This window comes from Vitis vinifera, chromosome 17, assembly GCF_030704535.1.
Source record: "Vitis vinifera cultivar Pinot Noir 40024 chromosome 17, ASM3070453v1".
Taxonomy (NCBI): Eukaryota; Viridiplantae; Streptophyta; class Magnoliopsida; order Vitales; family Vitaceae; genus Vitis; species Vitis vinifera.
Window position 1 is genome coordinate 7,373,665 of NC_081821.1, and position 116,089 is coordinate 7,489,753.

The 116,089-nt window shown below is 36.3% G+C and overlaps 12 protein-coding genes across 28 annotated transcripts; 8 read left to right on the top strand and 4 right to left on the bottom strand.

Moving 5' to 3' along the window:
- Positions 1 to 4,987: 4,987 nt before the first annotated feature.
- LOC104882307 (transcription factor MYB106) lies at positions 4,988 to 6,537 on the top strand. The gene is made up of 3 exons (XM_010665048.3): positions 4,988 to 5,261; positions 5,389 to 5,518; positions 5,691 to 6,537. Exons 1-3 carry the CDS (start codon positions 5,129 to 5,131, stop codon positions 6,418 to 6,420), a joined length of 993 nt encoding a protein of 330 aa, XP_010663350.1. The 5' UTR covers positions 4,988 to 5,128; the 3' UTR covers positions 6,421 to 6,537.
- Positions 6,538 to 7,742: 1,205 nt separating this feature from the next.
- On the top strand, positions 7,743 to 33,388 carry LOC100244920 (uncharacterized). The gene is made up of 20 exons (XM_002281794.5): positions 7,743 to 8,194; positions 8,268 to 8,337; positions 10,931 to 10,973; positions 11,273 to 11,350; positions 11,472 to 11,556; positions 11,687 to 11,769; positions 17,034 to 17,091; positions 17,801 to 17,911; positions 20,573 to 20,630; positions 20,834 to 20,930; positions 22,717 to 22,752; positions 25,261 to 25,397; positions 26,620 to 26,690; positions 26,797 to 26,850; positions 28,160 to 28,302; positions 28,715 to 28,855; positions 30,623 to 30,856; positions 31,070 to 31,129; positions 32,492 to 32,752; positions 32,993 to 33,388. Exons 1-20 carry the CDS (start codon positions 8,047 to 8,049, stop codon positions 33,119 to 33,121), a joined length of 2,097 nt encoding a protein of 698 aa, XP_002281830.3. The 5' UTR covers positions 7,743 to 8,046; the 3' UTR covers positions 33,122 to 33,388.
- A 1,403-nt stretch (positions 33,389 to 34,791) lies between these two features.
- On the top strand, positions 34,792 to 38,083 carry LOC100256935 (uncharacterized). 2 transcript variants are annotated; one of them, XM_019226580.2, is made up of 5 exons: positions 34,792 to 35,064; positions 36,736 to 36,886; positions 36,974 to 37,083; positions 37,618 to 37,760; positions 37,879 to 38,083. In XM_019226580.2, exons 1-5 carry the CDS (start codon positions 34,807 to 34,809, stop codon positions 37,919 to 37,921), a joined length of 705 nt encoding a protein of 234 aa, XP_019082125.2. In that variant the 5' UTR covers positions 34,792 to 34,806; the 3' UTR covers positions 37,922 to 38,083. The 2 variants fall into 2 exon arrangements, with proteins under 2 accessions (XP_019082125.2, XP_002284794.1); XM_002284758.4 differs by having other exon boundaries at positions 34,814 to 34,912.
- A 576-nt stretch (positions 38,084 to 38,659) lies between these two features.
- On the bottom strand, positions 38,660 to 42,839 carry LOC100262032 (galactoside 2-alpha-L-fucosyltransferase). The gene is made up of 2 exons (XM_002284752.4): positions 42,373 to 42,839; positions 38,660 to 40,298 (listed from the first exon to the last, which is right to left on the bottom strand). The coding sequence occupies exons 1-2, from the start codon at positions 42,614 to 42,616 to the stop codon at positions 38,821 to 38,823; spliced, it is 1,722 nt and encodes a 573-aa protein (XP_002284788.1). The 5' UTR covers positions 42,617 to 42,839; the 3' UTR covers positions 38,660 to 38,820.
- Positions 42,840 to 48,847: 6,008 nt separating this feature from the next.
- On the top strand, positions 48,848 to 56,230 carry LOC100267206 (ribulose-5-phosphate-3-epimerase, chloroplastic). Its single transcript, XM_002284736.5, has 10 exons — positions 48,848 to 49,306; positions 50,488 to 50,602; positions 50,893 to 51,033; positions 51,115 to 51,228; positions 52,421 to 52,499; positions 54,423 to 54,532; positions 54,611 to 54,667; positions 55,143 to 55,212; positions 55,314 to 55,394; positions 55,897 to 56,230. The coding sequence occupies exons 1-9, from the start codon at positions 49,194 to 49,196 to the stop codon at positions 55,361 to 55,363; spliced, it is 849 nt and encodes a 282-aa protein (XP_002284772.1). The 5' UTR covers positions 48,848 to 49,193; the 3' UTR covers positions 55,364 to 55,394; positions 55,897 to 56,230.
- An 843-nt stretch (positions 56,231 to 57,073) lies between these two features.
- Positions 57,074 to 61,694, bottom strand: LOC100245106 (NEP1-interacting protein-like 2). Its single transcript, XM_002284726.4, has 5 exons — positions 61,277 to 61,694; positions 60,333 to 60,511; positions 59,862 to 59,945; positions 57,571 to 57,729; positions 57,074 to 57,469 (listed from the first exon to the last, which is right to left on the bottom strand). The coding sequence occupies exons 1-5, from the start codon at positions 61,383 to 61,385 to the stop codon at positions 57,347 to 57,349; spliced, it is 654 nt and encodes a 217-aa protein (XP_002284762.1). The 5' UTR covers positions 61,386 to 61,694; the 3' UTR covers positions 57,074 to 57,346.
- Positions 61,695 to 61,747: 53 nt separating this feature from the next.
- LOC100250059 (putative pentatricopeptide repeat-containing protein At1g74400) lies at positions 61,748 to 63,380 on the bottom strand. Its single transcript, XM_002281785.5, has one exon. It carries the CDS (start codon positions 63,378 to 63,380, stop codon positions 61,932 to 61,934), a length of 1,449 nt encoding a protein of 482 aa, XP_002281821.2. The 3' UTR covers positions 61,748 to 61,931.
- LOC100853899 (pentatricopeptide repeat-containing protein At5g61400) lies at positions 61,748 to 66,543 on the bottom strand. Its single transcript, XM_003634215.4, has 2 exons — positions 63,594 to 66,543; positions 61,748 to 63,484 (listed from the first exon to the last, which is right to left on the bottom strand). The coding sequence occupies exon 1, from the start codon at positions 66,469 to 66,471 to the stop codon at positions 64,474 to 64,476; it is 1,998 nt and encodes a 665-aa protein (XP_003634263.1). The 5' UTR covers positions 66,472 to 66,543; the 3' UTR covers positions 61,748 to 63,484; positions 63,594 to 64,473.
- A 2,558-nt stretch (positions 66,544 to 69,101) lies between these two features.
- Positions 69,102 to 70,763, top strand: LOC100260292 (pentatricopeptide repeat-containing protein At5g66520). The gene has a single exon (XM_002281767.3). The coding sequence runs from the start codon at positions 69,102 to 69,104 to the stop codon at positions 70,761 to 70,763; it is 1,662 nt and encodes a 553-aa protein (XP_002281803.1).
- Positions 70,764 to 71,938: 1,175 nt separating this feature from the next.
- On the top strand, positions 71,939 to 78,181 carry LOC100265514 (protein NEN1). The gene is made up of 6 exons (XM_002281757.4): positions 71,939 to 72,455; positions 72,935 to 73,092; positions 74,162 to 74,208; positions 75,182 to 75,245; positions 76,475 to 77,184; positions 77,726 to 78,181. The coding sequence occupies exons 1-6, from the start codon at positions 72,176 to 72,178 to the stop codon at positions 77,958 to 77,960; spliced, it is 1,494 nt and encodes a 497-aa protein (XP_002281793.1). The 5' UTR covers positions 71,939 to 72,175; the 3' UTR covers positions 77,961 to 78,181.
- A 263-nt stretch (positions 78,182 to 78,444) lies between these two features.
- On the top strand, positions 78,445 to 79,931 carry LOC100255408 (two-component response regulator-like APRR1). Of its 2 annotated transcripts, XM_002284667.5 has the most exons (4): positions 78,527 to 78,906; positions 79,081 to 79,242; positions 79,355 to 79,486; positions 79,613 to 79,931. In XM_002284667.5, exons 1-4 carry the CDS (start codon positions 78,732 to 78,734, stop codon positions 79,633 to 79,635), a joined length of 492 nt encoding a protein of 163 aa, XP_002284703.1. In that variant the 5' UTR covers positions 78,527 to 78,731; the 3' UTR covers positions 79,636 to 79,931. The 2 variants fall into 2 exon arrangements, with proteins under 2 accessions (XP_010663349.1, XP_002284703.1); XM_010665047.3 differs by having other exon boundaries at positions 78,445 to 78,906; positions 79,355 to 79,931.
- Positions 79,932 to 82,312: 2,381 nt separating this feature from the next.
- On the top strand, positions 82,313 to 114,757 carry LOC104882305 (uncharacterized). Of its 15 annotated transcripts, XR_009464611.1 has the most exons (11): positions 82,314 to 82,634; positions 82,730 to 82,894; positions 82,984 to 83,122; positions 91,115 to 91,195; positions 103,568 to 103,614; positions 104,008 to 104,133; positions 104,258 to 104,321; positions 105,214 to 108,324; positions 113,861 to 114,022; positions 114,137 to 114,266; positions 114,372 to 114,757. XR_009464611.1 is itself a non-coding variant. In XM_019226327.2 (3 exons), the coding sequence occupies exons 1-3, from the start codon at positions 114,006 to 114,008 to the stop codon at positions 114,498 to 114,500; spliced, it is 276 nt and encodes a 91-aa protein (XP_019081872.1). In that variant the 5' UTR covers positions 113,766 to 114,005; the 3' UTR covers positions 114,501 to 114,757. The 15 variants fall into 15 exon arrangements, 1 of the variants encoding a protein (XP_019081872.1); XR_009464608.1 differs by having other exon boundaries at positions 82,313 to 82,634; positions 103,568 to 104,133; XR_009464616.1 differs by having other exon boundaries at positions 103,568 to 104,321; positions 105,214 to 105,924; positions 106,480 to 108,324.
- The last annotated feature ends 1,332 nt before the right edge of the window (positions 114,758 to 116,089 follow it).

A 116,089-nucleotide genomic window follows, 5' to 3' on the forward strand; every position in this document is an offset into this window, starting at 1 on the left:
TATTTATCAAGGGAAAATTAAAAATTATCAAATCTATCCACCCATCTCCGGTGATTTTTTTCCTAGCCTACCCTTATTGGTAAATCTCCCATTTATTTATGGGAAAATTACCTTTTAGGGTAGGGTGGGGAAAAATATGATCGAGAATGGTGGATAGATTTGATAATTCTTTTGAATAGTAGGGTGAAATTATAATAATTCTTCCAAAGACCTTATTTTGTTTAAATGTCAAGACTACCCTTAATAAGTGAAAAGTAACAGCAAAAAAAAAAAAAAAAAGTCTTCTTTAATCCAACTGCAGCTTGTCGGTATTGAAGAAGAAAAAAGGGAAAATGGAAAAAGTTTCAGCACTTTAAGTCATGATCTGAAACTGTCTCTACAAAACTTGTTTTTTTGTGTGAATCTAGCAAGAAATTCGTTAAAGGTAAGATTTTTTCTTAAATGCCAAAAAATATAAAAATACGTCAGTTTATGCAAATAAATAAATAAATAATTTAAAAATAGGATTGAAGGAATGAAATGTTAATAATTTTAACTAATGTAAATCTAAAATATTAGATCTGAAATATTGAATGAGGTTTTGAGAAAGAAATTACATTTTTTGTGTAAAATGTTTTTTTTTTTTTTGAATTTTTTTATATTATTTTGGTCATATTGAAGATGTATTTTTATTTTTAATTTATTTTTTGGGTGAGTTGTTTGATATGATTATTATTGATTTCCATTGAAAAAGTTTGCACTTTAGTTTTATTGTTGAGACTTGTTTGACATGACAAAAGAAAAAATTTTCTCTGTTGTTTCATGGTTGTTTGGGACCACTTTGTTTGTGTATTTATGAACATATTTAGAGTTTCATTGAAAACATAAACTTCTTTTGTATGAGACCACTTTATCTTTTATTATGAATTTTGTACAAGTATTATTTTGTTATGATGTGTTGAATGTTTAGTAGTACGAAAGTTGTGTAAAAGAACCATTATTTCAATTATAAAGTACAAGTATAATATAAATGCAATATAATTACAATGAAAAATCATTAACATTACGATGCATTGCAATATACCAAAATGATAAAATATTGAATTCGTTTTTTACTAAACTAGTATTTTTAGGCTATTGTAATTTCAATACATGAAATTGTTGATGGTAATTCAATGATATATAAAAAAAAATCTATAAAATTAATTTTTTTTATACAAAAATATAGAAGTACAATAAAAATATACTACAATTATAATATAAATATAATAACATTACAATATGTTAACATAAGGTAAAATTTTAAAAATTTTAAATTTCTTATGAAATTGGGTAGTCGTGGGTTTTTGGCATATCCCATGTCTAATATACAACAAATTTTCGACTGTGAATCTGTATGCGCTCTTCCCACCTCCATTTACAGTCGAAATAACGAAATTCAGTCCCCCCATTCCCACCATTATGGCCTTCAATTTATTACCGACATTGCAGCCCCTTCGTCTCCATCATCACAACTTTACGAGTCTCATAAATCCTCCTGTAAAATCTCCTCTGGTTAAAACACCGAAGCCCCAAATCTGTGTTAAGTGAATACAATTTTTGTATACTTGTTGAGCGTATGAAGTGTGGAAATAGGGCGTATATGGACCAGTTTGTCGTGGACCCTGGACCAGAGCTTTCATTGTAGCCCTGACTCTGGTGGAACATTTGGAGACTCTTGAAATATGAATAACTATCCCTAAAGCCATTTCATTTTCTGGGTTTAATGTTCATCTATATTTTTCAGAGCAATTAAACCAAAAATTAAAAGAAAATAGAATCTGCAGTTGTACACTTGTACTGTAGTAAATATGATATTGAATGGTGAAAACCGAAAAGAAAATGTAGATGTGGTGGAGATGCAAGGTGACGTGCAGCCAGCTAAGTAGCATTTAAGGGTAAAGTAAAGTGGGAGCCTTGGAGAGGCCGAGGGCCTGTGTGTTGGGGTGGTGGGGGCATCTCTGAAGGGACGATGACTGGGCTATAAATGCTTGACCCCATTAATTTACCACATGATTGGAGTAACCTTAGCCCTTTTCACTGAATCACTGGTACCTGTGGACCTCCCTTGCTGATCTACCCATGTTGTGTCCCATCATACCTGTGCCCCCAGCCACTCTCTCTCTCTCTCAGTAGACAGTACCCTCTTCTTATGCCTATTTGTTTGCCATAGGGCATTGCCTTTTTTTGAGCACCTCTATGGCTACCTTATATCTGCTCAATAAAGAAAAGTCTACGCCTCTCCTGGCTCCTGGCTCCCGGCTTCCCTGGTAATTTGAGATAAGTCATTTATGTATCTACTTTGTTATCCTTCAAAATCATGCATAAGTCCCCTGTTGCCCGCAACGTTTAAAATATAAAAAATATGACAATATCAATAATTGAATCTCATGGAAATATCCGATAAAAATTTGAATAAACAATATCCATAAAGTAATCGATTAAAACTCATAAAATTATTTAAAAAAAAACCTAAAAAAAATAAAATAAATGATAAAAAACAAATAAATTGTTTTATTGAAGAAAATTATATATAACATTCGATATAATAATTGTAATATATGTATAATTATCATTTTTTATTTGATTTTTTTAATCTTATTTATAAATTTATATTTCTTTTGTATTATGTATTATATAAGATTCATGATTTTTGTATTTTTAATAAATGAAATTTGAAGGGCCAAGTTCGGGCCTTTGATTGTATTTAAAATACATTTTATCGCATTAAATATTATAATAGTTAGTTTGAACATTATCTTGGAAGGGGATAATAATTTAATTATTATTTCATTTTTTATATAGATATAAAATTAATACTTCAGGTTTAGAAGGCAAATAGAAAAAAGTACATATGGATGGTTTTATGTTATCAAATCCTAAATTGACAAGGCATGCAGTGCTTGGCAGATAATAGTGTTCAAACCCCAAGTTCTTGATGTGAAGTTATAAAATGGCCAACGTATAGACCATTAATCTAAAAAATTGTGATAAATTCATGAAAATTTGGAGATATATTGTGGGCAATTCAAAGGTATTACGATAAATTAAATAAAAAAAATATGATTTTGTTTTTTAAGATTACTAAAATATGACATATTGATTAAAAATTCATAAAAAATAAATGATTTTTTTAATCATCGGTTTTGTTTGAATCATTTATAAGTTGTAGAATCTCCTTGATTCTTTTCCCTTTTGCATTGCTCATTTTATTGCATGTGGATGGTGGTGAAATAACTCCTTGACTAATCTTGTCTAATCAGCCTCTAAGTCTTGTAATTTTTGGGCTAGTGCCTTACTTCTTTTGATCAATTCCTTCGTTCTCACAAGATCTCCTCCTATTCTTCACTTATCCTCTTCTCCATCGTGGTTATTTGCTCTTGTGGTTGTACCAAATGTGGAAGATCCTCTTACATTTGCCTACCATTTGTGTAAGTTTGCAGCATGACTATGTTTCAAGCTTTTCAATCATTCCCATAGGTTGCTCTAATAGGTTATGCTCTCTTCAAAAGACAACGAGTTTATTCCATAATACAAACTTCTTTTGCAATATGGAAGATGACAATTAGAGTGAGAAAGTTAGTTAGGTTGACAATCTTTCTTAGAGGATAAGTCAATCATATGGAAGACATGAAAGATAATAGTTATAATGAAAACTTAAGCTACCAAAAATTGGACTATCACGAGAATGGTCTAACTTAAAAACTCAAGGGTACACAAAATTCACCTCACCTCAAAATAAGGATCATAGAAAGAGATAACCTCCTTGCAGGTTGACCTGACCAATTAACCCGCACCTAAAAAGATGAGTTTAACTGCTCTTATCCTCATATGCCCAAAAGTCAACAAAGTTTATAATAACCCGTAAAAAAGGTATGTCTCTTTACGAGATTTACCTATATCTACAAAGGAAGAATGCCTAAAAAGGAAGTCATAGACAATAAGAGAAGGTTTGGAAAGGGAAAATTAATAATTTTTAGTTATTCATGAAGATCTTTGAGCATCTTCAAAAACCATGGTTTTTAGATGTAAATTCAAACCTTTTTTTTATAAAAATAAAAGATAAATGGCGAGACAAAAATAACCATTTTGAACCATTGTTTCAAAAGGTTACCACAATACCTTACCGTAGTGGTCAAGTTGGAACCAAAACTCCATATTTTTCTCCAGCTTGTCAGAGTTAGTAGCCAGAAATGAATAAAATGCCACCTAAATTGACTGGCAACATTTATCAGTATTGTAAGATATGACATGACCGTGGAATTTATAATATTCGTCCTTGGTGGGTACCTTTCGGGTCATGGGCTTAGGCTAAAATTTAAGAACAAGTTCAGAAAACTTATGAATTGGAGACTCTAGACCAAAATATTGGTACGGTAAGTAAGGGTCTATGACCTAAACTTACTTCTTTGGGTCACCACCGATATTTTGCCCCTTTGGGTCATCACTGATAAAGTTAATTGCCAATCAATTACCATGCATACACGTAACGTTATTGTTCATGCATCAATGGGAGTCAGGGAGGTTCCTTGCAGAATCGGTCCCCTTGGTTACAGGAGGCATATTAATGGTGTACAATTAAGGGATGGTGATGTGTCGTAGAGTAACTTAACACTCTAAAACAATTAAAAGCTGGGGTACGAGTTTTTCATAACCTTCATCCAGGACGGCACAGTGATTGGAACAAGCTATGGGAGACGAATTAACCACAGTAAAATGAAAGGGAATGGTTGGACAGTGTAGCTGTGTAACAATGATTTATTTGCTATGTTATAATCGCTTAATTTTAAAAATTAATGGGTGGATAAGTTCAGAAGGATGTGTGTTTTTTTGGTTTAGATGAGGTAAAAATCTGTCTTCCATAAAGAGCAGGGCAGGGGTAGGGGCAGTATGCCACTAATTACAGAGGTTGACACAATTTAATGGAATTCAATACTTTATCCCATAAATAGTGCTGATCGTTGCCCATTTCTCTATCCTCTGGTGTCTCCCATTTTTCTAACAAACTCCCTTTCCATCTCCTGATCATCATCATTCACCTCAAAGAAGCTTCTTATATCCAGCTGCCTCATTCTGCTTTGCTCGCTGTGTCACTGGGCACTCCCTCAAAATGGGAGGATCTCCCTGCTGCGACACCACCTCCTTGAAACGTGGCCCTTGGACGCCTGAAGAAGACCGGAAGCTCCTAGCCTACATCCAAGAACACGGCCATGGGAGCTGGCGGTGCGTGCCCGAGAATGCTGGTCGACTTTTACACCTTAATTTACTCTACTCTGCTTTCCAGTACTAGTGTTCTTTCAACAAGTTTTTAGGGATTTCGGGAATTGTGATATTGGTGGTGGAATTTGGGATGTTTTCTGATTGTAACAGGTCTTCAAAGGTGTGGGAAGAGCTGCAGACTGAGATGGACGAACTACCTCAGACCTGATATCAAGAGAGGCAAATTCAGCTTACGGGAAGAGCAGACCATTATTCAACTTCATGCTCTTCTAGGCAACAGGTTAACTAAACTAGATCTTATGAATCTTCAAATGCCCTGCACATGATACAAAAGTTGGGCATTTTTTAAGTCTTTTTGAAATGATTAAATTTTGGAATATGGTTTTGTAGGACATGCTTCACAGGGTTGTAAATTGTGGGTGGAATTGTAATTTGGGTATTGTTTTATGCAGGTGGTCAGCTATAGCAACCCACTTACCAAATAGAACAGACAATGAGATCAAGAATTATTGGAACACACATCTCAAGAAAAGGTTGGCCAAGATGGGAATAGACCCTGTAACTCATAAGCCCAGCCATGCCGTTCTAACCTCCCCTAATGGTGACTCAAAGAACGCAGCTAACCTCAGCCACATGGCTCAGTGGGAGAGCGCCCGGCTCGAAGCCGAAGCCAGGCTGGTCAAAGATTCAAAACTCCGCCAAACTCAGCATGCCTCTGCTTCTGCTCCTGCTCCGGCTCAGCTGCTTAACAAAATGGCTACTAGGCTTACACCTCCGCGTCGTCTTGACGTACTAAATGCATGGGAAAATGTGGGATCAAAATTGAAGATTGGCAGCAGCGGTAGTAACCGTGATATCCCATCACCAACCTCAACGTTGAGCTTCCTGGAAAACGTTTCAACAATTTCAAGAGTGGAATCCTCTGAAATCACTGGAATTTTGGGCACGTTAGGGACTGAAATCGACGCGTTTGGGACACAACAATGTGACATCAATATGACATGGACCATGGAATCTACTGATGAAAATGCGAATTTCGTTCATCTTCTTCTTAGTAGGTCTGGTGACGGCATCCTCACCAACGGTGGAAGAGATGGTGAAGAACTTGAAGACAACAAGAATTATTGGAATGACATTATGAATTTGATGACCTGCCAACCATCCCGTTCGCCCAACCTCTAAATCGCACCCTTTCATGCCAAACTATTTTTTGTGTGTGTGTGTGTGTTTTTTTTTTTTTTTTTACAATAAAAGATATGTGATAATAAATTAGTCAACCTGTTTCAATCGTGTGCTTAATTTAAATTATTAAAGTTTTAATATTTTAATTTATTAGTATAATGATCCGAATTCAACCGCGTAGATGTTATTCGTCATTAATATTTCATAAGACCAATAATTAAAAATATAATAAAGATTATAAAATAAAAAAATAATAAAAATATTAATGTATAAATTTATAAAAAAAATAAACTTAAAAATTTACTTTCGTGTTATAAATTATAAGAATCAAGAATGTGGATTAGAATTAAAAAAAAAAAAAAGACATGAAAAGAAATTAAGGAGGAGTGATGTAAAAGAATATAATTTTAAAATATTGCTGGTTTGTTTGATTATGTTTTTTTTTTTATATTTATTTGTAAAAATTATTTTTAAATTAAAAAAACACAATATTTTTAGTATTTTATAAAAATAAGGTTATTTAACAAATTGTATAAAAACAAAAATTATTTAGACAAATTATTTTTAACATATTTTTTTTTGTTTTGATCTTGTAAAAACATTGTACATTCACTTTATATTATATTAATTGAATTTAATTCAAAATTTATTAAAATTGAAAATAGTTTTGTAATTAAGAATAAATAGTTTTTAGTAAAATATGGATATTAATGTCATAATAAAATCATAAATTATAATTTTTATAAGAAAAACTACTAGTACAAGGATATTAACATCTTTATAATTATTTTTTTTGTTAAAAATAAATAATAATAATAATTGTTAATAACATTTTATTTAAAATGAATAAAAAAAAATTAGCTTTCTTTTAATACGTGGATGGTGCACATATTTGATACTCCAAAAATTATTATTTATTTAATTTTATTTTTAAAAATAAAAAATAAAAAATAATGAATGAACGATGTTATGAAATTTTAAAAATTATTTTCTTTTTAAAAATAAAAAATTATTTTTTAATCATACATTAAAATATGCTTTTAATTTTTTTAAAATTATAATTACATTTTAAATTTAATATTTTTTATTTATCAATTATAATTTATAACTAATAAATTATTTATTAAATTTTAAATACTTAAAACATAAAAAGGTATATCATTTAATTATAGTAAACTTTTATTTTTTTGTTTTTCTTTTTTCAAATCTAATATATGCCAACTCATACCACTTCAATGCTAACCTTTTTATTGGAGAAATATTTAAAAAAAATTTCCATTTTGGTAAAAGATTATGAAATTCAAGCAATTCCCTTCCGACAATTTAAAGGGTAGAAGGCTATTGTTGGAAAACATCTTCCTCTCCATATTTGACGCGACTCCATTACCTTCATTCGCACCAGCAACAGGAATAAATACAAACCCAGTCGATTCTATATAATCCAATTTGGAAACCGGCGAACGTGTCACATCCTTACTGGCCACAATAAAATTTGGAAAGAAGAATCTTTCCCGTCCTCGGCAGTGGTGTGGCCGCATCTGATCATAGTTGGTATCATAAGTTCATAACACTTGAGAAAGGTAAATTCTGAAAAAGGCCTCTTCTCGCCGGCCATATCGATCATCGATGGTTAGGGTTTCTTCGGGAGGAGCGGCGAGTTCGTCAATGGCGTCGACTCTCAAAGCGTACTCAATTCCCTTGGTTCTGTTAGCGGCTGCCATATTCCTTCAGCTCTTCGTAATCCCTAACTCGTTCCCGCTCAATCATTACGACGGTGAGTCGAGTCTCTCACTCTCCTCGTGTGGGATGATTTTGATTTTTTAACTTTTGTTTTGGTTGAATTACAGTTCTTGGAATCAAGAGGTATAGCACCGTGGAGGAAGTTGCAGAGGCCTACGAGAAGTTTTCTTCTAAGTGGTACTGATTAATTAATATTTGATTTAGTTTTTATGAAAATATAACAATGCATATGACAGTGGACAATGAAAATACAACTCATAATTTGCCATTCTTCCAATGATCTTGTGAGTGTAAATAGGGTGTTTAGAAAAATATACAGTGGACCTAGAATTCCTTTGATTGGGCGCTTTGCTGATTAGCATTTGTCACAGGAATGCATTAGGAGAAATCAAACGGAAGGTTGGACGCTGACCCCTGCCCGTAGGATTTATGCAGCCTATTAACAACCTGAATTTTAAGAATGACTATTCCATAACTTTCCAGAATACTCTTGAACATGTCTATTCCATAATCTTCAATACATATGACTATAAATTTTAATATATAAAAGATTTATAAATTTTACATTTAATATTTTCAAATGTTCAACATGGTATCAAGAAGACACTGTCAAAGAAGTTAAAATACACCATCAATAAGTTAAAAATAATTTGAAGAAGTTTAGATTAAGAAAATAACAATTTCATTTCAACTTATGGAGATTGAAGAGTACTCTTCCTTTTTGCTTGCCTATTGGGCGCTATTTGTATACATCATGTGTACTTTGTTGCACCCTATTTCAGACACTCTTAATATATATTCTTAGTTTGCCTATCAAAGAAAGAAGTTGAAAACTTTCTTAAAAGTGAAAGTCATAGGTGACAAACTATAGGATTTGTATGATTTTACATGACTTTTGCATTAGGAGAGCAGAAGAGAGGCTAAGTGGTGGGAGTGGTTTCTCACCGTGTTCACTAAACTGTGGGTGTCTATATATATACCGTAAACAAGTTGTCCCTTTTTACTGAGCAAATCCTTTGCTGAGGTAAGAAGAGAGTTGAGAGAAGTTAGTTGTAGTTTGTGGCAGCCATCTTGGCTATGGATAGGCTGTTTGGGGAGAGGAATATTTGGATTTTGCAGGGTAAAGAATTGAGATAATACTTCAGGATTTAATGAGTTCAAGGATGTTGTATCAAACTGTAACATGACCAAGGGGGCCATGCTCATTATTAGGCGGAATAGTGTTAAGGGTATCTGATCAGGTTCCTCCTCCAGAAGGAAAATTGAATTAACTTTGAGGGATAATCTCTATGGAATCTGGTCGATTGGATATAGGCAGTATTGGAAGAGATCATATTTCATTTTTGTCTATTATAGGCTGGCTGGGAGTGTTTACAAATGTGGGAGTTAGTGTGGTTCTAGAAGGTTCATAGGAAACTGTGGCTAGGGGCATTGTTGGTTGTTTGGTTTAGGTCATTCAATTACTGTCATTCCTTAGCCATGGCTGGGCATGGCTGGTTCATCTAAATTTTGGTTACTGATGAGGAAGGTCATAAATAGTAACCAAGAACCTTCCTTCCTAGCAAAGAGGGATGCTCAGACCTCTAGGAACTTAAAGGAAACTATGTGCCTTATTGATTCAGATTGGTTGTATAGTGGCAGGGTTGTGGCTGTTGCCCAATTCCCTTGCATACCTTTCTCATTTCTCTGGTTCCTCGTTTGCCTGGGAGTGATCCTGCCATATGGTGTGCTTGTTTTATTTTTCTCTGGATATATGATGTATTTTCTCATAAAACAGGAGAACTAGGAAAAGGTTTTCTTTACTCTAAAATGCATAAACAAATTGGAATCATGGTTTTTTTTTTGGTCCAGACTCCATAAAGCATGGGAACTTGAGATATTAGATGGTTCTATAATTGTGAAAAGGGACTATCTTTTGGAGTACTATTGTTAATAAGGAGAATGAACTTGTAAAAGTCTTTCAAAGTTTATGGAAGTCTAACACCCAAACATCACTTTCTGTTCTACAAGGTTCTGAACTTCATATTTAGTTAGACTTAGGTCACTCCAGATGTTGAAACTATTGAGTCAATTTATGGATGTTTAAACTCCATCATTACATTGGTCTTAACAGTGCAAGTCAGGTATTTGATATTTTTGTTTACTCCTTTTCAATTGCAATTTTTCTTTTCCTTTTTAAAACTCTGGTGCTTTTAGACTTTCTTGAACCTCTAAAATAATGAGGAAAAGGAAAAAAGGGTTAGAAGACGATCAATTTTTGTAGTTTGGATGTGATAAAAAAAAAAAAGGAAAGAGAAAAAATGATGGAAAATCTAGAAATCTTGTACATTTAAAAACTCCTCATGTGCTGTTTTAAAAAGTGAGGAAAGCTGGGAGAGAGTGAAGGAAGAATTCATTGGGTTCAAGGTTACATTTTGTTTTCCTCTTATTTTTATTTTTCTATTTCTTTTTCCTTTTTTCCTTCCTTCTTTCCTTTCCTTCATGATTTATGAGAACCATTATGGTTTTATCATTTCTTTTTGCAGTCTCTTCCTTCATATGTTAGACATTTCTTGAATTAAGCACAATACTTTTTCCTTCTAGATCATAGAGATCTTTGTTTGAAAAGGTCTTTATGCGGTCTTTTCTTGAATTAAGCATAGTTCTTTTAATTTGTACGGATCATAGAGATCTTTGCTTGAAATAAGGCAACTAATGGTACTTAGTATAACTTTTTGACTGTTTATTTACTCAGGATGTCTTCTTAAACTATTAATTGTGGTAATTTCAGGAATTCAGGCACGGAAGTTCCTGAGACTATTGATTTTCTTAAGGTCAGTAAGTTATTTGTTTTTTTGTTCAAGGTGCTTTGTTTATTACAATCAGTAGTCAGATTATATACTATCAGGCTCAGCACAGCAAATTTTGATCGTTGAAACATAATTGGTTAGATGTGAGAGTCTTCCCAGGAAGAATTGTTTTAGATCATCCTTGAATGAAATGAAATTTTAAGAAACACAAATGATGTTTTCTTTCAGAAAGAACTTTTAGAACTTGAACAGGGAAAAGAATCTCCATTCTTCCCTTTCTTTCAGTGCTACTACTATGTTGAAGATATGCTTTTGTTTTGCAGATTAGATATGCTTTTGAGCTCCTGACTGATCCATTGTGGAAAAGGGACTATGACATATTTGGCATTGATGAGCAAATAGTGAGTAAATGGATCTTAGCCTTTTATTTTAAATATCACTTTACTTTGTATTTCCTCCATTTTTGTTTTAGGATTTAGGCATTATTGTTTTCCAACAATGTCGTTGTTTTCTTTTCTGTAGGATGTTTTTGAAAATGTCAAAAAGCAATTTTCTGGGGTTAGCTTCTCAGGAATCAACCTTCCATTGCTAAGTGCTGCTTCTTCTGGTTGGTTAAGTCGTTATATTCTGAAGTATTTGGTTTCCTGAAAATGATGTTATTTACATGACCTTCTAGCAGTGGAAATACAGTTCTGATAGGTTAATGCATGGGATCACCGTGCAATTTTTTTTATCAGATCCTGGAGATCATGTTTTTAATGTGATTACCTCAAATGATTTCCATTCTGTGTTGGAAAAGACTGAGCCGTTGCTGATTCAGGTATGAAAACTGACCAAATTTTGTTGACATGTATTTGATATCTTAACATGAACCCATATATTCTAGCATGCTGTTGCTTTTTTATTTTATCCTCTATATGGAAACAATATGGCTGTCAAAGACCAATTACTCATGCAGCATGAGTAGAGAACTGTTGTAAAAGCAGAAGCAGCAAAGAGAAATGATAATTGAAAAAAGTGGGATATAAATGAGAGTTTAACTTTTTAGATTTTTTTTGGATAGGCAAATAAGAATATACATACATGCATATATATATATATATAAAATTAAAAGTGCCTATGAAAAAAATTAAAAGCCCCAATCAAAAAGAGGCATACACAATACATGTGAAGTACACATGTGAGAAGACAAAAATAAACAACCAACAATCACAACCCTAATCTAATACTTTGAACATAACTACGTAATAAAATCTATATACATGTGAGAACACAAAAATAAACAACCAACAACCACAACCCTAATCTAATACTTTGAACATAACTACGTAATGAAATCTATAAAGGATGGTGGACCAGCTTTGAACCTTATCTTGAAGATACCAGTGTCATCACATGTATAGATTAGATATAAAGGAGTCCTTTAGAGATTTGTTTATGTATTGCACTCTTAAAGGTTCTTTGGTTGTGTTCCTTCCAAATTGTCTAGAAAAGGCAAACAAGACATGTTTTTCAAGCCCTTCTTCTCTTTTGCTCACAAAGCTCCCATTCTAACCAATTAACAAGTTTTTCACTGAATGAGGAAGAAGCCATGAAATGCTAAATAAAGAAAGTAAAAAGTGCCACAACCCTCTAGTTTTCCCCATAATAGACAAAGAAATGGTCTATTGATTATTTTGCATTTTTACACATACAACTTGTGGTACATGGATGCATTAATTTCAGCTAAAATACCCATGTCGATATGATATGACACGACGGCAAGTGTGAGATCCATATTGGATATGCTTGTATTGCATTGGATATGACTACTTAGCCTATTACTGTTTTTTGTGTTTTTTAATTCTTTCTTATTTTTTTTAATTATATATGATAATGGTATAAAATAAATTTAAAAAAAAAATGAAGAAATTTTGAATTAATTTCTAACTCTTGTTACTGAAGAAGTTCTTTATCTATTTCTTTAATTTTTTTTTTAAATTATAGTAGATAAAATTTAAAGATAAAATAATAATTAATAGCATAAAAAATCTAAAGATAAATATCAAATTTAATATCTTAAAAAATGTAGAGATAAGTTATAATAGTTAATATGAAAAGTTAAAATTTTTGCATGAGTTATAATTTCTCAACATCTAGTAATTTGATGATTTTTATCACAAAATTAAGATAAATTTTCAAAGTTTTAAACTAATCTAGGTTTACTAATAATGTGGTATCATATTTTCTTAAAGATTTTTCTGAACATCCTATTAAAATTAAAAACTTATACTAAATAGGTTCATGTATGATTTGTTGTAATATCAAAGTAAATAATGCTTAGCATCTTATTAAAATATCAAAGATGTAATAAACATATTTTCCAAGTTTCTAACCATAATTAAAAATATAGTATTATAGGTAAATTATACTTATCTTACTGTGCTTGTAGTTCGTGTTAATTTATTTTCATTGATGTTGTATCTAAGTAATTGCACCTATAGTTGAGATCCATTTTCGTTTGAATCCCCATGTCTTAAGATTTAATGATGCAAGGATCCAACATCTAGACACATATTCACACTCGACACCCATACTCAAACCCATGTAGTATAGCATACAACAATAACCTGCCAAATACCATCCTCTTTTTTTAAGTTGGTCCATGGTTAGGATCCCTCCCCAAATACCATGCCACGTGAAAAAAACTACTTTGGTAGGAGCCTAAGAGCCCCATACTATCTTTGAGGGGATAGACACTTTAGGCAGGGTAGAAAGACTTCATCGAGAATTCTCTACTTTTGTTAGACTTCCATGCTATTCTATCCTCATGCTTCTTCTTAACATGAATAACTTTTGAAGAAGTTTCTCAACATTATCCATCTCCTAATCTTGGAAATGTCTTATGAAGCACGGGTTCCACATGACCAGCCTGCCTTCTAACTCCCATGCATCATCCACCCATTCTTCTTGGAAGCCACAAAGAAGAATAAAGATAGAAAAGAACCCTTTAAAGGAACATCACCACCCCACACATCTTGCCAAAATTTGATTCTTCTTTTATTGCCTACCTCTAATCTTGTTTTGGTCTAATAAACCCCTATTTGTTTCTTATCAAGTTCCATAAACCAACACCATTACTTTCCCTTCTTACCTGAGGGTTGGGAGCACCATCCTTTTGGCTTTTCTCCAAACTTTCCTACTATGACCTTTCTCCATAACCTATCCCTCTCCACAATGAATCTCTAACACCATTTTCCTTGTAATGTTTTATTGAGGATGGACAATGCCTTGATGCCTAGAACCCCCTTTCTTTTTATCTTTGTAGATTGATGACCATTTCACTAGATGGGGTTTTACTCAAGAGCCCCTCCTCCTCATCGGAAATCCCTTTGAATTTTCTCAAGTCTCAGAGTCACCAATTTGAGAATAGCAAAAAATGACATGAAATAAATTTGTAGGGTGCTAAGATTACATTTTAATAAGGCAAGTCTCCCTCTGCTTGAGAGATACTTTCTTTTCCATAGGGCTAGTCTTTTAGAGAATCCCTCCTCTACTGTGTTCCGAGCAACTTAATCCTTGAAGGGACACCTAGGGGTAACTTGAAGTAAGTGACAGGTGGTTTTCCCACTCCATAACCCTACACTGACGCTAGCTCATCCACATTAGGGACCTTCCCTATCATAATTAGTTCACTTCTGTTCAAGTTAACTTTTAGTTTTGAAGAAGCCTTAAACCATAGTAAAATCTAAGCCATATAGATTAATGAATTGAACAAGGTTCACAAAAAAGAAGTCAATTGTCAGCTAACAGAAGGTGAGGAATCTCAACTCGTCCAGTTCCTCTTCCTACCCTGAAACCCTAAATAAAGTCACCCTCCCCTGCCCTAGTCAAGGGAATGCTAAGAGCCTTTATCACCCCTAACAAAAAGATGAGGGGATAAGGGTTCCCCTTATCTCAAAGCCCTTATACTTTAATAGAAGCTTGTAGGAACACCATTTAACAAAACTGAAAATCTTGTTGTTGAAATGCAAAATTGAATCCAATCAATCTATTTCTGCCTAAAGCTCATATTTCACATCGCTTCCAAGAGGAAGTTCCAATTTACATGGTCATAGGCTTTTTTAGTGTCTAACTTACATACAAGTCCCCTTATGTGACTCCTTAATCTTGAATTAATCGCTTCATTAGCAATTAGGAATGGGATTTGTCTTTTTTCCAAAAACACATTCTAAGGCTTTGATACTACTTCCCCAATCACTTTCTTCAATCTATTAACCAAAACTTTAGTTAAAATTTTGTATAGACTTACCACAAAGCTAATGGGTCTAAACACTTTTAAATCTTTAGCCCCACCTTTTTTTGGAATCAAAACCACAAAAATAGTATTTAGACTTTTCTCAAAGGTACATCTTGCAAAAAAAATCTCTGAATACATCCAAAATCTCCTCCTATACAAAATCCCCACAATGTTGCCAAAATGTCAATGAAAAGCCATTTGGTCTAAGGGCTTTGTCCCTGTTAAGATCTATAAGAGCATCATGAATCTTTTTCTCAGTGAACACCTCTTCCAACCTACAAGAGTTCTCATTACTCAACTTTTTGAAAGGCATGCCATATATGTTCAGTCTCCACTTCCCCATTGAATTTGACAATTGAAGGTGAAATTAATTCACAACCTTTTCTTGAATCTCAACGTCCTCCATCACCCACTCTCCATTTACCCAAAATCTCCCTGTTAAATTTCTTCTATGTTGAACATTAGTCATTTTGTGAAAAACTTTGTATTTTTGTCCCTTTCCTTTAGTCACACCTCCCTTGATTTTTGCCTCCAAGAGTTCCCTCTAAGATGACCTAATAATTAAACTCTTCTAATAGCAACCTTCTAGTTTCCCTATCTTCCAAGGAAAGAGGTCCTTCCTTCGCCTTGCTTTCCCAAAAGTTGATCTGATCCAACGCCCAAGCCTTGTGGGGTGCTGTGTTCCCCAAGACTCCTTTATTCCAAGCTTTAAAATCCTCCTTTCATGCTTTCAACTTTGACCCTAAGACGAAGCCACAAGATCCACTGAACTGGTCACTTTCCCACCAAGGCATCATATCTTTGAATCCCTCCACCTTGAGCCACAAGTTTTCAAATATACCCCATCTCCACCCATTAAAGTAGGGAAATGATCAAACGCTGGCCTTGGCAACAGGATTTGCATTGTATTTGTAAAGTGATCCTCCAAATCACTCTTGATTAGGAAAAAGGGGATTCTTTTCATTGATTGCCTATTCAGTCCTCTATGCAATGTGAAAGAGCCCCTCTATCAAGGGGAGATCAACCAGAGAAAGCTCTTCTATAAACTTGGAGAATTTTCTCATGGTTGGAGAAATTCTGACGTGAATTTTTTTTCCTCCAAGAATTAGACCATATTGAAATCCCCTCTATTACACCATGGATCTTCCCATAGCTCTCTGATGGCCCCCAACTCCTAAAAAGCTTCGAGTTCTCTCCAATCCACAGAGCTGTAAATCCCTGAAAACACCCAAGTAAAGTTTTCCACACAAGTCACAAGATCTGAAATGACAAGAGACTGGGTAAGAACCAACCTCCATCCCAAAAGACCACCACCCCTCCAACAATTCTTGACTAAGACCATTGACATAGCTTCCACCTTTGTTTCTTGCAGGCACACCCAAGTAACATCTTAGTATTTTAACTAAAAGATGTCAAAAATATCCTTTATACTACACTAATGAGACAATCTTAATCTTACCAATATATCATTATAAACCAGTTTCTTTTTATTCTGACATAACCCCTATCCATATGCAGCTTAACAAAACCTTTTGTTTATGCAAGAAAGTTGTCCAATCATTTATCTGAATGATGAAAATGTCTAATGTCCTGTACTTGTTTCTTATCCAAATAAGCATATCATGCACCCTCTTTTCTAGAGCTGAGATTTTTGTTATTTCTGGTGAACATCTAACCATTTTTTGTTGTTATATTTTTATTGTTGTTTATTATTATTATCATTTCAAGTCAGTATTATTGAAAAGATTTCTTTTGTTTCTTTTGTATCCACTATTGTTTTGACTGTTGCTGAAATTTCACTTCAGATATATTCATTGGGAAGCAACAGCTGCAGACAATTTTCTAATGACTGGAAAAGAATTGGTATGTTCTTCATTTGGTAATATATCAAAATTGTGAAAATTAATTTTTTAATATTTTTTTCCATCACCTTTTCTTTTATAGTTCTTTAGTACTGCTTGCCCATCTGTTACTAAATACTTAAATTGCCCATCGAAAAGATGTGTCTTCTTGAAGTCATATGCTCCTGACCTACTGAATTTCAGTTTATTGAAAAGGGAAAAAGAAAAACAAACCGTGAAACTGCATTTATTTTGCTTTGGAAGTCGATACAGTTTGTCAGCCACTGGTGCAACTGAGCTGAATTCTCTACTGGAAGGACCAATTTTGGATAAAATTCTTAGAGAACTTACACCTTGCATGATATTCTATTGCGATGACTGCTTAATTAACTTCACCCATTAGGAAAAAGATTTTGTTGTAATGATTAACTAATGGAAGTTTGTATTAGTTGGATGTTCTATTGGGTGATCACTGTGATACTGATGCTGTTTTGAGTGACCACTATGATTCTGGTGCTGGAAAGGATCTTGTTGAAATGGTTAACTGATGGAAGTATTGTTTGTATTAGTTGGATGCTCTTTTGAGTGATCACTATGATTCTGGTTTATTTATCTGCACCAAGGTTGTATTCATTTATGTTAACCCTTCAAACATTTAAGGTGGTTTTTTTTTTAATTATTATTTTATTATATTTTATATTTTTAAATTTTTTTAATTGTTTTACCTTCAGCTACTTTTTTGGAGGGGGTTGCAAATACTGGCATGGTGGAACTTGGTGATGCAAGGCTTGCAGCATACCTTGCTGAGAAGAAACCTACAGGACAACCTTTCTTTCGGAATGGTAGGTCTTATATATATTTACATTATCAACTTAATTATACATACACTTATCCACACATGCATGTGCATGCATATTTTAGAAGGTTTTATATGGGTTATGCTACCAATCTGACCCAAAAGCTTAGACTGTTAGTTAATGGTCAATAATGTATGTGAACATCAAGTTGACTTGGTTAAAGCCCTAACAACCTGCCTCATGGTCAGCCTTCTTTTTGGGCTTGCACATGGACTCGATCAATGGGGGAAATAATATCGGAGAAGTTCAAACTCATAATCTCCCATAAGTCAAAGTTCTAATATCATATTAGTTTTCAAGTTTAACCTAAAAGCTTAAATTAAGTAATGGACAAATAATGTATATCAAGTTTACTTGGGTTAAAGCCCTAACCCTATGTGGATTAAATTGGGAGCCACATGACTGTCAAATGAAAGCGTTTTTTTTTTATTTAATTTTTATTTTAGTTTTGTTAATTTTATTTCTTTATTTATTTTATGAAGGTCAGTTGTTTAAGTAGAGGCTAATGGACAAAATAAGTAAAGGAGATAGTACTGTGACTCAGAAATTCCTTGTCTTTTTTGTTTTTTATTTTCATTTTCAGTAAGAGGATCCCCTTAGTCTAGCCTATGGTGGAACTACATGGTTAAAACTGAGGTGAAAAGCTAGCTTCCTTTCTATAACTTAGATCAGACCAGCTGCTCTAGTCAGTTCCCTCTTTCATAGGCAGAGATATTCAATCTCTGGAGCAAAAATATATGACAGAAGATAACAGCTACGTGAATTAAGTTATAGGGATCTTCTTGGAGCTGTTGGAAAGGGCATATCAGCTCATAGGAATATTGAAAACTGTTTTTTCTTATGAATATCTGAATCTATTTGGTGACACTGTTTTTTTATATTTTATACATATTCTTGTTTTATTCCTACACTTTATAGCTATCTTGTTGCCTAATCCTATGTATTTTCGGAAGAATTTCTCATCCTTCACTTGTATTTAAATATTAATACTAATGACTTATTTGTTTTCAATCAAAAAGAAAAATAAAGTAATTAGTGAAATTGTACAAAGGAATTGGATACTACATTAACAGGACTTGGAGGAACTTGTATTCACAAAGCCTTTCCATCTCTGAAGTGTCTTGGGGTGCGCCTTTGTGATACACTTTATATAGATTACTAGGTGATTTTCTTATGATTGATTTTTCTTGTTATTTCCCTTCTCTTCTTCTTTTTTGTTTTTATTTTTCTAATTGTTTTATTGTTTTATTGTTTTTTGTTTTTGTTTCTTTTTGCTTCCTAGTTCAGGTTCTGAATTCTCTGAGTCTAACATGCAATTCAAATGATTTGAGGCCATTACAAAATTTTGTGAAGGTTCCTCATTTATATATGGATGGGGCAACAATTCATCTTCTAATCAATGTTAATGTCAGGCATCACTTGCTGTTCTCTGTCTTCCCTTGGATTAAACCGTCCTACCAATTCTAGTAGAGTAGTTAAATTATAAGATGGAAGGTGAAAAGTAATGGATAAATTATCTGAATCATTTGGTAGATTGGATCAACTTGGAACACTGATCTCTTGTTCTCTTCATCTCCTCTTCCTCTTCTCCTTCTGTCAAATATGGGAAATCCAGCATCCTTACTGGGTTTGCAATTCCCATGTTTTGCATATTGGCAACATGTCAGTAACATCCACTTTGTCAAATCATATCAAAAACATTGGAGATGGATGAAAGAGAAATGAATACCCATTCTGGGTCAGTCATTCTTGTGAGCCAAACACCCTTAGTGTTTTTCTCCATGATTGTCCACCTTGGGGTTCTTTTTTGTATTTTTTTTGTTTCACTAGGTAGTATTGAATCCCTGGTATGTGCTCCATAATGGTCGCATGCTAGCTCTAAGCTAAGACACCTGTGGTTGATTTAACTGAAGTTTCACTTAAAATTTCAATGCTTGCAAGTTTTTCCAATTAAACTGAGAGACAATTATTCCATCCGTAGCTGCCTGTTATATTACTTATTTTCAAATATGCAATATCTTCTGTGGAAATGTCAGTTGGACACTTTGATTTTTGACGCTTTCTTATCGCTTTCTGTATTATTTCTTATCTACTATCATTCTTTTGATGCTTCCAGTACTGTCATGCTATTTCTTATTTCCGTTAGTTGCATCTTCTTGTTCTAGATATCAATTCTAAGCAAATTCTAAATTCTTAGGACAGCCTGTTTACTAACATTTGTTCAATGTTGATCATGGATACTTGTAAATTTTTTCTTGACAATAGGCCTGGAGACACCCTTGCAAACTCTTCTGATTGCTATTCTTGCATATTTGTGTTGATTATGAGGATTCTTAGCATAAATTCAAATACCTGAATGCAGAATCTTTAGGAGTTGTGCCTTTCTGTTGATGTGCTCTCACAAAGATCTGTGAGCATTATAACAGTTACACCTATATTATAACGGTCATCCCACGTGTTCGATCTGTTAGCTTCCAGGCTGGAATTTATTGTGCCACTTCACCTTTTTATTTTTATTTTTCACATTGCATTTATTTTGTGCATGTTCCAGTTATTTTATCATGTAAGTTTATGAGCTAGATACTAATTTTAACTATGACTGAGAACTCTTACCTGTTATTTCTTTGTTTTTAACTGTGCATGCAGGCCTCCCTTCACTTGTTGCATTTCCCTCAGGTTGTAGAACTTCAGATTGTCTAGTTAGGTGAGCTCCAGATGGATTTTGAATTTTAGCTGAAGAATATAGAATTGTGGAAGCTTTCTTGAGCTCTGAACCTTTTCTGAAGGCTATTACAAATATCCACATTCTTTACTGATGCTGTTTTTTCTGGAACAAATCATATCTCCTGCTTATTAGATGTTATAGAGTGAAAATGTAAAATTGATTTCCCTTTTTTTTTAAATTAGGTATGAAGGAGAGCTCTCTGTTGATGCAGTTACTGATTGGTTTGCAACAGCTATACTCACTTTACCTCGCATTTCTTACTACTCAAAGGAGTCACTGGTAATATTTAGGATCTTTGTGTGCCCGATTGTTATGATCTTTTCTCATAACAAACTTGTTTCATTCTTTCCTTTTATCGGAGAAATATAATCTTCAGTCCTAAATTACCTTGAAATTAACAGGATCACTCCATGAACTATAGTTTACAGTTTCAATAAGAGCTACTGAAATGTCTAAAAACAACTCATGTATAGAATTCGGCATGAGTACACACTCAAAATTTAACCATTGCTCATGGGTCATGTAGCCCAAAGTTGAATACAACAGAAAATATCTAACTCTTGGAAGACCAGAGGTTCAAGAATTCACAGTGGAGCATTGGTGGCAGAATATGATTTGAGTAAAAAGTCCTATGCATATAATTCATGAGGCATTGTACAAAGGAAAAAGCTACCAATAGAAATCCTTCTTCTAAAATCTCGGTAGCAATCTTTATGAACTTATTGGCTCCTATTTTGATGTAAGCTCCAAACCATCAGATGTGGGTCCCCTCGTCAAAATTTTCATGACCAGACTCTTGTGCCCCCATGCCTTTTGAAATCTCACTTGCTATATATGGGTTTGATTGACCAACACCATGTCAACTTTGACCAGCATGTGTGATCAATGTATGTGGCCTTTAAAGTGCAAATGTTAATATGGGATCATCTTGTGGTTCCAGTTCCAGATGTGATGATATGGCATGTTGCTTGAAATTTTGGCCAAAAGATGTTAAGAAGGCAGTGAGGGTGTCATTTTTATAGCTTTGCTCATTTACAATTATAGTAGAGGAACTTCTGGAAGTAGTTGGCGACAGAAGGTGTGTACTTGGTTTTCTGTCTAGACCACCAATAATTATAGATTCTTTATATTTGGAAGAGGCTTAGTCTTATTTTTATCGTAAAAATTTAAGTCCTATTTTGTTACCAGGTCTATTCTCATTTCTAATTGCTTATAAAACGTCTAGAGTCTTATAGTAAGGTCCATTATACCAAATGAATGTAGAGAGTTTCAGGTTAACATAGATGAGCAAGGAAAAAAAAAATTATATTTGACATTGTATCTTTTTCTATTCTAGTTTCTTCTTCCTCGGTTTCGTCTTCCTCCCACATTCTCCTACTATCAGGGCTATAATATTGCTTAAGATTGCTTGGTTGCCTTTTGTAGATTATAGATTCTTTATATTTGGAAGAGGCTTAGTCTTATTTTTATTGTAAAAATTTAAGTCCTATTTTGTTACCAGGTCTATTCTCATTTCTAATTGCTTATAAAATGTCTAGAGTCTTATAGTAAGGTCCATTATACCAAATGAATGTAGAGAGTTTTAGGTTAACATAGATGAGCAAGGAAAAAAAAATTATATTTGACATTGTATCTTTTTCTATTCTAGTTTCTTCTTCCTCCTTGGTTTCGTCTTCCTCCCACATTCTCCTACTATTAGGGCTATAATATTGCTTAAGATTGCTTGGTTGCCTTTTGTAACTGGGGCCCATCACCCACATGATTAGGTTTTGCCATATATGACATTATTGAAATAGGCCAGGGTTTTTTTTTTTTCCTTACATCTGTTTTCAACTTGCTGTACCATGATATTTCACTTTGATCTGATATGTGATTGCAACAATAACGTGTGATGCACACGACTCTGTTCTGTGTTTGATATTGGCAATAATTACCTTCTACTTTGTTGTTTTTAATAATCATGCTCTAATCTTATCAATATTTCTTCTTGGATATTTGTTCTCTTGATTTTTTTCATTTCATGACCTTATTGCTAGAAATGACACAAACCTGTTTTCAATTCCAGGGGCAAGCTTTTCTTGCAAAGAGTAGTCCTTGGAAGGTACAAATTCTTTACCAGTACCCAAATCTCATTCTCCATTATAGTCCTCATACATTTAAGTTTTCCTTATCTCAAAATTTGATTGTTATTTGTCATTGTACTCATGTGAATAATTAGCAGTGACTACTTAATTAATAATAGTAAATTGTGTTGTAGCTTTGTACACTTCAACTTTCACTAAAAGCTTTGCTACTTGGCTTGCCTAAGATAAAGGGATTGTTATAATTCTAGCTATATCAACCTAATTTAATCACCTTAGAGGGAGGGTAAATAAGGTGATGATCACTTTTTGCAAATTTAAACTTAAAGAATGCAAGAGACAATATAAGTAATAGTATGATAAAAATCAATATCAAAATAAATAAATAAAGGGAGTAGGGAAGAGGGAAATACAACCTTAAGATTTATAGTGGCAATCTCAGCCTACATCGACTTTCCTTTAGGTTCAATCCCAAGTTTTAGGTTCCATTATACTAAGGCTTCCAAACCAAGAGATTTCTCAGTCTTGAACTCCCCAAGTGATACCTCATAGTTGGCAAATACTAAGTGATGCCTCACACTTAGATTTTTCTCTCAAGTGATACTCCACATTTGAGCTTACCTCACAGGGTATACAAAAAAAAAATTGATAGGAATATAAATCCTAGTTTACAATTTGGCACAATGGAATACAAAGAAATTAGGGTTAATGGTGTACTAAGATGAGATGCAAGTTTGAAAGCAAGTGCACTCTAAAAACATCCCAGCAATATAAGAAGTATGGGGCCTTCAAATAGGAGTTGGAAGCCCAAACTAGCAGTTAGACATAGTTGGAGTTTGACCAATTGGTTGAATTGGCTATTAGCTGTTGGATAGCGGAAGGTACAAAAAGTTATCGTTAGGTTAGAGGAGCTCAACCAGTCAATCACCGGTTTGACCTATCCTTGACTGGTTGAGTGAACAGGAAACTTTTGAGCCGAAGGAATAATAGCAAGTTGAGTGAACAATAATCGATTGAGCCAAATTAATGGTAACCGGTTGAGCCACTTCGGTCAAACCTTGGTCAAACATACACAAAATATGGAAATTAATGCACAATTGACCTTTAACGATTCAAATTGTTTCAATATCGAACTTAAGGTTAAAGAATTCTTTTTAATGATGAAATACATATTGAAACATGAGTTTTTATCCTTGAAACAATCAATCTCAGTGTTTATAAAAATCATTAAAAGATGCATAAATGAACTCTATAGTTTTTGCAAGTTTTACATTGTTAACATAAAATCCTTAGGGAAATCTAGCTAGATAAACCCTTTGTCATTTTGAAAACTCTTTTAACTATGAATGACACTAAACAGAGGTGGTTTTCATTTGGAAAGATTCTTCATCTAATTTATAAAATAATAAAACCGATTTAGATTTAGACAGCTGCATAATTTTAGGTGCTTATGTAAAAATGAAATGCATAATCCTAGTGTACCAACAACCTTACAAAGAGATCATAAAGAATTGGTCTTGATTGATCTTCTCTTTAAGGTCTTCTCCGTCTTGATTTTTCCTTTGGCTTGATGTAATCTTTGTGATTGTCACTTCGAAAATCATCTTACCTAAAGACACTTAAAAATAAATCATTAGCTTCAAACCTTGATTTGTTATCATCAAAATCGAAATTAACCAAACCTTGGTTTTACAAGGATAAACAATAAGGAAATTCTCAAAAACTGTTGGTTTCTGAAGTTTCTTTTCCTTTTTCCATTTTTTTTTTCTGGAAACCAATTGGAATGGAAATTTAACAGCCTCACAACATGAACTTGATTTTACTATTTCAGTTTTTCATTAAAGCAGTTTTTGACTTAGCTTCTTTTCTTGTCCACTGAGATGTTCTGATCTCATGGTGCACTTCTTTTATCATGTTAGTTCTCTAATGATTTTGGCACACATTCACCATACCTTTCTCTGAACCTGGTCTGGTTTACTTGAACAATTAATAACATGTAATAAATGAAGCAAAGTTCAATTTCCATGTCTTACTGATGATCTTAACTCATCCACATAAAGCTTGCTTGATTGAATATATCGTTTGCAAGAACAAAGACTGTGTTCTAAGTTTCCATGTTTTCAAACATTTTCTTGTATTCTATGCAGTATTAATCCACAAAAATACCATATTAAAAATTACAATGGCATTTTTAGCTTTAGCTATTTCCATCTATAGCTCATATTTGCTTTGGAATTTTTTTATTCTTCCATGTTTCCAGACTTCTTTTTCATTTTGTTTAAGTTTATGGCACATCAATTTGTATCAACAATTGCAAGTTATATATATCCTATTTTAATAGGATGGTCAATATCAATAACTTAAAAAATAGTAAAAACATGTCTCTCTTGAAATACTTATGTTTTTAGTGAAGTCTTTTAATAATCACTTTTGAGCACTCTTTAACTGCAGCATTATTCCTTAATTTTTATTTGCTATCTAGTGATGTACTTGTCATAATATTTACGTTTTTTAATTCTAAAATATAGGTGAAAGTCATAGTTTTCTCAAGAACTGGGCAACGGGCTACTCCTTTCTTGCGCCAAGCTGCTAAGAATTATTGGGCTCATGCTTCCTTTGCATTTGTACTATGGCAAGAAGAGGATTCTTCAGTTTGGTGGAATACGTATGTGGATATACTATCTTTCTATTCTTGCAGTATGCGTTCATGAAAATTTATTATGCTCTTTTACTTTCCTCGAATGTCTTTATCTGGTTGGGTTCTAATATGGGAACCAAAGCCAACAAGCTTCATCCCAACTATATGGGATTGCCTCAATGGAAGTAAATATGAACCATCAAGGTTTGAGATTATTTTATGGTGGGTTCTTCACCTGATGTCAAGGCAAAAATTTGATTCAAAATCCCTTGGAGGACAGTTGGTGGTAGGAGAGGGCCCTGCTGTGAACGTTGGTTGAGACCATTGTTGGATAGGGAAACCTGCCCTATTTAGTTCTATCACAATACCGTAGATAATTGTTTATCATTAATACTCAACTACAATATTTGATAATAATTAATTGGTGTCAATCTTTTCTTTAAAAGGACAACTGTTTCAACACTTATATGATTCTCAGCAACACACTTAAGCGGTGATTAGAACCTAATATGCCCTGTGCATCAGGAGCTCAGGTTTACAGTAATGGTATAAATGAATGGTTTTTTGGCATTGATTTAAGTTCAATTTCTTTTCTTTGAGTAATTCACTTCAAAAGAGTGAAAAAAAATTTAGGCAAAGTGGATGTTTAAATTTAAACCTATCATATTATGCTAATTTTTAGCTGAGTCTGACTTATGGACTCATTAGTTGGTGGAGCCTAAATCGTACGATATATATGCCATGTCAAATGCTAGATATACAACGTGTGTGACAAAACAGAGGGTAATGCAAAAAAATAAGGGGAACGGCGTTCTTAGCTATTCTTTCTCCACACCACCACCCCACCCCCCCCCTCTCTTTTTTCTGACAATGTGTGTTGCAAGGACATGATACTTCATATAGTCAAATACTTATTACTCTATGGTGCTATCATAATTATTGGATAAAATCAATTAATATTTATGGTAAACCTAATCTTGCCCATTTTTCATCTATTTTGAATCTGGCTAAAGGATGTATCTTATTTTATTCAATGGGGTTTTCTATCCCACAAATAAGGCCTTCATGGTGTTTAATTTCAGGTTGAAGGCTCCCCCACCATTCCCAGTAAAAAATAATGAAGTAAAAAAATGAGTGGGTCTAAATTTTCTGTCTTTAATCACTCAAACTGGAATCTCAACCACAAATGCTATGAGAATTGAAATATTTTATAGTTGTACCCTTGAAGAAGTTATATTATTGACAACAGGTTTGAGGTGGAATCTGCACCTGCTATTGTATTTTTGAAAGATCCAGGTGTCAAACCTGTTGTGCACCATGGTATGTGCTTTGCTTGATTTGCGTTCTCTCTTGTTGCTTCAAAAAATATTGTGATGCAAGTTCTGTTGCTTCATGGGCCAAGCTAATGAATGTATGTTGTGTGCAGGATTTTTCAATAATTCATGGTTTGTAAATATCATGGAACAGAATAAACAACAAGGTATAATATAGTAATAATTTTTTGTTGCTTTTAGTTCATCCATCTAAAAGCTGGTTATCATTAATTAATTTTTCCTTATCATGCTTCATGAATGAGTACCGGTGTTAGATGGTTCAAGCATAAAATGTTTCTTTATAACTACAAGTCAGATTATTTTTTTGTGTTGAAAAAATCTTAAGGGATCATTGTGGATTGTTTGAATAAAGACTGAAAAACAAAGGAATATGTATTTACTTTGCTTCTGCTTGTTTTTCTTTTTCTTTTCTTTCCATGGGATATATTTTTTTTTTTCCTTATTTTTTTCTCCATGTTGGGATCGAGCTGAACTCTCACTCATTGCCACCCAACCATTTGCCACTTGGGCCAGGTCTCAAGGCCTACTGTCCTTCTGTTCCTAAAGGCATTCACATGGATATAGACCTAATTTTGATAATTTCCAAGTTTTTTTTTTTTTGGTTGGGAGAGATTTGCAATACTGCCTGCTGGGGGACACAATTGTGTAATGACAAAAGGTAACTTGTTAATTTTCTTAAAGAAATACCAAGAACTAGGAAAAGGATTGTGATCTTGGTCTCGATACCAACAGATAACATGAAAACAAATTACGAACCCAAAAAAGATAGACACCTAAAAAATTGAAAACCTAAAAATAAAAATAAGAAATCTTAAAAATAAGAAAATTAGAAAAAATAAATAAAGAAAACCTATTTTCATGGCAAACAGGCCCAAAGCTGCATCAGGAGGGCGGGAGGGAGGATGTTTGGAATGTAATGGAAAAAATAGGCAAAAGAGAAGAAAAAGATGTAAACAAAAGTTGTAGAATGAGGAAAAGCCAATAAAATTCTCTGTATATATTTATATATATATAACCTTGTTGTTTTACTTATTCAATAATTTTGGATTTCTTTAAAGTTCTGACATTTTTGATGGAAAGTTAATGTAGCTAGTGTTTGCCTTGAAGTTTGCAGTTATCTTCTAGTCATGGGATATTGAATAAATAAGGTTCTAATCAAATTTATTGTGCAGTGAGATCTCCAGAGGCATGTAATATTCATTATCCGTTGTTGGTTATTGCAGTTACCATATGGATGCTAAGCCTCCATCTGATGCTTGTTATACAAAAGTTTTTATAATTGACAGTTTCAATCTATGAGATGATATACCTCACTCACTTAGTAGCTGTTTATTTGTTTCTGTAATATTTAAAACAGGATTGATTCTTGGTGATACTCTACCAAGTTTTTGCTGAGCCTACTTATTTTATACATTTATAGGGACACTTTTGATCTCTTATGCCTTGTGTTTTCAGAGCTTCCCCAGTTGCGGAGTATAACATCGATGGAGCTGGGCTGTGATGCCCGAGGCTATTCTCGTGCTGGATATGATACCATGACTTGGTATTGTGTTATTCTTGCAGGAAGGCTAAGCCTGGAACTTAACAAAATGCGTGAAGTAAGCTTCTTTCCCCTGATGTTATTTAATGGTTTAAGCTCTAGATGGTAGATTTTTCCTTTTATGTTGGAATCATTTACTTCTATGTTGCCTTGACACTGAATCCAATGAGGATCAGTCTCTCTACTTTTGCCTTGACAACGAATCCAATGAGGATCAGTCTCTCTACTTTTTCATGGCTTTGTAGATGCAGACAAATATTTAAGTGAAACCATCCAAAAAAAAAGTAGTGAAAAAAATGAAAGAAAGCAAAAGATGGGACATTTTAATGAAATATGGACTTAATATTCTAATGAATAGAAAATTTATGCATTCTAAGTAAAATAATATGGAATAAATTCATTTATGTGCTGTCAAAATTTTCATATATTATTCAAGCCTAGCAGGCAGAGTGAATTAATTATGGTGACAGACCATGCGCAGGGTCCAGCAAATACTATCAAGTGCTGCTGAGTTAAATGGAGCTGATAAACAACAACCATCGGAACCATCAGCAATTGCTCTAAAAGACAAGAGATTGACATTTACTTGGCTGGATGGGGAAGCCCAAAAGGTAAGTTTATTTATTTATTTTTCTTTTTTATCAAGCGTGTTATGATGCTTCAATTAAGTTGTATTTTGGACTCATATACTTAGCTCTAGTCCATAATACTTACGCCAATCATGCATGTGATGCTATGTTTTGGGGGTACTCTGCTTGATAGTTCAGTCTAAAGGCCAAACTTATTTAGGACCAAAAGTGCGAGCAGATGCCATATAGTTTACCTAGTTGATGGCATCCCATTGCAAAGGTCATGCCCAAGTTGGGGAAACCATGTATTTCCACCATTTTATAAACCACCATGACATTTGAAGGCATCGAAATGCTGTCAAATATGTTCAGCTATGGTTCCATCGTAGTTTGATTTAAATTACTTTGTCACTATTTGATGAAACATTCTTTATCACCTTCATCTGTCTAGTGCCCAGGTTATATACCCATTGCTGCTCCAGTTTTCCTGAAAGATTATATATAAAGAAAATGAAGAGGATAAGAAAAATGGAAAAGATATATTACCTTATAGTTTTCCATTTGTATTTGCCTTTTCTGACACCAACCGACATTTTCTATTTAATTAAGTAATTTGGATTTCATCATCAATTATTTATATGGTCTGATTGGTGAACATGGGCCAGACAACAGTGAAGTTTCATCTTATGAACGTATCGATATGGAATATGATTTTTTATTTGAAACTGGTGAAAAAAATATTCATCTAGTCAATCTAGTGTGGTTGGGATAGTATTTTATTTAGTGTTCTTATTGGTTTGTTTCTTCTTCCAATGTACTACACAAAACAATTCTTAGTTCATTAGAGATATGAACAAATAATTAGAGTACTAAATCATGCAACACTGTTCCTCTGATACACTTATATACAACCTCTTAATGTTTTGGTCTAAATTTTCAAGAACATGCATAATTTGGTATGCTAATATTATTTACGTGTAATGGCCAACTTTTCTCTCCCTCTCTCTCCATCTCTCTGTCTCTACATAAATATGTTTTATGGATTTGGTGATATTATAGGATTAAAAAAAATGACATGCAGACACACAAACCTGGAAGGGAAAAGTCTAGTGTCTTAATATCTTCCGTCTAATACTATATTTTCTGAATGGTTCATGTGCATTGTGTGTTAATCCATATATAGCTGACAGCTTGGGCTACTATTTTTTTTTTTTTTTTCTCTATTAGCCATTCATCCACCCATAGGCATTGTATACACCCACTGGTTAACTACTGAACAATCCGGGATTAGCCATTATGGTTACAAATATTATGCCAACATTTGGAGGCATAACTTCGCATTAAGATTTAGCCCATTTTTGGTTGTCAATTGGTGACAACCTATGAAGCAAGCTATAATCATGAAGTCCAGTGTGATGCAGAACCATGTATCCTGGCATAGCAGGTGTGGAACTTACTGTTAACAAGTAAGGACCTGAGAATCTGTTAAGGCACCAGGGTGTAGCATATGGAAATATATACCATGTATTAATTCCACTTGCACTCAAAAACAGCAAGAGGACTGTTTAAGAACATAAGGCAGCATTGAGTGCATAAATTTTTAGCTTTTTTGGATGGGATTATGAATGCAGATGAGGAAGACTTTAGGACTAGCAGTCTACCTATATTTCATGTAGTTAAAATGATAATATCATTCCAAGCGTCATATTCTGTAGAAGCATCATAACAATTTTCTTTTGAATTCCATTTTCTTTGACTCATGATGATGTGCTATTCTGTTAGGCACTGACAGTATCTCTTTTTATGCAGCAATATTGCTTCTTCTATATTCATTCTGAGGATAGCTATGATACTTGTGGACCGAGAAGGGATGTGGCTGATGTACCACAGTTATTTATTGTACGTTACAAAAGAAATGCAACTGTAGACGATTTGAAGGTTGAGAGGAGGCCAAAAGGCATATGGAATCCATTTCAGGAGGAGGATGTGGATCCTGCATCACAGCTTGTGGCAAGGTACAATGGTTCAGGTGAAATTCCAGAGGTATGGATATCTCCCAGCTGTGCATGCTGTTTTTTACCTTTGCAGATTCCAATTTTATGACTAACTGCTTATGATCACCTCAGTTTTATATATTGCCAATTCCTACTTTACGACTAACTGCTTATGATCACCTCAGTTTTATATACAGATTCAGTTGATAACCTAGCACATTATTCTTATCAGTCTCCCCATGTTGATGTACTCTGTTTGCAGATTATTAAATGGATCTCACAGATAATCAAGGATGGTGACTCCAGGGATCTCCCCCTTTTTGTAAGCTACATTTGTAACTCTATAAGCAGGCTCTCTATATATTTTTTCTGCTAGACAACCAATTTTCCTAAAAAGTTTAAACTTTTTAGATTTGGGTCCACAATGTATAGAATGCGCTCCAACACCCTCTATCATAGTTAGCCTCTTTTTGGGCTTAATAAAATGGAGAAATAAATATATAGTGAGGTTTGAACACATGACCTTCTCTTAAATGAGACTCCGATACCATGTTAGACAATCGATTTTCCTAAAGTTAAGCTTATAGGATTTGGGTCCACAATGTATATCATACTCTTTTAACACTCTCCGTCATGTGCAACCTCATACCTACACATGGAGATATACATGGGCATGTAGGTAAAAACCACAATTAGCTTCTTTTGGGCTATTTAATAAATTAGGGAAGTGAATATGCGGTGAGGTTTGAGCACAACCTCTCATCAAAGGAGACTGTGATATCATGTTAGACAATCAATTTTCCTAAAAGCTTATGCTCATAAGATTTGAATCATGCACTCCAACACCCTCTATAGTTAGCCTCTTTTGGGCTTTAAAAAAATGGACAAACAAATATATGGTGAGGTTCGAACATATGATCTCTCGTCAAACGAGACTGATATGCATTGTGGGACCAAATTCTATTAGCTAAAGCTTTTAAAAAAAGCCCTCATTTGGCAGGAGGTAATGTGTTCTTACCTTATCATATATTTATTTGTCCACTTTATTAAGCTTAAAAAGAGGCTATCTCTGATAGAGGGTGTTGAAGTGCATGATATACATTATCATCATTATTAATGTTGATAAAAATACTTTTTTATTGATTTAAACTGGAGACTTGTTTTGAACTTTGACCATGACAGAGAATTGCCTTATTATTTTGTACCATAAAAGAAACAAATCATTATCATCATGCATTGTTAGCATTAAGAGTGATAAATTACCCCATACATCTGAAGGATTGGTCTCAACTTGAGAGGAAGAACTGGTAATCAATCGACCATGCTACCCACTGTGCATATGCATGTCTCCTTGTACCTATCCTTGTATTTTATTGGCCTTAGTTAAAGCATCTTAGCCTTCAAAATCTTGTTTTTAAATGTTATATCATTCCTATTGAGTGGCATCCAAAATATATGACTAATTGCAACAAAATTGTGGATTGCATTGTATTGTAAATGGCAACCATAGAATGGTGATGGACGGTGGCTAATATTTGAACATACACTGGTTCTATTTTTTGTAAATTTTAGAATGTAAAAGCTGGGGGGTTCAGGAGATTTTCGCTTCTCAGGCCTTTTAGTTTCTTTTCTCTTTTTCTTTTTCAAGATAAGAACATTTTTTTTTTATCCTTTTTGAATGCAGAGAACAAAAACTCCTCAGCTTGTTCCTGAGGATGGGGATCCTATCTGGTCAAAAGGTGCCCAAAGCATTCTCTCCACAAGCAAGGGGTTGAAATACAGGATCAAAAGCATCATAAGTGGAATGAATGATCGCCTGGGAGATCCAAGGATTGGACCTATGTTGCTTTTGGGATCGCTAATGTCTTTTGCTAGCATTTGGCTAAAGAGGAGTCAAGCAACACATCAAAGCCGATTAGATCAGCCTAGTCAGCCAAGTAACATGGTAGGTGATGGCTTAGGGCATTTGCCTACACTGGTTTCTAAACTACTTAATTCAGAAAAAAAAAAAAAAAAGGTGTTGTTTCTCTTTCCAGCACCTGTCCTCAAACATTCACGTTGATCATACTGAGAGTACCTGTTCTAGGCTACCAGGCTAATGAAGAAAGTACATATATTACGTGCGGTGTGCATTTTATTCTCCTTCCTGTTATATCTACTAACAAGATGTCATGTTTCTTTTCAGGATGAAGATCGAAAAACTCGGAGAAACCGCAAAACAACTGTGTCAAGCCAAGATCGACCTACATCCATCACTGACATGGAACCAAAAGATGCGTACCAGGCGCCACTATCAGATTCAGACTCTGATTAGCAGATGCTGCCTTGAAGGAATAGATGTTTTTAACCTCATGAACAGAATCTAGAGATCGTCAAACCAAAGATGATGCTTAATTATCAGGAGTCCAGATTTAACTTATTAATAAACATGTCCATTGAGTGACAAACTAACCGGAAATTATCAAATGGGGTTATGTAATTTTGTAGCCATACAATACAAAGTACATATTTAAGTAGACTGTTTTTACTCAAGAGTTTTCAATGAATCAATAATTAATAGCTTGGCTTGTTTCCCTCTTTCTATACCATCTTAGACTGCCTCTGTTTCCCCTTCCTGGAACTTCTCTAATACCTCTGTCCGCTGCATAATTATATATCTGATTGCTATACCGTTAATTGCAGGGTTGACGACTCCTTATTGGCCTCATCCTTTAGTGCTGCTACCCACTGGATTTCTCTTGATTGAAACACAGCCACTTGAATGGTATGAAAAACCGTGAAGTTGGTGCCCTGCTTTTCAATGATGTCTCTTTTCATGCCGTCTAATTTTTTGAATGCTGGCCAAAACCTTTTTGTGGTTCCGACTGAAATGAATATCCATTGATATCACCAGAAGCAGTGTATGTTGTACACGGGTGGAATGTCCTTGTTGAAAGAATTGCAGACCCATCAGGCAATAAATTATTTTTCATGTATTTTATGACCACAAATTATGTATTTTTCAGTATAACTTCTACTCTTAATTTGATTATTGACTTGGAAATTGCTTGAAAATATCACTTATCAATTGTAGCATAGGGTTGTAACTACTGATTAATTAAGTAAATGAATATTATAAATTTACAAATCAACGTATTTAGAGTGTGTTTGGATTTTAGGAAGTATTTCAAGTATTTTTAATAATTGAAAGATAATAATTTTCAAGTGTTAAAAAGATTAGAAATACTTTCTAAAATCACTACCAAACGAAGTCTTATTCATAAAAGTAGTAAAATTTTAATTAAATGAATGTTGCTTATAATTTTTATTTAGTTGATATATGTTGATTGATAAAAAGTTTTAAGGAAATGGATGTTAAACTTATACAATGCTTATTAACCTAACCATAATTATCACAAACATATATTTACTAATTTGATTTTAACCCAAGTTTAGAATAATAAGCTTAAGGTTTGAATTGGGTTGAACCTTGGGTTGGGTTAGATTTAAGCAAATGAGTTTAATGTATGAGATATTTGTCAACTCAATCCAACCTATTTGAGTTGTTTTTGTATACGTGATGGGATAAAAAATCTTAATCACTAGAGTGAAAAACTCTTAGTTTAACGAGAGAAAAAATTAAAAACATTTCTTAAAATCATTATCCAACAACTTCTTTATTGATAATTATAAGGTGATAATCACCGAATCAGATTGTTGTGGAATAATGGTCAAGTTTTTCATTATTATGTTAGAACTTGTTTTAGTTAATGTTAGTAATGTTACTAATCTCACATAAAATTGTTTATTATACCTTTGATATCATACCTCACATAAAACTGATTTGAAGAACAATTGGTAACCAAATCTATTTTCATGTGTTTTTATTTTTAGAAACAAAAGAATATTGTTGTGACTTGTGAGTAATTCCCCAACATGGCCTAAAGTTGGATATTTATTTGAGGGAGAAAAATGAGATTTTCCAAAATAATAAATATGTTTAAAAGGGTAAATTCGTAAATGTATCAAAAAGACCCCATATCAAGTTCGAGGTTCAGCCTCCAGAAGAGATCATATCACTGCTGGTCTCTCAATTGTGTTGTTGGAGGCGGTCATCGAATCCAAGGTAAAACATCGAAACCCACTTCTCCCTTTTGCATCAGAACTAACACACCCTTTTTCTCTCCCGTTCCATGTATGCTGTTTCACTGTATTCGGAATCGTTCTTTTTGGGTTTTGTTCTTCTGGATGAATGCTGCATATAATCCTAATCTAACGGTACAAGCTTTCGGTTTTGATTTTATCGAGTCATGGTTTTCCTAATTTTAATTTTTGTGTCTGGGTATAAGTGGATTTTGATTGTGGAGGAATGATGATCAGGATGATGAGACTCATGCAATTTGTGTGTGTGTGTGTGTGTTTTTAAATATGTTTTTATCTGTTAGTAGAGGGTGAATGATATCAGAGTTTGGTTTATTTTTGCGTTTAGGGTAAACTTCAGGGTTTTGGGGACAGTCGCTTAGATGAAGAATGGCAAAAGTGAACGACATCTGAGGGTTTGGGAATTATTAGGCGCAAGGGCGGGAAGTATGGGGAATTTTTTGGAAGAAATTTAAGTAGGAATTTGAGGATGAGCGAAGCCATATATATTATGAAAGAATTATATATTTTGATGTTAAAGTCCTGGGAATATTTTAGCAATTCTTTGCAACATCTGGGTTTGTGAATAATTTGAAAATATGGGTTAGTTTCACTTGGTCTTCCCTGAGGTTTGGCTCGCATATACTTAGCCCACTAGTTTGAAATTTCCTCAAATATCTCCCCTATCCTTCTTATTTTTATTTTTCATTCATATCCTTTGATTCAAAATAAGAGTTATTTGATTAAATTTTAAACTCATAGCGGCTAAGTGTAGTAGCCCAAACCTGGGAAGGTGAGTGAAATTTACCCTTGAAAGTATTGAAGTTGTGTTTGGTTTTGAGGAAAATTTGAAAGAAAACGCTAGGTATAGAAAATAGGGAGGAAAAGTTGAAGGAAAGAAAAAATCAAAGAAAGTAAAGAAATATATTTGATGTCAATAAATTATTCAAATATGCTGCAAACCTATTGCACTTATTTTAACTCATCTATAAAAAAGATCGAAATAATTTGAAAATGTATAAGCTTTTAACTAAATTTAATATTTGATTTTCTTTCATATTTTTCATAGTAAAATCAAACATGAGAAAATCATTTTTCTTAATATGTTTTTTTCTTAGTATTTTCCTGGAATTAAACATAACATGAGTTTCCTAATATAAATTTGGTTTTTGTTTGTTTAATGAAAAGAGTGGGTATAATTTAAAAAATCTGAAATAATTGAATAATTGGCTATAACTTTTTGATGACCCATTTTGATGGTCTTCTGTTTGCCAAGAAAATCAGTTACACTAGATTTTATTTTCAGGTAAACAAGGTGGAAAAGAAATGTGTTCATCTTAATGGATGAGGTTGCCATGATTGAGATTATAATATTCTAATAGTACTAAAAAGCTCAATGCAGCAAAGCTTTAATCCCAACTAGTTAGGGTTCGTGACACGAACCCTTTTTTCGTGCTGACATTTTTTAATTAAAATTATTAGTCTACTAAACCTCATTATCTCTCTTTATCCCCCTCCCTCTACCGCCTGTTTTGGGCAGTTTGTGACACCAATCTCTTTTGTGTGCTAATACTTTTTGATGAAAGTTCTTGCTCTGCTAAACATCATTATTTCTCCCTCTCTCCTCCTCCCACAATTCTTGTCTTGGTAAGTTCTGGTGGCCCTACATGTACTACAACCCCTAGAAATTTCCTTCATTTACTATACCTTGTGATTGCAGTGGTGTTAACTAGTTTCCATCAAGCCACTGTTTATGGTTTTAAGCTTTGGATAATGCTCCTTGAATATCAACATGCTTTTATAATCTAGGTTTGTAACATTATGGGGAAGGACTCAAAGGCAAAAGAAGGGAAGGGTAAGGGAAAGCAGGCAGCTAGTGGAGGTGACGAGAATGCTTCAAAGGGGAAGGGGAAAGCTGGGAAGTCTGCTGATGGGCTCGGCACTTGCACATATGTCAAAGGTCTCCTCATCTGCATTTTAGTTGGAATTGTTAATTTAAGTATTTGATCTTCATGTTGATTGTTCTGGCCTTTCAATTCCCTTCCAGCAAGACATATCTTATGTGAGAAGCAAGGCAAAATTAATGAAGCATACAAGAAGCTACAAGATGGCTGGCTTAGTAATGGAGACAAGGTTCCACCAGCTGAGTTTGCGAAGGTAAATTCCTAACATCCTATCCTTCCATTTTTTATATTTTTCCCTTCATAAAAGGAATTGAAGTTGGCAGGCTGCTTTGATATATTTGACTTGGATCCATCTCATTCAATAATTTTGATTTCAAGTTAATCTCCACTTAGATAACTGTGGATTCTCTCTCTCTCTCTCTCTCTCTCTCTCTCTCTATATATATATATATATATATATATAGAGAGAGAGAGAGAGAGAGAGAATATTCCTTGGTGTCTAGTGAGTTGATGTGATGAGTTACAAATATAAAATAAGTACAGTGTTCTTGGTGTTGAATGCTGCCCTGAAACAAGTGTATACCTTCCACGTGAATTTAAATCTAGTAAAATGATGGATAATTGGACATACCACATACAAATTTACCAGTTTAGAGGCCATAATTTAGCAGCTAAACCTTTGTGCATCTGCATACATCTCCATCTCATCACACTAACTGAAAAGAAGATAGAAAATTCTCTTCTTGGAGTTCCTGTGATAATTATTTTTCTTCCTTTATTTTCTCAGCTAGCAGCAGAATATTCAGAATGTCCATCAGGGAAGAAGGGTGGTGACCTTGGATGGTTTCCGCGTGGCAAGATGGCTGGTCCATTTCAGGATGTTGCCTTCAGCACAGTTATTGGAGCCACCAGTGCACCATTCAAATCAACGTATGGATTCAAATTTGGGTGGTTTTTATGCTCGTTGAGTTAATTCTGTATCTCTAGATTCTTAGTACTACTCGGGTAGCTTCAACTAGCTAACCTTATTTTGCTTTTGATCATGCAGGCATGGATATCACATTATATTGTGCGAAGGGAGGAAGAATTGAGAGGAACCAGCATCCATGAAGCGTGTTTCAAACAGGGCTATAGAAATGAAACATTATGCGAGTTTGCCTATTTAACAACCTGCATGTTGATGGCATAATGTATGGAATACTAGTGACTCAGTGATGCTTCCCGTAATAGTTTCTTGGCCATTTATCATCAAAGATGATGGAGTCTGAATTAATGTTATTTGTTCCTTTTTAATTCCGCCAACTTTTGTGAAAAAAGGGAAAAAAAATTTTAAAAAAAAGAAGAAAAAAAAATGGATGGTGAAATTTAAGATAATGCCACGTTGTCCTAATAGTTACAGAAGTTGCAGAAAGAGCGTACAACATTAGCAAGTAAAGCCCGAGAAGCATTTTAGAAGATTTAGCTTTGGTTGTGCAGGAAATCCGTGACGAAAAAATGGACATGATTAAAGAATTTGTGTATTGCCCATTCTTTGTTTAATGGAGTTCAGCTTGTCTCTTGGTCTTTTCCCTCACTATTACTTGGAACCATGCTGAAGCAGAATCAAGTGGTTTCGTCCGGTGACATATCGGAGTAGAATTTTGTAAATGATCCAAGGTCTATTTAGTTAGCTCGTCAGGATGTGTGAGACGTGCTCTACAATTTACACACAATAATTTGAAGGACAAGGTGGCCGCACCCTTGGAAAGCTTGTGTGATATGCATTACTCATAGAGAACAGAAAGAGAGAGAGAGAGAGAGATTTGGTAAGAATCTTACACATCTCACTATGTCTGCAACAACTGATGCCTTTATCAACTAATAGTAACACTTCTAAATGATTTGCATGGGAAAACAGGGTATATATTCGAAAAATAATTGAATGACATTCCTTCAAACTAAACAACAAACTAGAACTCAGTGCTGTGATCAACCAGTTTAAGATCCCAGCTCATGTCCTCACAACCCCATGTTCCTGGCTGTCATCAACCAGTTTGAGACCCCAGCTCATGTCCTCACAATGCCTCACGTGAGGAACAAGTGCGCCTGTGTCAACCCCCTTCTTTGCCTTGCAGTCATAGAAGGGAGGGGCGTGGAAACAAGGCTCCATTGACATGGCTCGGCGACAAGGTGGATCTGGGGCAGTCTGATTTTCAGGCTTGTAGAGAATCCAAGGTTTTAATCCTCCAAGGCCCTGAGCCACATACCCAAAAGTTGACCATGAACTAGTGACCAACACATCAGTCAAGCTCAGTAGATACATTTCTGCCCATGCCTTCCTGTTGTGATTCTGCTTCTCAGTTTGTTGATATTCTTCATGACTTGGTTGATAAACGCCTATCACTTCCCCTGTCACAGTTGGGTGTTCCCAATACATGTTCCTTACTTTCTCAAAGTATCCAGCGCTCAAAGATGTCATGAGTACAGCTTTAGACTTCTTATGTCCATATGAACTAACGACAGGTTCCCTCATGTTGATTTCTGGCAGCAAATTCTCTGTCATGGTACAAGCTATGATCTGATCTAATACATGTTGGAATGGACCAATCCCAGTGTCAAAGACTCTGATCTGGATGCCTATTGTCTCATCTGCTTTAGCTAAATAAGCTTGATAGTACCTGGTGATAAGCCCCCATACAACATTTGTGGGGTGGAAGAGGTATCTGCCCAAGAAGTGGAAAACCGTTCCCTTTACTGGGAACAGGTTACTGAGTTCTTGCTCAAATGAAGGGATCAAGAAGAGAGATGGAACAAAGTAGTTATCAGTTTTGATAATTAAACAAGGGATTTTTCGGAGAAAAGATTGATCTTGATTGCAGAAGAACATCTTATCGTGATCATCATAATCATGGACTAGATGGAGATACACATAAGGTGGCAGGATCGACCAACTAGAATCTGTCAAAGTCTTATTCTTGAGCATTTTCCCATAACAAAATGGGGATTTCTGATCAAAGCTGTTAAACTCATTTTTAAGGGGAAAGTCCAAGGGGAGTAACCAGGAAACCTCGGGAAAAGGTTCACAGAAGAGATCAGGCATGTCAGCTCCAGGATCAACAAGTAGGACCCTGTTTGTGAGGATAGCATAAAGAAATGCCGAAGCTAGAGTTAGTATCCTGTTGCCTAAGCCACTGAATGATATCCATACCAAATAGTTGCAATCTGATTGCTCCATATGTTGGCCCAACTGGAGTTGTTTCAAGGTACGGTTGTAGGATTCTGTATAGGGTCCACATCGTTTATGAAGAGCTTCATAACTCCGTAACTTAGAGAGGAGGTAAGAAGAAGGTTTATGCAGTAGTTCTTTGCGATATAAGGCTGATTGGTACCTGCTGAGACAAGATCTTTCATTGAATCCAGCATCAAGAAGGCCGCCAAGCAGTTTATCTTTAGGTTCCTCGGCTGACCATGAGAGATTATCTTCTGCATCTGTGATTTGAGAAAAAGAAAAAAGGAGAAACAGGAAAAAAAAAACAGAACAAGAAGCTAATGATAACAGGAATAGCACTTCATAGAAAGTAGAAATAAGATGGATGATATATCATGATCAATATGGTGTTTTAGTAAGATAATTTCCGGCAGCAGGAAAACCGTCTAACAATTAAGGTGGCATCTGCAAAAAAAAAAAATGTGATTCTTGATGATGACAACAAATTCAGAGAGAAATAGAAAACAATTTCTCAAGCAGCCACATTCATTCTCAGCCTTTTATTTTGCATCCCATTGTAAAATTTAATATAATTTAAACTAAATTGGAACTTCAAGAGCCATAAGAGGAAAAAGGTCTCTGATCCTGTACATTACAAGTACTCCAGGACTTATATGCCAACTACCAACTTGATCGAAAAATATGCAGAAACAAACTGGAAGCAAAGCAGGATATCGATAAATAAGAGATGAAGAAACAAGTAGTGAAAATGTATCAAAGGAAATATTACTGAGTAAAGTATCTAGAAATCTGGTATAGTGAACAATAAATATTCAAATGATTTTTATATGTTTTGATAAATTATACATTTCCTTAGGTTTTAAAGGCAGCACTTGTCATGGGAAGCAAATGAACAAGCTGAGTGAGAAAAGAAGTATCTTAATATTTTCCTTGTGGATCTATTTTACAATGGCAGCCCACACATTTCATCAAAAGATGAAAGTAACTTCAGAAGCAGAACCAATCATGAAAACTATAGCAATTTATACTTCTGAAGTACGACTCAGCCTGATATTCCTGATTAAAATAATAATAATAAATTCAATAAAGATGCTATGAAATTTCTAATTAGCTCTGACATCAGAACCTTTTTACATTGTTTAAATTGATGGAGGGAGGTTTCAACTTAAAAACTAACATCAATGGAAATACAAAATTCAAAATTAAAATCCATGAATGAAGTTCTGCAATAACTTTACTCGTACCAATATGAACTTAATAGTAAGAAAATTTTCAAGATAGTTCCATGGCAATGAAGCTTATGGTGCATACTGCTGGGAGCCAAGATACAACATACTAGAAAATGAGGTTAGTTGGAATAAGAATTTAATGATGAATGAGTGGAAATAATAAAATACAAAAAAAGTAGATCTGTTTTTAATGACATAGAGGAATCGTTTAGGGAGAAAATGTCTCATTTAAGATGGTTTCTTTTCATGCAACAAGTACCAACAATTGAACCACCAAGAAGATGTGATTTGATTTAAGTTGATGGGCAGGAAGGAATGCTAAGATGAATGTGGGTCCAAGTAGTGAAAAAAGGTTGTGGTGACTGACGGGCCCTGCGTAGATATGAATGAGAAATGAATGCATTCACAAGGAGCTAGAGGTGGCACCAATTGTGTAAAACGCCCAAGATAGTTGCCTGAGATGGTCCACTCACATGCAATGTAAAGCAATGACTACACTAATAAAGTGGAGGGCTTTATTCAAGTATGAAGGCAAAGATCAAAGAGAACATGGATCAGAACAATCAGAAAGAATCCAATGCGCACCATCTAAAGAAGATATGGACCTTAACTAAGCTGAAGGGAAAAAATGGATTTTTGCAGATAGATGGGATATGAGGCTTTGTTGGATTGAGTAGAAACTACTCTTAAAACAAATCAAATAGCCCAAGCACAAAGCAATTCGTGCACCATATTCAAGGACAAGATAAAACCAATTCTTAGGAGTTTGAAACCTTCTGTCATAGGAAATAGTGATTAACTTCTTCGTGGATAATAAAGATCATAATGAATGATTTGAAATGATATAGCACAACAACAGAAATCACTATAGGAAAAGCAACATTTTCATGTAAAAAAGTTCTATAGCAGAAACCAAATTCATAAAATCCAGACCAGAACTTCTTCAAGTAAAAACGTTGCATAGCAGAAACCCAATTCAAAAACCCCTACAAGATTCTAAATAATCTCATGATGACAGAGAGAGAAGCCAAAAACAAAAACAGTGGCAAATAACACATATATCAAAACCCAATAACCAATTTTTCCAAATGACAAGAAGGAGTACCTTTCCTAGGATTTACTTGAAGAAACTTAGTTTCTTCACTAGCCCAAACTCCATCAGATGGTGGGTCTCTAAGGACCACAGACACTGAAAACAGAACTGAAACAACCATCAAGCAAACGACCAAGATCCCCATCAATCTCATTGGATTCTGCTCACATTCCCTATCCAAGGGTCGAGAAACAGTGTGATGTTCCGGATCCGACAGCCTCAATTGTTCATCATCTGTGTTTCTTCTCAACCTCATCACGTGTGTAGAATCCACATTTGGTTGTTGCGCAGAAGCGGTTCGGCTCCACGATGCAGCAAATGGGTGGGTTAGAAATGGGTATTCGGATCTGAAATCGTTGCAAAAAAATGATCTGAGTGTTGCTGAGAAGCAGTTGCGGAAGAAGAAGAAGAAGAAGAGTGGCTTAAGGTCTGTGATGGACCGATGGCGGCTAAAATGGTATGTGCTCGGTACGGATACAACTTATTACAATCACTTTTTTTCCTAACTCTCTACCCCCTCCCTCTCATTTTTCAAATTAGTTAATATTCTCATCATTAACAAATTGATTGAAATTTATCATTTTTCTTTTAAATTTCTAATTTTTGCTTTAAGTTTTCCGCTTTTGAAATTTATATTAAGGTTGTTTAATATTATTTTAAGAGTTTCAATCAAACTACTAACTACTTTTGAAAAGTTTATAATACATATGTTTAAGTTTATTTAAACATAGTATATATTATAGTTATTATTTTTAAAAATTTTAGTAAAATATGTAATAAAAAATTATTTATAAAAATATTTTAAGGTTATATTTGGTTAGTGAGTTATGTTCACTTCGGATTGCTGGTTGCAACTCACTTGCATAAAGTCAGAATCGCTAGTAATAATTGATTAGCGATATAACATTGAATTCGTTCTCAGGTCTTGTATAGAACGTCAATTACATTATAAGAGTTGGTTGTGCCCAAAGTCATTATTTTAACCGCATGAAGGAAAATGTTGAAGGTGAGGCTAATTGTTGAAGTGAAGTTGTAACAAGGTAACCATACTGCAAGATATGGTAAAATGATCTTCTAAATTAATACATGATAAATAAAATATGTTATATTTTGATTATATTTAATTTATAAAATAAATATAAAAAATAAAATATAATATATATATATATATTATTTTTTAATGATGAATATTTGTTTAAAATAAAAATTATATTATATTTTAATATTTATTATTAAAATATTTAAAATTTTATAAAAAAAATAAATATATAAAGTAATTTATATATATATATATTAAATTAATATATATAAGTATTATTTTATAACATATTTTATAAATATTTAATTCTTCTTTTTTAATCATGAATTTAATTTTTTTAGTCAATTTTTGGCAAAATAAATACATAAAAATTTGATAAAAACATAAATTTATGGTAAATTGAAGAGGTGGAAGGGTCACGTGCATCTGTCCAATATCTGTCAAACTTAATTTGAGACGTGAGAGTACGCTGTCGGTGAAATGACTCAAATGAGCGGGCCGGTAGGATTTGGACTTGGCGGTTTTGGGTTAAGAATGGGCCCCGTGGGTTGGGCTCCATTCCGTATCCAGCTCTGCGACGTGGGCCCTTTTTTGCTGGTAGCGAAGAATTAAATTTGTGAATGGAACAGTTAAATTTCAAATTCATTTATTTAAGTGAAGTACACGTGTATTTAATATATAAATTAAATTGAATTATATTGGGTTATATTAAATTAAATCCGGATGTTCTAGGTATATGATTATGATCTACTCCACATTATCATAATTTGATTAATAAATACATAGAATTCATACTTACATAAAATATAAATTAATTTATTTTTTAAATAATTTTAAAAAATAACAAATTAGTATAACTTATTAATATTAATCATAGATTCTTAAAAAATATAAAATATCTATAATTACGTGAATTAGCAACTAAATATGTATATATATATATATATATATATATATATATGCAATTTTGCAGTTTTGCTAATTATGGAAATAAAACAAAGCAAATGAAAGTACAATTAATGGGGAATATACAATAGGAAAGTGTGAATATTAGAAAATCAAATAAGAGAATTAATGGTAATAGGAGAATCTGCTAGAGAATTATGACAAGTCTATATTTTCAGGACAAGTTTATATTCTTAATACTCCTTCAAGATGGCATGTGAAGATTATGAACACCCATTTTGACAATGAAATCATAGAACTATTGCAAAAGCTTTTGTAGAAATATTAGCCAATTGTTGTTTGGAGCAAACATAGTTAGTACGAACTATTCCCTGCTAGATCATTTTATGAACCACATGACAATCTATCTCAATGTGTTTGGTACGCTCATAAAAGATTAGGTTTGCAACAATATGTAAGGCGACTTTGTTGTCATAATAAAGATGAGTTGGTTATGGGTGATGAATTTCAAGATCCTTTAATAAGTGTCATAGCTGACTAACTTCATAACAGGTTGTCGCCATTGCCCTATACTCTACTTTAACGGAAAAACAAGAAATGGTTGATTGCTTCTTTAATTTCCATGAAATAGGATAGCTTCCAAACAAAACACAATATCCTATGGTCAAATGACGAGAATAAGGACAACTTACCTAATTTGAACCATAGTAGGCATGACATTGCAGTGAGCTAGATGTTGAAAGAAGAATTCCTTAGCTAGGGCAACTCTTTAAATAACGCAAAACCTGTATAACAACAAGATAACGTGGTTGGCAAGGTTGCCTAGGAAACTAACTAAGAATTTGAACACCATATGCAATCTTTGGTCATGTTACTGTGAGATAACACAAACAACCAACCAAATGTCTATAAGATGTTGGATCTGAAATAAGTTCTCCATCATTCTTGCTTAAATGAAGATTTTGCTCCATTTGAGTTGTTGAAGAATGTGTGCTAAGGAGACTAAACTCTTCAGGTAACTCAAGGAAATATTTTTGTTGGCTTAGACAGATACCAATTTTGATTAAGCAATTTTTATACCAAGGAAATGTTTTAGAATACCAAGATCTCACACTTTGAAATGACTATAAAGAGTCACTTTTAAGTTATGAATCTCCTCAAGATTGTCACCTGCAATAATAAGGTCATCGACATACACAAGGATTATAGTAAGAGAGTTGTTGGTTGTCTTTGTAAACAAGGAATAATCCGCCTTTGATTGTTGATAACTGACTCCCAACAATTTTGTAGAAAGCTTGGCAAACTATTAACGGGAAATTTGTTGAGACCATAGAGGGACTTTTGAAGTTTACAAATTACATTGTCAGTGCCTTAAAGTTGAAAACCTTGTGGAAGTTGCATGCAAACCTCCTCATTCAAATCTCCATGAAGAAAATCATTGCTAATGTCGAGTTGATGAAGGTGTCAATTTTTAATAGCTGCAATAGCTAGCAAACATCCTATTGTTGTGAGTTTAGCTACTAGTGCAAAGGTTTCTTAATAATAAAGTCTTTCTCGCTAATTATGCCATTTCACAACTAATCGAGTCTTGTAGTGCTCAATAGTGCCATCTAGTTGGTACTTGATTTTATAGACTCATTTGTAACCAATGACTTATTTCTCAAGTGGTAGTGGCATAAGCTTCCAAGTTTGATTAGATTCCAAAGCTTTAATTTCCTTTGCTATGACCTTTCTCGAGTTCACAACAAGCATTGCTTATTTGAATGTCTTTGGTTCCTAGCTAAAAGACATGGAAACTAAAAAAGAACGATGTGTTTGAGAGAATTTTTCATAAGATAAGAAATTTTATAGTAGATGAGAGGTACTTATAGGATTGGAAGAAGACTTTGGTATCGACAAATCACATGTGACCAATTGACAATAATAGTATTTGAGATAAGAAGGAGGACGAGACTCATGACTTTCATGTTTAATAGAAGAATTTAAAGTTGAAATGTAATGTGAAAACAACTTGAAACGATTGTACCTAGGGTGTCCAAAACGTTGATGCCATAAATTATGAACTAAGGAAGACACAACTTGAGAACATCCGAGATTAGTTGTTGGCAATAGAAAAAGATAGAAGTCATCATGTAATCTACCCACTTTGATCATCTTCTTCGAGAATGGGTCCTATATATGACATGAATAAGAAAGAAAGGTTATAAGACGTTTCGCATCATGCATTAGTTTAACAATAGAAATCAAATTAAAATGGAAGCTTGGAACGTAGAGGACATTTTTCAAAATAATATTAGGTGTTAACCAAACATCACCAATATGAGTAATTGAAACATTTTCTCAATTTGAAAGCTTAAGTATTTTATAATATGTAGATTTTACTTGGGAGAAAAAGAGGGAGAGCTAACCATTAGATTAGTAATCCTAAAATCAATTATCTAAGAGGTTGAATGAATAGAATGGATGACATTAAGAGCAATACCTGTTAGATTATTTTGAGAGGCATTGTTACTTACAAAATTTGACTTTGCTTAGGTACCAATTAATGTCAAAATCTGTTGGCATTGTTTTGAAGTGAAAGAGAAATTTTGTGTCATCGAAAAAGGAGTTGAAATCTAATTTGTAGAAGCCTAGCCTAGTGTGAATTGGTTTGGGCTCTTATACAGCTTGTTACTATGAGGATAGCCGTGCAACTTATATCACTTCTCCTTGATGTGTCCCATTCTTCTACAAAAATCACAACTGATTTTAGAATTATTGGAATGATTTTGACAATGATTTTTACCTCCACTACCACTCTCTGTAGCGACTAGTGTAATAGACTTCATTGTAGGACATTGACTTCATTGTAGGACATGAAATAGCTAATCCACTTTGTCGTTCTTCTTGAAGAAGTAATGAGAAAACCTAACTCACTATTAGAATATAATTCATCAATAATATTTGACCATGCATAGTTATGTAGTTTTCGTTCAAATCCATCAAGAATTGCATGGTGCGATCTCTATCTCTATACCTTTCCAAAGTCTAGTCAGAATCACAAGTGTAAGGAAGTATAATAGATTAAACATTCAATTCATCCCACAACTCTTTCAACTTTGAATAATAAATTGTGATAGAATCTTGACCTTGTGATATAAAGATAATCTTTTGTTTGAGTTCAAAGATTCAGGAGCCTAACACCTAAGAAAACCTTTCCTTTAGATCCAACCAGAGGTCTCTAACTACTTCTACATAAATGGCATCGCTTGCAAGTTATGGGATAATAACATTCATGATCAAGGAGGCTACCATGTCATCCTATTGCTTCCAATCCTCATAATTTGCATTTTTTGTGACAACTTTGAGATTGCTCTATTAATAAGCCTAGACATGTTTTTCGCATAAGAGCCTTCAACATGGCCTTGCTCCACATAGTATAGTTGTCTCCATTCAACAAACAAGACATTAAAACAATCCCTGGATTATCCAAGGGATGAATAACATAAAGGTTTTTCTTCTTAGTTTGATCCCCTACTGCAAATAGGTGTCAAAACGAAATAACTTGTTTCAATATATGAGAAAAAAATGTCTTAAAAACAATATGGATACTCCAATACAATGACAAAGTTTAGAAAGTGGAAAAGAAGAAAAAAAGCTCTCACTTATATATATATATAAAAGTTTTGCTAACTATGGAAATAATGTTAGAATAACTATGGACTCGCATATATTAATAGTTTTTTATGATTAAGTTATCTATACATATTTAATTTATATTTATTAAGTATGGGTCACCTTGTGTGTAGAGCCCAAGTCTCATGTGTCTTACATGATGGGCCTAAGACACATGTGACCCAACAATCCAATGGGTATGGTCCCTAAGGCATAAAGGAAATTAATAAAAGGTAAAAGTAAATTGATTTTTGGTGTCTTTTAAGTTTTCTTTTCTGAAAATACAAAACATTCCCTCTCCTGCCTCCCATCACTAGAGAGAAAACAGAAATGTGGTTTCCTCCTCTATTGCCTAACCATACTTCTTCAAGACCAACAATAGATTCAGGTTTGTCTGCATTCTCTAATCTAATTGACATGTTTTCTTTATATGATTTAACATGAGATTTCTGGTTTTGGGTTGACAGTAAAGTTTAGAACAAATAAAACAAAGGAAAGTGTGAATATATAAAAGGAAGGTATGAAAATTAGGAAATTAAATTAGAGAATTAAAGGAAATAAGAGAATATGCTAGAGAGAATTTTGACAAGTCTATATTTTTAATATTTAAAAACAAAAAATAGAATTAATTTTTATATAAAATACATAAATTCTTAAAGATTTATATTAAAAATGCAATGATTTTTAAAATTTGATTTTAAATTTAAAATGTTTTTAAAAAATAACAAATAAAAATACTTCAGAAAACAATTTAAGAAAAAATTTGTCAAATTGATTTTGTGTTTATTTATTTTATTTTCTGCACTCTTATTCAAACTTTTCTCAAATCCAAATTAATCTTTGGGAATATCTAAAAAGGATTCCTCAAAATCTTGATATCAAATTTTGGGTAGAAAATATGAAAAGAAAGGTGAGTAAATTCCCAGAGTGGGGTTTTGTCTGAAGGCATAAGCATCCAAACAAACAGTTGTGGCCTCTCTCTCTCCAAAGTCAGAAATGGAGAGAGGTCCAACCATTGCTGATAAGCAAAAGCCCCACCAATAAACAAATGAGACACGTGTCATACACACAAAATTTCCTGGATTTTTCCTTATTTTTGAATCTTACCAATACCAACTATGCTGAAGGATTGGTGAGCGGAGAAGAGGGATACACAACAAACTCTCTCGTCACCTAACCGTTAAAGCTTCTTCAGAACGAGTGGGAGAGAAAGAGAGACAGGGGCAGAGAGAGAATGGCGACTGCTTCATTGGGTTCGTCTACTCTTCAGTCCCAAATCAATGGATTTGGTGTTAATAAGCTTCAAAGATCTTCTCTCTTTCAACCCACTTCCTTCACCTTTTCAAGGTATGGTTGTTTAATTACCTTGAGTTTTGTTTGGTTGACTAAAAACATGAGGAAAAAGCAAAGAGAATTTTGAATTTTGTGGTTTTATGTTGTTTTGGTTTCCTAAATGGAACCGATGGAATTGTGTCCGGAACAATTGAGCTAAGGTTTTGTGTTTTCTCAGGCCCCAAATGGTGAAAAATCTAAGATTCAAAATCTTGATTGGAAAACCTTCCCCACTCTCTCTCTCTCTTAGTTTACATTTCTAGGCAACCAAACAGACATAGGCAACCAAACAGAGGATTAGAATTCATTTGTTCTAAATTTTTAATTAGGAACTCTTTAATTACTTGTATGTTATTGGTACAAATGATTGTGAAATTTATTGTTTTTGATTGGTTTTTTGGTTTATGATAGTTAAGATTTTAGTTTCATTTTTAGTGTGAGAATGAGGAATGAATGACAAGGTTTGGGAAACTAAAGATTTTTGAAATTGGTAATTTTGGTTCTCTAAGAGACTTCAAAGTGTATGCGTTAATACTTTTGGTGGTTCCGGGTACAGAGGGGAGAACCAACACCTGCTTGAGTGGGAATAATATATGCCGAGCCTGGGGGGCATTTAGCTCTATATCTTCACTCTTCTAATGTGTAGACCCTAGAGAGTGTGTTTGTAAGTGTTTTTACTCGAAGTGGTTTTAGAGCCCATTTGGTAGTAATTCTAGGAAGCGTTTTTAATATTTTTAATACTTGAAATTTTTTTATCATTCAAGTGTTAGAAATGCTAGAAACACTTTCTAGAATCAGTCCTAAACGCACTTTTAGTGGGAGTGTTTTTAAGAGAATCACATGTCAAGTGTTTCTCTAGAAAAACTACAAGTGATTTTTCAACAGATTTTTAAAAGTGTTTCCTAAATTTTTCAAACATTTAATTTTTTTTTCAAAAACATTTTTAGGTTAAAAGTGCTTTCTAAAATCACTGCCAAATGAATTCTTACTGTTGGTTTATATTTAATTCATGCACAAATTTAGTATAGCAAAAGTAGCACCTAACAAACTCTCTTTTATGTTAATGGTTAATTCATGCTTAATTTAGCACTTTTCTTAGCATCCTGGGCAATAATTTTTCTTCATGATTTGAAGCTGTTCTGAAGACCATAAATTCAATTTCTGATTTGTTTCATTTTGTATTGACTGAATTCCAGGAGAAAATTTAGTAGTACAGTGAAGGCCTCGGCTCGGGTTGATAAGTTCTCAAAAAGTGACATCATTGTTTCTCCATCTATTCTGTCTGCTAATTTTGCAAAGTTGGGAGAACAGGTTCTATTTTATTTTTGTGATTATGCTGCCACAAATGCTACTTCCATATCTTTCTTCCCTTGAACTGCAGGGATCATATATCCATTTGACCCAATTTTGATTTTTTTTTTTCTCTTCTTCTGCATTAGTTTGTTGTAATTTTCATAATGTTTACTAACTTCTATGGGAAGTCCAACAATTTTAGTTACAACTCTTCAATCAAATCTTTTTTTTTTTTTTTCATGATTTCTAAGGCATTTCGTTTTTGTTTTTCACGCAAAGTTCAGAGTTTGATTTTTCATTTTATCTAGGTAAAAGCAGTGGAGTTGGCAGGTTGTGATTGGATTCATGTTGATGTAATGGATGGTCGCTTTGTTCCAAATATAACAATTGGACCTCTCATTGTCGGTGCCTTGCGCCCTGTGACAGATCTTCCATTGGATGTGCATTTGGTATTCTTCCTTTTGCTTCTTGTTCATGTTTATTGGGCTTGTATTATAATATTTTCACTAAGGTGAATTGAAACACTGCAGATGATAGTGGAACCTGAGCAGCGAGTTCCGGATTTTATCAAGGCTGGGGCTGACATAGTCAGTGTCCATTGTGAGCAATCTTCCACCATCCATTTGCATCGCACAATTAATCAAGTAAGAATTTTTATTTTATTTTTTCCTATTCTTGTGATTACACACTATTGGAATCCCAGTTCATTTGGCTAAAGTGCATGTACAATGATTTCATCTAATGCTTGTTTGATTGCTAAAAATGTGAAGAAATATGATGATTTGGAATCTAATTATCATGTTGGATCTGAACATTTTCCAAAAGATTCTAAATTTGCTTTTCCTTTTTCTATCTGTCTCAGAAACTACAGGATGCATGATTAATTTTCAGTTAATATTCTTATTGATCAAGTGTAACCACCTTATTGGCATATTGCTAGTGCTTGCCTTGGATATTCAATCTTGGTTTGATTTCAAGGTCTTTCTAGGATGTTAGATATGGTTTCATTGCCTGCATTCTCGTTTCTATGTATTCCTTTTCACTGTAAAAGGGTAGTGATAAGTTTGAGGTCATTATCATATTTTTTGTAAATGGGGTACCTTCCTAATGAAGGTGCAAACATAACCCTGTTCAATTTTGATTATGGTTATATGAATACAGTAATGGGGATAGTCATGCCTAAATTACTGCTTGGGTCCTGGGTTCTGTATTACTTCTTTCTTCTCCTTTTCTTGGGGTTTATCATCTGACTTGATGTATTAAACATCCATGTAAATAGAGCATGCTGTAGAAAAACTACCAGTAAAGAATACATAGGTAGCCACCCATAACTCATGGGCCATTGACCATTGTGTCAGCATGATTGGAGGTTCACTTTAACTGTTTGAATATAATGAAGCCATTAACCCCCACAAGTTGAACTTGTCCTTCACTGCACGATCATTTCTCCATTGATTTTTCTATATCCTAGCTATTTTGGATTAGCTACATGAATTATGTATCTTGGCTGCAATCTGTTTCAATCTATACCTGCAAATTGACACTTCTCTTGCTGCACTTTATGTTAAAAAATGTTATCAGAATGCTTGGAAGGTGTATTTTAGAGCATAAAAGCTTATGTGGAATTGTTTACAATAAGAGGGTATTCAATTTGAAAATAGGATTTCGGTTGTAATGGTTTTTGTTGGTTTATTTTTCCTCTAAATGCTGTTTCTTATGTGGCTGTGTTTCATCTTTGATCTGCTTGTTTTCATGTCAGAAAATTACTATCTGTTTCAACAGTATGAACTAGTCGATATCTTCTTTGACTACTCTGTACCTTTTCTTATGACTCAGATTAAGAGCCTGGGAGCTAAAGCTGGAGTTGTTCTAAACCCTGCTACACCACTAAGTACAATAGAATATGTCCTTGATGGTGAGATCTTGTTGTTTTTGAGGGGATTACTTAAACCTAAAGTTAGTTAAAATTAACATCTGAGAGGGAATTGTATGTTGAGGTTATTTTCCTTTGGTATTACAATCCATATCAGGGTTCATGTGTTGCTATGCATCTGACTTCGCGTCTAATAGTGGATGTAGTAAAGAAAAAAACTCCTATCATGGGTACCTTGGGGTAACAGCAATGAATATCATGCAAGCTGCTTGCTAACAGTCAAGAACAGGTATTTGAAAGTCAATTGAAGAACAAATGAGTGAATGATATTCTAGTACTTCAAAAAATTAATTCTTACTACATGGTAATCTATTACAAAGGGACACATATTGGGCTAGTAACAAAGGTGAGACAACACATTTTTTTTGGAGATACTAAAGATAAAATTGGCTTGTGCCATATTGCTCTGATTTTCAATTAAAATATTCTGCTGACAAAGATGCTTCCATGTTAAGTGCGAGTGCTTTAGATAGATCAGTAATTACAGGTTAAAATTCCTATATATTCCTCCCAATTCAGGTCTTTCAAAATCCCTCTTTGGATCACTTGCCTATTTGAGATCAAGATTGTTTAAGAACACATAGAGGCGAAGGTAAGTGGTTTAAGGTTGTGGATGGATGAAAATGAATCAACCCTGGCTTTCAAATTATGGTTGGCTTGATAAATTTCTGCAATAGAAGATCATAGAGAGTGAATGGGTAGCATTTTTTTTAGATAGGTCTTTTCGTGCTCCACTTTGTGATCAATCCAACCTTAATTATGATCAATCCATCTTTAGAATTGAGAATGGATAGTGTGATACATGTATTTATCTATCCAGATCAAAAGTTGATTGATCTACATAAAAATTTCTTTTAAAACTTTTTGGTTGAATATCAACCATTGGATTGATCTCAACCTTTGCTATTTAAACCCAAATTTTTATTTTATGGTTCAAGGGAAACACAACAGCTGTCATACCACTCCCATTGTGCTCCTCTTTCTTTCCAAATGGAAAGTGTTTGTTTCCCAAGAAAGCCCACCCTGTTTTGAGCTATAAATTTGTTTTTCATTGGGCATTTTTGCAAAATATGGGTTGTTTCATTTGGTTCCTTCATCCGTACGCTCATTATAGTTTTGGGTTGGGGTAAAACTTATTTTCTTCTTGATTGCGCTTTAAGAATTGGCTGAGATCAAGCTTCTTATGGACTCCAAGTGCATTCTTGAAGAAGAAAATATGTAAATGAAGTTAGAAAGTGCTAGTCAAGTAGTTTGAGAGAGGATTGGTGGACTTGAGCTAAGTAAATCTTTGTACTCAGTTGTTTTTCTTTATAGTGGAATCACTTGTAGGCCTGTGGTTTTTTATCTGAAGAGATTTTCCATGGTAAATTCTGGTGTCATCACCTCTCTCATTTTGTTTTTTCATTTGATTATTTTTATTAGCCTTTATTTGCTTGTGAATTTTACATTCTTATAATTAGTTAATTGGTTGAGGATATGAGCAGAATTTGATCAGTTGTGCTACGGAAAGTTTTGAAATAATTTCTGTTTTGGCCATAGAATTGATGGATATTTGGGTACGTGATGGGTGTTGTTGAAAGTTTATATAAATCTTGATTGGGGAGTGTTGGTTCATATGCATATGAATTGCATTGTTTAATTCAGATAGTGTTGGTGCATCCATTCTTGTATCCAGTTTTGATTGTTTATTTAAAATCTTGAAACAGAAAAACAAGAAAGAATCAGGGGAGTGATTACCATTCTTTGGGAATCATCTCAAACTTGTAAAAACATCTATTTACCCCTCTAGGTGTAATCCATAGCTGAGATTTATCCACATTAAGCATTGTCATGTTGTAACTAGTTTGGAATCACTTAGACAGACGGATTAAAACTGACAAGATGATCTTCTTTGCATGTGAACAGTGGTTGATCTGGTATTGATTATGTCTGTAAATCCTGGGTTTGGTGGGCAGAGCTTTATTGAGAGCCAAGTAAAGAAAATCTCAGACTTGAGAAGAATATGTGCAGAGAAGGTATAATTTCCCAGCTATATTTCCTTTTCTCATGAACTCAAAAGAAAGTGACTCTTTGTGTTCTAAATCTTTCTGCAGGGAGTGAATCCATGGATTGAAGTGGATGGTGGGGTTGGCCCAGCAAATGCATACAAGGTAGCTGAATCAGAACCATATGATCTTTCTCTAGTGAAGATCTGGCATATATAGAATGATGTTATAGGGCCATGTTCTTGTGCCCATCCAAAAATAGTTGGAATTGGACTTGGTTCTCCTTTGGGGTTTGGATTTGACCTCAATACATATTTCCACACATTTTTTAATGCAAAATGAATCTTCTTTGATGCTAATTTTTCACGGAACACCATTCCTACCAAAAGGAAGTTGAATGCTGACCTTCCCTTTTCTTTCTCATTAAAGCATATAGCATCTTCAGTTTTATCATTTTCGTTTGCAACATTTAAAAGAAAAGGGAAAATAGAAAAAACACACCATTTAAGTCATCAGAACTCAATAATAATGCAAAAAAGTGCATGCATCTGATGCCTTTATGATATCTGTTTATGTGCTGCATGCGTTTTCCTATATATGTTGAGCAAAAAAATTATCTTATTTTTATCAATATTGGCAGGTTATTGAGGCTGGAGCCAATGCTTTAGTTGCGGGTTCTGCTGTTTTTGGAGCTAAAGACTATGCTGAAGGCATGGATTCAGTGAACCTCAATGAATCTGAAAGAGATGTTTCATTTTTTATACACAAATGAATGTTTTTTGACATTTTATTTTGTTGAACTGCCTTGCAGCTATAAAAGGAATTAAAACCAGCAAGAGGCCTGTTGCAGTTGCAGTATGAGTCTCAACTCCAAATGATTTGATCCAAGTTGGTATGTGGTTCCTGCATTCTGCATTCCCACATATGCTATTTTCTCACATATATTAGTATTATGTGATGTAATGCTAGATGTGATGTGAAAATCTTCCTTACCATGAGACAGTTTTATTATTTTTTATCATCTTATCCCAAGTTGCAATATGGCATGATCCTGATAACATTCAGATTTTAAGAACAAGGTGCATTGAAACTTTGATCATCAATTTTCTTGTATTTTTAGTACTTTATAGTGAACTGCATACGAAAAGTAAGGACTCTGGCAACTTCAATGACATATTTGCAGTCATACAAGCATCATGAATACCAAAATGGCCCATTTCACCATAATTACATAATTATTTTCATCAAGGTTCTACTCCATCCAACCGATAGACATACATATGAATTTCTACAAATATCTTTCACCATGCATGAAATACTTGTGACTTGATGTTTCTGTTGATGTTCTGATAAGTTTTTCCATGTGAATTGAGCATGATTCTCTGTTTTGACAGGTAACATGCCCAAGTAGAGAGCAGCATATTGATATCTTCATGTATTGTCAGATGTCCTGGTACTTTCTGGTTGATTTATCTGGTCTTGGAGATGGAACATAAGACAAAAGACAAGTTCACTGCAAGAGTGCAGCTAAGGAGAACTTGTGAGCCATAACCTGCATAGGACTTTAATAATTCGAACTTATATCGGCGCCCTTCCTTGTAACAAATCATTAGTTCCATGGATGTCCATTTTAATGAAGCGTTTTATATGTATGTGTTAAAAGCGTGAAAGAACAAAAAAAAATAAAAATAAAATGTTTCTCCTACAATTCAAATTGCTTGCTAAAAATTTCATGTGTCAAATTCATTTCCATGAATGTCCATTCAAATTGCTTGCTAATTCATGTGTCAAATACATTGGAAAACCCTTTCTAAGTAGAAGGTTTGAATTTCCTCTTTATCACAAGTGGCCGCCAAAAAATTGGAGCAGGGGGACCGCGTAGACAAGCCTGGGGAGAGTAATGACCACTTAACTTATTGAATTCTCTACTCGGAATGCCTCCGCTAAAAGCTGAAAACCGAAAATGGGAAGAAAAATTAATTGGTTTGACAGGTTTCCAAGGGGCAATTTGTTGCCTTGTACATTCACTCAGCATAAAAAACACACAATGGTGGAACACCAATACATCAGCTTCCAAGAAGATGTTCACCTTTTGGCCTGATGGCATTACATTACAGTGCTTCCCAAGAGACCTGAGTGACAGAGGTTTGACATTCAATCTAGCTCATCTTGTATAGAGAAAGTTGGCAGTCTGATGCAGTTATCGTATTCCGAAAAACCAAAAACAAAAATGAGACCACTTCAATCCTATGGTTCCAGAGGTCTTAATAGGTGTGCTTTACCTTCACATAGGAGTTTCCGGGGCAAATCTTGGAAAAGGAATGGAATCCAACTATGTTGAATTTATAAACTACATTTCCTTGAGCACTGGGTTTTATGCCTACAGAGCTAATCTGCTGTTAATTATAGACATTTCTTGCCAGGGAAAGCGCAATAGCTCCCCCTGACCCATCTTCAACCACCAACCATCCACACCATCACCCTAAAGGAATATTTTCTTGAGCTATAAACAACTCATGAGCTACCAGGAAATCAAGTCAATATTCTGTACAGTCATCAGGGGCATTGTCCTAAATAAAATACATCAAACCATATTTTTAGATTATTATGTATATGATACATAAAGGATACAAGCTTCTGCTACTCAATTGCCTCACAAAAACTGTCTTGCAAAGTGGGGGAAAACAGACCTGATTATTTCTTCAATGCACAGATTTGACGGGACCTCCAGCGATCTGGGGACATCATATAGCAAAATAAATACATATAAATTACATATACATGGATTAATGACTTTGATCTCAATGATCCTTTCTGTACAAGAAAAAGAAAGCCTAAGCACACTCAAACATTGCGCCTGCACACAGGGCACGTGCCATGTCTTATAAGCCACTTGTCCACACATGCCAAGTGAAATGTGTGATGGCACCAAGGCAAGCTCCTTGCAATTTCCCCAACTTCAATATCCTGTCAATTACACATTAGCGCTACTTAGCAAAATTGATGGATATAAGGAACTACTTAAATGGTAAATATAAGGTCCTTATCTTCCCTAAGACAATAATGACCTGCAAACATATTGTGCAGCAGTTGCTCTGTGCTGCCTTAATTTCATCCAAGATTACATGGCATGGTAGTTTCTTCAGTGAGTCCCCTGACAGACCCCTGGATGCAACTTCACCATAGACATCATACATCTCATCATAGCTTAAGTTACCAATGCTAACCTGCCCATCCAATGCAAATTTATTAAACCTTCAAACCATTACTATAGGTTTCAATATTTTTATGGAGCTTTTCAACTACCACACTTACAAGCAGAGACAAATCAGGAACTTGAATACAAGAAGCAACATGCACTCTTGAATTTTTTAATTTTTTTTTTAAAGTAATTTTTGCTATGCATGGTGTTGCATTTTTGTGTAGGAAGAAGGGGGTGATGAATGCATTATTTCCTCACTAAGACTTTTGTGAGATATCCAATTTGAGGGGTTCAATTCAGTATTTTTATGGTTACCATTCAAATAATATAACTATTAGCAGTTGGGATTTAAAATTTTGCTATTGTTGTCTCACAAGGACCTTTCATGATCATATAGGAAGCCTATCTCCCTATCCCACACTCTAGGGCTGGCACCATACCTGCATCTACCCCTGCTATTAATGATCATTTGTCAAAAACAACACTTGGAGCAGAGTGCAGAGTGCAAACCAATGATTCCATAGAACATATATTGATATGCATGATGGATAAGTGGACAAACATTTTTCTTATCAGCAATCGAAATTTTGGAGAAGCATGGAATGGATGTTCATAGATAAGCAAACATTGGAGTGGACAAACATTTTTCTTATCAGCCATCGAAATTTTGAATAAGCATGGAACGGATGTTCATAGATGAGCAAACATTGGATCGATCATGACGCTATTGAGTATCAAGTATGTCCTAATACAAGATGAATATGCCATGGACAACCATCTTTTTCAAAGCAAGTGACATCCAAAAATTAATTAAAAGCAGTTTTGTCTGCTTTTATTTCAAGCACTATATTGTTATCAACAAATTAGCATTTTTTTAAAAGAAATACTGACGAGTTTCTAAGGCAGCAGACCACTAGTAGCACCCATTATATAAAACAATTTCCTCAATCTCTGTTTTTATATGGTAAACTAAAAAATCTATTAAAAAATTTATTCCCATAAGTACTTCAAAAATTAAAAAGCACTTAGATACTGAGATTCTTAATATTGTGTTTTTCTAACAAAAGCATAGAACCCCTGAACAAGAGGAAAGATGTTTGAGATTCAGGGGGATAAACCAAAGAAATGAGCACAGATTGAAATTTGTATTTCAATTGTTCTTCCAAATTCCTGAAAGGTTGAGCATACAAAAAATGAGTACATATTGAAATTTGTATTTCAATTGCTCTTTCAAATTCCTGAAAGGTTGAGCATACAAAAAAGTGATTATTGCTCATCCAAACAAAAAATGATGAAGAGATGAAAAGGGCACAAGCTTGTGCCCTTTCCTGTTCGGCACCTTATAAGCACCTTCTTCTATTATTGTTATTGCTCATAAAAACGAAAAATAATGAAGAGATGAAAAGGGCACAAGCTTGCGCCCTTTTCACCTTACATGCATTTCTCTTGCCTATAAAAAAGGGAGGTGAGCTTGGAAAGTTTAGGTCTTTTTTCCTTTACTTAAGTCTAACTTATTGAACCTTATCTTTGTTATTTGTAGGTCACCACTGTTGACCTAAACTATTATTGCAACTAGTAACCCCTCCATCTTTTTCTTTTTATTTAGTTTTACATTTCCAACATTTGCAACAAGTTCCAATCCGGCTTCCACACTTAATTTTAAGGTGCGAGTGCTGGGGTTGGATGTGACATTTGCAAATCAAAGAATGTGACACCCAAATCATAACATCACCAGGGGCCACCAGCAGGTGTCTTCTAAGTGCACCTTATCGCACATTAGCTCTCCACTTATTTGTCCACCTCTTATGTGAAAAATTTACAATGGGTAAGATACAGCCCTTTCCCCCTTTTTCCACATGGAAGTCATATTCTTTTAATTACTCTTCTATCTCTGCAGCTTCACTTGTGGTCACATGTTTATCAAGGCTTTTGGGAATAAACAGGCAAAAACAAAATTAAAATCTTGGGTTCTAAACAAATGTCCCACAGGAGATTTCTTTAGAAGGATAGTAAGATATGGAATATTTGCATGACAAGCAAGATAGCCACCATAAACATAAACAAAAGGTAAGTCTAACTTTCTATCACACAGATCAACATATGAATCTGCACATTATTTTTGTCTAATAGAGATATAGAAAAAGAGAGGGCCAAAACCTGCCATCGGTAAGTAGTTAACACTGCTGGTGTGAACGATTCCTCTACAATTCTCCCACGGAGAAGCTCCTCTATGAAATCTGTCTGGACCAAATGACTGGACAATTAGTCTATGACTAAAGAACTACGTTATGAGCACTATCACGAAAAAGATAAGGAAATTCTACTGAGATCTCATGAGTGAGTGCAGGCATAAAAAACAGGTATTGACTAAATGGACAGTTCAGAAGCCCAAAAATTAGACCGGCCAAGTTTAACAAGATCTTGTTACTTCACAGTTCATTTCACATGGTTTAGATGTTTGGACTGCAACTATTTTCTGAATACCCACGTTAAAATACCAGATTACCAAAAACCATGCAAAGGTGGATTGGTTCAGTTTTAGCTGGCCAGAAATCATGAACATGCAGAAAGCACAAAATCTACCAAGCAAAACACCAAAACAAAGAGTAATAAAATTGGTGAACTAACAATAGATAAGGAGTTCTGTGAGTTGGATCGGTCTGAACACCAGTAAGCACGGGAAGCCTCCAAAACCTCAACAGACAAAACAGCCCCAGCAATGGCACCAAGTCCAGCTCCACGGAGGACACCACTGTCAGAAGCTCTACCTGCTATAGCACCAGTGATAGCCCCCGTGAAAGCACCAGCTGCAATTAAATTACAGAATCAGGGATATATGAAACAACCCTGTCATAGTAATGCCATGTAAGACCCATAAAAACTTTAGTTTCCGAACACTCCTGTATATGACCCATTTCTTGGTAGTTAGATAACAAGAGCACCCACAATTTCATAAAATGATCCATTGTTGCAAGGGTCCACCACTAATACCATACCCGTCAAAACCACTAAACTGCAATGACATCAGATTGCATCCGGCCAAGTTAACTACATTACATTCATCAAGCATGTACAAAATTTGAATGAAAAGGAGAAATGCAATTGCAAAAGACAACCTTTTCTTTTTACATCTCTCGTAATTTATTTCTTATGAATTCAAAAGTTGATTTTTTTTTTTTTTTTGATAGGTAACTTCAAAAATTGAAATTAAATGACTCTTATTTCAGATTTTAACCATTGTCCAGATTAAGTCTTCCCTGACATGAAATTTCATTTCAAAGGACAAACCTTAAGAGCTTCCATTCTTTAACTAACCTACGCCCTCTGATCATATCATCCTCCAAAAAAATAAAACATAAAAACTCAACCATGAAAAGGATGTCATTATTTCTCAAAATTCAATCCAAAAATTTCCATAATTTGCTACCAATATCCACCATTTTTCCAATTATATTTTCTCCTCTGGATTTACCTGAAGACATCCCCCATAACCCAAGAACAAAATCGCTCGACTCCAACGACCATAATTAACAAAAGAGAAAACAAGATTGAATCAATGGAAGTAACATTACCGAGAGCAAAAACACCGGTGAGAGCGCCGGAAAGGGCGCCAGCGATCAATCTGGGAATATAATGATAAACCCTAATCTCACCTCCTTCTTCAAAACCCCCATGTTCCATACCCGCCAAACACGATCGAACCCGCTAGGCCGGGCTCCAACCACAAGCCTCGGAGGAACGGACCACGGGCATCTACACGAGGGGAAACCCTAGTTTGCTTTTTGATCATTCCAATTTCGAATGCCGTCAATCTTATATTTTGCTTTTCATGTGCATATCCCAAATACAAAAGGTGAATTTTATTCCACACCACCATTCATTTTCCTACCCCATTTTTAATAATAATAAAAAATACAAATAAAATTTTAAACTCCAAGAGGGCACCCTTTTTCTCTCTAGGAATCCTGTATGAATAAATGTTATTATTCCAAGTTTGCTAGATTTTTTTATTCATCCAAGGTAATTTTAGCAATGCCCACGTATTGAGTTGGCTATTTGTCCTTCATTTATTATTCCCTAAAAGGTGGTCTGATGAAGAAAAATACCTTACTATAGGGAGGACAAACTCTATGAGGCCATGTTCTACTTCAAAACATTTCTTAATTACAGAGATATAATTTTTTGGGCAAATAACTTGAGCCCTAGATGATCAGTACTCTGTATATATCACTCCATGGGGGTGTCTGTCCCCAGAGCACAGTCAGAAGCTCTCATGGTTCTAGTCAGGTGGTCAAGAATCTCATATATCTGAGGCATACATGGATGTTGATCATCTGCAGCAACAAACTCTTTAATGTCAATTCCCACTTCAATTGAACTGCAACCTGGATCTCTCCTCTGCTTTATTTGGTTTCTGACTAACATCTTCTTATCCCACATGCCTTTGGCAGCATATAAATTTGACATGATGACATTGTCACCAACATGGCTAGGCTCCAGCTCGAGCAGCTGCCGACGGGCTTCTGAGTAAATCTTAATGTTGCTGTTGCCGTTGCCGTTGCTGTCACCTTGGAGGCTGCATGCACCTAGCAATGTACGCCACACCACTGCGTTTGGCCGCACCGGCATCTTCAATATAAACTCATAAGCTTCTGTTAGGAGACCAGCACGGCATAAAAGATCCACCATGCAGCCAAAGTGGGAAATTCTTGGCCTCAAGCTATAATCCTCTTTCATGCTTCTGAAATGCTGCTTCCCTTCTTCCACAAGACCTGCATGGCTGCAGGCCATTAAAACTCCCATGAAAGTAACATCATTAGGGAGGACTAAAGAGCTCTCGTGTTCACCATTCCTTTTGTTCTTCCTTGCCCTTTTGTTCGTTTCTTTCATTTCTGTAAAAAGTTGAAGCGCCTCCTCTGCTTGTCCATGCAGGGCATGCCCCACAATCATGGATGTCCAGGTTGTGACATCCTTCTTCTGCGTACCATCAAACAATCTCCTGGCAGTACCGATCTCCCCACATTTTGAATACATGTTTATGAGAGAATTGTTTAGGCATAAATCTGTATCGAGTCCTCTATGGCGGATGTAAGCATGAATCCATTCTCCCATGTCTAACGCCCCAAGGTCAGCACAGGCGGAGAGAGCTACAGTTACTGTGACTATATCAGGTTGCACATCATCCATCTGCATCTGCCTGAAGAGCTGAAGAGCTTTATTGGGCCTCTGATTGTCAACATAAGCAGAAATCACGGAAGTCCAAGAGATGAGATTTTTGGAAGGTATTTCGTCAAACATATTATGTGCATCAGCAACATTTCCCGTTGCTGAATACATGCTTATGAGAGATGTTTGGAGGAAAATGATGGGTTCAAAGCCAAAGTTTATGACAAGCGCATGCATTTGTTTTCCTTCTACCAAGGAAGACTTTAGGGTGCAAGCTTTAAGGGCAAACATGAGGGAGAAGCTGTCAATTGAAGAAGGGTTTTTTCTCAATAAGATGCGAAAGAAAAGGAGAACCTTGCTAGTGTTACTGGATTGAAGGTACCTTTTCAGAGTTTGGTTTGATTTTGGTGGTTTGAGGTGAGTATGGAGATGGGCTTTGGGCTGATTGTTAGTTGCAAATAACTTGGTCACCCTTCTGCCCAATGAAGGGAACCTTCTTAAGAATCTCATGAGGAGAAGGTGGCTTCAGGATTGTGTGAAAATACCACAAGAGCACAAAGCTATGTATACCAAATGCTGTTAGGTAACTGCTGTGGCACTCCTGTAGAACACAACTGCTTGATCCAAAAATAATCAAAACTGTATTACAAAACTCACATATAAAGTGTTTACTCTGGGAAATGAAAGTTCTTTAGAGAACAAGGATTATTGACAACTAAATACCTTATCTAAAGTTTCACTTCATGCCCATGTACACAACTACCTGCCAGACGGGCTGCATAGTACCACCTAGTGCCCACTGATAACAGAAGGGAGTGGCAGTTCAAAAACTCTCAGGCGGGACTCAGCAGAAAACCTAGAGGGACTGAGTTGACTCAACAAATCTTTGATTGCAATGCACAAGATTCATGGATTGATAAACTGGTTTCAGTAGGCTTTTTATTGCTATTTCATAGACTGGATCTACGCAAAACTGCAAGGATCCAATAATCAGATTTACAGCATAGAAGAGAAAACTAGAACTTTTGGTTAAATGAAAAAATGCTTGCAGTTTTCTTTATTTTGAACACTATGAATTCTGAATGGTTTTTAGTCAGAGTGGGATTCTTGTACTGCACTACCTTCTTCTCAGTAACAACACAAAGTTGAAATCTTAAATGGATAGTGTAGGACCCCAAGGTTCTGAGTTGACTCGATCAAGAGGCTGTACACCTTCTCCACAGAAGCTAAATTAAATGAGATGATTCCCTTAACATTAGGAGCTCTTCAAAATATGTTTGATCCACTAAACATTAGCACCTCACCAGCACAAGAAAGTACTTCCAGTGCACTTTGAGTCCAAGGTTTATTCATAATAGTGGCATGGGCATTGTCAACACAATTCTATTGTTTCTATACTCAGGAGGGCATCGATCATGCAATTTCAATATGACATGGTCATTTCTCTGGCTTCAATGAGGAGAAATGGGAGTTGCTTTATTTCCTCTCTAACACTTCTTTAAAGGATATCACTCTTCTCATGAGGAAACCACTACCCACAACATAATTTATTGCCCTCATTCATCAAGATGTGATGTTTTGTATGACCGAGAAAAAGATCCTGTTACAGGTCATTCAAATTTGAACACCCAATGCCTATCCCTGATAAATCCTCAGAACACCTGAGAGCTGATTTGAGGTATCCACTCTCTTCATAACCCTTAGCCAAGACCCGGTATACACTACTGTTTGGTATGATACCCATCTTTAGGATATCAGCCTGCAACATCATCACATCACGCAAATGCATGGCTCGGAAATGCCCCTGAATAATGACAATGCAAGTGAACACATCTGGTCTTAAACCAGAGCATCTCATATCTGAGAAAAACTTACTTGCTTTAAAAATCCTCCCATCCGTGCACAAACCCTGAATCAGGGCTGTATACATCACATGGTTTGGGGAACACAAGCTTCTATCCAACTCATTAGTTTTACTACCAGTGGTATCAGTTCCAGTTTTCGCTAAGAAAAGTTTGATTGCATCACTAATCCTTCCATCCTTGCATAATCCATCAATTAAGCAACTAAGTGTGAAAACATTAGGATGAAGGCCTGCCTCCTGCATCTCCTTATGAAGCCGGAAAGCTTCTTTTGTGTTGCCATCTTTGAAATGCCCATCAATTAAAGCTGTATAAGCAACTACATCAGGTAGAAGACCTTTGATTACCATTTCAGTGTACAATCCCATGGCAGCCTCCATTTTCCCTGCCTTGCAATAACCATCAATCAATGTAGAGAAGGTAATGATGTTAGGCTCTATACCCTTTTCTGTCATTTGAGAACACACCTCTATTGCCTTCTCCATGTTGCCTTCTTTGCAGTACCCATCAATGAGTGTATTGTAGGTCACAGCATTCGGAAGGAATCCCTTTTTCTTCATTTCTTGCAACAACCCATCTGCTTCTTCCATTCTATCGACACCACAAAGGCCCTTTATTAGTATACTGTAAGTGAAGACATCAGGCAAAATTTCGTGCTTTTCAATCTCTGAATGCAAACTCAGTGCTTCAGAGAGGTTCCCTGCCTTACAGTAGCCGTCTATCAAACAATTATACACAAATATATTTGGAACAACACCAAAACTAGCCATATCAATCAAAAACTTTCTGGCAGACACCATTTCATCTGTTTTGCAAAGTCCATCAATTAAAATACCAAAAGTCACAACGTTTGGCAGCAGACCATCACCTAGCATTTCCTGGTACAATTCAAGGGCTTTCTTCACATGGGCTATCTTACAGTATCCATCCATCATTGTGTTGTATGTATACAAATTTGGGAGCATACCCGAATTCCTCATTGTCCTAAACATACTTTCTGCTTCTGAAATTCTACTCTCACCGCACAGCCCACGTATGAGAATTGTGTATATCACAACCGTTGGGAAAATTTTCTTCTCAATCATTTCATCAAACAACCTGAATGCTTTCAAAAAGTCACCTTGTCTACAACACCCATCAATCAATGTCCCATAGGTGACCACATTAGGCGACGCTCCGCGCGCTACCATATCACCATAAACTTTCCACATCGTATCAAACCTACCCTTCTTAACCAACCCATCTAAGACCATGTTACAAGCCTGCATTGCCGGCAATACATCCATCTTGTAATACACCCACAAGGCTTCTTCCACAAGACCCATTTCCGAGAAGGCAATAATCAACACCCCAAACACATTGGGAGTGAATTTAGAGCTTTCCAACCGACTAAGAACATTAAAAACCGAACAACAAATACGGGATCTCCGAGAATTTTGGAGGCATTGGATGAGGTCTCTCATCAAGCACCTAGCCTTCGCGTACAATTTGGCTCCAGTTAAGACATGGATAATTGCTGAATAGAGCTGCGGATTCTTGGCTAAGTCAGCTCGGCGGGAAACTGAGTGGAAGAGCTCGAGTGCTTGGTTAGCCGTTCTGCAGGTGAGTATAGAGTTAGGGAGACTAGAAGGAGATGAATCTGAAGATGAAGATGATGGAGAAGAAGAGAGTGGTCTCGAGATGAATGAAGAATGCTTGGCGTAGATGCGCCTCGATTTTGGTGGGAAGGACTTCAACATCTCTACGTTGGATGGCTTTCTTCGTCCAGCTACATGTTATTCTTAAACCGGAGAAAGATGATCAGAAGCAGGCAGCAGCGTGTTTTATATATATATATAATAAAGTAAAATAGTAAAATACTACTTCAAATTGTATTAAATTTTTTTGATAAATAATCTTTTTATACTGAACCTGATTTGAATAAAAAAATTAATTTAAAATATATTTTTCTTTAGACAACTGTTTTCAAAATTATTTTCTAACCAAAAAACTACTTTCTATTTTCTATTATCAATAGAAAACAAATGTAATTTCAAAAAATACTTTTTTGTTGTTTCAATTGTATTCAATTATTTTTTTTAAAGTTGTTTTAAAAATAATTATATAAATATGTATAATAATTAAAAATAGAACTTTAATATAAAAATTATTTTTAAAACATATTTAAAAGTATGAAAAATAAGTTAAAAATATTTTAAATTTTCTAACAAACTTTTATTTTACAAAACATAAGAGAAAATGATTTTAAAAAATGATTTAAAAACTTTTTTTTTTCAAAATTGTTTTAAAAAATAGTTATAAAACAAAACTTAATTTAAAAAAAAAAAAAACGTGAAAGACACCTCCCTAAAATCATTTTACTTAAAATATTTATAAAAATTATTAGCATCCTTATAAATATATTTCATATTTAAAATTTGTTTTTTTAGAATAAAATTTATTTTTTAGTGTAACTTTAAGAACACTTACCTAAAATTTTTCCAAAAAATAATTTTATTAACAAAATAAATTTTTAAGGGGTGCTTACTAAAATTAATTTAGGAGAATCTTTTTTTAATAATATATATCGAGAATGATACATGTATTATATAAAAATTTAATTATATTTTTTTTCACTCATAAAACTTAAAGCCAAATAAATTTTAAATTTTATTTTCCAAAAATAATTTTCACTTTTCTTAATAAATAAAATAAAATAAAAATACAAAACTTATATATGTGCATAAATTGTGGTGACAATTAAAGGCATGTTTAGGAACTATTTTTTAGAACAATTTTTTGTTTTTTATAAAAAAAAACACGTTTTACAACAAAAAAAAAATCAAATAATATCTTTTAATTGTTTTATATTGTTTTCATTTATTTTTTTAAGAAATAATTATACTGTAAAATGATTAAACATAAAACACTAGATATAAAAATTAAGGTTTAATACACTTTGCACCCTCAATCTCAACCTATTACGTGTTTTGCACATTACCCCTTTAGATTTAAAACCAAATACATTGCACCTCATGCTTCTTAAATTGCAGTACTTTGCCTTGATTGCTAGAAGGTGTTAGTTTTTGTGGATAAAAATATCACCACGTGACTGATTAATGAAGGGTAAATTTGGAAAATCCTAACCCTAAGAAACCCTCAAATAGCTCTCATAGCTCTGTCTTTGTCCTATGGGGGGTGACAGCGGTGACACTGTGTACAAGGTCCTCCACAAGTTGACGAGGAGGTTGTACGCCTTGAAGGTGATCTACAGAAACCACGAGGACGTTGTGCTCCACCAAATCTATTGAGTAATCGAGATCCTTAGAGATGTGGATAACCCCAACGTGGTGAAGTGCCATGACATGTACGACCACATCGGCGAAATCCAAGTGTTGTTGGAGCACATGGATGATGGATCTCTTGAGGAGACTCACATCGTTGATGAGCTTGCTCTCTCCGATATCGCTATTCAAATCCTCTTCGGCCTTCACTACCTTAATCGTTGAAAAATTGTACACTGCGACATCTAAAGGTGACATCGATGACATTTTCGTCCACAAAAACTAACATTGTCCAGTGATCAAGGTGGAGTGCTGCAATTTAAGAAACATGAGGTTCAATGTATTTGATTTTAAGCCTAAAGGGACAATATGTAAAACATGCGATAGATTGAGGGGACAAAGTGTATTAAACCTTAAAAATTATTTTTTAAAACATATTTAAAAAATATTAAAAAGAGGTTAAAAACATTTTAATTTTTCAAATAGACTTTTTTCCACAAAAATTATAAAACAGTTTTAAAAAACTATTCTTAAAAATTATTTTTCAAAATTATTTTCAAAAAATGGTTACCAAACAAACTCTAAAATATTCATTTTGTTGCAATTAAATTTATTTACTATTTTGATTTCATTTTATGTTAAAGAAGAATTAGGATAGGAAAGAAAATTATTTTTTAACGTCTTTCTTGCAACATTTAATAAATAAAATGTTTTTTTAATTCTTTTTATACTAACAAATGAATTCATCTAACTCCTTTTATTCCAAATTTCATTAAATAAATTAATTTTTTAGGATTTGATTCTAGACACAACAATGGGTTTCGGATTTTATTTAGTAGAATGCACAAATATAAATGATAATATTCTGAGAACTTTTTTAATATTTATTTTGCGCAGCTTATCTTAAAAATTCCGAATTTTAATTGTTATAAAATATTTATATTTTAATAATGTGAAAAACAACATTAAGATAAATATCTTATAAATTTGTTTTCTATGCTTCTTTCATTTCTCCTGCTTTTGAAGGGAAGTCGGCTTTCGTACGTTGTTACTAACAGTGCAAAGTTACGGGAGTGAATGACCGTTGAATCTCATCCCTTTTTCAAATGTTAGTTGAAGAAGCAAGTCCCGCCAATTTAACAGGTTTAAGAGCTCTACAACAACACTTCTTCTCTCTATTACAGACCTGCGACACCATAAAGAAACTCAAGCAAATTCACACCCAGATAATCGTCAATGGCTTTTCCCAAAAAAATTTCCTTCTCGTTAAGCTCTTGTCTTTCTACATAACTTCTGGTAATCTCCTAAATGCACATAAAGTTTTTGAACGTATTGAAAACCCAAGTACTACTGTTTGGAATCAAATGATCCGAGGGCATTCTCAGAGCGAAACGCCCCATAAGTTGGTTGAGCTTTACAATCGAATGGTAGAGGCTGAGGCTGAGCCCAATGAGTTCACGTATTCGTTTCTTATTGGTGGTTGTGCGCGGTCGAGGTTGTTGAGAGAGGGCGAGCAGGTGCATGGAAGAGTTGTGGCAAACGGGTATTGCACTAATGTGTTTGTTCGGACGAGTTTGGTTAATTTGTATGCGATCGCTGGGGGATATGATGGGGTAAGGAAGGCACGCCGGGTGTTTGATGAAATAGTTGATAGAAATATAGTGAGTTGGAATTCGTTGCTTGCAGGGTATGTTAGGTGTGGGGATGTTGATGGGGCACGGAGGATTTTTGATGAGATGCCGGAAAGGAATGTTGTCTCGTGGACAACCATGATTGCAGGATGTGCGCAAATTGGGAGGTGTAAGCAAGCGTTACATTTGTTTCATGAGATGAGAAGGGCCGGTGTAAAATTAGACCAGGTGGCATTGGTGGCAGCTTTGTCAGCCTGTGCTGAATTGGGGGACTTGAAGTTGGGGACATGGATCCACTCTTACATTGATGAGAGACTGCATGCTGGAAATCAGCCATTGCTTGTGTCTTTGAACAATTCGCTCATACACATGTATGCCAGCTGTGGTGTAATTGATAAAGCTTATAAAGTATTCATAGGGATGCAACAGAGAAGCACTATTTCTTGGACAAGCATGATCACAGGTTTTGCAAAACAAGGCCATGCAGAAGAAGCTCTTGGTGTGTTTCAGTGGATGCAGAGGTTGGGAACGGATGAAGGGAGACCCGATGGGATAACCTTCATTGGAGTTCTGTGTGCCTGCAGCCATGCTGGATTTGTCGACCAAGGCCGTCATTTTTTTGAATGCATGAATAAAAAATGGGGCATTGTACCAAGGATTGAGCACTATGGATGCATGGTTGATCTCCTGAGCCGTGCTGGCTTCTTGGATGAAGCACATAGACTCATTGAGTCTATGCCTATGAAGCCAAATGATGCTGTATGGGGTGCTCTTCTTGGTGGATGCAGGATTCACAAGAATGCCGAGCTTGCTTCCCATGTTGCTCAAAAATTGGCACTTGAGCTTAAACCTGATCAAGCTGCAGGCTATCTTGTGCTACTGTCAAATGTTTATGCTACTGCTAAAAGGTGGCAGGACGTTGCTTTAGTGAGACAGAAGATGGTTGAGATAGGTGTAAGAAAGCCTGCAGGCCGAAGTTGGGTCCAAATAAATGGAGTTGTCCATGACTTTGTGGCAGGTGACTGGACTCACAAGCATGCATCTTCAGTATATGAGATGCTTAGCAAGATTACAAGGCAAGCCAAATTGGAAGGCTACAAACTGGACATTTCAGAGGTGCTTTTGGACGTTGAATAGGACAGATGGTGAGGAAAAGTTGGTTTTGCCTCTGGCTTGTTCTGCATCACCTATAGTATACATCTATTTGATTTGGGAAAGTTCCTGGTATCATATCCTGGGTGCAATTTATCAACTGCTTCAACATGTTGTCTGATATTAGCATCAGGGCTTGTAATCCTCTTCCCCATTACCGTAAGAACAAAGTCTAAAGTTAGAAATCCTTTGTCTGAGTTGTTCACACACTTTTTTGTGTAATCCCTCTAGCAAGGTTCAAATGATTTATTCCAAGAACATTGGAGATACTAAAGAATCATTATCCGGTTTACAAAAGCAGGTCAAACAAACTTGCATTCATGGTTTCAATTTTATGTAACTCGTAAACTAAAATTCTCACTGCAAATGAACCAATGCAGCTATTCTTTTTCTACTACAGTTTCATAATAGATAATGGACCATCTCTCTCTGCTCTGTTTCTAGTTTTTTTTAAGCTTCCCACAAGAAGCCGTGGGAGTTGGGGCAGCAGGTGTTGCCTGCAGTTATGGTTGCTGAAAACTCTGGCTAGGAAAGGAATATATACCCAGTGTACACTTATCATTATACTTTGGCTAGGAAAAGAACATATACCTAGTGTACACATTTCATTATACTACATTGCTTGGCTGAGGCTTCTGAAATCAATCTGCTGTTCAGCGGCATGCTAAGGCCCAGCCCCTTGTAATCCTAGTTGACCCCCTGCCTGTCTTGGCTTTAATTTGATCTATGCCAGAGAAAGTAATAAAAAAAATTAGGAAACAATCCCGAATATCTTATCTGAATTATTGTGAAGATTTGAAAAAGAATTAAATAAAATTATTTGGAAATATGGCATATCCAAATTCTTAATTTTTTTATGGTTATGTTTGATTAAATAGAAAGAAAAAAAAAAAAGTAAAAAAATAATATTTTTTTCACCCAATATTCATTATTTTCTTTAATTTATTTTTATTTTTATTTTTTATAAACAATCAAAGTTAAAAAAATATATATGAAAGGAAAATGAAAATAAATTTGAAGAAAATAGGTGAAAAACATTTATTAAGTTACACCGTCTATGCTTTTATTTCCTTTTGCTTTACCCTTTTCCTTTATTTATTTATTTTTTATTTCTCTTTTTTATTTTCTTTGACCAAATGAGATCAGAGGTTATAGACGCTTGTCATGCAAGATTTGGCTGCCCACAAATGCAACCTAATCGACTGAATAGGAAGGGAATTTAACAGAGCCCAAAATGGAGAAACCCCAGTGAGGAAGTAACCTAATCCACTGTCTTTATATGCAATCCTTATTGAAGTCGTCTTCGTCAACCTTAAACCCACCCTCTCCCTCTCCCTCTCCCTTTCTCTCCAGAGTTGTAGAGGAAAACCCTGAAATTGGATTGAGTGCCAACACTGATGGGCCCAGGTGAAGAGCGCTCTGAAATTGCATTTTTCGATGTGGAAACCACGGTGCCCACACGAGTCGGGCAGGGTTTTGCCATATTGGAATTCGGAGCCATTCTGGTATGCCCTAGAAAGCTGGTCGAGCTGGAGAGCTACTCCACCTTGGTCCGACCCCACGACCTCTCTCTCGTCTCCTCCTTGTCCGTCCGTTGTAACGGCATTACACGAGACGCCGTCGTTTCCGCTCCTAATTTCCGCGACATTGCCGATAGGGTTTATGACATTCTTCATGGTCTCTCTCTCTCTCTCCCTCTTTTTGTTGGTTGCTGGGAAATGGAGGGAAAAGAAAAAAATGAAAATTTCCAAGGGTTGTCTGTTCGATAAAGGCTATGTTGTTTTTAGGGAAAATCGTTTCTGGAAAATTATCTGGTATTTTTTTTTCCTACCTCGGAGTCAGCTTAATCTTGAAGCTTAAGGAAGAGAAATGTACCTCTTCATGAATAAAATATAATTTTTTTTCCCGGGAAAATTATTTCCTGGAAATGTTTTTTTTATTGAAAATTGCGGCAAATTGAAAAAAATCACGTGGATGGAGGTGTTAGACTCGTTTGATGGGACGTTACTGTTGTTTTCTGGTGTCGGGTTGTGAAATTTGAAGATTGGGCCTTGTAGTTTCTTTACTGTTCCTATGTTTTCCCAGCAATCATGGGATGATTAAGGTTCCTTGGTTTTGGTTTTGAGGTTTGAACTTATGTTTTTGAATGTTAACAGGACGGATTTGGGCGGGTCACAATATATTGAGGTTTGACTGTGCTCGAATTAGGGAGGCTTTTGCAGAGATTGGTCGGCCAGCACCAGAGCCCAAGGGTTCAATAGATTCCTTGGCGCTGTTGACTCAGAGATTTGGCCGGAGAGCTGGGGATATGAAGGTATGTAGGCTGGTAGCTTGCTCTCTCTCTTAAGCACATGGAAAATTGAGCACTTTTCTTGTTGGGTAAAATTTGCTGAAGAAAAAAGGTTCTTAAATTGCATAAAATATGCTGAATGCTTTGGGCTGTAATGGGTTCCATTTTGTTTAATATGAAGCAAGCATTAGTTTCCTTTAATTAGTATTATTTTCCTGCAATTAGTGTTATTTTCCTTGGATTGTCTGCCTTCAATCTCTTTTCTTTGCCAACCAAAACTAAAATAAAATAAATCTTTTTCTTATGTTATGTTTTTGTGAATTATAAACATTTCAAACTGCTGCAATTTAGATATTGCCTTGTTCTATTGCCTTTGAAATCGTTGTTTGATATGTGATTCCACTATGTTATCTTTTCTCACCTGGTAATCTGAATTGTCCAAGTCTGTAAGAACAAAGAACTTTAGACCCTTTCATGACTTAAAAGAAGATATATGTGTGTAATGCTTCTATGGCTCTGGCCTTGTGGAACCTCAAGAATTTGAGAAGATATGCCTTTTTTTTTTTTTTTCTAATCAACTTGGGATATCAGACTATGGGCATTGCAATTCTGAGGCTCAATTCACGACATTGAAAGTGCTTTTTGTTGTGTAACTTTCTGATTAATTAAATTCCATGTCTTTACTACTCACAGGAAGTGTAGAGAATGTTTTCCAAACTTGTAATTGTGAAACCAATGATCCAGTACTTAATCTGTAATAATTTCAATACATTCCTCAAATGGAGTGAAAAGAAAAAAGATGGAAACATGAGTTGACTTGGTCGTTGACATCTGTTATAGATTCAGCACGTGCAAGCTATAAAAGCATATCCATATAGACTATGATACTTCCTTAATGTTCTCCATTTGGTAATGTCATTGTTGTTGTTATTCTCATATTATATGCAACACACCATCCTTTGTTATTACGTTGTTTGCAATACATCATGATCACCTATTTCATCAGTGTTTAAATATCATTCAATGAATTATTAAGTTACCTAGAATTAAATAAGCTTTTAAAGGCAGATTGTATCCAAATTCTTGTGTGCAGATGGCCACACTTGCAACCTATTTTGGGCTTGGACAGCAGACACACAGGTGATTGTGCCTTCGCTTCCTTTTAAATGTTTGTCTCTGGTTTATTTCCTTGAATTACTGTTTGTTATATATCATCTAAATCAATTTTTTTTGGAAAGATCTTAATATGATGTTATATGTTGATGTTTTTTAGTAAATGATCCCTTCATTGAAGTCATTTGTATTGATATTAGTAGTCTAGTATAACATTTACAGTTTGTTTGGTTCCAGGAAATTACTAAGAAAAAAGAAAAATGATAAAAGAGAATGATTTTCTCATATTTGGTATTAGTATGGAAAATATGAAAGAAAATCAAATATAATTACAAATAGTTAACACGTATGCATTTTAAAACTATTTAACAGTTATATAAAGAGTTAAAATAAGTGAAATGAGTTTGAAATAATACAATATAAAACTAATTTACTGATGTTAAATCTGTTTTTTATTTTTTATTTTTACTTTTTTCCTCTTTTCCTCTTTATTTTATTTTCCTCACATTTTCCCGCTTTCGGGAACCAAACATAGCCTTAGTATCTACAATATTTTATTTGTTTTGTGATGGTTGTCAATAATCTCATACCTAAAGCTCTTTTTTGTATATTAGATGTTTTATTCTTCAAGTTGTTCTTGAATGTTCCTTTAATACATGATTCTCTGGTTGAGATGCAGTATTTTACATGGATGGCATACTCCAGAGTTCATCCTGAATTTTTAACTTTTAACTTGATAGCATCTCTGTGATGTTGCATTTTATGATATGGGGGTTAATAATGTCATAGGGAGTGTAACCTCTTTAGCTACTAAATATGGTGGACAAGTCTAGCTGCAATTAACCATTCCAATACTACTGTATCAGACCACAATTAAAATGTAGATCGTGTTGTTGAAGAGATAGGAAGTGACAGGGAAATTTCTTACTTTCTCTTGTCTTTGATTGAGCCCAAGATTCTTGCTTCCATTGGACTAATCTTTCTCGCCATGATTTTGCAGGAGTTTAGATGATGTCAGGATGAATCTGGAGGTTCTCAAATATTGTGCAACAGTTTTGTTCCTGGTAAACTTATAAACTTGCATGCTATAAGTTCTTGTTTTCCTGAATGATAAGCCATTTCTTTTCTCACAATTGTTTTAATAACTTTGTTCTTCACATTCAATAAACCAAACATAAGTGCAATATGCACATCATTGATTTTACATGATTTATGCCTTGGTAATTTTTCCATGCTCTACAGAACATTCATTACTTCATGTTGCAGGCTATTAAAATGTCAATTATTTTTCTTGAACTTCAATACTTATTGAATATTCTGTTGAAAGTTTAGTGTGTCATGTAATTAAGTATCTTCATATTAATACGTTCTGGCACCATTTCAAATTGGTAGCATTCCAGTATTCTTCACTCTGGTCTGTTTTGTATGCTATTTATTTGTATTCTTTTGCTAAAAATGTCCTCACTTTAGTTTTGAACTCCTATGGATCACCACTTGATTGATAGTAGCATTTAGGATCTTAGGATTGGCTCTGTAGTTATCAAAATTTTTCATATTAATTTGAGCTGTCAGTTAGGCATCTTTCTGAATAACAATGTCTATTTAATCTAATATATGCCAAGTTCCTGTTTGCCAATTTCATCATTCTTTCAATTGGAAATCTCATTACTTTTTATGAAGCCTTGGAGCGCATCTTACAATATCTATTGCTTCATAATTGCACAAACTCTGAATTAGATAGGCTCCACTGAAGAACTGATAATGTAACACAATTGGGTTATGATATTTGTTTATTACTTGCTAGATATTTTGCTGTAGGTGTGTTTGATATGTGGTAATAGGATGGAAATGAAGGTGAATCATAATACCACATAGAAGAGGGGATCAAAATCCTAGTGAGAGTGAGATTTGATTTCCATAACAATGAATTTATTTTATTCTTATTCCCATTTTAAAAATAATCCAAATACATTAGCAAATTCCATTCCCATTCTCTTTTCCAACGTTCCAAACACGGTCTACAACTATGGAATGGAAAAACTAATTTAGATCTTACAATCACTAGCACCACTTGGAGCTTAATTTGGTGATAGCTATGTGAATATGGCTCTTGTTTTATCATGTTTTGTGCTTCCTAGCTTCTTTAGGCTATACTTTTAGCTCAGAAGACCTTGCATATCCTTACATCCTAGAATGCTAAAGATCATTTCCTTGGTGAATATGAGTTGTTGATTATGATATAGAATAATAATAAACAGAGAAAAAAAAAAACTAAAGTCTGCCATAACTGCAGGAGTCGAGCCTCCCAGACATATTTACCACAAACAGTTGGGTTTCTCCAAATGCTGTTACAAGGAGTCGTAGTAATGGAAAAGCTTCTCCAGTGGGAATGAATCTAAACATGAGTACTCCCTCATCAAGTATCAAATTTGAAAATCATTCAATATCATCTCCTAGTACTCACAGCAGTATGGAAGGAATATTAAATTTAGTTGAACCTAACACAAACCAACCGGACCCTTTCAACTTGGGTGCACTCAGCAGTGAAATTGAAAGAGAGTCCCTTAAGCCGGATTATGCCTTGGAAGAAAAACCTGTGACCGAGTCTCTTGAGATGCTTTCTACAACAACTGCATCTCAGGATTGCTGTGACTATGCTGGCTTCCTAGATCCTGCAGAGGTTTCTGTTGCTTCTATCAGTGCGTCTTTTGTTCCATTGTATCGTGGGACTCGGAGAATGCAAATATTGCACAATGATGTCAAGTTGCTGCTTCATTGTACTCAACTGCGAGTGAGGTTTGGGATAAGTACAAGATTTGTTGATCCTGCTGGACGGCCACGGTTGAGTTTTGTGGTGGATGGATCTCCAAGCCTATGTCAGGTTCTGGATGCATGTGACCAACTTGCTTACAAGTTGTCTGTGGATTCTGGTAGCAGCTCGGAATGGAGGCCAGTTGTGATCAGAAAGACTGGGTTTTTAAACACTCCTACCATCAGATTAAGGCAAGTTCTTATACTATTTGCTTTTTATGAAAATAAGGTATCTGGCTCAGCTTAGAATATTCTAAAATGTTGAGTTGTAGCATTGGAGTTTATTTGATATATTGAAGCAATATGCTGTAGGAGTTTGGCTTTTGCTTTCCCTTTTAGTATTGATGTGCAAGAACTGCAAGATGCAGAGGAAAATGTAGCCTTTCTGTTGATAGGTTTATTGTACTCCTTGCATTCCCCATCACTGCAAAATCCTGTGCTTCTACTTTGGCCTCTTCTTGCATTAGGAACAAATGTTAGTATCAATTTTATGTGTGGAAACAATTAATTTCTACATTTTTAATGCTCCTTAGGGGTTGTTAGAAGATAAAGAAAATGTAAAGAAATTTCTTAATCACACCAACTTTTGTGGGTGGAACTGTGGATGCAATATTCCACATTCTTTGTTTGGTCCTGCTAGTGCGTAGTGGAGCCTTGGTGTTAAATTTAGATCACCTCAGACTGCTGCTTTGTGATGTCTAATGAGTGTATTTCTTTCTTTCTTCATCTACAGCATACCTACTGTGACAAATGGGGATATTGCCATATATGCCACAGAGATATACCAAAAAGATCCTTCGGGTACCACACAGAGGCTTATATTTAGTAGATTTGATGCTGCAGAGCTTGATACCTTGTTCGTTCCAGGAACCCTTGTGGATACATACTTTGCCCTGGACCCATATGACTATCAACAGAATGCAGGCATCAAACTAGTTGCCAAAAAGTTGATCATCCATGGCAAATGATGAGAGACTCAGAAGATCTATGATTCCCTCAAAAAGAGGGTCAGCTGCCATGTAAAATTGTACCACAGGATATTATTTATGCAGGAGTTTGTTTTTCTCATTCATATGGTTGAGATGGAAAGCATATGGATGCTGTGGATGACTGATACTTTATTAAATAGTTCTTTAATGTTTTATGTATACCATTTAACTGAAATGCATATCTCCTTCCTGTTTGGTTATTTCTTTTTTCGAAAAAGAAACTTTCTCAGATAATGTTGAAATTAGACATATAAGGCCATGCATTTGAAAATCTTCAGGCTATTGAGATAAAAAAAAATTGCAACTTGGTTTGTGCTTGAGGCTAATAAGGAAGCATCTGCAGTGTCTTGGGCCAAAAATTGGAGGCAATGGAGAAAGAAAGAAAGGGAGAAGGAAACAACATTAGGTTCCCTTACGTTGCCTCTCTTAAGCCTATTGCTAGGTTTTACATATTTAGCTTTAGACCTTGAAATGCAACCAACCTTGAACCCATACTCTGTTATAAAACCCCCAGAATCCTCGAGAAACCCTAAAACGATTAATCTCAATCCTCTTTCTTATGCTGACAACTAAAACGTCATCACTCCACAACATGGTTGGCCATGGTTGGCCTAACTCTTCGGTCTACCAGACTAGTTGTTGGCTAACCTGGTTATTTAAAAAGGAGTGGTTTGGTGCCAATGGTCATGTAAATTCTTGTGGACTCTTATTTGCCTTTGGCGACTGTCCTGTAAAGGCCTGTGAATTTTAATGGACAAAGGGAAACAGATTGTTACTGGCAAAAGCGATGCTGGTGTCAGTGGCAGTACTAATAAAAAGATTCGTGCTCTTATCGATAGGAGCAAACTGAGGATTTTGCTGTGTGATACAAATGCTGGGAGTTGTAAAGAAGTTGCCTCACTTCTTAAGGAATGCTCTTATCAGGGTATTGTTTCTCTCTCTCTTCCCCCCTCTATACTTGTGCTTCTTCACTACTTAAGACCTTAGAGCTTTCATTCTGCAATTTTTTGCATCAAGAATGCTTAAAACCATGGTGATTTCAGTTATTTTTGCATGCATGCATGCCGGCTCCTGATGGTTGTTTACTTGCTTTCAATAGTAATTTCTGTAGGCTCAACTGGAGAGGCAATCCATGTCCTCAGCTCTGAGGGACCAAGTATTGACATTGTGCTTGCTGAACTTGATCTCCCAATGGCCAACTGCCTGAAGATGTTGAAGTACATTACTGAAGATCAAGAGCTGCGATGCATTCCTGTGATCAGTAAGATTGTCCTAATGTTTCTTCTCCCTTCCTCCAGACTGCATAATTTCTCTTCTTCATGCTGAAAATATATAGATATCCTCCTCATTGGATTTTTTGTTGTTTTGCTCAGTGTTGGTCACAGAGGACAAGATCTCAATGATTGCCAACTGCTTGCGGTACGGAGCAGTAGACTATCTGTTAACGCCTTTAGGCATCAATGAGTTACTGAATTTGTCAATTCATATGGAGAGCAAGGCACACGGTTTGTATCGCTTGATACTACTGAGATCATACCACAGTTGATTCAGTGTTTTCTCTGTTGATTAAGGTATAGATAGGGAAGTAAGCTAATCATATACTCATATATGTTATTTGTTTATGTTGGTAGCTCCGACTTCCAGAGAAGAATGACTTTGAGAGAGTGCTGGAAAGGCCGTTTTGTTACCAGATGATGCATCCCCATCCCGGAGAGCTACTGGACGAGTTAATGCATTTTGAGATAAAGAGCATAGCTGCGGTAGTCGAGGAAATCTGGGTCCTATTGACACCCAGGGTCATGTAGAAAACACTGGGCATTGTAATGATCCCAAGTTAAACATTTTGTGATCAATTAATATCCATTCTCGTATAAGAAATGCTGAATCTTGTGTCAATCTTCTCATCACAAATTTCTCACCAAATGGCTTCCTGAATAAAGATTTTAGACACATAGGGGACCTTCCTTTCGGAAATTTAAAAAAGGACAACGCTCATACGCTCAAAAATGGCATTCAAATGGTTATAACAACTGTAACATATGTTACTGACTGATGACAATCTATCCTCCTAGGATACCTTCTCATTCTTCAATGAGGGAAAGGATATGAGTGTCAAGAAGCCAGGCAGTCATCTATTGTATTTTACATATAGTTATCAAATAATTCAATTACGATCATCATTCTACCAACCTCAATTGCCTCAAACTACTCTAAATGTTCGACCAATGGTGTCAAATTCTTACCTTTAATTTCTTCCAATTACAGTGAAGAGAAGCGACTCCCACATCCTCTCCAGCTACCTTCCAAAGAGGAGGAAAGTAGACACATGATCAAAATCACATATGGAAGTGTTCAAACTCACAGAAAAATAGATAAATAAAGTAATAAAGAAAATATCATGTGCTAAATCCAGACATGTGCTATTGCCTAAATATTGTTCTAGGCCTTCGTGCATGCATGCGTACCCTCCAATCTCAGTGCATTGCTTGCCAACCTTTTGCATGAATTTTGTCGTTTACTCTACTGTCCTTCACGTGCCTGATAAATCCAGTGCAACTCTTCCCAACCTTTTTGCATGATTTTCCACCACTTCCCTTCCTCACGTTTCCTTTCCTTCCTGGGAAAAAACCGAGTGAATTCAGCCAGCTCATCACTGCCAAGCTATCCCAAGCAGTGGGGCTACCTTCCATGGACGATCCAATCATGTGCTGCTCGCCCAGCTGTAGATGCCTGCCTCATTTTGTGTCGCCCCATTGCTTAAAATTGTTTTTCCCACGTTTTTCATATTCAAATACTTGCTATGAGGATCCATTTATGTTAGATTTAGCAAAGTTTTGATCGAATATTAACGAGGGTGTGCAACTCAGGCCGGTTGGCCCGACCTTGGTCGGATTTGGGCAATAATTTAACACTTGGTGTGAGCTTAGATTAAGGTAGGTCAAATCAAGTATCTCACAACATTAAAAGTGTGTTTGGTACTGATTCTATAAAACGTTTCTAATATTTCTAACACTTAAATAATAACTTCTTAAAATCATTACCAAACAGACCGTGAGTTTAACTCTAGATTTAATATTTTTATAATTTCTATTATCTTATATAATAATATTTATATCATTTATTCTCTTTTTATTTTTATTTTTTAAATATCAAATAATAATTGCATCTTCATTTTTCATAAACATATATGAATTTATTTTTATTTTTGTTATTATCTAGAAAATTTGTCTAATTTGCTTTTTGAATTTTGATATACATCAAATAAGTTTTTAAAAAATATTATAGGTGGAATTTAAATCATATAATTCGATTAATCCAAATTTAATTTAACTAATCCGAGCTCAATCTAAATTTAAACAAATAAGATTTTGTTTGGCTTATGTTAAGTACTTCTTGCTAAATGTCAAATTAGATTAATGGATTTAGGTTGATTATTTATTAATGTGAATTGAGCTTAAGTTAACCATTAACAAAAACCAGATCGCTCAAATTACAACACTAATATTAACCTTTTTTGTATATGAACATTTTTTGTAAGTTAGTTGGGGTCCTGAGGTAAAATAATCAACACTCCCTCCTGGGGAGGGCACCAGGTTATCGGTGATCTTGTTCTATATGAACATTAATCCTACATGTGCCTGTGTCTCTTTGTTATTTGTGATTCAATGGATTGTCTACAAAATAAGATTTTATTAGGGATGACAATGGAGGAGTTTTTTTAGGTACACACTCTGTTTCGCCCCTAATGGGATGAATTTGAATTTTAATTAAATGAGTTTGGAACAAGTTTGAGAATTTTTTTAAAACTCAGGGTAAGTTCGAGATGGGTTCGGGTATTGTCTTATCCCACCTTGTCCTCACCCCGATTATATATATAATTAATTTTAAATTAAAATTAATTTAATTTTTATTTTATTATTTTTAATATATAGATAATAAAAAAATATTTTAAATAAAATAAGTTAAAAAAATTATAATTATTTAATTATTTATAAAATATATTTATTTTAATGTAATTAAATTTTTTTAAAGTAATTTAAAAAAATTTCAAAAAAAATTAAACAAGGTGGGAATTAGCAAGTATAGGAATTTCTCGTATCCAACCCTGATCTGCTCCACCCTGTCCTGACTCGTCTCATTTAATTTTTTAAATGGAACAAAGATGGGGCGACACTTCGCGAACCCCCTTTTGCCATCCTTAGATTTTATATGTGCCAAACTCAACCTCTTGAATGTCATCTGCTTGATTCAAACCATGACTCATGTTCTATGCATTTAATTTTCCAGACCTAAAGCACATGCATGATATTTCAAGATGATCTCAGGGAGACGATAAGAATACAAAAGTGTAAAAGCTGAAAACCTCCATAAACCTAAAAGCTGAAAAATTATCATCACTCCACAACAGGGCGGGCCATGGTCGGCCTAACCTTTTGGCGTACCGGACCACTTGTCGGCTAACCTGTATATTTAAAAAGCACTGGTTTTGGGCCTTTTGGCAAAGCTGGGTATTCAAAATGAGTGTGGTTAATTTGGCCTCGATGAGTCGTTTAAACCTTAAACTCCTGTGAAATCTGGATAATTTGCCTTTGAGTGAGAGTCCAAAAAGTGGCAATGGCTACTAACAAAAAGATACAAAATGCTCTTATCATGGTATTATTTATTTCCCTCGCTCTCTCTTTCTCTTTCTCTTGCATGCCGACTCCTGATGATGGTTGCTTACTTGCTTCCAATCGTAACTTCTGTAGGCTCAACTGGAGAGGCGCTCCATGTATTCTCAACTCTGAGAGCCCAAATATCGATTTTCGTGGTTTCTAAACTTGATCTTGGATTAATCCATGTCCTCAAGTGGATGAAGATTTTAAAATACATCACTGAAGATGAAGAGCTGCGATGCATTCCTGCCATAATCAGTAAGATTGTCCTAATGTTTCGTCTCTCTTAATTTCTCCATAACAAGCTAGTTAATCCTCATTTGGATTTTGTTTTTGTTTTTGTTTAGTGGTGGTCGACCAGGAGAGAGATCGATGTCCATGGTTGCTGACTGCTTGAGAAATGGAGCAGTGGACTTATCTCATGACGCCTTTAGGCATGAATAAATTGTTGAAACCGGTGGACTCATGTGGAGAGCAAGACGCATGGTTAGTCCTATACATCACTTAGATCCTGGGGATCAATTATGTTTTTAATTTCTTTGTTTTTGGTCATAGAAGGTATAAGAAAATAAGCGATCATATTCTTACATATTTATTGTATTTTGGTAGCTTGGACTTCCAGACACGTCTACCCCTCTAGACATGCATGTGCCATTTTGAGATTGGAAGGTCTTCATGCCATGGTCCTAGGCCTACATGGCACTGCCTAATCAATTACTTGCCAACTTTTTGCACGATTTTCAATCACCTTTCTTCACGTTAGAGAAGACGCCATTCATCATTGAGAATGCAAGGTTTTATTAGACAGTCTGAAAGATTGCAGGCATAACCCATTGGAATTTAGATGTATTCTTGAAAATATTAAGAAGTTTAAATTTTTCCTAATAAGAAAAAATAATCATGAAACATATATAAAGATAAATGTGTTGTTGTTTTTCTTATAAGTTTAATGCACCATAGCTTTATATTATGGAGATATATTGGGATGTACTTATGGAAATACCTAATGTCTCCTACTATTTTCAAGTCTTGGAGAAAAAGATTTGGAAAAAGTCATCTCTATCTTTTGAAGAAGTTAACAATTGGAAATTAGTTGTTACAAATAATACAAGTCGATCTTCAACCTAGTATGGGAATGTGTTTAGCCTCGTAATGACTATCTGTCTATTTGACCCATCAATCCCATGAAACACGAGAACATTATATTTACATGAAAAGTAATTATAGTATCTCATATCAAATAAGGGAAGTATATATACATTTAAAAGTTCATCTTAATCAAGTTGTGAGAGCCCATTAGGCAGACGTTGTGTCTTTATAGATTAGAGAGATGATAATTATGATATCTCACATCAAATATGAGAAAAAAATTATTATCTTAAAGTCATGAAAATCCTTTGAGTCAAGAGCAAATAATACTTATAGGGTTGAAAGCAGGTTGCTACATATTATCCCTTTCTATATGCCCATAAAAATGATAATGGTTGAATATTAAAAACTTTTGCATTTAGTGCATATCAATCATTTTTAATACATCTATAAGTAAGGTGAAAAGCAAAAATTGTGGCAAATTAGGATGATTATTTTTTAATAACCTTGGTATATGTTAAAAAGCAAATTACATGCATGAGATGAGACTCTTTTAATAAGTGATCGAAATATTCACTCATAAACATATATGGTAGGTACCACATAAACATTGGGATGTAAATAGAGATTTTTCCTCCTTAATCAATAAAAGGATTCTCTATCAAAATTTGGTAAAGCTGTTTAATCAAATATGAGTGGTTCTGCCTAAGAAAATATTGAGTAACTTAAGCCAACTTTATGACAACCAAACTTGAGTAACTTAAGTGAATTCCATCACTATCAAACTCACCTTTATATTTCCTTCCTTTTAGAAACAATATTGAGTATTAAATTAAGCCAATTTAATCACTACTTTCCTTCATATTTCCTTACTTTCCTCAAAAATATTGAGTGACCTAAGGCAACTCTATCACTACCAATTTTTCCTTCATGTTTCGTTCCCTTTTTGAGAAAATATTGACTTGACTTGAGTCAATTTCATAAAGATCGATCTGAAAATTTTGAAAACCCACTTGGTTAGTTTGGTTTTCAAAATAGGTTTTGTTTTTAATTTATTTATTGTCAACCCAAATCATTCTTACATTTTAAGATTTATATATAATTGTTTAAATTTGATGAGTATATATATATATGACTATTAAATTAATTCATTATTCTATAGTTAAATTGATTTTTTAATGTATACATTATATTTTGGGCTAAAAATTTTAAATACATTTAAAATTTCAAATCCAAGTTACTTTCAATTAGTTTTAAAAATAAATTAGATTTAAGGTCTAAATTAACTTGCATCCACCCGATCATCTGAATCAAACGTAATCAGCCCTGCTTCGATTTGATTTTTTCATTACTAAAAAGTTGGTTTGGTTTTGAATATTTAACAATAAACCAATCATATCGACTTGACTAGGTTTTTTCCAAAAATCAATGGAATTGCACATTTTTACACCTTTATCAAATCATTTTTCCCTTCAAATTACGGAAGTACGAAACTTTATACCATATAATTATATTGTCATTAATTATAATCATCATAATACCTTTAATAGCAATAGTATATTTATACCATAGAAAGACTACTTTTAGGATATATGAGAATGAGGAAAAAGAAATTGGAAGCCTTAAAGATTTAAGTAAAAACTAAGAATGAGACATTAGTTTTCCACATTTTTTATTTTTGAGAAAAATACTGAGTGACTTAAGCCTCATCACCAAACTTTTCCTTCCTCTCTAGGAAATATTTAGAGATTAAGGCTACCAATATATCTTATGTTTCCTTTGCAAAATATTGGGTGAATTTAGCCATGTCAATTATTACCAAACTTTGCTTATCTATTCCTTCTCAAAAAATTGAAGTGTTGTGCCAACTATACATTACTATCACTACTGGATGGACGGGCTAGGAGACACGTGCCTACACTAAAAACTAAATTACTATTTTTATGAATTTTTTGTGGTTATAAATGGAATATTCGTAATATTGTTTTTATTTAAATTTGTTTTACAATAACTTGTAGAAATGATTTAAAGTTGATATTAAATGTGATACACCATTATGAATTTTAATATATGTTTGGTCTATTGGATGTCAAGATGTGTAATAAAATGTTTTATTTAATGCTTAATTGATGGCAAGATATAAAAGTAAATAAGACATTATTGTTGGTGCATAACCAATAAGGAATGTTCAGTTAGCCTCCAAAGCTTAGACGATAGTTCGACTTGTACATAGGAATGTTTGGATGAGTTTTTTGAGCACATCACTCCAACACTTAAGTAAGAAAGGGAAGACTTGAGCAATAAAAGAGTTTTTTGGAAAAGTGGCAGCACACTTTTTCTTATAGCCAAGGGTGACTATTTATTCTGGCTTAATTGTAACATCTTCTTAGGTGTCTTGGTGTATTTGATTATGTTTGATTGTACATTACCGTCTTTAATATCAATGATTATCAGCTCACAACGGTTGTCATATCTTGATAAGCTTTAAAAGATTAATGCTTTAGCCTCATAACTACTATGTCAATCAAGACACTTGATGTTTATTGTAATTAATGCTTATCATCGGCGTATTCAATGCCTGATTGGTTTTGTATTCGTCTGTTATCTTTGGGTTAGACAAACAAACCTACTTGACCTTGTGTGGTGCTATTAGGCTATGACCTAGACGACTCTAAGTGTCCCACAATTATCACTAAAAACCTTAAACAACATGTAAAAACTCGAGTTGCTTATAGGCTTGGAGTGGGCTAAGAATTCCTAACCAAATCTCAAGTATAGTCAACAAAAGTCGAATATATGAGTAGACAAGTTTAACATGATTTAACCTTTCAATCCATCCAAATTACATCCTTAGAAAATGAAATTGTTTTTCTTTGAATGGTTTGTGCACAAAATAGAACAAAATAAAATGTATGATTTTATTGTAACATCCATATATAGAAAATTTTCAATTTTATTATTATAGAGAGAAAAATTATTAAATAGATGCATAAGGAAATAAAACTTATTTCTTAAATTTATTATATATATATATTTTTTATAAAATAAATGTTGGATAAAACGATTTAAGTATGTATTGTTTGGTATTGCTTAAAACCAAATATAACCTAAACTTTCTAAAATGAAAGAAAAAAAATAAACACTTAAGTGTAGTGCTATATTTTTTTTAAAAATATTTTGACATTTCTTATAAATTATAATTTTTGAATATTTTATTATCTATTAATGCTCATTAATTTTTTGTCATTTTTTTAATGGATTTTTCTTAATGATTATAAGTAGAATTCATTAATTGTTTTTTTTTTTTTTGTTTAAATTTGATATGAATGGGTTCAGGTATCCGTATCGTGTTGGTGGTTGTGTGTGGTCGAGAGAGGGCGGGCAGGTGCACGGAAGAGTTATGGCAAATGAGTATTGCGCAGATGTGTTTGTTCGGACGAATTTGGTTAATTGGTATGCAGCAAGTGGGGAGATGATGGGGTGCGAGCCGGTGGATGGAAGAGTTGTGGTATATTGCAAATGTGTCTGTTCGGACGAGTTTGGTTAATTTGTATGCACCGAGTGGGGGAGTTGATGGGGTGCAAGCAGGTGGATGGAAGAGACGGCAAATGGGTATTGCGTAAATGTGTTTGTGTCGACGAATTTGGTTAATTTTATGAGCCGAGTGGGGGAGATGATGGGGTAAGAAAGGCACACCGGATGCTTGTAGAAATGGCTGATAGGAATATGGTGAGTTGGAATTCATTGGTTGCAGACTATGTAAGGCGTCGGGATGTTGATAAGGCACTGAGGATTTTTTATGAGATGCCGGAGATGTGTTATCTCATGGCTAATCATGAATGCAGGATGAGTACAAAGTGGGATATTTGTTTGGGTTATTTGGTTAAAGACCCCGTATTTGCAAGAATAACCCATCCCTTAAAAGGTGAAAAAAAAGAAGGATCAATTAAGACAAAAATACCCCTCCTTTTTACCAAGGCACCTTTACTTTTCCTTCTGTTTTATGGCATATTAGGTTTTTATTTTTCTATTTAATCATCTAGTTGCTCGTTCTCTTTGTTTTCCTGTAGAGAAAAAGTCTCGTTATTGTTTTATCTATTCTTTATTCTTGGTCACGAAAAGATGTTAAAAATATAAGCAACCAACAATTTATTTTTTATATTATTATATTATTTCTTTCCGTTTCTTGAAAATATAATACCTCACTTCACCATTATAGGTAAAAAACAGAGGCTCCACTATCACTTATATCTTTACACTCAAAGTCTATATATCCTGTTGGAAATAACAAAGATTGAGTAATTCTAAAAAACATCCATTGTAGAGTTGTGCTACCACAAAAAGTCAACGACCAACAGAAAGACCAAAAAATGAGAGAATTCGTTTAGGTGGAGATGTTAAGCACACACGATGCTGTGGTAGATGTGGTGATTATGTGTACAATAGAAAAACATGCAAACGATTAACCCCATTACATCCTAGAAGTGAACATAGTTGCGTTAATATTGTTGAGAGTAATATCAACATCCAAGAATTCTCCTTACAATTAGTTCATCAATCACTTTAATAATGTTACCATATAATTTCTTACTTGGGGATGGTTTAGCCATGTATCTACACTTTTTTTTTATAGGGGTATGATGGATTGGAATTTTTTTGTATATGTTTAAAGCAATTTTTTTGAATGATTGATTGAAATTTTAAGTTAATGTTTTAGTTTTATCATATAAATTAATTGACTAAATTAAACTATGGTTAAGTTAGAGGTCATCATTAACCTAAAATTAACTATGGTTGAGTTACATTAACAAAAAACTCAATTGTGGTTCACTTCACAGTCAAAATTTTCATTTGAACTTAACAGTGGTTGAGTTGCATTAACAAATAATTTAACTGCAGTTAAGCTTATAGTTATAATTTTTACCTAAACTTAACAATGGTTGAGTTGTATTAATAACGAACTTAACTATGGTTAAGTTCATAGTCAAAATCTTCATTTGAACTTAAAAGTGGTTGAGTTGCATTAATAAATAACTTGATTGTAGTTAAATTCATAGTCAGCATTTTCACTTGAACTTAACAATTGTTGAGTTGCATTAACAAATAACTTAACTATGGTTAAGTTGACAATTATAGTTACATTACAAAAATTGTAACTTTGAAAATCAAGTCAAATTCATCTGAAATAACGATCAACCTTCAACAATAGATAAACCTATTACATAGTCAAATTCAAACCCATTACATAGGCAAAATTTTGAAGTAGAATAATTCAGCTGTCATTTTCTCTCGAAACTAATCAATACAGGCACCAGTTAGTGAATTGAATGGATGATCATGCATGGTTTATAATTGATCCTTCAACTCGTCAAGTTGTTTTATAAGCATGGTTTGATCATGTCCAAAGTACTCAACTCTATGACCTCCACCTAAGGAACTACTACCATCCCTTGATGGCTCTCCATAACCATAATTTGATGGTCCCTCGTTTGAGCAGGCAGATTGCGAATATCTCATGCCTTCTCCAATATCTGTTCTTGGGTTTCTCCGAAACCCTTCCACCTCACCTTTTTCCCCAAATTGCCAATTAGAACTTTGCTTTGATCTCTGGGATGTGCTTGCATTTTGGACATGGGACTTCAATTCCTCGGTTTCCTTTTCCATCTTTATACCACCCAATTCATCTCTATTTATGTTCATATCAAGAGCAGTCTCGACAACTCATTTATCAGCTCTATCCTTAGAATGATCCCGACTTTTCTTAGTATTTGAACCCCTTTTACCAAAATTCAAAGAACTAGCATTTGACTTGACATCTACATCAAAAATATCACTTGAGTTATTGAAATTCTTTGTTTCATTTTCCAATAAATTCCTAGATTTCAAGGAAACTCTTTCAGCCCTTTCTTCATTGGACGTCTCTGATGAAGTGTCTGTGCCAGATTTTCTATTATTTTTCTCTATAAATTAAAAGAAAAAACAATCAAACCCTCAAATTACTGAAAAAACCTCTCAACACTCCGTTTGTTTTTCCACAAAATGGTCGAAAGAAAAAAAAAACTAAACCCTAGGGCCTCACGTTTTACACTATTCTGATTTCAAAAAAATGAAAAAGAAAAAAGAAAACAAATCTCTACCAAATAGTTGAATTAGCAAATGGCACAAAAAGAATTCAAGATTTTGATTCATTTTCTTCTCTCGTGAATTTTCTCAACAACCAAATAATGGTAAAGGAGAAACAAAGAGTGAAAGAAATTGAACAAAACACCTCTAAAACTCTGTTTATTTGAAGAGAAAACATATGAAATTAAAGAAATTGAACCCTCTTGTCTTAACCAAGCCAAATAGTTGCATCAGTAAATGGCAAACAAATGATCCAATAATTTGACTATTGCTCTTTCCCATTATTTTCTCCGCAACCAAACAGGGGTTAAAGAGAAAAATCAGTAATAGAATTGAAGAAACCGTAAAATTTGACCCACCCCAATAATTGCTTGGGCAAACAACACCCAAATAATTCGAGATCTCTACTTCTTTTCATTTCCCATTCTTTTTTTTCGTAAGTCGAACAAATGGTAAAAGAAAAAAAAATAGTAATAAAATAAGAGTTATTTGGTTAAGATGAGTTTTATGTTCTGTGCACCAAAGAAAGAGAATGAAGTAGAAAAAGAAGATAAGATTTTTTTTTTGGGTGGAGTTGTTATGGAAATGAAGCAAAAGAGAAAAAGTTGTAAGTGTTGGAGAGAAATAAAAAGAGGGGTATTTTTGTCTCAACCAGGTCATTTTTTGTGCTTTTTGACCGGTAGGTTATTTTTACTATGAGGATTATTTTTACCCCTTTAACCAAATAACCCTATTTGTTTCATAAGATGGACAAGGTCTGGCATGGAATTAGACCAGGTGCCTTTGGTGGCTGCTTTGTCAGCCTGTGCTGAATTTGGGGGACTTGAATTTGTCAAGTGGATCCACTTGTACATTGATAAGAGATTGCATGTTGGGAATCAACCATTGCTTGTGTCTTTGAATAATTCGCTCATACGCATGTATGCCAGCTGTGGTCTAATTGATAAAGCTTACAGAGTCTTCATAGGGATGCAACAAAGAAACATTGTTTCTTGGAATACCATGATCACAGGTTTTGCAAATCAAGGCTATGGGGAAGCAACTCTTTGTGTGTTTTGATGGATACAGAGCTTGGGAATGAATGACACAATACGTTATACAATAACCTTCATTAGAGTTCTGTGTGTCTGAGGCCATTCTGGATTTTTTGACCAGGTCCATCATTTTTGTTTTGAGTTCAGAATCTGGGGAGATCCTGATTTGGGTGGGTCACAATATATTGAGGTTTGATTATGTTTGAATTTGGGAGTTGGGGAGATTGGTTAGGTACCATCAGAGCCCAAGTGTTTAGTAGATTACTTGGCATTGTTGATTCAGAGGTTTGGCAGGAGAGCTGGGGATATGAAGGTACCACAGCTTCAGTTTGTTTTCTCTTTTGATGAAAATTTGAGCTTTTTTTTTTTGCCTCCTGGGAAAATCTGCTAAAGATAAAAAGTTCTTAAATTACATAAACAATTTCTTTCATAAATAAATCAAAATAAATCTTTTTCTTATTTTATGTTTTTGTGAATTATAAACATTTTCAATTCCTTCAATTTAGGTATTTCCTTTGAAATCATTGTAGGGACCCCTCCCCTTGGGAAACACGTGGCACGCAGCTCATGGTGACGCGTGGCACGTATTATCAGCCGGACCATCATCATCCGGATTCCCCTAAAGATATGCATGGTGCAGTTATCCTATCCGGACCCCCTCAAGAAAAGGCAAACGACGTTTCAGCTTCTCCTATCCAAGGAAGAGCAAACGACGCTGGCAGAGTGTAGACATCCGGATAGTCTCCACAACACATCCGGATAATCAGCATGAGCCATCCGGATATAAATCGTCTGGATGGTCAATTAAAGTAAAGCGAGTCTTACACGCAATCACAACAAGCAGCCATGGCCCACATCCCATCACCTGCAGAATGAGAAGACAAGAGGAAGTGACAGCAAGTCACTTCCCACGATCATTCTACATGATCGCTTCCCACGATCTCTGACAGCCGCATCACCTACCATGGTCTCTGACAGCCATTCGTAGGATGATAGTGCTCCTACTGACACCTATTATCATCATCACAACATAAAATATCTCATCACCATTAATGAAAGGAGCAGTACCCCTGAAGCTGTATATATATGCCTTCACACGAAGAAGAAAGGGGATCCCCCCCTGGTAACCTCTTGATACCTAGTAAAAGGCCAACTGATTTATATATCTCTCTTTCACCATGGCTAACAAGACCATCGGAGGGTGCGTCCGGACTCCCTGTCCGGATGCCTTTTGCAGGTGCAACCGCTGAATCAAGAACCCCTTGTGTGTTGAGAATCACGTGTCCATCCATCTGGCAGCAACGTGGACCATTAAATACGCGAGATCGCAACATTGGCGCCGTTTGTGGGAAACTTTTACTTTTTATTCTGATTCAGTCACTAGCAAAGATGGCCACACCTTCCCAAAGTCGATCATCTGGTAGAAAGGAGGAAGATAATCACGAATGGCGTCAGGCCATTGAAAAAAGACAGTTGGCGAGCGAAAAACAGCTAAGAGCTCTCCTCCAGGAGACGGAGAGGTTAAGGGAAGAAAACGCGGTGTTACGCATTCAAGCCTCAACGTCAGGTCCTCCTCGTCGTCAGCGTTCAAGAGGCCAGGTGGCAAACTCAAGGCCAGAGTCAGAATCAATATATCCTGGGTCAACAGGAGCTGTCCCAGGAGCATACAACACAAGGCCCCATGAGCCACGCACACCCATGCCTCGAGCTCCCCGTGAGGAAAGCTCAGATTCCACTCATTTTTCCAGCAAAAAGACAACGTGATAGAAAATCACAGTTATCAAGTTCTATGCGCGCAAGACTAGGCCCACAAGAGCCTGGGAGATCAAGGCCACCAGTAGCCACAACCCGGGCACCACGCCCCGATCCTATGATCGTTCCCATGGTGCAGAACGTACCTCCGCATCGTGACCCCATGGTCACCCCAGCGATGCGGAACGTTCACTCACACCTAGCGGAACGACCAGCTGGGAGAAACCTCCCAAACGAGCCACCCATTGGCTCCATTAGCAAAAGGCTGGATGACATGCTCTCCACGCCCTTTTGCTCTCATATCACCCATTACGAGCCCCCAAGGGGATTCCCCGTACCAAAGTTTTCCACATACGATGGAACCAACGATCCCTTCGATCACATCATGCACTATCGACAGCTCATGACGCTCGATATTGGCAACGATGCATTGCTATGCAAAGTATTCCCCGCCAGCCTTCAAGGGCAGGCCCTCTCATGGTTTCATCGTCTACCTCCTAACTCTGTTGACAATTTCAGGGACCTCTCTGAAGCATTCGTGGGACAGTACTTGTGCTCCGCTCGACACAAACAGAATATCAGCACCCTCCAGAACATAAAAATGAGAGACAACGAATCCTTGAGGGAATTTGTGAAACGATTTGGCCAAGCCGTACTCTAAATAGAGGTTTGCAGCATGGATGCTGTCCTACAAATCTTCAAGAGAAGCATCTGTCCAGGCATTCCATTTTTCGAATCGCTGGCCAAAAAGCCTCCTACAACGATGGACGATTTGTTCAGACGTGCTAACAAATATTCAATGCTCGAAGATGACGTACGTGCAGCCACTCAGCAAGTTTTGGTTGCCGGACGGGCTTCTAGAGATAACGCGGACAGACATGCCAAACCTCCGGACCGGCCAAAACCAGTTGACCGGAGGCAGGACTGGCCGAGTCGTCCGGATAGGCCGCCCATCACACCCCTATCCGTACCATACGAAAAACTTCTCCCAATGATCCAGGGGTTGTCCGACTTCAGGTGGCCTAGACCCCTCGAAACGGACCCATCCATAAGAGACCGCAGCAAGAAATGCGCCTTCCACAAAGACCATGGTCATACAACAGAGACATGTCGGTCCCTCCAGTATCTAGTTGAAAGGCTCATCAAAGCAGGACATTTAAAATAGTACATCCGCTCAGATACTGAAGGAAGGGACGTATCTCAACATCATAACTCGGGGCCCCAGTCGCCCCCAAGGCTGTCATAAACTATATCAATGGGGGCCCATCTGACGAGGAATACGATTCCAGGCGGAAAAGGCAGAAATTGCTGCAGGCCGCGTCAATACGCGAACGCATTAATTCCATCCGGCCGGGTCTTACTGGAGAGGGCCCTCGCCCCATAGATGGGACAATCATTTTCCCACCAGTAGATCCCACCCGGACGCTACAGTTACATCGCGACGCCCTCATCCTCTCCCTATAAATAGGAGATTTCGATGTAAGACGTATCTTGGTTGACCCAGGTAGTTCAGCCGATCTGGTGCAAGCATCAGTCATTGGCCATATGGGACATAGTCTCGCGGGTCTCGAAAACCCCGGACGAATCTTATCCGGATTCAACGGATCATCAACCACATCCTTAGGAGACATTATACTGCCGGTCCAAGCTGGCCCAGTCACTCTCAACGTGCAATTCTCAGTGGTACAAGAGTTATCATCTTTCAATGTCATCTTGGGACGCACATGGCTTCACTACATGAAAGCCATCCCTTCCACATATCATCAAATGGTGAGTTTCCTCACCGACGAAGGGCAAACTGACTTGTATGGCAGCCAATTAGCCACTCGCCAGTGCTATCAAATAGCACGTGAAGTAGTCGCTAACCAGGAGGATGCGTCTCCCCCTGAACCTAGCGTTGCGCACGATCAATAGCAATTATTGGGTCCGGCGGACAAAGATCCCCCGGTAGCAGATCCCTTACAAACAATCCAAATTTCGGAGGAAAACGATCACCTCACAAACATCAGTTCCCTCATGACACAAGAAGAAACTCAGGACATGCAAAAAATCCTTAAACATAACCATGACATCTTCGCGTGGGCACATTCTGACATGAAGGGAATTCATCCCTCCATTGCATCTCACAGGCTTAACGTCTTTTCAACTACCAGACCCGTCCGGTAGAGGATCAGGCGCTTCCACCCGGATAGACAAAGAATCATCCGGAACGAGATTGATAAATTGCTCGAAGTCGGATTCATCAGAGAAGTTTCTTATCCGGATTGGTTGGCAAATGTAGTGGTGGTACCAAAGAAAGAGGGCAAGTGGCGAGTCTGTGTTGATTATACCAATCTCAATAACGCATGTCCAAAAGACAGTTTTCCCTTACCACGAATAGATCAAATTGTGGATTCCACTTCCGGGCAAGAAATGCTCTCTTTCTTGGATGCCTTCTCCGGATATCACCAGATTCCCATGTCTCCGGATGACGAAGAAAAGACAGCATTCATAACACCACATGGCCTCTACTGCTACAAAGTCATGCCATTCGGACTCAAGAATGCTGGCGCCACTTATCAGAGATTAATGACTAAAATCTTCAAACCCCTAATAGGCCACACGGTAGAAGTGTATATTGATGACATTGTGGTTAAAAGCAAAACCCGAGAGCAGCATGATCTTCACTTACAAGAAGTTTTTTACCTCTTGCGAAGGTATGGCATGAAGCTAAATCCTTCTAAATGCGCCTTTGGAGTAAGTGCTGGCAAGTTCCTGGGATTTATGGTCAGCCAGAGAGGCATAGAAGTCAGCCCGGATCAAGTCAAGGCAGTCATGGAAACACCCCCTCCTAGGAACAAAAAAGAGTTGCAGCGCCTCACAGGCAAACTCGTTGCATTAGGGCGTTTTATAGCCCGCTTCACTGATGAGTTGCGACCCTTCTTCTTGGCGATACGAAAAGCTGGAACGCATGGGTGGACGGATAGTTGCCAAAACGCGTTGGAAAGAATTAAACATTGTCTTATGCATCCACCCATCTTGAGCAGCCCCATCCCAAAGGAGAAGCTATACATGTATCTGGCTGTCTCAGAATGGGCAATCAGCGCCGTTCTATTCCGCTGCCCTTCACCAAAGGAGCAGAAACCTGTCTACTATGTCAGCAGGGCATTGGCAGATGTAGAAACCAGGTATTCAAAAATGGAGCTAACAGTCTTAGCTCTTTGAAGTGCTGCCCAAAAGCTCCGCCCCTATTTTCAAGCCCACCCAGTGATTGTACTGACCGACCAACCCCTTCGTAGCATTCTGCACAAACCAGATTTAACTGGGCGAATGCTACAATGGGCCATCGAATTGAGCGAATTTGGAATCGAATTCCAACCCAGATTATCCAAAAAAGGCCAAGTAATGGCCGACTTTGTGCTCGAATATTCACGAAGACCCAACCAGCACCACGAATCAAGTGAACAGGAGTGGTGGACACTACGAGTTGACGGAGCCTCACGCTCATCAGGCTCTGGAGTTGGGCTCTTACTACAGTCCCCAACTGGGGAACATCTGGAGCAAACCATCCGGCTGGGATTCTCCGCGTCTAACAATGAAGCAGAATACGAGGCCATCCTGTCCGGATTGGACCTCGCCTTTGCTCTATCCGTCTCCAAACTCCGGATCTACAGCGACTCGCAACTAGTGGTAAGGCACGTCCAGAAAGAATATGAGGCTAAGGACGCACGCATGGCGCGATACTTGGCCAAAGTAAGAAGCACCTTACAGCAATTCACCGAGTGGACAATCGAAAAAATTAGGCGAGCTGACAATAGGCACGCTGACGCTTTGGCCGGCATAGCTGCTTCCCTCCCTATCAAAGAAGTCATTCTACTGCCCATACATGTGCAAGTCAATCCCTCTGTCACAGAAGATTCCACTTACAACACCATTGAGGCAAACCAAACGGATGATCAAGAATGGACGCATAATATTGCAGAATATCTCCGGGCAGGCACTTTACCCTAAGATCCTAAACAAGCACACAAAATCCGGGTGCAAGCTGCCCGTTTCACCCTGATCGGGGGACACCTGTACAAACGATCTTTCACAGGGCCTTATCTTCGCTGTCTTGGGCATTCAGAAGCCCAGTATGTGCTAGCTGAATTACATGAGGGAATATGCGGAAATCATACGGGAAGACGATCCCTGGCACATAGAGCTCATTCACAAGGATACTATTGGCCAACAATGAAGAAAGACGCATCAGCATATGTCCAAAAGTGTGATAAATGTCAAAGATACGCTCCCATTCCACATATGCCATCAGCAGCATTGAAATCGGTCTCAAGCCCATGGCCTTTCGCGCAGTGGGGCATGGACATAGTGGGACCCCTCCCAGCAGCACCTGCCCAAAATAAATTCCTTCTTGTCGCCACTGATTACTTTAGTAAATGGGTAGAAGCTGAAGCATATGCAAGTATCAAAGATAAAGATGTCACCAAATTCGTATGGAAGAACATTGTTTGCCGCTTTGGAATTCCCCAAATCATCATAGCTGACAATGGTCCACAATTTGACAGCATTGCATTCAGGAATTTCTGTTCGGAATTGAATATCCGGAATTCATACTCCACGCCACGTTATCCTCAAAGCAATGGGCAAGCGGAAGCCACAAACAAAACTCTAATCAATGCCTTAAAGAAAAGGCTTGAGCAAGCCAAAGGGAAGTGGGTGGAGGAGCTACCTGGCGTCCTGTGGGCCTATCAAACCACACCCGGACGGCCGAAAGGAAACACTCCTTTCGCCCTCACATATGGAATGGATGCAGTCATTCCCACTGAAATAGGTCTTCCTACTACCCGGACCAATGCAGCAAAACAAAAAGATGCCAACACGGAACTAGGAAGAAATTTGGACTGGGCAGACGAAGTCAGAGAAAGCGCGGCCATCCGGATGGCAGATTATCAACAAAGGGCATCAGCGCATTACAATCGAAAAGTCAGGCCCAGAAACTTCAAAAATGGTACGCTAGTACTTAGAAAAGTTTTTGAAAATACTACTGAAGTAGGCGCTGGAAAGTTCCAAGCCAATTGGGAAGGACCCTACATAGTGTCTAAGGCAAACGAAAATGGAGCCTATCATTTACAAAAGCTAGATGGCACTCCATTACTTAGACCATGGAATGTGTCCAATTTAAAGCAGTACTATCAATAAAAAGTGTACACAAGTGCAAAATGAGAAAGAAGTATGTTTTTATTGATATGAATAAGTATAATTACAAAGAGATCTCCGGACCACAAAAAGACAGAAGGAAAAATTACAGCAGAAAAATTGCAAAAAGAGATAACTATCAGGGAGCGGGCTTCTCATAGAGCTTCTTTTCTTCACCCGGAGGAATTGAAGGGGTATCTCGCTTGATGCCGTTCTTCTTCATGCAGCAGCGATACCCAAAGATAAACGTATCATCCACTTGCTGCTGGTAGTCCGCTGCAAGTTCCTCCCTTTCCACAGCAAACTCCAGTTCAAGTTCTTCTTTTTGCACATCCAGGCGCAGCTGCAAGTCTTCCTTCTGTTTCTTTTCATTCGAAACTTCGGTCCAGAGTTGACTCACTTCATCCCTCAGCCGGGCTGCCTCACCTTCCGCCTCATGTAGGCGACCCGCAGTTGATTCTTCGCGACTCTTCGCCTCAGCCAACTCCACTCGGAGGGCTTCATTTTCCTCTCGCATGGTGGATAAATTGGCCTCAGCCTCCTCCATTCTCAGACGCAGCTGATTTTCAATCTCTTGGCGCCGAGAGGAGAAGGTCCTCATATAGTCTGCAGTCTGCAACAGCTGAGTAAAAAGATCGTGTTGTTGAGACATGCTGCGGAGGCCCCTCACCAGCTGACACGCAAACAAGAAAAGCAAAGACATAAATCATACTACAACAAACACATCAGTGCAACAAAAAGTCAAAAAGCAAAAACACAAGACAACGATATACCGTTTCTATCATATCAAACATCTTAGCAGAAGGCTTGATGACTTTCCAGTCGGGTGTAATCTGCTTTAACTTAACTTCCAACTCCGCGTAGCTGAAAGGGCTAGCAGGAGCGGCATCGTCAGCAGGATCTTCCTCAGATGAGGAAGCAGAAGGTAACTCTTGTCTCGGAATCGGAACCCCCACATCTTCGTCCGGACACATATGTCCGGATGCATCTTCAGCCGGAAGTATTGCCGGGGCAGCTGAGGTCTCAGTTGCCATCTCCACCTCGCCTCCGTCCGGATGAGCGTCATGGGCAGAAGCACAGCTAATTTCAATCTCTTGCTGCCGCTCTTGAAGCCGCCCAAGCAGTCCGGACCGTAGATCGCGCGTCGAACGCGGCTTCTTTGAAGGAGACCCTTTCACCGGAACTATGGCCAAGCGATCCGGGTCGTCGGAAGGCTGACTTTGGCTTTCTGCCCCCGCCTCCTCCAACGGGGTCGTTTCAGCTGCATCAGCATCCGGATTAAGGTTGCCCGGACGGTTGATAGATGCAGCTTCCTCAGCCATGTTAGCCAGACGCGCAACCGCGGCCAAGGAAGTGCCCGAATGGTTCAACCCCGACATGCGTCCGGGGCCGCTTGAGATAGAATGCGGAGCAGCGTTTACTGGCTCCTCTATCATTACTTCCCCCTCATAGGTAATTTGCGGGGGAGGGAACTCCTTGGGAGGAGTGGGTTCCTTCACATCCTTCCCATGCTTCTTCACCAGCTTCCTCCTTTTTATTGGAGTTTTCTTGGGAGGAGAGTCCGGACCCCGCTTCTGTCTGAGAGCCTTCCGGATAGTGCCTTCATTTTTTTTCTGATCTCGATCCTCCAAGAGCTTTCGCCGTCTTTCACCATCAGCCTCTTTAGCTTCCTGGTACAGGGGGAGCTCCTTCAGAGTATAATGCTCCCCAGGTACTATTTCATCCTTTGCTAGTTTCCTGGGGAGAATATTGATAACATATTCCTGGGACTCCCGGACGACCGCTATCAAATTCCGCGCGGAAAGCAATGTCTTGTAGGCCCTCTCCTTGGGATCTATCTCGAATAATTTACAAACACAGGCGAATGATGCCTTTTCCACCCAATCCACAAGGTGGCCCCTCAATTCCAGACCTGCATTAACAGTAACAAAAGGTGAGAGTTTCGTCCAAGAAAATCAGCAAAAAAATCAGCAAAGTAAAATCCGGACAAAGAATCTCAAAACAAGAATACCCGGAATTTTTAAGGTATAATTTGGAGAAAAGGGCCTCGACGCACGCTCCGATAGCCCCGCCCATCCACCCCGGACTGCCACCAGCCTCTTCGCCCCTCCCTTTGTCGAATCTGGCAGCTCTGTCACCACTTGAAGGGAGGGCAGGTGCGCGGACACACTAAAGATATCATTTTTTGCTTTCTTCAGGGAATAGATAAAGAACACTTCCAGAAGCGTAAGGTCGAGGCTGTACAGCATGTTGATGATGCTGCATCCCATCAGCACCCGGACAAGGTTGGGGTGAATAAAGATGGGTGGAATCTGAGAGAAGTGGAGGAATTCCTTGAACAACGCCGGCAGAGGAAATCGAAGCCCCGTGTTGAATTGTTCCTTTGTGAAGAGGATAACGTTTTCTTCACCTTTCTCAGTAGGCATAGCCGCCTCCTCCTTCACCAAGTTTATATACACGTCATTTGGGATGCAGAACCGCTCCCGGAATTCCTTCACATCTAATTTGTCTATCGCCTTTTCGCCAGCCTCGTTGACCCGGGCAGATGAAACAGTCTTTTTTGGAGCCATTTCTTACCACAAAGCCAAACCAAAATCTACATACAAAAGCAATGCAACGGTTCAAACCAAGCAGTCAGAAAATACACATACCCTAACCCAAAGCAAGCCAGAAACCAAGTTTAAAGAACCAGCAAACGCAACCAAATGAATGACAGTAGCAAAGAAGTACTTACCAAATAAAGCTCTGAAGAAGAAGAACGGTTACTATCTCGGTACAAAATCACCAGCAGCAAACAAACGAAGTCGCGATACAAAAACACCGGTACAAAAGAACTTTCGAAGTTTTTTCTCAGAGAAGCAAAGGGCGAAGAAAAAAACCAATAAAGAAGAAAGGCTCTCAAGAGAATGCAGTAGAAAAAAATGCAAAAAGAGGTACAGTGCCCTATTTATAGCAGGACAGCCCCTCGGAAAGCCAAACCAACAGCCATATTATCATTGAAACGACATATTGTCTGGGGATACACAGGGTCGGCGGCTCATCATAAATGCCTTTTTTGGCTTCCGCACCCCCACTCGCCACGTGGCCCAGTCAAACGAAGGGACCTCTTCAATTTTCAAAAGCCAGTTATTTTTAACCCGCCCATTTTTTCGGGCAAAATAGGCAAGTTAAAAAGGGGGGCAATGTAGGGACCCCTCCCCTTGGGAAACACGTGGCACGCAGCTCATGGTGACGCGTGGCACGTATTATCAGCCGGACCATCATCATCCGGATTCCCCTAAAGATATGCATGGTGCAGTTATCCTATCCGGACCCCCTCAAGAAAAGGCAAACGACGTTTCAGCTTCTCCTATCCAAGGAAGAGCAAACGACGCTAGCAGAGCGTAGACATCCGGATAGTCTCCACAACACATCCGGATAATAAGCATGAGCCATCCGGATATAAATCGTCTGGATGGTCAATTAAAGTAAAGCGAGTTTTACACGCAATCACAACAAGCAGCCATGGCCCACATCCCATCACCTGCAGAATGAGAAGACAAGAGGAAGTGACAGCAAGTCACTTCCCACGATCATTCTACATGATCGCTTCCCACGATCTCTGACAGCCGCATCACCTACCATGGTCTCTGACAGCCATTCGTAGGATGATAGTGCTCCTACTGACACCTATTATCATCATCACAACATAAAATATCTCCTCACCATTAATGAAAGGAGCAGTACCCCTGAAGCTGTATATATATGCCTTCACACGAAGAAGAAAAGGGATCCCCCCTGGTAACCTCTTGATACCTAGTAAAAGGCCAACTGATTTATATATCTCTCTTTCACCATGGCTAACAAGACCATCGGAGGGTGCGTCCGGACTCCCTGTCCGGATGCCTTTTGCAGGTGCAACCGCTGAATCAAGAACCCCTTGTGTGTTGAGAATCACGTGTCCATCCATCTGGCAGCAACGTGGACCACTGGATACGCGAGATCGCAACAATCATCACTTCCTTCATCCTACGTTTTCTCTCCTGGAAATCTCCATTTGTCCAAGTCTGTAAGAACTAGTGGAATCGCATGAATTTGAGAAGATATACATTTTTTAATCAAATTGGCATATGAAATTATAGGCATTGCTATTCTGAGGCACAATTCTACTCATCAAGAGTGCTTTCTGTTTGGTAACTTTCTGATTAAGTAAATTTCCACTTCTTTCCTACTCATGGAAGGTGTAGAGAATGTCTTCCAACCTTGTAATGAGGTAACCAATGCTCCTGTACTTGGTTTGTAACAATTTCAATACATTCCTCAAGTGGAGTCAAATGAAAAAAGAAAATTGGAAACATGAGTTGACTCGGTCATTGGCATCTGCCATGTATTCAATACTGATGCAAGCTATAAAGGTATCTGTATGTAGGCTGTGATCCTTCCCTAATTTCCTGTATTTTGCATTATCATTATTATTAATATGTTTTTTTAAAGTAAAAGAAACCATGTCATTGCATTGAAATAGTAAAGTACAAAGAAGGATATTCTGCAAGTACAAAAACCTCTATATGAAGTCTGATAAAAAAGACAGATAAGCGTATGCTAGTTCAAAAAGAAAATATCTGAAAACAACACTATGGTTAGGATGATGTTAGCTATAATTGATGGAGGTATAAAATCTCCTACAAAAGAAACCAAATATCTAGCTCCATGCTTTGCTAATGCATCCACTGTATGATTGCCTAAGAGGGCGGCCCAATTGAAGTCCATCAAAATTCGAGTCCTCTTTCTTTTTTTGTTGTCCATGATATGACAATAACAAAACTTCCTTCTACTAAGAGATTGGAGAAGTCCAAAGCTTTCTCCTGTAATAATCCTCCCAAATGAGCTAGAATCTCTACCTTTACAACGAAACCTTGATCCACAAGTTGAGAGAATACTCTTACCACTACAAAGTTATCCCTAAGCAACCCTCCAATCCCATGTTGCCCTAGATTACCCAGAGAACACTCATCAAAATTTAGCTTAATAAAATCCATCGGAGGTGGTAGCCAGTCAGAAAGTGTCTCTTTCGTCAACCTTGTGGTTTTGCACACTAGGTTCCAATCTAGTAGGATGAGGCTTGAAGAGATGCTTACAAAAGCTTCACTAGCAGAAGCCCAAGGGAAGAATAGAAGTAAAACAAGTCCTAAATTGCTTCCAAAGATGTCTACCTATCCTAAAAAATTCTTACATTTCCTTCACGCTGAATGTCCAAATCAAAGTGAGACCAGAAATGTGCTAAAGAGTCTGGTCTCAAGGAAGTCCCCCAAAACCTTTAAAGGATATAATCAACATATTTTCGACCCATAACTAATCAGTCCTCACAAGTTTGAATAGCCTATACCACAATGTAAAAGCTACAGGGCAATGTAAAAGGACATGATCTATAGACTCCTCACTCCCCCTACACGACACACTGTTTCAGTCTAAGAGCTTTATAAGGTTTTCGATGCTGAAGCAAGTCATTAGTATTGACCTTATTTTCCACGAGCCATGCAAGGGTTTGCTAAAATACATCATCATTATTATGTTAGTTGCAATACATCATCCTTAGTCACTATGCTATCTCAAATGCATCATCAATATCTATTGCATCACTGTTGAAATATCAGTGAATGAATTTTTGAGTTGCATAGAATTTTGAGTTCAAATTTTGGTCCTATATATTCGGGTTTTGGTTATATAAACATTAAATAAACTTTTAAATGTTGATTTATATCCAAATTCTTCTTTTCAGATAGCCATTTTTGCAACCTATTTTGGGCTTGGACAGCAGATTCACTGGTGATTGTCCTGTCTCTTCCTCTTAAATGTCTCTCTGGTCCATTTCCCTCAACCACTGTTTACTTTATCATTTAAATTATTCTTTGGGGGAAGATCTTGGTGTCAAGTTATATGTTCCAAGTTTTTACTTCAACTAACCCTTCATTAAAGTCAATTTATACTAGTATAACATTTAGTTTCTGCAATATTTAGTCTGCCTTTTGATGGTCAATTGATTCTCTCTCATCTGAAAATCTTTGTTGTATATTAGGTGATGTTTTTTTCTTCCAGTTTTCTTGAATATTCCTTTATGACATTATTTTCTGGTTTAGATGCTGTAGTTGACATGGATATTATACCCCTTTGTCATCCTGAATTTCTAACTCTAAACTTGGTTGCATCTTTATAATGTAGCATGCAAATGATATGGGGGTTGATAACATTAAGGAAATCTAACCTCTTTGGCAATCAAATATGGTGAAAAAGTCTAGCTGGCAGCTGCAATTACCTATTCCACTACGACAGTTTGGGAACAGAAAAGTATGTAGATTTTGTTATTGAAGAGTAGGGAAGTTACAAGGAAATCTCTTACTTTCTTTTGTCTTTCATTGAACCCAAGATTATTGGTTCCCTTGGAGTAATCTTTCTTGCCATGATTTTTCAGGAGCTTAGATTATGTTCGGATAAATCTGGAAGTTCTTTAGTGTTGTGCAATGGCTTTGTTCTTGGTAAATTTATAATCTTGCATACTATTCATTTTTGTTGTCCTGAATGATAAGTGTTGTCATTATATTCTCAGTTCTTTTAATAACTATATTCTCAAATTTGATAAACCAAGCACAAGTGCAATATTCACATTGTTGATTTTGCATGATTTATGCATACATAATTTTTCCATGCTCTGCATAACATTAATTACCTTATATTGCAGGCCATAAAAATGTCATGGTCTTTCTTGAACTTCAATAACAGTTAATATCCTATTGGAAGCCCAGTTTGTCGCATAATTATATTATCTTCATATCTTATACCGCACTCTGGTGCCATTTCAATTGCATTGTTCATTCTTGCCATTTTTATGTGCTATTTTTATTTCTTTTGCTTAAAATGCCCTAACCTTAGTTTTGAACCCCTATGGATCACCTCTTAACTGTCAGTAGCTTTCTGGGTCTTAGGATTGGCTCCATTGTTGTCAGTCTTTTTCATATTAATTTGAGGTATCAGTAAAGCATGTTGAACAATGTGAATAATAGCACAATCCTAGAATTGTGTAGGTCCCTCTGAGGAGGCGATGTCATAGCACAATTAGTTGATGAATTTTTTGGTCATTACATACTAGATGTTTTGCTGTAAAAGAAATGCCTATTGTGGGGAGATTTTTAATCACTGACACCAGTTAAGGCTTTTATTTTTATGCTAGCTCTGTGGATAGAGCCCCTGTTGTTATCACGTTATGTGCTTCTTATGCTTCTTTAGGCTGTATTTTTAGCTCATACTTTGCATTTCCTCATGGCCTAGAATGCAATAGATCATTTCCTTGCTATGTATTGCTGATTATGATATATGATTAAAAAAAAAGAGAAAAAAGATACTAATATCTGCTGTACCTACTACCTAAAGGAGTCAAGCCTCCTGACATACTTACAACAGACAGTTGGATTTCTCCAAATACCATTACAAGGACTCGTGCTAATGGAAAAGCTTCTTCAGAGGGAATGAGTCTAAACATGAGTACCCCTTCATCAAGTCTGAAGTTTGAAAATCATTCAGTTTTGAAAATCATTCAGTACTATCTCCCAGTGATCACAGCAGTGTGGAAGGAGTCTTAAATCTAGTGGAACTTAACACAAACAAACCAGACCCTTTCAACTTAGGTCCACTCAGTAGTGAAATTGAAAGAGTCCCTTCAGCCCGTGGAAGGAAAAGCTGGGATAGAGTCTCTTAATATGCCTTCACAGCAGCTGCATCTGAGGATTTCTGTAGCTATGCTGGCTGCTTGGATCCTGCAGAAGTTTCTGCTAGTTCTATCAGTGCATCTCTTGTTCCATTTTATTGTGGGACTCAGAGAATGCAAAAATTGCACAAAGATGTCAAGTTGCTGCTATGTTGTACTCAACTGAGAGTCAGGTTTGGGATAAGTACAAAATTTGTTGATCATGTTAGGCAGCCATGGTTGAGTTTTGAGGTGGATGAATCTCCAAGCCTATGCTAGGTTCTTGATGCATGTGGCCAGGTTGTTCACATGTCCATGGATTCTGGTAGCAGATCCAAGTGGAGGCCTGTTGTGACCTGAAAGAATGGGTTTTTAAACTCTCCTACCATATGATAAAAGTAAGCTCCTATCTTTTTTGCTCTTAATGGGAAGAAGATATCTGGCAAAGTTTAAAGTACTCTGAAGTGTTAAGTTGTGGTAGGAATTGGGGTTCATTTCACATATTCAAGTAATATGCTGGAGGAGTTCTTTTTTTGTTTTCCCTTTTAGCAGTACTGAAGTGCAAGAATTACAAAATGGAGAGGAGAATGTAGCCTTTCTGTTGATATGTTTTTTGTGCTCCTTACATTCACATTACCGCACGATCCTTTACTTCAATTTTGGCCTCACCTTTCATTAGGTACAAAAGTTACTATTTATATCATGCAAGAATGGATTTCTATTTTTTAGTGCTCCTTGTGTATTGAGAATAAAAAACAAAATGAAAAGAAATATTTGAATCTCACCACCATTGGTAGGCGGAATTGTGGATGCAATATTCCACATTCTTTGTTGAGTCCAGCTTGCCCCTAATGGAGTTTTTGTGTTAAATTTAGGTCCCCTCAGCCTACTGCTTATTGATGTCTAATGACCGTGTATTTTTTTTTTCTTCATCTACTGCATGCCTACTACAGCAAATGGGGATATTACTATATATGCCACAGAGACGTACCGGAAAGATTCTTCATGTATCACACAGAGGCCTATATTTAGTAGATTTGATGCTGCAGAGCTTGATACCTTGTTCATTCCTGGAACTCTTGTGGATGCATCCTTTGCATTGGACTCATACAACCATCAACTGAATGTAGGTATCTGGCTAGTTTCCAAAAGGTTGATCATCCATGCCAAGTAATGCGGTTCTGCGAGGACCACAGGATTTATGATTCCTTTAAAGAGGGTCAGCTGGCATGTAAAATTATACTAAATAGAATTATATTTATGCGGGAGTTTGTTTTTCACTATCATTAGGTTGAGGTGGAAAACATATGGATGCTGGGGATGTTTGATATGTAATTGAAAACTCTAGTTGTTCTAACTTGAATATTTTATGTACAGCAGTTAACTGAAATGCTGACCTACTCTGTTTATTTCCTTCTCAAAAAAAACTTTCCGATTATGTTGAAATTAGACATACTTATAGAGCATATATTTGAACATCTTCAGGCAATCAGGAATAGAAATGCAACTTGGACTGTGCACGAGACTCATAAGGAAGCATCAATGTCATCACTCGTATGGTTTCTGTTTACTTGAGCCAAAATTGGAGGTGGAGAAAGAGGAACAAAGGGAGAAGGATTGTTGATCAAATTAACAGCAACAAAAGGTAAATGGTGAACCATCCCTTAGGTTTCCTCTCTTGAGCGTATTGTTAGGTTTTAGATAATTAGTTTTAGGCCTTGAGATTCAAGTAAAACTACGAACTCTGTTGCAAAATCTCCAGAAAGCTGGCCTGTGTCCATGAGTCCTTGACCAGTTGACTTGGTTTGTCTCCATTGATAGAGATGTAAATTGCACACTTGCAGTGCATTAATGTTGAGGGTGGTGAGGGGCTGAGAAAGTAACAGGCCCTCCACATGCCTTGCTACGGCCTTCAACCATTGCATGATGGGTCCTGCCATTACTTCCTTCACATGTGAGGAGTGCTTTCTACTAAGGAACATGTGATATAAATCTTGAAGGATTTATCATGTGACATAAATATTGAAAGGCACTGTACTGGTTGAGGTTGGCTAGTAAAAGCACTCCATCTTATGATCGCCCCAAACTAGATCATGTATCAATTCTCAAAAGGATCAAGATTCACCATAATGATAAACATCCTTTTAAGGCCAATAATCAAGAAATTAAAAGAGTAATGTACAAATTTAATGGTTAAGACTTGTCTGATAAAGCAGGTCTTTTGTAATATTTTTTCATTCATTGAACTCATAAGATGATTAGTCCAATCCTCTTTCTTGGCTGCCCATGGTTGGCCCGACTTTTTGGTCTACCAGATTAATTGTCAGCTAACCTGGATATTTAACAAGGAATGGGTTGCCTTTCCATGGGTCATGAATTCTTGTGAAGCATTCTTTTCTCTGAAACAATTTGGCACGTTGTGTTGGAATTGTAATGGACAAGGCCTGCCAAAAGTGATGCTAGTGGCAATGGCAATACTAATAAAAGGATATGTGCCTTTGTCAATAGGAGCAAACTGAAGATTTTGCTATGTGATGCAAATGTTAATAATTGTAGAGAAGTTGCCACACTTCTGCGAGGATGCTCTTATCAGAGTATTATTTCTATAGTTGTTGCTTCTTCACTAATTTGAATTTTTCTCTTATGTTTCAATACCTCAAATTTATGATTTATTTGTAGAAGTTTGGTATTACATTACTGGAAAGAAATTTTATTTTCCTACTACTGGCATTTTTGTTTTTTTGCAGGTTGGCTCTCCACAAGCTCCATAACCATTGCATGATGGTTGAAGGAATTAGGTTTTGTATAACCATGACTGAACAAAAGTATAAAATATTGAAACTAATTGCAATAGGATTAATGCCTTGGGCATACAGAGGTGTTTTCGCTCTGTTTGGTAGTCTGGAAAAGCTGTAGGAAAAAAAAATTGATGACAATTACTTAATGATGACAAAGTAGAACCCACAAATATGAAATTTCACAGTCAAGAAAAAGACTTAATTAGAGCTTTAATTCTGGAACTTCTTGTATCAAGAATGCTCAAAACAAGTCTGTTTAGCTTTTTAGAAGATGCATTCTTCAACCCCACTATATATGAATCTTGTTTCTTGGTTCCTTGATGGGAAATTCTGTCCCAGAGGTGTCTGTAAGACCCTGCAGTTATTAATTAGAGCTTTAATTCTGAAATTTCTTGTATCAAAAATGCTCAAAAACAAGTCTGTTTAGCCTTTTAGAAGATGCATTCTTCAACCCCACTAGATATGAGTCTTGTTTCTTGGTTTCTTGATTTCTTGATGGGAAATTCTGTCCCAAAGGGTTTCTGTAAGACCCTTTAGTTATTAATTAGAGCTTTAATTCTGCAACTTCTTGTATCAAGGATGCTCAAAACAAGTCTGTTTTAGCTTTTTAGAAGATGCATTCTTCAACCCCACTAGATATGAATCTTGTTTCTTGGTTTCTTGTTGGGAAATTATTGTTGGGCTTTGTGGAGCCTAGTTTTGTTTGATCCGGTTTGACGACCCGACCCGAATAATATTGCATGGCCTTTTTAATGGGAGATTTATTGAGGCCTGTTAGGCCCGTTTAGCCCATTGTGGAACCATATTTTTGTAATTAGGGTTTTTTAGTATGGTAGGGTTGTCGTGCTATATATATATAGAGAATATTGTAGCCGCCAAGATTGTACTCTGTATTCTTCCCTGATAATAGTGATATCCCTGCAACTCCGTGGACGTAGGCAAATTGCCGAACCACGTAAATACTGTCTTGTGCGTGTGATTGTTTTTCTTTGGCGTGTGTTTTCTCTAATTTTTTGTCTCTCACGGGTTGGGAATTCGGTTTAATTCCCTACAACTGGTATCAGAGCCTAGGGTTAGGTTTGAGTGGGAGCAATGGCAGAGGAAGCAGGAAAGGCGTCTGGAATAGAAAAGTTTGATGGCACAGACTTTGCATATTGGAGGATGCAGATTGAAGATTATCTCTATGGGAGGAAATTACATCTGCCTCTTTTGGGGACAAAACCTGAGAGTATGAAGGCTGAGGAATGGGCGCTTCTTGACAGACAGGTTCTAGGAGTTATTAGGTTAACTCTGTCTAGGTCTGTTGCACACAATGTTGTAAAGGAGAAGACCACAGCAGATCTGATGAAGGCTTTGTCCGGTATGTATGAAAAGCCGTCCGCAAACAATAAGGTGCATCTGATGAAGAAATTGTTCAATTTGAAGATGGCAGAGAATGCATCAGTAGCACAACATCTGAATGAATTTAATACAATCACAAATCAATTGTCGTCTGTAGAAATTGATTTTGATGATGAGATTCGTGCTCTGATCGTCTTGGCTTCTTTGCCAAACAGTTGGGAGGCAATGAGGATGGCAGTAAGCAATTCTACAGGAAAGGAAAAGCTCAAGTACAATGATATACGAGATTTAATTCTGGTTGAGGAGATTCGCCGAAGAGATGCAGGTGAAACCTCAGGATCTGGTTCTGCCCTAAACCTTGAGACAAGAGGCAGAGGTAATAACAGAAATTCAAATCAGGGTAGATCAAATTCCAGAAATTCTAATCGGAACAGAAGCAAATCTAGATCAGGCCAACAAGTACAATGCTGGAATTGTGGGAAAACAGGTCACTTTAAAAGGCAATGCAAAAGCCCTAAGAAGAAGAATGAAGATGATTCTGCTAATGCTGTAACAGAAGAGGTACAGGATGCATTACTTCTTGCAGTAGACAGTCCACTTGATGATTGGGTTTTGGATTCAGGAGCTTCGTTTCATACCACTCCACATCGAGAAATCATACAGAATTATGTTGCAGGTGATTTTGGTAAGGTGTATTTGGCTGATGGTTCAGCCTTGGATGTTGTGGGTCTGGGAGATGTCCGGATATCGTTGCCCAATGGGTCTGTTTGGTTACTGGAGAAGGTTCAACATATTCCTGACCTTAGGAGGAATCTGATTTCTGTTGGACAACTTGATGATGAAGGACATGCAATACTATTTGTTGGTGGTACTTGGAAGGTTACAAAGGGAGCTAGGGTATTGGCTCGTGGAAAGAAGACTGACACTCTGTATATGACCTCATGTCCAAGAGACACAATTGCAGTTGCTGATGCAAGTACTGATACAAGCCTATGGCACCGCAGACTTGGTCACATGAGTGAGAAAGGGATGAAGATGTTGTTGTCAAAAGGAAAACTACCAGAATTGAAGTCCATTGATTTTGACATGTGTGAAAGTTGCATCTTAGGAAAGCAAAAAAAGGTGAGCATCTTGAAAACTGGCAGGACACCGAAGGCTGAAAAATTGGAACTAGTACACACTGATTTGTGGGGGCCTTCTCCGGTTGCATCCCTAGGAGGTTCAAGGTACTACATCACCTTTATTGATGACTCAAGTAGAAAGGTATGGGTTTATTTTCTGAAAAATAAATCTGATGTATTTGTAACTTTTAAGAAGTGGAAGGTCATGGTTGAGACAGAAATAGGTTTGAAAGTAAAATGTTTGAGGTCAGATAATGGAGGAGAGTACATAGATGGAGGATTCAGTGAGTATTGTGCTGCACAAGGAATTAGGATGGAGAAGACCATTCCTGGGACACCACAGCAGAATGGTGTGGCTGAGCGCATGAATAGAACTCTCAATGAGCGTGCTAGAAGTATGAAGTTGCATGCTGGACTACCAAAAACTTTTTGGGCTGATGCTGTTAGCACTGCAGCTTACCTGATAAACCGAGGACCATCAGTTCCCATGGAGTTTAGACTTCCTGAGGAGGTTTGGAGCGGTAAAGAGGTGAAGTTTTCACATTTAAAAGTTTTTGGTTGTGTTTCTTATGTTCATATTGATTCTGATGCTCGTAGTAAACTTGATGCAAAGTCAAAAATATGTTTTTTCATTGGCTATGGTGATGAGAAATTTGGCTATAGGTTTTGGGATGAACAAAACAGGAAAATCATCAGAAGTAGAAATGTGATATTTAATGAACAGGTTATGTACAAGGATAGGTCAACTGTAACGTCAGATGTTACAGAGATAGATCAAAATAAATCTGAGTTTGTCAACTTAGATGAATTGACTGAAAGTACTATCCAAAAAGGGGGTGAAAAAGATAAGGAGAATGTAAATTCACAGGTAGATTTGAGTACACCTGTAGCTGAAGTTCGCAGATCTTCTAGGAACATTAGACCTCCGCAACGTTATTCACCTGTTTTAAATTATCTCCTGTTGACTGATGGTGGTGAGCTAGAGTGTTATGATGAAGCCTTGCAAGATGAGAATTCAAGCAAGTGGGAGTTAGCCATGAAGGATGAGATGGATTCCCTATTGGGGAATTAGACATGGGAACTAACTGAATTGCCAGTAGGAAAGAAGGCTTTGCACAACAAGTGGGTATACAGAATAAAGAATGAGCATGATGGTAGCAAACGTTACAAGGCCAGATTAGTTGTTAAAGGGTTCCAGCAGAAGGAGGGCATTGACTACACAGAGATATTTTCTCCAGTTGTGAAGATGTCAACAATTAGACTTGTACTTGGAATGGTGGCTGCAGAAAACTTACATCTTGAGCAATTAGATGTGAAGACAGCATTCCTTCATGGTGACTTGGAGGAAGACCTTTACATGATTCAACCAGAAGGGTTCATTGTTCAGGGACAAGAGAATCTAGTCTGCAAACTGAGAAAGAGCTTGTATGGCCTTAAACAAGCTCCTAGACAGTGGTACAAGAAGTTTGACAATTTTATGCATAGAATTGGGTTCAAGAGATGTGAAGCTGATCACTGTTGCTATTTTAAGTCCTTTGACAATTCTTACATCATATTACTATTGTATGTGGATGATATGCTTATTGCAGGGTCTGACATTGAGAAGATTAATAATCTGAAGAAGCAATTGTCCAAACAGTTTGCAATGAAAGATTTGGGAGCTGCAAAGCAAATCCTTGGTATGAGAATCATTAGAGACAAGGCTAATGGTACATTGAAGCTTTCACAGTCAGAGTATGTGAAGAAAGTTCTTAGCAGGTTCAACATGAATGAAGCTAAACCAGTGAGCACACCCTTGGGTAGTCATTTCAAACTAAGCAAAGAACAGTCACCAAAGACAGAAGAAGAAAGGGACCATATGAGCAAGGTGCCCTATGCCTCAGCTATTGGCAGCTTGATGTATGCTATGATGTGTACAAGGCCAGACATTGCACATGCAGTGGGAGTCGTGAGCAGATTCATGAGTAGGCCTGGAAAGCAGCATTGGGAGGCAGTCAAGTGGATTTTAAGATATCTGAAGGGTTCATTAGATACATGTCTTTGCTTCACAGGTGCAAGTTTGAAACTGCAGGGTTATGTAGATGCTGATTTTGCTGGTGATATTGATAGTAGAAAGAGTACTACTGGGTTTGTTTTTACTCTAGGTGGTACAACTATATCATGGACTTCAAATCTACAGAAGATTGTTACTTTGTCTACTACAGAAGCTGAGTATGTTGCAGCAACTGAAGCTGGAAAGGAGATGATTTGGCTACATGGTTTCTTAGATGAATTGGGTAAGAAGCAGGAGATGGGCATTCTACACAGTGACAGTCATAGTGCAATTTTTCTTGCCAAAAATTCGGCTTTTCATTCAAAGTCGAAACATATACAAACAAAATACCACTTTATCCGTTATCTTGTTGAGGATAAACTGGTAATACTTGAGAAGATTTGTGGATCTAAGAACCCTGCAGACATGTTGACTAAGGGTGTCACTATTGAGAAGTTGAAGCTGTGCGCAGCTTCAATTGGTCTTCTAGCTTGAGGACAGGAGGATGAGTTGTAAGGATGAGGGATCGTTTCTTGGAGGATAGCGGTTTGATGTTGGTGATTGGACTAGTCTCCAAGTGGGAGATTTGTTGGGCTTTGTGGAGCCTAGTTTTGTTTGATCCGGTTTGACGACCCGACCCGAATAATATTGCATGGCCTTTTTAATGGGAGATTTATTGAGGTCTGTTGGGCCCGTTTAGCCCATTGTGGAACAATATTTTTGTAATTAGGGTTTTTTAGTATGGTAGGGTTGTCGTGCTATATATATATAGAGAATATTGTAGCCGCCAAGATTGTACTCTGTATTCTTCCTTGATAATAGTGATATCCCTGCAACTCCGTGGACGTAGGCAAATTGCCGAACCACGTAAATACTGTCTTGTGCGTGTGATTGTTTTTCTTTGGCGTGTGTTTTCTCTAATTTTTTGTCTCTCACGGGTTGGGAATTCGGTTTAATTCCCTACAATTATCTGTCCCAAAGGGTGTCTGTAAGACCCTTCAGTTATATTTGCATGCTGACTTCTGATGGTTGGTTCTAACAGTGACTTCAGTTGGCTCAACTCGAGAGGTAATCTATGTCCTGAACTGTGAGGGGGCCAGTATCGATATTGTACTTGCTGAAGCTGATCTTCCTATGGCCAACAGCATGAAGATTTTAAAGTACATTACTCAAGATCAAGAGCTGCGATGCATTCCAGTGATGAGTATGTTTGTCCTAACGTTTATCCTCCCTTTCTCCATAGCTAGTTAATTTCTTTTCTTTGGGGTAAAAGTTATAAAGATATCCTCATCATTGGATTTTGTTTGTGTTTGCTCAGTGTTGGTGGCACAGGACAACATCTCCATGATCGCAAAGTGCTTGATGCATGGAGCGACTACCTCATGATGCCTTTAGGTAGTAACGTGCTATTTAATTTGTGGACTCGTGTCTGGAGAACAAGGCGCATGGTTAGTATCAATTGACCAGGTTTTTCTTCGTTTTTTCCTCATGGAAGTTATAAGGGAATATGAATATCATACATACTCAATGATGCTATTTATTTATGTCCACAGCTTGGACTTCCAGAGAAAAACATCTTTCATAGTGACTTTGAAAGATTTGTGGCATCCGCCATCTATGCTGGAGATGCTTCTGGAAAAGGGGTCATTTTACAAGACGAGGCATCCTCATCCCTTGAGTAAGAACTTCAAAGTCCCCATGAAAAGATGGAGAATACTGGATGGTCAATCATGAATCTTGAGATGAAGAGCACAGGCAGCATTCAAGAAAATCCAGGTCCTATTGACACTCAAGGCCATGTATAAACATTGGGCATTGTAATGATTCCAGCTTAGCTTTCATCTAAATGATTTTCCGTTTTCATCTAAGAAATGTTGAATCTTGAGACACTCTTCTCATTACAAGTTTCTCTATTGTCAAGAATTAAAGACTTTAGACACATGGGTTACTTTCCCTTGTGATAAAAAAGACATACTGGTCATACGAAAAAGACTCCTTCGAATGGTGACAACTATAACATGCATGGCTAATACATATTATCTTCCTAAGTTGCCTGCTTGTGGACTGAGTGCAGCTTTCTCGTTTGAGTATAATGTTATCCCCATGCTGTGAGCCTACAAGCAGAGAAACAGGGCTTCTATGTAGCAGAATTGACAAACCACAATAGCCAGCCAGGCATATATAATCCGGGATTGGTTGGATTTTAAGCAACCATCATGGCTCTGGTTTTCCATAGTCCAAAGTCTAGTATCACCACACGGAGCAATTACACTAGTGTGAAATTTGGCTAAGGACATTTCCACCCTTCAAATTCACATTGAACCCATCAAATCTTGACCATCTTTATTGGCTCACTCTATGAATGGTCACAATTCCCTTCTTATTTTTGACACATTTAAAATAAAGGTATGGTTTTACCAGATCGAATATGTGAAAACTTGACCAATTGGACTATCCCAAATTGGAAACAAAATGAATGTGGCACAATAGTTTTTGTTATGCTTAACTTTTGTAGTCACCTTCAAAATTAATTTCATGCCTAAATCGGGTGACCAAAAAACACCCACCTTTGTATTTTACATTCATGGCTCTCAAATTTAATGAATGGTGCGGAATTTTTTTGTTTTCTAGCAATTAAAAAATTAAAAAAAGAAAAAAAAGAAAAAAAGATGAAAAGTAGAGACATGATTGATCAAAGCCACACATTGAAAATAGGTTCAAAGTAGATTAAAAAAAAAAAAAAATAGTGGGCATTGCCCACCAAATTTCATAGCTAGGCCGTCTACCTTCATGCAGCTGCATAGCCAATTAATATCACTTTCCTTCACGTGCCTAATCAATCAACTTCCGCTTGATCATCATCCCTTCACGTTTTCTTTCCTTTCCGGGAGGATACCGAGCGCTGCATTTCGGTAACAAACTATTCCTAACAGTGTGGCTACCTTGTATGCACATTCTCGCCATGTGACGCCCACCCAGCTTTAGATGACATTGCCTATATTTGTATTTCCCACGTTTTTCATATTCAAATCTATTTCATATTTGGTTTGGCAGGGTATTGTTTGAATCTTTAACCATTTTGGCACATTACCATTATCGGAAGCTGACAAGTCCCTGCTCAATCGTTAACTGCCCCTCGTGGTGGGCAGGCAGGCACCCAAAGGTCACCCCTCCTCCCCCCCTCCCTCCCTCCCTCCCTCCTCTCTACCACTCATTACTTCCACAGGTGCCTACTCTTTTGTTTTTTCTCCTGTGACTAATTTTGTTAGAT

Bases quoted from the DNA above. Each gene is read 5' to 3' on its own strand.
- LOC104882307 (XM_010665048.3), top strand. From the start codon at position 5,129: ATGGGAGGATCTCCCTGCTGCGACACCACCTCCTTGAAACGTGGCCCT. The intron at 5,262-5,388 runs GTCGACTTTTAC...TGATTGTAACAG, and splicing joins GTGCGTGCCCGAGAATGCTG to GTCTTCAAAGGTGTGGGAAG. The intron at 5,519-5,690 runs GTTAACTAAACT...TGTTTTATGCAG, and splicing joins CATGCTCTTCTAGGCAACAG to GTGGTCAGCTATAGCAACCC.
- LOC100244920 (XM_002281794.5), top strand. From the start codon at position 8,047: ATGGTTAGGGTTTCTTCGGGAGGAGCGGCGAGTTCGTCAATGGCGTCG. The intron at 11,770-17,033 runs GTATGAAAACTG...ATTTCACTTCAG, and splicing joins CTGAGCCGTTGCTGATTCAG to ATATATTCATTGGGAAGCAA. The intron at 22,753-25,260 runs GTACAAATTCTT...TCTAAAATATAG, and splicing joins CAAAGAGTAGTCCTTGGAAG to GTGAAAGTCATAGTTTTCTC.
- LOC100256935 (XM_019226580.2), top strand. From the start codon at position 34,807: ATGTATCAAAAAGACCCCATATCAAGTTCGAGGTTCAGCCTCCAGAAG. The intron at 37,084-37,617 runs GTAAATTCCTAA...TTATTTTCTCAG, and splicing joins CACCAGCTGAGTTTGCGAAG to CTAGCAGCAGAATATTCAGA. The intron at 37,761-37,878 runs GTATGGATTCAA...TTGATCATGCAG, and splicing joins AGTGCACCATTCAAATCAAC to GCATGGATATCACATTATAT.
- LOC100262032 (XM_002284752.4), bottom strand. From the start codon at position 42,616: ATGAGGTTGAGAAGAAACACAGATGATGAACAATTGAGGCTGTCGGAT. The intron at 40,299-42,372 runs GTACTCCTTCTT...CTCAAATCACAG, and splicing joins TCAAGTAAATCCTAGGAAAG to ATGCAGAAGATAATCTCTCA.
- LOC100267206 (XM_002284736.5), top strand. From the start codon at position 49,194: ATGGCGACTGCTTCATTGGGTTCGTCTACTCTTCAGTCCCAAATCAAT. The intron at 51,229-52,420 runs GTAAGAATTTTT...CTTATGACTCAG, and splicing joins TGCATCGCACAATTAATCAA to ATTAAGAGCCTGGGAGCTAA. The intron at 52,500-54,422 runs GTGAGATCTTGT...GCATGTGAACAG, and splicing joins AATAGAATATGTCCTTGATG to TGGTTGATCTGGTATTGATT.
- LOC100245106 (XM_002284726.4), bottom strand. From the start codon at position 61,385: ATGGAACATGGGGGTTTTGAAGAAGGAGGTGAGATTAGGGTTTATCAT. The intron at 60,512-61,276 runs GTAATGTTACTT...ATTTAATTGCAG, and splicing joins CACCGGTGTTTTTGCTCTCG to CTGGTGCTTTCACGGGGGCT. The intron at 59,946-60,332 runs GTTAGTTCACCA...CATTTGGTCCAG, and splicing joins CACAGAACTCCTTATCTATT to ACAGATTTCATAGAGGAGCT.
- LOC100250059 (XM_002281785.5), bottom strand. From the start codon at position 63,380: ATGAGATTCTTAAGAAGGTTCCCTTCATTGGGCAGAAGGGTGACCAAG.
- LOC100853899 (XM_003634215.4), bottom strand. From the start codon at position 66,471: ATGTTGAAGTCCTTCCCACCAAAATCGAGGCGCATCTACGCCAAGCAT.
- LOC100260292 (XM_002281767.3), top strand. From the start codon at position 69,102: ATGTTAGTTGAAGAAGCAAGTCCCGCCAATTTAACAGGTTTAAGAGCT.
- LOC100265514 (XM_002281757.4), top strand. From the start codon at position 72,176: ATGGGCCCAGGTGAAGAGCGCTCTGAAATTGCATTTTTCGATGTGGAA. The intron at 72,456-72,934 runs GTCTCTCTCTCT...GAATGTTAACAG, and splicing joins GGTTTATGACATTCTTCATG to GACGGATTTGGGCGGGTCAC. The intron at 75,246-76,474 runs GTAAACTTATAA...CCATAACTGCAG, and splicing joins GTGCAACAGTTTTGTTCCTG to GAGTCGAGCCTCCCAGACAT.
- LOC100255408 (XM_010665047.3), top strand. From the start codon at position 78,732: ATGGACAAAGGGAAACAGATTGTTACTGGCAAAAGCGATGCTGGTGTC. The intron at 78,907-79,080 runs GTATTGTTTCTC...TGCTTTCAATAG, and splicing joins TAAGGAATGCTCTTATCAGG to TAATTTCTGTAGGCTCAACT. The intron at 79,243-79,354 runs GTAAGATTGTCC...TGTTTTGCTCAG, and splicing joins GCGATGCATTCCTGTGATCA to TGTTGGTCACAGAGGACAAG.
- LOC104882305 (XM_019226327.2), top strand. The intron at 114,267-114,371 runs GTTAGTATCAAT...TTATGTCCACAG, and splicing joins TCTGGAGAACAAGGCGCATG to CTTGGACTTCCAGAGAAAAA.